Here is a 142,407-nt window from a genome sequence, read left to right as displayed (position 1 = left end):
GACTCACACGTTACAGGCAAATCAAATAAACAAATGAAAAATTAAAGCCATTGTTATCCAGCTCTGCCATCAGGGTGCTGTTGCAGTTTTCTGCATATTTATAACTCTTCTTCAGGCTGCGTGTCCAATTGGAACAGATGGTGGATAGGTTGCACTGCCTCACCTACTCCAGCAAACCGGGCAAGTGTCCATATCTTCAGCAAATGAAATAACAGCAGGTTTAGAAAGAGACATTGTAGTCATTGAAAGCTATTTTCAATTGCTCATCGTGTTTTTCTTGGTCTCTTTTCCAGCACTGTTCATTATTCCTTCTGGAATTTAGATGGCACATTTTCTGTATGAGAATTAACTTCATTTGCTGGATGGAATTGATGCATTCCCATCCCTTGTGTGCTCAAATATAGAGATGTAGACACAGATACGAATGCGAGTCGCTCCTGAAACCTTCTGAAGGCTGGCATATTTCTTCTCCCCCTTTATTTAATTTTGCTGTTTAGCGTGAAAAGACCACATTTAAATGTACCACAATGTGTTTTCTGCTCTATTCATGGAGTTTTCTAATTTCAGTTCTTTCTGCAGAAGTGCTATAAATACTTCTACGTGAGAGTGCTCGAGAAATAGGTCATAAAGAAACGGCTTCTGTGTCCATTTGGTGGATGTGCCTCCAAACTTTGGACCGTCAGGTTGCCTCCTAAAGCAAATCCTTGTGCAGCACAGCCTGGTATTGTGAGGATCCCAATTGGAGAGCTGAACCCAACAGCATCTCTGTTCTCTCACCCCAGCGGTGGTGTGATTGGTGTCCAGGTCTCTTAGGAGAGGGATAAAAGATGCTGAGGCTTCAGTGCTGAGGACAGGAATGTTGGTAAAGCGACTGTTTTCCTCAGGATGGTTTCTCTTTGGAATGCGATGCTTCTTCAGGTGCTGCTCTCCCAAGCAGAGCAGGGCGCTCAGCTCCTCCTGCAGCAGGCAGAGGCCAGCTGGAGGCTGCCGACAGCAGAGGCTCAGTCCTCTTCACCTGCACAGAATCCTCACGAATCTCTCCTTCATGATGCTTTGTGCTGGGCATAAATCTGCCTCACTGTTGGTGGAAGAAGCAGCGGGCAGGAAGGCTCAGCAGGACGTTCAGCTGGCAGCGGGGCTGCATGGATGGAAGGAGCCTGGGTTGGAAGGAGCCTTGCTGATAGCAGAGCTGGCAGTGGTGCTGTGCTGCACTGTTCCACTGCACTGCAAGTGCCCTGCCTGCTCTGTGGTTGTGCAGGGCTCACGTGTTGCCTCTCCCATAGGGCTGTGTCAGCTCCCTGGGCTGTCCTGCAGTCCTGCTGCTGAGGCATTCCAGCTCTGGAAGGAAGCACCTGAGTTCCCCCTATTAAACGTGGGGCAAAATAGAACTCTAAACCAGCATTTGCATCACTCAAGACAGATTTTTTTTTTGCACGGGCTTTGCGTGGAGATGTTGGATTGCTGTGAGCAGTTGTGCAGTGGGATCCACTAACACGGATGGGAGCTCAGCCCTCTCAGTGCCTGGGAGGCAATGTCTCAACAGACAGAGTGCAGCTGTTTAAACTGCTTAGAAAAGCTTCGGGGCGGGCTGTGGGATGGGCAGAGGAATAATCCCCAAAGAGAGAATGAAAATAAGCACTTTGGTTTTGTAAGCTCTTTGTGGAGTGCGTGGCCTTAAGTAGGAAACGTGGGCTGGAGAAACTGGCTGCATGTTGTCGGATGATGCGTTACACGAGGAATCAAACGAAGCTTTAGCCTCTCATTAAGGCACTCTGTGCATTTTGTTATTGATGCCAATAGAAACGAACCGCTTTGATCTGAGGTGGTTCACAAAAACATGCCTTGAAGTGTCCCGTAAGGATGGTGTGCCTGGTGTCTGTCAGGGCACTAAATCTGGAAGTGGGGGATAAAACGCATGCAGAAAATGGAAAATGATGCAAACTGAATGCACTGGAGATTTCTTGCAACAACTCTTTGGAATGTGACAGCCTGAAGTGGGAGAAACCAGTAGGAATGGAATGTGTGATGCTGTGTTGGGGTCTGATTTCATCGCTGACAGCAGCAAATAGTGGCTCTTCTCCCCATGGCTCCCAGCTCATCTGCTGTGCGTCCTCCCCAAGAGCCGTGCTCTGCTGTGCTGCTGTTTGCTCTCATGCTCCTCCTGTATGCATTTCTAGTTGTCTCAGCCATTTGTTCTGGGAAAGATGCTGTTCTCACTCACTGCTCTGCCCGCCGTTAATTCTTAATGTACCCATAACAATAAATGAGAGAGATTTCTGCCAGGCTTCAAACGTTCGCCATTAACAGAGGATGAACTGAGATACGGGCTTAAGTATCTTTTCCTTCCTGTAGCTGGAATTTTATTTCCTTAACTAATAGGTTCCTGTCACTTTAATTGGAATGAAGATTCTGGTCTGTAGTTAAAGGGGAGAAAAAATCACTTGCTCCATTCATTCCCAGCAAAAAAAAAAAAGAAAAGAAAAAAAAGAAAAAGGAAAAAAAAAAAAGCCTGTATGTAAGGCAGAGCAGAGTTTAGCATTCTAAAGACAGCTGTTTAAGTGCAATCAGTGTATTGCAGATGTTCAACAGATTTAGCAGAGGGAGCGTTACTCATCTGAAGGTGAAATTGGCTGCCTTGCTTTTGCTCTTGGAAGGCTGATTCAGTTACTGTCTGTTTGCTCATGTTTTACATTAAATAAGAGAGATGTGACCATCATGTTAATATTCGGGACAAGAACCCTTGGGTACTTGTGCTTACAGTACGTTATGCTAAGTGGAACTGGAGCAGTGTTGAATTCTCCTGATGGGATGGGAATGCAGGTGGTGAAGTTGTTGCTGCTCTCTCGGTGTCACAGGCTGAGATCCAGCACTGGGCAGAGCTCAGGACATGGGGATGGGTGAAGCATCATCGGTTTTCCTGTTTCATCCCTTTGGAGTAAGAGCTTGTTTCCTTTGTGCAGCATGACTGCAGTGGTGACCATAGCTGTGCTTCCAGGAGCTGCTTTAGCACCTGTATGAAGCTGATAAGAAACCAGAGTGCTCTGAGATGCAAATCTTGGACTCAGCTGGGCAAAGCCAGGGATTGCCATCATCCTCTGCTCAGCTTTCCAGGCCTGGATTCCCAAAGCCATGGGAGTCCCAGCTGCAGTCAGCACAACCACAGCGATGGGTGCAGGAATGTGCTGGAGCTGAGGTGGGTGAATAAGCAGCTTCGTAGTGATTTCTCATTATCTTTGTCAATTGAAGCTGTCACCTGAGTGTTTGTGGCCTTACTTTCAGGGGTGTTAAACTCCCTTTCCTCTGATGACGTGAACAGGGATGTTTTAAAGAAGATGAAAGCTAGAACTTTGCTTTAGGTTTTAAATACGGTTATCTATAGAACTGGGGGTCTGCTACAGAGCACAGTGCTGGGGGAATCTTTCCACACAGCTGGAGTAGAACCACGGGACATGAGGGGATGGCACAGCAGCGGAGAAGCCCAAATATCTGGGTTCACTATGGACCCTTCTGTGACCTGAAAGCTCTTAGCCAGTCAGCAAGGCTGGCGGTGGGAGCTGGGTGGTCACTGCAGAGAGAGGGGAGCAGACGTGCTGGAGTGTGAATGCTCCTTCCTAACCTCACAGCTCCACGGACCTGGGGAGCAATCTCACAGTAAAATATTCACAGACAGCTGCTCTGCTGCATTTATCCCAGTGTTATGTAAATCTTGAGCTAGTCTGTAATTAGAGCATTTACGTTTTTCGATGCTTAACAGGGTGTTTTAAATGTTTAGGCCTTGTAAATGGTGTTTATTTATGGTTCGCTAATTAAGCCAGCAGAGTTCAGTTTGCTCTCAAACCTCATCCAGAAGACGAGCTGCCATCCCTGCTACCTGCAGCTCCCTGCTGTGCAGCGTCTGCAACGGATGCAGGAAAAGCATCACTGACTGCTTGGCTGCTTGGGAGGAGGTGCATGGGTTCCCCTGGCTGCACCTGGGGCTTATTGGTATTGCTTGCAGTGGAAATTAAAGCCTGTCCTTGCTGCTGCTTCCCACTATTTTTCTTGCCTTTGACCTTTTATTGACAGTGTGAGAAGTGTTTAAACACACCTCAGCCCTGGGTTATCAAAACCCAGAGGAAGTCAACTGTTCGGAGGCCCCTAAGAGCTCATTAACTTGCACAGCACGTGCACAACTTCATCTGCTGCCATCCCCACCTTCCAGAGGGCTGCAAGCAGTGAGCCCATGGCTGAGGCTGCGGCAGCAGAGGGCACAGCCCTGCAGGAGGGATGCAGTGCTGGGGCTGCGCTGCGCTGCTCGGTTTGAGCTCAGTTTCAGTGTCTGAGCTCAAGAGTGCTCCTGTGGTACGAAGTTAATTATAATCTTTCTTCTTCCCGTCATTGTAAATGTGAACTCGGGGGCTTTCAGAGCCCGAATTATCTATTTCTGCTATTTGAGAAATGCTAAGCACACAGTGTGCTGACTTCTGCTGCAGCCTCTCGATGCTATTGTAATGCAAATACTAATAATACGAAGTGAGATCAAGGTAAAGAGCTCTTGGTGCCATCTAGCAAGCTTAGAGCTGCATTTTGTTTCCGCAGATAATCTTGCAAGGCTGTGATACACTCGGTATTTCTCAATTTCTTTTCATGTATTACTACAAGTATTTACATGAAGAGATGGGTTTTAGTATCCTTCAGTTTTTCTGTTCTTGCTTTTTAATGCTGGACTCCATAAGAATATTATTGTATTAATCCTTGTCCTTTCTCCCCGCTGCCATCTCCCTTCTGAAGAACTTTGCCTTAAAAGCAACGACTAAGTGAGGTGTGAAAGGTGCACATATGGGAAGAAAAAGGTACTGGGATGGCCAAGAGGCAAAGGATGGGGAGAAGGGATGGGATTGAGCCGAATTGATTGTTGTACCTTCAGCCTGGAGGGAGGCCGGGGATGTCTGACAGAGGCAAATATTTTCTGATTACTCTCGTTGTTGTCTGACTTTGCTCAATTTGCTTCTGATTGTAATCACAGCCAGAGATGATGAGAGGAGGATTTTTCTTGCTTGCAAATCTCGGACACGGGCTGTAGAGGTGTAGGATGTGTTTCTCTCCATGTGAGAGTGAGGGTTCTGGTTGTTGCTGGGGGGAGGAATTTGGTTGTCACTTTGAAAATCTCATGGCTGTCTGGTGCTGGTCTGGGAAGTATTTCCAGTGCCATATACAGGAGCTAAATGAGTTCAGCAGCAGAGGCTTTTCAGCCAATAATCTCCGATCACTTCTCCTCCTGCTTTATTATTCTTTTTGTTCTTTACTGTTTGCTCGGTGCAGATCGCAGCTCCTCAGGTCCTGCTGCAGTGCTGCTCATTCCCTCGTGTTGAGGGACCACAAAGGTGATGGAGCCTGGGTGTCATCACTGCTATTCTGGCTCTGCCCGTGGAGGCAGAAGGTTGAGAGCGTTGTGTGAGTGGATGTTCAGGTGCACCAGTGTCCCACGAACACCTCACCGTGTTCATAAGGATATTAAAGTAGCATTTGTACTCTCCCATTTCTTACCATCTGCTTTCCAGTGCAGAAGCTTGGCTTGATCAGGTTCTGTGGTGCCTGGCCCTATAAGTAATTTCTTGGTGGTTTTCAGTGCCCCTTTCCCCCACAAGGCCTTGAGACACCCAGTGCACGCTTACAGGGCAGCTGGTCCACATGCCTGCCATGTGGCACATCCCAATTCATGGCATCTCTGCTGCTGCCCGGTATGCTTTGGTCAACGTAAATCAAAACAGCCCCAAATCCAGTGATATTGGTGAGAAAAAAAACCAAACAAATAACAAAACACTTCCACATAACTGTTGTCAGTCCGGCTCAAGTAGAGTTTGCTTAATTTCCTTCCAGGAACCATCTGTGCTTTTAAATTATTGCTTCCAAGCAATACAAACAGCTCTGGAAAGCAGTCTGAGCAAACTGGGTTAAACTGGGTTGGATTTAAGGATGGCTTCACAACATGAGCTGCTCTCTCTTCAGTTCTGCCCTGACCTGCAACGTGCTGCCATGTGAGCAGTGCTGCGTCGCCATCCGAACCCACCGTCCTGCTGTGCAGAGAAGGTTGGGGTTTGGGCAGCAGGAGGGGCAGTGTGAGTTGGGCTGTGCCGAGCCACGGAGTGCATCCATCTCTGCAGCATCTGCTGTGGGGAACTGCACTTCTGTAGGGCACAGTGCTTCCTACACCAGCGCTCTGCTGGCTTCACAGGGAACTTAACGTGGAAGATAAAGGATGGTGGGTTCCGTGGTGAATTTCACTTAGAGGTGATTTCGGTGCCTGATTGCTTTCATCAGTTTCCTACCAGCAGTATTTAAAAGCTGTGCATCTCCATACGTTATTACCATGCACATCCCTTCAATAACAGATTGAGTTCTACAGGGCTATGCTGAAGCTGTTCCAATAGCCCGGCCCCTGGAAAAGGAACTGCTGCCAATGTTTAAACGGGGGCTGAGTTACAATCCCTTCCATTTATCCACGATTTCTGGGAGTGATACAATTCAGATCTGAGGTGCAATCTGCTCCTGAAATTCATTCAAACGGTCTGTTTAAATCTGAGCAGTTTTACCTGGCTATGTGCAAACTTATGGCATGGTGTGACACGGGGAGACGTATAAATGCCATCAGTTATTGTAAAGCAAAGGAGCACACAGATGGAATATTCTGTGAGATGTTTTACACAGAAACTTGGAGCTCCTGAAGAAGAGAACCACAGAAACATCAACGAACTGGAATGGAGCGTGGATGTTCCAAGCATTTTACATTGGGACGTTTTCCTTAAACTGCTTATTAATCTAACCTTGCCGTATGGATTTTCAAGAGCATACTTTCCTTCACTGTAACATTATATCTTTACAAATCAGGGAAATGTCAGCTCCTGATTTACTGACAAAGCCGACAACCGACATAATTTATTTCGCTCGAGATCAGTTCATCAAACTTAGGAACATCTCAGCTGCTGTAAAACCCAGGCATCTGATACCATCTCGCCTGCTTAACATGCAAAGGATAACCTACATTTTTAAAACGCTGTAAAAAGAACAAGAAGTGATGCCAGGATGAAAATTTATGAGGCACAGAGCCGGGATCTGAATTTAGCATTTGCTGCGTAGTGGAGTGTTGTTACTATCTTGTTTGCACAGTTGAAGTAGTGTTAATAGGAAGATCCAGCAGGAGGGCTGAGCTGTTAGCATGCGAGTCCAGAGCCGGCCCTGACCCTATGCAATATAGGAATTTTTAATGCTCATCCTTGACTTAATAGAATGTTGGCTGATACAGGCAGCTCCTTGTTAGTGAAGCTGATTAGAGGAGCACATGTTTGTACAGTTTAAACGTGAGTGCTTGTTGCATTCAGATGCAGAATTCGACCTGCGGAAGCGCGGTGGGAAGGGGAGTATGTAAGTGTTGTTTAATGCTGACTGTTCTGCAAATCAAATGGAGTGAGCTCTCCTGCTGCCCAATTCAAGGTGTTTCTGTGTTTAATGCGGCAGGCTGGAAGGTTTGGGGGATGAATGCCACCTGCTGTGTGTGTGCAGAGCCTGCAGTGACGCGCTGTGTCTCCTGCAGCTCTCACCTGCAGCCTGCCAGCAGTGCAGGCATGGAACCTCCAGCATTCCCTGCAGCCTCAGAAGGAGCCTCGTGCCATTAAACTGAGATGAGATGTCTGTAGTGATTTGTGAAGCACTGTGCAGGCAGGGAGAGCAGAGCTGCCCAGGAGGTGAGCTTTGCACCACAGCACACCTTCAGTGCTTGCTTTGCTCTCACGTCTTCATGGCAGAGCTGTCATAAGATGTGCTGGAACCATGCTGATACAAAACCTGAGCTAAGAATAAACCAAGCTTTGCTTGCAACTTGTAGCTCAGGATTTGGAACCCCAGATGGGATGGAGGCTGCAATCCCAGCTCTCTCCAATGCAGCAGTGACCAACAGCATTAAAAAAGGCTCTGCAGGTTAGGAGGAAAGGCATAACTTAGGTTAACGTTTATCTGGACTGTGATCGTTGTTTGTAACACTAAATCTTCCTCATAAATAAATGGAGAAATCTTTGCACCTGAGTGAAAAATTCACACTCCGTTTAAACCTCAATTCTATTTCCAAACAATATTTATCAGATTTCCTAATGTGTGCCTCGTGCAGTTCAATTTCCTGCTATCAGTCAGGGGCAGAGCTCAGTCTTTGGGTGCAGGCAGTGTGCAGAGCCATGCAGGGCTGCTCCTCCATCAGAGCACCGTGCAGCACAGGCTGGATTTTCCCCCATTGTAGAACAGGGGAAGAAGATGTGAGATCTTGCAAGCTGCATTCCTGCCCTGCAAAGTGATGCTGTCACAACTCTCTGGATTAATTTCACCCAATCTATCTTTCTACAGCTATTTACCACGTTAATTTAGTCAGCAACCTGACAACTGTGCGCATGTAGAATTTAAGCTGGGTCCTTAGGTGCGCATTAAGTATAGATTTAAGGTTTGAAATGTAAGACTAATTCATCTCCTGCTCACAGCTGCATTGCCAAATTGTTGATTATCTGGAAATTCATATTTCTTTCATACAGATTTGATTGTGTATAATAGTATCCCTGCGTAGTGCTAACACTCGTGGTTAGGAAAATCACTCTTGAGAGCTGAGTGGGAATGAAGTGCGTGCTCAAGGCTGCGGTGTTCTGCGTTGTTGAGCAGATTCTTTATAAAGTTTTCAGAGGAAACTTGTAGGCTGAAACCAGCTGTGACAGCCTGGCAAAGTGATGTGCTTGCTCTGCTTAATTCTCTTCCAGGTGGAGTCCCCACGAGTGCCTCCCTGAGCTGGGCAGCTGTTCCATTCAACCATATGGACCCGCTTGCTTCTTCTCTGAGCTAATGCTTTTCCCATTGATGCAATACAATGGCACTGTTACCTTTATGTTCTGCAATGCCAGCGGGCTCTTTGGTCCTTTCAGGAAGGAATTAGGTGTACGTTTCACACCTAGGCAAAAGGAACTTTGTTACAGCAGGGATTTGCTTGGGCCTGGGTAAATCTTATTGCCGTGGTCTCCATTTTCTTTATATTTGAGCACAAATTATAGCTCACTGAAAGGATAAATCATACGCTGCTTCTGAAAGGCTCTGAGCACACCGAGCACTATTGGTATTTATCTCAGATCCGTGCTTCAGAAAGGTGTGCTCTGTAGAAAAGGAGGGACTAAGACAAGCATTGGGAAAACGAATGGTACCCAGAGAGCAGATTCCAAGATTCCTATTTCAGATACATATAAAGAAGGAAGCTATTGCAGTATCATTCAAATGTGACATCAGTCACTCCAACCTTTGCTATTACGGCTCAAAATTGCATGTTCCTGCCAGAGAAATAGGAAGGGCTGATAAGGAAGACAGCTGGGATTTGCTTTCTTATCTATATTTTACACACACGCTCATTCATTTTCCTCCCACTCCTCTGTTTCAGGATCCAGGTTTGGCTTTCCAGCACGCCCCGTTGTTTTGCATACAGAGGGGCAGCTTTGTGCTGTGTGCTTGCTGAGCCCCACGGGAACAGGTTGGAAACCAAATTGGTTATTTATTTATTTAGCACCTGCCTACCTTAACCATGAAGTTCCTCCTGCTGGTGACTGGAAAAATGTTCCTGCGGGCTCGGAGGTGAGCTGCAGTGGAAGATGCAGCTCTCGGAAGGGGTCAGTGCAGTTGTTCTGACTTTGTGGCAGGGATTGCTCTGCTCTGTTGAAAGATCTTGCAGCTCTCCGTGCACACAGCTGTGCTCCCATTGCTGCAGAGCCTGCAGAGCAAGCTGCAGTGCGTGGTGCTGCTGCAGGACTTGGTGGTGCTTGGGGAAGGGGTGGCACGGAGGGGGAAACAAAGGTTTTTCTGACTAGGAGTAATTAAGTCCATATGAAAGGGCTTAACTGTATGCTTTGTGTTTAAAGCAGACTGAGCTCTGCCAAAGAGGTCCAAGCAAAGTGACAGGCTGGCAGTGCTGTCATAGAATCATAGAATGCACTGGGTTGGAAGGGACCTTTAAGATCATGTAGTTTCACCCCCTCCTGCTATAGGAAGAGATATCTGCCTCTAAATCAGGTTGCTCAAAGCCCCATCAAGCCTGGCCTGAGACCTTTCTAATGCTTTCTGGGCCTGATGAAGATATTACAAAATGGGCAAAGGTTTCTCTCCTGCCTCAATTCCCAATAAGCTGAGAAACGGGACACCCAGCAGCCTCATCCCAAAGCCTTAACATCAGGGAACTGGGATCTGGGGGCTTTTTTCCGTCTCTGTGCCACATCAGGATGCCCAGTGCACGCCGAGGTCGCTCTTCAGCCATGTATTGCAATTATATCAGCTTTCATGCAGCTTCGGGGTGAAATCAAAGGGTTTTGAGGATGGAGATAGGAAAGCATCAGGCAGCTGTGCAGCCCAAACAGCAGAAATTCTCCATCTACCCCACCCTGCAGGAGGACTTGTGCAGGTTATGCTTGCTCTCCAATGGCCAGTGAAAGGTTACTGAAATCACACGGTGTGCATTAAGTGTTGCAAACAAATAGGATTGCTGCCCATCACACCCTGCCCCAGTTCAGCTCCTTACAAGGTAAGAGGGGCTGGGCAGCAAGGGGGTGTGAATGGCAGAGACCCACTTGTCTCTGCTGGAGTGCAGGGCTGCAGGTAGTGCAGTGATGAGCTTTGGGTTGGGGTGCAGCCTCTGACTGCACACTGGGATGGAAATAGCGATAGGACAGATCCTTGGAGTTTGCATGACCTTGTAAATCTGTAGTTAATGGCAGCTATTATCTGCTATATGATAGTTAATCAGAAGCGCTTTTAATTATACACCCTTTGGGTGCACATTATGGATTGAAAGTTTCAAGGTTTTTCACTAAAGGCCCCGGAGACGTCAGGAAGGAGGACGGCTGAGGAATGGCTTTCTTGTCACATTAAAAAATATTGATATTCCTCATTTTTTTTCATGTTGCATTGGGTCAGAACTGAGCTCTGACAGCAGGATGGGGGGAAGGGGAACTCGGTGCTCAGGGGACCCTCTGATCCAGGCTTTGTGTGTGAGCTGGTGCATATTTTAAACTTCATCTTACAGCCTTCTGTACTTTAAGACTCCGAAACAATACAGTTTTAGTGAGTGCTGGATTGTGTCTGCAAAGGACCCAGAGCCAGGTGCCACACTTCTCAGGCTCTGCTGTATTTGTGAAAGCAGCACCACGGAGGTTTCAGGATGGCAAAAATACTTATCTAGGTAATTTTAATTTTACAGGCATGTATTATTTATCCAAACGTAGCAGATGAAGGAATTGCCATAGCCAGAAATGCCTTTGTGTGATCTGCCAGATAGGGATATTGCACTCCATGGAGTGGAGTGGAAAGACTTCGTGTTGTGTGTTGTAGCATGGGTATATTGCACAGGCCTGTAGGGTGCTCAGGGGCAAAGCAGGACTGTGCATTGAGCAAAGTGCTTGAAATTAAGTGTACGTGAGAAATGTGAGGCTTGAAGCTAATCAGCACCCTGGGAAGCAGCAGAGCGAGGTTCAGGATAACTCAGTAATTGCACACATCTCATGGAGAAGGCAGAGCACCTGGGTGACCTTGGTGGGCCATCTGCTCCTGTGTTTTGGGGAAGGTGCTTAATGTTTGGATAAGCTGCTGTAGCAATGGGTGGGGATGCTACCTGCTGTAATATCATTCAGACGTGGCGTTCAGCATGCTGAAATCCTTCTGTGAGTCATTGCAGGCCCCAATCTGTTGTGCCTTGATCCAAACCCCTGGAGATGCTCAGAGAGCAGAACCAGCTGACGGGTTTTCAGCCACAAGCCACGGTTTTCTGCTTCCTGAGGTGCTGGGAAGAAAAGAAGAAATAGTTCTTAGCATAGGAGTAAGTATTAACTGGATTAACACGAACTTACCTGATTAACTTTCTGTGCTTGTAAGGACAGGAGAACTGGGACCAAAGAAGGCTAAGTGATAAACGTGTCCAGCTTCCTCCTGACTGAGATGGGACTGTAATCACTGCAGGGCTAAGTCAGCTGGGAGCGGAGCAGGGCTAGCAGGGAGATGGAGCTGGGCTGGGAAGAAAGGAAGGAAGCTGCTCTGTTTGGGAGTGCAGGACTGAGCATCTCCCAGTCAGCCCCGAGTGTGGCTGCGTGTCACCAGAGAAGCGATTCTGAGCTGGATCTGATGGGACACTCAGCCAGGGTGTGGGACTGGTTGGCTGGATTCATAGAAAAGTTAATTGGTCTTCCCCAGAATGATTATCTATCATTAATGACATACAGCTGCTACCCTGGCAGAACCAATCTGCACTGGGTCCTTCTGCTCAGCCTCTTCTGTATTCTGCCCACGAGGACTTGGGAAGAAAAATCCTCTTCAATCTTATAGATCTCTTCTGCTTTAAACCCGCTGTGGACTTTCCTGCTGGTGGGCTCCTGTGCTGAGGATTGCTGTGCGAGTCGGGTCTGTGCCCATGGTTAAGGAAACCTGAAGTGACAGGCAATGTGGGCTGGCTGTGCAGATGACGGGGAGTTTTCTGTGCCAAGTCACTTCCATTAATCTTGGGGCTGTGACATGTCTGGGCTCATATTGATTTCCCAGCAGGCTATTCATCACCAGGCTCGTCACGTTACGAGCCAATATGGAGAAGGCGCAGGGGGGAAATGGGGCTGGGTTTTTATCTCTAGGGCACAGGATGCTTATAATCAATGCAACTTCGAAAAGGAGCCAGATGGGTTGAGATAATTGATGGAAAAGTGCCTCAAAGTGGGGGAGCTTCCCCACGTCCAGCAGGGCTGCATTGGAGAAGCACTGGTTGAGGTGGCAGATCCTCACATGGGCTCGCTGCTCTCCATGCCCAGCAGCTTGGCACGGTGGGCAGATGCCTCTTGCTGGGCTGAGATGCACAAACCCACCTCGCAGTCCACTGCTGTGGCTTTTCAGAGGAACAAAAGGCATTTTTCAGCGACTTAATTATTTCCTGTCTTCTCAATCAATAATGAGCCATCACAGAAAAGCACTACATATTAAGTTGTTTTCTTGTTGCTTTTCTTTTTTAAAGACAGCTGCTTGGAATTAAAATAGCTCTTAGGCAAAACGTATACAGAAACAATTAAAAGCCTGGTAGCTGGAGAGACTTGCAATTATGGCCAGATCATGTTTTGGTCCCATAAAGGCTCCTGCCTCTGGCATCAGGGGGCAGAGCAGCCTGTAGAGATAAGGGCAGCAATATTCCTTTGCTCGACTGTGGCCTGCATCCTAACTTTGGTTGCTGCTTTTTCTTTATTTGCCATCACTTAATTGATCTCGTTGTCTGCTTTGCACAGAGTGCTGTTGGCCGTGGAGATGAGGACAGCTGGCAGCTGTGTGCCGTGGGACAGAAGGAGCTGCTGCTTCCTCTTGGCTCCTCCTGGGCAGAGGAATTCCACCACAGCTATGAAAGCCCTTTCCCTCTGGAGCCTGGGCAGGAATAACAAGGAGCAGCCCTTATTGCTCTGAGCATGGCTGCTGTCTAAAGTTATCTGCAGTTTTCATGGCCTTCTATAGCACCGATTTTGCATGTTTGCATACAGGATGCATGCAGTTCAAAGTCCCAGGTGTGATTAGCAGTGGTGTGACCCCTGTTCCAGACCCACTGCTCCCAGTGTGTTTGTGAGCACATGTGCAGAGATGTCTGTGCAATTCGTTAGGAATTAAAGCCCGCTTTCTGCACGCTGTAAAAATAACACTGAAGTCTGTCATCCCCATCCAGTGTCACAGCTACAATAGCAGTGTAATTAATATATTTCCTTCCCAGAGGTGTTTTTCTTGTAAATAAGAATGTCATTCGTGAGGTGGACAAAGCAAATGTGGGCTTCCCAGCCTGTCATCGGGAGGCATTTGACCTTGTGTGTTACAGGGTATTATTACTGTGCCGTGCGATGGTTTTTAAGACTGAAAAAGCAAACCTGCATTAAATTGACAGCGCTTTTATTTTTCTTGTCAGTCACAGATAATTAGAATTGCCTTTTTATTCTTATTGAGCAGCGCGGTGATGGAGTTACCTGGTGGTTCTGTCACTGCTGGTGGTGGATTGGGCTGTGATGGCTGTGCAGGAGCTGAGCTGTGTCCCTCTGCTCGTGGTGGCACAGAGTCCTGCATGGATGGAGGAGTTTTGCAGTCGGTGACCTGGGCAGCAGCTTGTGAGCTCAGCTGTCCTGAAGCAGAACACGCTATCAGCACCTGCATGTTAGCACCTAGCAGTGATTCCCAACTTGTCCGTATCCAGACCATAATATTTTTGGACTCAGCGCGTGTGTATTAGGCTGGTTAGAGGAGCCATGAGCTTGTATGGGTTATTAACACAAAAGATGTTCTGCATAGTGAGATACGGCATTCTTCAGCTAAACGATCCTGATGGGCTTCAGAGAACACAGAGATTTTACTGTTTACTTTTTAGTGACTTGGAAAACAAGATACTGAAATGTTGCTCAAGCCTTGGTGCCTCCTGACCTGGTTTCTAACTGGGGAGCAGCGCTGATCCACGCAAAGGCTGTGGAGCTGGCACTGTGCAGCTGGGAAAGGCAGAATCATAGAATCATAGAATCATTGAATCACCAAGGTTGGAAAAGACCTAAAAGCTCATCCAGTCCAACCGTTCACCTATTCCCAACAGCTCCCACTAAACCAAGTCCCTCAACACAGCATCCAGCCTTTCCTTGAACACCCCCAGGCTCGGTGACTCCACCACCTCCCTGGGCATCCATTGCAGTGCCTGACCACCCTTTCCAAAAAGTAATATTTCCTCATGTCCAGCCTGAATCTCCCCTGCCGTAGCTTGAAGCCATTCCCTCTGCTCCTATCCCTGATGACACGAGAGCAGAGGCCGACCCCCAGCTCACTACAACCTCCCTTCAGGAAGTTATAGAGAGCAATGAGGTCTCCCCTGAGCCTCCTCTTCTCCAGGCTGAACATTCCCAGCTCCTTCAGCCTCTCCTCATATGGCCTGTGTTCCAGACCCCTCACCACCTTTGTTGCCCTCCTTTGAACACAGAGCAGAACCTTCTTCAGATGCGTAAAACATCACTGCTTCCCCCGGCCCAGCGCTCTGTGCCACACAAGAGGCTTTTCAGCAAGGTGCGTTTCCCCAAACGCAGCCACGTTTCCGAAACACAGCGGCTCCTGGTTTCAGCAGGGGGCAAACGGGCTCAGCGCTGTGATGCGCGGGGTTTCAAGCTGCTGCCTGTGGCCTTAAAGTCGATCTGCGAGCGATTCAATTTGCTGCTGATGGAATGAGATTGGGAAGGTGCTCATCCTCGGATGGTGCCTCGGCACTTCCAGCCCCTCGGTCTCTTTGCTGCTGCAATTTGTACTTGAAGAAAAGTGAAGTGCTTGCAGCACTTCCCCTAAAATGGTAATAACCCTCCTCAACAATGCAGAATACTTTCTTTTGATAAGATCATTTTAAAAGGTAACTGCTTATGATAATACAATTTATTCTTTATGGCTTAGGGGCAAGCTAAGATCTAAATGAAGCATGTCTTCCATTAGAACCCTACAGAAACAAACTAATAGGCTGCAAAGAGAACCATTTGTAATGTTACTATAATTCACATGATTCATTAAACAGAAATGGAAAATGATAGCATTTCCCCTTGAAAAAAAAAATCCTTATGGAATTACATGCTGAGATCACTTAGTTGAACTATTTTATTGACTAAGCATCTTGTTGTGCTGATGTGTAGATTATATAGGCCTGTAGCCATTTATTTTTCCGTCTGCTAAAATTAGAACTGCCTGTCATTAGGGAGAGCTGCCCCACACGTCCCCTCCAGCTGTTGGCATGGCCTGGGCTTCTCTGGGGTCTCCTCCACCAGCACATCACTGGAGTGCTTGGCCATGTGCTGCAGCTTTTGCTCTCCCAGGTCAGTGGTTGATGGGAGAAGAAGTAGAGAATAATTGAAGGGTTATGGGTCAGGAAGAGGTGCAAGCCATGGTTTTTAGCAGCTAAAAATAAATGCATGCTTTCTGGTTAAGGGGAAGAAGGAAAAGCAATCTTTGTACAGACCCTCAAGGGAGCAGAAGTGAAGAAATGCTGCAGGGTTGGAGGCTGGCTGAGGCAAGGTGCCTTCCAGCAGCACCAGGGTGAGAGGGGAGAATAGAAAGATGAGCGGGAGCGTGCGAGGAATTTGTTCTGCATTACAAGCTTGTAGGTTTGTGCTCTGCTTGGCCCCTGCAGTGCTGCTAATGAGTTCTGGGTCAAACGTGGGCCAAACTGAGGAGCAGCAGCGCACGGAGGTTGGCGGAGCTTCTCACAGCTGTCCTGCAGCATCTTCATCTGCACAGAGCTGAGCTCCTTTGGCACTCACAGCTTCCATCTATCGCTGCAGTGAGGTCCTGGGTGTGCACAGCCAGGCGTTGATCCGGGAAGGTGAGGTTTTGCATTCTGCTGCCTGCTGTCCAGTGTTGCTCCCAGGGGACTCCAGGTGAGGCTCATCCTGCCTCGGGGTGAGGGGTTGCAGTGAGTGATGGCTGTAGGGCTCTTTTGTGAGAGCTACAATTAAATTTGATGCAGAAATGATCACAAAGTTATCAGCTGAGTGCCCACCCGGTCCTGGGGCTGCTCAGTTTTCTCCCAGTCCCAGATCACACAGCAGCATGGCAAGGCACTGCTATCAGCTGGAAGCACCGTGCCTGTGCTGCTTCCCAGGTGATTCACATCTTTGGGATCTGAAGAAGTTCCTTTTGACACGCACACTCAGCCCTCCAAAGAATGTCACCCTTGATTAATGTCAGCAGGCAGAGCGTGCCATTTAAAGGGTTTCAGAGAAGCAGCACATGGAGCAAGTTTTAATGCTGATTTTTTGACAGCCCTCGTTTTTGTGGCCGTGACACGCTTCAGGATAGACTGTCTTCCAGTGGCCATTTATCAGATGTATCACAGGGGCAGAGAGAGACATTAAGCTGTTTTAAATGAGCCCAGGATGACCTCAGACTGGATTAATGTATTTGGGAGCGCTGACCAATCTGACAGTCTCACATCTATCAGTGTGAAATCAATCCGAAAGATACGATGGGTTGCATCTACTTTACTGCTGATGAAGGACTGTAAAATCATAACATCCCATTCTGTGCCAGAATCTACAGCATGCTGGCATTTGGTGTGGAAGTGGTCCTGTTTGTTTGTAGCTTGATGTATGCACAGATATTCCCCACTTCTGCAGGCTGAGCATCGAGAACAAACAATGCCAGGCTGTGATAATGGGCATTTCTGGTGGCCTGGTCTGCTAATTGCAGTGTGGTGCTAATTGCAATGTGGTTTCCATGCCATGCAGCAGGGGGAACCTAAAGCTGCAGTAACGGAATGCAACTCTTTCTCCGGTATCATTTACATTTTGCTTTATTAGACAAAAGTCAAGTAATTAATCAGTTGATTGCTTAATTCAGATTTCAGTCAATTGCGACTTAGGCTTCATCACTCTGCTTTCCACATGATGAAGTCTGTTTGATAAATCTGATCCTTGGCTGTGAATAAATAACACAAACTGGGGAGCAAGGGCAAGGCTGGGGCTCTGGATTTTCAAGGAACCTCCCAGCAAAGCTGGCCCCGCTCTGCAGCCGTCCCTCTGCACCTCGGAGCAGCTGTTCAGTGGGTTGAATTATGAGTACAGACATGGAATAACCAAATACACGGTGCTGGAGATGCCTGCTTCCCTTTGAAGGATACTCATTCACTGGTCTCTTTACCTGAAAAATAATGCATCTGCGCTCCATCCTGGGTTTTCCATTGTAAGCTATAAAAGAAGCTGTCACTTCCTATTGTCTAAACAATTTACAGCAGCTTTAAAGAGGGTGTCTCTCAGCAATCTTGACATCTTGAGTTGATCATAAATTCGCAGCTATTGTTGGAGGAAATGCTTTTTCCCTTTAGATAAGCACGCCAATGGAAAGCTGCTGCCATCAGGGCTGTGTGCCTGCATGGCACGGCTGTGCAGGGCTGGGGGATGCAGCCGTGTCACTGCGTGCTGCTGGGGAGAGGCAGCTGGAAGGAAAACGCTGCTCTTTCCTCTAATATTTTATTAGCAGTTTGTATTACTTAAACTCCCGGCAGTGGAATTGTAATCTGGTAAACCTGGAGCCCATGAAATGAGATTTTCAGTTCTGTGAGTTAGCAATAGGTATGATACATTAAAGCAGATTTATTCCCCACATAAGGGAGGTTTAGATGAGAAGTCTGATAAGTTAACCGCTAAGAGTTCTGGTGCAGAGCACAGCTTGCTGCCTGACCCCCTCTCCTCGGCTCTCTTTCACCTGCTTCTTGCATTCAAATGGCTGCCCCACAAATAAGATTGTGTGAGATGAGCTGCACTCCCCAGAGCAGAAAAGCTGGGGGATTTCTTCTTGCAGGTGAAGATGCAGGAGGTTATGGCAAGGTGAAACTGCAAGGACTCGTTCACAGCGTTCCTTCCAGGAATAGAAATCGAGGTCTGGAGCTTCTTGCTGTGACACCAGGAACATCTGCCAATGCTGGCTGCTTGGCACTGCTTGTGCATTTCGTTCTGGGTCCTTGGCACTGCTGCAAGCCTGCACCTGCCTGCCCAGACATCCAGCCTGTGTGAGGGAATGGAGAGATGCACCAGCGTGCCACAAATCTGCTCCAGTTCTGCAGCCACAAACTGTGTGTGTATGTGTGAGCACGCATCCTTTGGCGATGCAGAGGACATCAGTGAATTCCTGCTTGTCTTTCTATAAGAACAGGGTGATTTTTTTGGGTTCTGGCACTCCGTCTCTCCTCACTGTTACTGAAATCCCTGCTAGGCAGGGGTGGCACCGAGGCAGCAGGATGTGGGGAGTCCTGCAGGCACCTCTAAGTGTGGGGTGGGAGAGGAGCACAGTGTGGCTGCCTGGCCTGAGGCTTTGTGTTTGCATTCCTTGGACACAGCTGACTCAGTTGCATTTATTTACTTCAAAAATTTTTAATGGGATATAATTGGAAAGGACTTACACCAAATCTACATATTGATTTGACATTTAAGTATATGATTAAAAGCTGCTGAGGTCATCACTTGACTAAATTGGCTTAATGAATGTTGATTACACTGTACATGTTAATTTAATTTAGTGAGATCTCTATCTTCTGAATTGGTTATCACTTTCTGCCCAATCATTATTGATCAGGATGTGGGAAGATGCCCATACTAATCCTCTCCCTATAGGCCCAGTGCATCCAGCACAACCATTTTCTCTGTCCTCTGAGTCTTTTCTTCTTCACCCATGGCAAAACCCTTCCAGCACAAGGAAGGCCTGGTGCCATGTTCACATCCACAGGAACTGTCTGAGTGTGTTCTTGCATCAGCAAAGGTGCAGTGAGGTGGCACAGGTCAGCTCTCAGAAGCAGGAAGGCACCTTGCATGTATGGGCATTCATTTGGAGCAACTGATGTCTTGACTTGAAATGTTGTGTGTTGGTGGTGGCTGCCCATCCCATGTCTTGGACTGGCCTTGGGTTAGCAGGGGGAGAAATGAGCATTACTGAAGTGCAGTTGTGCTTTGTACAACAGTGAGTAAGTGGGAGATCCTTCTGTATTTTGGGTTTTTTGTTTGTTTGTTTGTTTTTGCATTGGAGTGTTTGAAATCTGCCTAGGAAAGCAAGTGAAGAATAAAGCCATCGCAACTGAAAGGCTGTGGGGAACGGAGCTCACAAACTCTTGGCCTTGGCACGTCCCCTGCTGCTCTGTTAAATGTTCTGGGATGAGGCTGGAGCTCTGCTGCTGCCATTGCCCCTGTAGTGCAAAGAGGAGATGCTCAGCCCCATCTGTCCCATTGCTGTGGGTCAGGGACCCCACCAGCCCCAGCTTCCAGCTGTCGTGCTGCAGGGCAGCCCATGCCCAACTCCTGCTTGCTGCTCGGTGCTACGCTGTCACCTCACTTGTCCTGAGGGAGCTGGCTGCCATATGGGACGTGTCATGATGGCATATGCCATCAATCCTGCCTGCTGAATTATTCAGCAGTTCAGAATAATGAATCACGGAACAAAGCCTGGCACGAGGCACATCTGCAGCCCGTGTGCAGCAATCCCTGCCAGTGCTCCTTGGAGGCCGTGCTGCTGCCCGCCGTCTGGCTGTGCCAAAGCCCAGTGCCAGAGCAGCTCTCAGTGCTGCACAGCAGCTTGGGGTGGCGTTGACCCCACCTTCACATCTCCACAAAGACAGAGCTGCTGCACTCCTGCAAAGCACGCGGGCAGCGCTGCTGAGCGGGAGGTGGGATGCAATTCTGGGTTTTTAAGCACGCGCTGCTCTCCGCTAGCAGCATCACAAGCTAATTACCACGTGAAAATTGCAGTAGCTGCTCCTGCTGAGCATCTGCAACCTGGAAGGCACGAGGAGGGGGGTGAGGAGCCCATGCTGACCCAGGCGGGTCGGGGCGCTGCACGTGGGGCTCTGCGTAGCAGCAGCGTGTGCATTAATACACAAATGGAGGGTTTCTGTGGCAGCCCACCGCCCAGCCTGTGCAGCTGGGTAATATGTGTAAAAGCTGTAATTTGGGTTACCTTGGAGGAAAATTACCATCCAGTTTGTCCTCAAATCACTGCCTCGGTTGGTGTGCTGACAACTGGTCCTCCTTAGCTGAGTTAAACACCGGCTGCCCCACGTTCAGCTGTTCCTCTTTCTTCCTCAGCTCTGCCCCCAGCACTTACAGAAAGCCAGTATTCCTATTAACTCAGCTCCTTGCTCTGCTCAGGGCTGACCAGTGGCTGTGGTGAACTGGCTTTGCTCACGGGAGAGCAGATGAAAACGAATCTCCTAAACCTGTCAGTTTAGAGCTAAGCAACGTCTTGTTTTTAGTGCGTATCCCTTTGAGGGGAGACACAAACAGGGCAGAGTTGGGTTTGGATAAAAGTAGACCTCGGGGTGTGGAATTTCTTAAAGGTCGAACAGCTTTTTGTTTGTAAAATGATCCTTTGATGCGTCACTTTTGCTTTGTTTCTTTATAACAAGTTCATAACAAGTTTTTCCCTTCCAGAAATCGATGTATTTTTCCTTATTTTTACTTCTAATTCCAGCGGCTTTTAAATTCACACTCAAGTTTCTGCTTAATGTCCATTCACTTGATTTCCCAGCCATGATTTATCTGACCCGTACGGATTTCTGAACATCCCGAATTTTGGAATAAGAGAAACATTGGAGCTGACTGCAGTGCGTGAACCTGAACGTGAGGAATGCCCAAATGTTGGGAGGGCAGCCCTGAGCTGCTGAGCTGTGAGCGTGTATAAAACAGGGAGGAAAAAACAGAGCATAGGGCTGCAATTCGTAACAAGTGACAAAATAAGTTTAAGTCCCAGTGCAACCTATTTGTTGAGCGAGCGAGCTAAAATACCTTGCAGCTGAATTGCTGAGTGTGTCTGCTGCTTTTCCCACAGAACTCGTTAAATCTTTTTATGTAACGTTGCTGCAGCCACGCTTCCCAAATGCTTTTCTTGTCGTGCATTTCCGTTGTTGTTTTGATGTGTTTTAATAATCCCTTTATCCTTTCAACTTGCAAAAGTCACGATTCGACAGCCCAAGTAGATGAAATAACTTGGGTAGGAGGCAAGCTCTGCTGGGTCGTGTTTTAGTGCAAACTCATGCTGGAAAGAAAAAAAAGCATCGTTTATTCCTGGCTTTGAGAACCTAAGTGATGAGAAACGCCTTCAAAACGAAAACATTCAAGCCCAAATTCCCCAGCAGTGAAAGCAGCCGCAGCACGGCTGACAGCAAATGGGTTTTGCTTTGGATTATTCCATGGGGAAAGTGAGGCTGTAGCTCTGGAAGCTGCAGCTGCAGAATGTGCTCATGTGGGTGAGGGGAGCAGAGGGGGCTGTGGGCTGTCCCAGCAGAGCTGCTGCTTTACTTGCAGCCTGGGGATCTGTTGGGATCGCTTCTGTGTCGGCGGACACTGAGGTTATACACAGTTCCTTGATCACTTCCTGGCCAATGCTGTTAAGGCTTATTAATGCAAATTAACAGCTGATCTATTTTTTCCAGAGACTGTTCCATCAGATGAAGTGCCATTATACACCAACTTTAAGGAAAATCAATGTCTTAGTCCTTGCTACAAATCGATTTATGGCTTTTCTGCTTGCAGCTGATTGGGCCCATCAGCCCTGAGCAACAGAGCAGCGCGCCCTGCAGCACTGCTGGGGGCCAAGGGTGGAACTCCATGCACTGTAATGTTTGCCTTGAAATAAATTCCATCCTGGGATTTCTTTATGGAAAAGTTATGTAAAGCCTTACGTGCAGGAAAAGAAGTGAAGCACTGTAGTTGCCGGGTCTGACTTTGTTGCATCCCCTCCTTTGTGCGCCGGTTGTTGGCTCCTGTTGAGAGCGACGCTGGCAGGATTGCAGCCGTCTGAAATGTGGCTTCCTTTGCTTCCTCTGGTTGTGCAGCAGCAGGACAGGAGCTGGTGTGGGAGCAGAGGGGACCCTGTGCATGGCAGCCCCAGGGCTGAGGGCCTCTCGTAGGTCCCACGTCCTGCATGGGGCCAGCTGTGCTGCGCCGTGTGGCTGCGTGGTCTCCTGGGCTCTGACCGAGTAATTAAGTTTCAAGCTTGAAATGAAATGTCTGTCTTGAAACGAGAGTTTAAATGAATTAGCTGCATCTATCAGCAGGCGCTGAAGGGGCCATTTTAATTTAAAAGGCAGGTATAATCCTGGCTTGGCACATACAGCTTAATTACAGTCAATTCTGACAATAAACAAAAACACGAGGGGAGAGCAGAGCCTGGCAGCTGTGGGATTTAAATTTTTACAAGTATTGAAATAGCTTTCTAATTAATTAACTCTGACCTAACGGCGTGCTGCTGGAACTCGGTTAGCCCCATCCCTCGGCTGAGTTCTGTCATTTAACAATTAAATCTGGGGCAGGTAATGGGAACCACCACGGAGGTGGGCTGTGCTTTGGAGCTGGGCAGGGAGAGCAGCACAGGGCTGAGAGCGTGGGTTGATGGAGCACAGATGTGCGTCTCAGCGCTGATTATGGGCTGTAGCTGGAGAAATGGAGTGATTTAATGAAGTTTTGATACAGCTCATCAGATACCGAAATGGGAAGATGCAATATTAATTTAGAAACGCATTATCATTTCAATTGTCGTCGTTCTGAGGAGCATTAATAACAGGGGAGCTCGTGGCAGTTGGGAAAGATGATGTATTATTCTAAAGGCAAAAATATTCTTCAGAATTATGTTTCATTTGACACCTAAACAGCCAGCATATTCCTATTATCACCATGTAATCAATTTCTTGCCATGTCTTCCATGCTTAGGAGACATAATCTCTTCATGCCCTTCATGTGCAGCTTGGAAGGGTGGGCAGGGCGAGCTTGAAACACCGCGCTGGCGACTTTTATCTTTTAATCCTAAATTCTTCTGTGGAATTAAATGACTTGGAGCTGTTTGACAGCAGGAACCTCCTTTTGCTGTCACAAACAAAAAGATGCAAATGTCATCTGCTGCTTGTTCCATCCATGTCCAATTGTGCCATCTGACACCGCCGTCACTCCAAAAGCTTTAATCCTTTTTTGCACTGAAGTTGGGGGCACCTCGGGGAAGGCACCCAGCTGACATCACAGCAGCATCTCTTCGTGATGACGGAGGATGCAAAAAGCACGCCGTGGTTTTTCTGCACTGTTTGTTGCACGGAGCAAACGTGCGTTGGTTATTTGGAGGCTGCGTGGAGCCGCAGTCCCTTCCCCAGGGGCTCACAGGCGTTGTGTGGCCGTGGCACGGAAGCAAGCGGTCAAATGGATCCCTGGCCTCGTGAGCAAAGCCCTTTAGCGGTGTGTTTGAGCATCCAGATGTGCTGCCCTGGTGCTGGGGGAGGCGCTGGGGCTGCATGCAGTGTGTGTTGGCACTGATAGTGCCCTGCTGGAGTGTGCGGGCTCCCTCTGTAACTCACGAGTACTTCATTAACGCGGTCTCCTGGCAGCGGTGCGCGAGCAAATTCCCTGTCTGAAAGCTGAATCAAAGCAATATTTTGTGTCTATTCTTAGTCACTTCCATTTAATCTGTAGATACTTAAAATCCTCCAATGGGCTGACTGCAGGGCAGCTCCTTCCTAATGCTTTAAAGTGAATTCCAGCCCTCCACGCTCCTGCGCTGAGCTGTGGGGCTGGGGCTGAGCTGGGCTGCTGCAGAAATGCTCCTGGGGGCCCAAGGGGTGAGCTTGTGTCAGCAGCCAGGATTTTACCATTTAAAACACACACAGAGAAGCAAAAAAAAAACAAAGCAAGGATGAGATAAAGCTGCTGCTTGGACTGAAAAAATCCAAACCAACAAATAAACAACAACAACAACAACAAAAAAAGAATTCCTCCTCCGAGGAAACATTTCTGTAAAGCAGATATTTAGAAAAAAATGATTTCCTTAGTAATTCTTTTGCTTGGCTGCAGATTGGGGTGGGAAAACGTGCTGATGCCTGAGCTTTCCCAGCAAGAGGTGGGCTGTGATTTCCCTATGCTGCCTGTGCAGAGCTGCACCTCCCCAATGGTCAGTGCCCAGCTCTGCCCTAATGGCCAATTACCAGTGCTGTGCCCTGGAGCTGCTGTCGGACACAGCAGCCTGAGGGACAGCTCTGTCTTTGCTTTTGGCATCTTCTGGTTGAATAAAAATCTACAAAAATAAATCCTCGTGTTCAACTCCTGCAGCGCCCAACTGAAGTCAGTGAGGGCCTTATTGCCTCTGCAGCACTCGGGGACGACAAACGAGGCGATATTTTACCCTTCAGGTTCTGCCACTGGCAAATGCTTCTCTGTGTGCTCCATGAATTTATGGTGCTGGTGGCAGGGCTCGGTGGCGCTCCTTGTTAAACAGAGTGATTTATTACAATGAGGAGCACTTCATTGGGCTGATTAGCACCAGGTGAAGTAATTAGCGCAATCAGGCGGGGCTGAGTTCAGGCTGAGAACCTTTTGTATGAAAACCAGCTGTTTGCAGCTCCCAAGCGCAGCAGCGCTGGTGCACCTGTTTGCAAACAGCAGTGGGGGAGCTCCAAAAAGTCCCCACATACCTGAAAGTGCTTTTCCCCATCCTGCTGCTTGTTCTGGCTTTCAGCAGCGCTCTATTTATATAATTATATAATACGTGATTATGTATTTATATAGGAAGGCTGTAATACTGCTAATGAGTGCTTCACGGGGACCCATCCCTGCAGGGGCTGTGAGCAGCCCCCTGTGCTCTTTGTGCTGTGCCTGGGGCTTTGCAGCCCCTTGGCTCCACGGCTCCATGGCTCCACTCCATTCTCCCCTTCAGAAGCCATCCCGTATCTCTGCCTTGCATGCATGGCTTTTAAATTGTGGCTTAAGGCTCATTTCTGTATCAGGGAGACATGCACTCCTGGTTAGGTTTTTAGCAGCTCTAGTTCATTGTATTGTAATTGGATAGCCCTGGGGAAATCGCTGTCACACTGATAGGCTCCTAGGGCTTTGTGTGTCTGTTGGTGGATTACACACACGTTGTTTCAGGTGCTCGTGTGCTCATACGTTCTCTTTGGAGCAATGAAACAGCATCACCAGCAGCGGGAGGGGACAGCTTCCCTTCCTGCAGGGATGTGCAGAGTGGAACTTGAGAGCCATGGGGGTACCTTGAGCTGTGGGGTGATACGCAGGGAAGACGTTTGTGCTTGCAAATTATCCCATCTGTTCCAAAGGGTGTCTGGCAAACGATTTGGTGACGCCACGTTTCCCTGTGTTTCAAAACAAACGTGGGTATTTCCACCCTTGGAAATCGCTCTCAGAAACAACACACCATCGAAACCCAGATAATGGATTTTACAGTCTGATCAACTCCCAGGTCTGTGCTCGGCTTTGCCAGAAGCAGAAACGTTTTGCATCTCTGCTTATGATGATCTCCCTGCAGAGAGGAGCTCTGACAAAGCCTTTCCTGCTGCCCCAGCAATGAGCACCACGTGTGGGTCCCTCCAGGGGTTTGTGGTAAATTCATCCTAATTTGTGGGCCCAGCAGATTTGGAGCTTTCAGAGCTTATCTCTCAAACAGCCACGGGTCTCCCTGTCCTCCAGGATGTGCCGCAAAGTGCTGGAAATGGTGCATAATGAGGGAGTGCCCTTTGGAAAGGTGAAGGTTGCTGCCAGCTCATCTCTGTGCTCCAGGCTGGATGGTGCATCCCACACTGTTCAAACCCCTCCTGCAGCGGAGTTGGATGTGGGACAGGCATCTCCTGCCCTCCTAAAGCAGAACGCATCTGTTTGGGTACTGAAGTTCTGGCCTGTTAGCAAACGATGGCCCAGCTGCTTTTTGTATTGCGCTCAGTCTCGTGTCTTCCTGTGCAGCGTGAGCAGTTCTGTAGTTGGTTTTTATGCTTAATTCGGTTATTGGGGAGAAAACCAGACACGGCCGTATTCTGCTCATCTGGAAGGAATGAGAACAGAACCTGACTTTTAACCATTAGTTTACACCACAGCCGTTTAAGCAGCCTCCTGCGTGTTGAGCCATGCTGGGAGATGCTCCTGAGCACTAATTGGGGTTTGTTAGCCCTTCTGTTTGCACAGTCTCATTCAAGTGGAGACCAGGAGGCGGCCCCGCGGGACTGCTCGGCTCTTTGACTCCATCTGCAAGTCAGCAAGATGTTGCAGGCAGCTCCACGCGTTTCCTGGCCCTTCATTCCTCCCAGCACAGTGAAGGTGGGTTCTAAAGCCAGCAGCGCAATGGGATCTGATGGACAACGGGAGTGCAGCTGTGCAGGAAGGGCAGTGCAGAGCCTGATCCCCGCGTGCTGAGGGCACAGCTCGCAGTTGGCTGCTTTGTGGTTAGAGGGAGGTTTGTTTCGCTGATTATTTTCGACACGTTCCACTTAAGATTTGCCAGAATTGTGAAACTCTTGTAAAACCCCTTTGTAAGTACTTTTGGATTACTCTTTGTTCCTGTTTCGGTGCAGTGAGATTGCACTTGTTTCTAGCCAGCAGTGAGATTTTCCCTCTTATCAGCTGACACGAGGAGATGGGGAAATGCGAGCAGGAAGCCCGAGAATTTGCAGCCTCCAACAGAAGAGCTCATTCTGTTGCTCATTCCCTGCCTCTGGGAGAGCTGCTTCTGCCAGAGCAAACCCTGCAGGTTCCGTCCCTACAGCTTGCATTGGACGGGAGCGTTCATGCAGCTTTTTCAGCTCCATTAAAAAGCACAGCTGCCCAAGCAGCTAAATGGATGAGGCTAATGAACATGTGCACGAGCTGGTGGTTCAGGATCTAAATTGCCTGGGAGCAAGCAAAACAGAATTAGGCGAGTAAAGAACCTGATTGTTTTTCAAGTGATAAAAGATTGGCATGAATTACAGGAGGCATTAGAAAATTTGGAAGATGTGTAGATTTAAATGGATGCATTTGTTTCAATTATGTAAGGAGGAGGGAACCAAACGCCTGTTCAGAAGTATCCCAGACTCAGGATTCCATGGGATTTACTTGGATTTCTGGCCTAAGAATCAATGCCTCTGCGTTTGTGTCTTAAGAACAGCTTGTTTTTGTTGTAGAGGAACCCATCTGCAGCAGAATAAGGGCAGAACAGCCAACAAGGAGCTCAGCAGCCAGACTGGGACGTTGTGGATCCAGCTGAAAGTTGGGAGGAGGAGGTCTTGTGAGGTGAATCCTTGTGTGATGGGGAAGGGTCCCATGGCTGCACGGTGCAGGTGTGCTGCTCCTCCTGCATCCTCAGCAGCGCCTGGAAGAGGAGGAGGAGGAGGAGGAGGAGGAGGAGGAGAAGGAGGAAGAGGAGGAGGAGGAGCAGGAGGAAGATGGCTGAGGCTGGCTGGTGAAGAGCCCTGCCCTGCAGTGTGGATGTGCTCCGGGAACCAAAGCCTCATTTCCTCTCCACGAAGCCTGGATTCCTCTTTATGAAGTCCTTGGGTTTTCAAGTGAAAGATTTTAATTGGAAGTTGTATCACGTTACTTTCCCAAGCCATTATTGCTTTTTTCAATTGCAAATATTCTTCCTATAGCCCCTGGAAAATACAATATTTCTGTGAACGTTTTGAAAAGCATCTCAAAGCAAATTTTGATTAAGGCTCTGAGGACCGAGACGTGAGGAGCGCGCTGCTACAGGCGGGCTCCCCAAAGTAATTTGTTCTGATGAAAAAGCATGAACGTAGTCATTTCCACCCCTTGCCCTCTGGGGCACAGACCCAGTGTCCTCGGGGAAGGGCACTTTCTGGTGCTGACAGACAGGTGGCAGATGTGAATCCCCTCCTCGTGGTGCCCCAACTTAAGGCTCCTGATGCTTCTGACAGCCCCAATCCCATGGCAGTCCCCTCCAGGATGGAAGCCCAGCATTTCTGGAGGCTTGGCTGGCCCGAATACACCGCCGTGTTCCTGCAGCTGCTGCTTGCCTAGCTCTCCTCCCCATTCAGTTCTCGAGGTTGCAGTGGCATTGATTGAATGGGAGATTCATGGTGGGAAATTAAGCCTCCAGAAGATACAATAATTTAAATAATTGGCATTTTTTTTGTGCGTGTGAGAACATGAGAAATACAGAGTGTTCATTCACCGTAAATTCCTCCAGGACCAGGATAGCAGAAGCAGATGAATTCTTATGAAACAAAGATTCTATTTTCATGCAAATATCTCTCAGTAATAAAATACCAAGGGAATAAAAATGACAGGAAAATGTATGATGTACAAGCAGAATTGTTTCCAAAGCAGTGTGTTTCCATGAAGCCTCAATAGGTTTTTATACAGTGGGCCATGTTAGCAACAAAGCACGAAGTGGGATCAGGCTGTGCGTGAGCAGTGGGTGCTGTGCTGAGGTGGGGAAGTCCCCTGAGGGAAGGGGAGTTGGATCTGCAGGGGAGAAGGCAGCTCAGGGAACAGTGGGAAGGAGCCCTGAAGCCCTTATGTGTGCTGAGCATTGCCCAAGCCCAAGCTTTGCTTTGCTTACCCCACTCCTTTTGGGCTGCAGTGTTGGCTGTGGGCTGTAGACTTCAGTTCAAGCAGCCATTATTTAGGGCCACCGAGAGGAACAGTTCCTGCACATGGCACGTATTTAGCACTGACTTGGACTATCCTTTGTCAGCACTAATTAATTAGCCAGAAAGACTTCAACTCCTGCTCCGCCATCACAGTGCCAGCATGATTTTAAGGCCAAGACATTACTCTCTCCTCTGTATTTCTTCTTAGCTTGCACGTGAATGAAGAAGCATGCCTATGGAGTTGCACAGCTGCAAAGCTGGGGATGCATGCATGCAATGCTGGGGATGCACAGTTGCAGTGCTGGGGATGCATGCATGCAATTCAAGGGATGCAGAGTTGCAATACTGGGGATGAATGCATGCCTGCAATGCTGGGGGTGCACAATTGCAATGCTGGGGGTGCACAGTTGCAATGCTGAGGATGCAGCCCCCATCCAGAAGTTGGCCTGGAGTTCCCTTTGGGGGCTGCAGGTGCCTTCAGTGTTTGGAGATGATCTCAAGCAGGAGGCTCACCTCTCCGTAGGCAGCTGATAAATGGTGGGATGGGAAGCATTCCCTGCTGCCTGAGCTAATGATTGCTTTCCGAATGGCATCTGTGTGTGTGGGGGGGGGGGGGGGGCAGCAGGAGACGGGGCTCTGCGGGAGAAGGGGAATAATCACAGCAAACTCCATCTCAGCAAGTGCTGCGGGTATGCATCATTTTTATTGCAGGGAAGATGAATGGATCCTGTGGTGGCTTTTGTTTTGTTTCAGCGGAGGGAAGTGTTTAAATCGCCGGTTGATTTCAAACCATTTGGGTAATTCAGGGGCTGCTGGGCTGTCTGAGCTGCTCAGTGCTTCTGAAGCTGCAGCACTTCTGCGTGGTTTTCCTTCTGCACCGAAACGCTTTGATTGCAATTCCTGTGGCACTTCTGTAGCAGACGTGCAATAATTGTGCTCAACCCCTCTGCCTTTTTGGTAGGGATGAGCCTGCCTCGAGCTGGGCCCGTTTGCAGCCATCTCCGATGGATGATTTCATGTTTCTGCTCCACCCCAAGCTCTCCAGTGGAAAGCTTTCAGATCCTGTTCCAACAGAAAGGCTGCCTGAATGGGCAAGTTTTTGCACACCTCAACAGACAGGTTTTTTGCACACATTTTTGGGAAGAGCAGTTTGTAGGTATTTGTCGGTGCAGATTTCCCTGGTTTGCCGTGTGCTTGAGCACAGATGCTCTTCGTGCGGGGTTTTACAGGCAAGTTTGTCTAACTTGTGCAAAGTGGGACATTTTAAAAATTAAATTCGATGCTTTTTCTACTGTTCAAAACCTTTAGTAGTTGTGAAAGCAAAAATGCTCTGCTCAGAACGGCTCTGTGTAAGGTCAGTGTGAGGAATTGGTGCATGGGGATGGGTTAGAAGACCCAGTCCAGGCCTTGGGCTGATGCAGAGCATTGCTGGTGCTGCTGGGTGTTGCTGCATGCTGCTGCAGCATCACTCGGGGTTCTCCCTGTTGTATCTCAGACCTTGCCAGCATGCATGGACATGGCCATGGAGCTAAATGAACAAATCAATGTATAAATGGCCAACAATCGTTTGGCCTCGGAGGCTGGAAGAGGCACATCTGACAAAGAAATCCAAATGCCAAAATTAAAATCTCAATTAAATATTGCAAATAACGGGTAATTACAGGGTGCTTTCTCTTTTTGTTTTATGCTCACACTAAGTTGTAAGGAATTATTAGATATTTAACTGACATTTATCCAGATAGCCCACAGCAAGTTAGGTAGCAGTTACATGCTGTTATAAATGTCACCAGTTAAAAATTAATTGCTATGCTATCTAACTTGCTGTGGGCTGTCTCCTTAAATATTAATGGTGTGTCTAAAAATACACTGAGTTGAAGGGATGATCTGGACGTGGGATGGAGGAGCTCTGAAGCCCTTGCTTGCAGAGGAGCGATGCTGGAGCAGCGCTGGGTTGCAGGCATTGCTCCCTGGAGCAAAGCAACACCGAGCTGAGCTTCTGTGTGCTTCAAAAGCAGTGCAAAGCGAAGGGATGCAAAGGGAAGGGGTATTTTTGTTGGAGATGTCTGCTGCTATGAATAGTGCATACTAATCTCCCACAAATGCGGGGCAATCAGAAGGAGCCCATTGCAGGAATAAGGACCGTTCCCATTGACTCCTGCTACTTAAAGGCAAGGGATTTGCGCTGTGCTTTCCCAGCCAGACACCACTTCAGCACTTTGCTGTTCCCTGCACGCTGATAAAGCACTGGAGGGGAGAGCTGGGTGCTTCCCTTCCACCCCTGCAATACCCAGATGGCACAGAACACCCCTGCAGACACACTGACACGTGGGGCTGAGCATAAAACCGCAGAGAATTGAATTTAAACTGCTTTGGAACAGGTTGCCCAAGGAGGCTGTGGATGCCCCATCCCTGCAGGCATTCAAGGCCAGGCTGGATGTGGCTCTGGGCAGCCTGGGCTGCTGGTTGGTGACCCTGCACACAGCAGGGGGTTTGGAATTGGATGAGCGTTGTGCTCCTTTGCAACCCAGGCCATTCTATGATTCTGTAATTCTACTCCCCATCCCTTCCCCTAAGCAGGACAAGAAATGCAATTTCATTCATCGTGTACTCAGTTCAAAGCGCCATTTACTGCCGAAGGATTGAACAAATATAATTTAAGGTTCCACTGTGCATGTGACAGATTTAATTAGTGTACATGGGAGCTCAAAGTTGTTCAGAAAGTATTTGTTTGCATAAAAATAGGCAATGTCTGCAATTTAAACTGGAATAAAGTACTGCAGTTATGAAGAATTTAATGAGTTGTTGTGTAATGTTCTGAACACCATCCAAGATGGGAAATTATATTAGGAAATAAAAACGAGGTTAGGAAATGCAATGCAATGCTTGCTTCCCTGCACCCCCCTGTTTGCAATGCTGTGTGGCTACAGAATGCTGCAGCTCTGGGCTGCTCAGCACCACTGCAAGCTACAGGGGAGATGTTCCTTGTTCTCATCCTGCAGAGCGGCGTTTATTCAGAGGGAGATGGCAGCTTTGGATGGTTTGCTTTTCATCTGCCCTCCAGCGCTCTCAGATCGTTCGGATCTGTGCTTCAGAGCCGCTCGGAGCAGCGGCAGGCACGGGTGGAAGCACCATTCAAACTACCAGCATCTCTGATTGCAATGCTGGGTTTGCTGGGCAGGCTGGGGGTGTGGTTTTATTCCAGGAATACTTTTTTTTTTTCCATTGTAATTCCATGTAATTTCCATCTCACGCTTCTCGCGTGCAGCCCAGAGGTGTGGGGGAGCTGCTTGGGAGCTTCAGTTGTTCCTCGTGCCTCTGGAGGTCACTGTAACAAAGACAAAAGTGCAGATCCTGCAGGTTGTTCCTGGGTTCTCGTTTGGCTGCTTGCACTCAAGGCATTTGCTGTGTTAAAGGCCCGTTCTGCACGTGTTTTAAAGACAGTGTTTGTAAGGTCATAATCCGAGGGGTCCTCGACCCTGCTCGCTGCACTTGTGGTCAATGCATGCATCTGCTGCACTGTCAGAGCAGGCAGTGCCTGCAAAGGGCACCAGGAGCCCGAGTGCTTCTGAAGCAATGCCTTTGCTGTCTGGCTATGTGGACGGTGTCTCTTCCTCCCTAGGTGCTGTTACCATTTAAGACAGAATAGCTGGGCTGTGATCTCTGGTCCTTTCTGTGAAGGTAAAGGGAGAAGCTCCCTTTTGGAATTGAAATGTGCCTGCCTCGGTCTGAGGATTTGTTTTTTTCTCTCTGGTCAATAATGGAGGCCCTGCCGTAGCACTTCGTGTCTTGCCTTTAATGGTGTAACGTGTGCTACTCCGTGTGAAACCCCCCAGAATCCTCCATCTTTTTCTGCAGAGTTCAGATGTGATGAAAGGTTTATATTCAGCTCACTGAGGCCAGAGAGCTGCAACAGTGGTTTCTTAAGAGACGTGGTTCCAAGTGGCAAAGACTGGAGGCAAGTGAAGGCAAAGCAGTGGCCAACTGCCTCTTAGGATCCTCTGTGCGCTGCTGAAGGGTCAACTGATCCTTCTCAATAAAGTGAAGAGGTGCTGACAAGCTGCAGTGTAATGTAACAGCTGCCAATTGCTTTTTGTAGTGCACAACAAAGCAGAAAGCTGCCCGACTGCCGTAGCATTTCATCTCTTTGGTGCTTCTGATGCTGCAGAATGCTCCAGGGGCTTGAAGCAGCACAGGAGGCAGCGGCACCCAGCGCCCATGGCACACATCAGCACTGCTCTTCCAAACAGACCCCCGTCTTCATTGCATGCACTTTGCTTTTGACATCTTTGTGTTCTGGGTTGAGGTATAACAGGAGAAAATCCTCATTCACAGGTGTGAGGAAAACACGTTCCACGTGCAGCTGAAGTAATGAGGTCTCTGTATTGATCCTGTTTGCCGAATCCAAACATCTTGTGTTTGGATTCTCTGCGGTCTAATTAGACGTGAGCTCTGATGTGCAGCCTTTCTTCTGCCCGGAGCATTCCAAACATCCCTCCTCGCTCCCCATCCCTCATACCTACAGGTTCTGCAGCAGGAGGTAAAGCTTGGAGCTCAGGCTGATGTCTTTGCATTCTTTCTCTTCTCCAGAGCTTGTTTAGGTGGCATTCTGATCTCTCTTCCAGGTGTGGCTGAAGCAAGCTGATGAATTGGGCAGTTCCTGAAGGAGAGGGGGGTGAAAAGATTCCCGTGCAGCATTGCTGGGTCTCATTTCCCTAGCAGAGCCAGCTGAAAGGCTTTACTTCAACCAGGAATAGGTCAGGAGGCTTAAGTGTGTCCCTGGGTACAGCGTGAGGAGTTTGCATCCCTCCCTGTACAACTTCCATTAATGCTTCTGCTTAATCTGTTCCTATCTGAAAGCAGCGTTGCTGGGCGTTCCCTGGCTGCCGCTCATTGCATTCCCAGCCCTCACCAGCAGAAGTGGATGCTCAGAGGACCTCATCACCATTCCACACCATTGGGTGTCTTTTAATCCCGTGTGTGTGATGGCAGCGCTGCTCGGGAGGGATTACTAAGATCTGTCATGCCAGTGATACGCAGCGTGACCTTCAGCTCTTATTGCCCAAATAAAGTTGGGCAGAACTTTCCGACGGATGGATGCAGGCTGCAGCACAGAGCAGGAGGATTGCTCGTGGCTGTTCATCACCTGAAAAGTGCAGTGTCTGTTCCCAGATATGTCAGGATATAGACACTGGTTTTTGTTTGATGGCTCGGCTTGACTTTTCAATGACTAAAATTTACATCATGGGTTTTCAATCATGTGCGTTCTCAGCCAAACTCCAGATGCCTTTGATCTGTGCCCATGGGTTAACTGCTCGGAGGAGTCTCCAGGTGTTGGTATTGTTAAACAGACAACATATTTTTCTTTTGATTAGACACCGGGGTTGGCACAACTGTCTGCTTTGCAGAATTATCTGAGCAGCTTTCTCGAGTGCTGGAAGTTTACCCTTGAATGTGACAAGTATAAAACATGTTTTCTGTGTCTGTGTATCTTTCAGTCAAGTGATTGATCTACTGCATTAGTGAGAGCTTCGGCTTTGTCACCCTGACGCTGTGCTGTGCTCTGCACGGGGAGGTGACCGATTACCAAGGGCACTCCTAGGATGGAGTAATCACCAATAGAAACCTTTGCATCATTTGCGAGCACATGAATTTGGTTTCTAAAATAATAAGCGCAAAATACCCGTAAGAGAAATTGCTTTCAAGGACAGCAGACGAGCTGCTCTCACAGTTTGCAACCCGAGTCACATCACTTAGCATCTTCTTGTCAATTTACATTAGCTTCTCAGAGGTGTTATCAGGCAGCAGGTTACAAACTTCTGCTAATGCTGCTTCAACAGATCTATAGGACACGCACCGCAAGCACACGAGGGATTGTGCTGCGAGCTGTGTTGAGTAATGATTCCTTACGTTATTTTTTAAGAATTGATACAGAAGTGATGAAGATGCATTGCAGAAGCTGGACGGAGTTCATTCAGTTTAGTCAAGGCTGTGGGAGTTCCTCTCCAGGGCAGGCAGGAGGCAAGGTGCTGCTGGGCACAGCACTGAGCCTTGCTGCCTCTATTCTTCCTCTCAGGGAAGCAACCTGCTGCTGGCTCCAGGCTCTGGTCAGTGATTCATCTGCTGAATGTGAAGGTTTCTATCAGTCCCAGGCACAGGGTAATGCTCCTTGGTGTGAGCACAGGGTGTGCAGTGGGTGTTGGGCTGGGGATGTGCTCGGTTGTTTTGCCTCATAGTCGTTGCAAGCCAAAAAAGGAGGCAAATCTCAGGAAGAGAGAAGCAATACTCTTAGCACCTGCAGAATGAGAAATGGTAAATAGCAATTATAGCCATAAAACGGATGGTTTCTACTCTGGCATTTGAAAATGATTTATTTGGAGCGAAAAGTCAGAGAAACAGAACTTCCCAGGAAGGAGCAGAAGCAGAATTTCACATCCAGGACTGCACTGCAGCCTCGCTGCGCTGTGCTGAGCTGTGCTCCCTCTGCTCCCACCCTGCCCTGTTGGTGCAGCACTGCGTCCCAATCCAGGCTGCAGAAATTGCTGTGTGCTTTGTGGCACTGCTGGCTCCGACTGCTGGAAACGCGGCCTGAATTGTCGAGTGCAGGGAGAAAAAGATGTCGTGGAAGATTGAATGGCAGCTGTCAACTGTGCACCTGAGCCCCATCTCTGCTTAATTTGTCTCAAGAGAGGAGAAATTCCTGGGTGACATTTAGCTGTGTCTCCAGAGGTGGGAGAGGTTGGGGATTTTGGAGACCGTTTCTGTGAAGTAGCACAGAATAAGTGTTCAGTGTTCTGTTCTCCCCAGAGACTCCGGGCATTTCGTTGAAATACCACGAAGAGAAAAGCAGAAGCACGTAAAAGGTCATTAGAAAAAAATTAAGAAAGTGGCATTTGGAGTCAGCTGAAGTGCTGGCTCTGTGCTAATTGCAGCTCCTAAAGATCACCAGCAGCGTTCTTAGGGATCATAGGGAGATGGGGCAGTTCTGCAGCAGCTTTACCAAGGGCAGTGCATAGAATCATAGAATGGCCTGGGTTGCAAAGGAGCACAGTGCTCATCCAAATCCAACCCCCTGCTGTGTGCAGGGTCACCAACAAGCAGCCCAGGCTGCCCAGAGCCACATCCAGCCTGAATGCCTGCAGGGATGGGGCATCCACAGCCTCCTTGGGCAACCTGTTCCAGTGCCTCACCACCCAATGGGTGAAAAACTTCCTCCTAATATCCAACCTAAACCTCCCTTGCCTTAGTTTAAGACCATTTCCCCTTGTCCTATCACTGTCCACCCCAGTGCATGGGGCAGAGCAGATCACAATGTGTCCCTCTGGCACCTGGAGATCTCTTTGCTCACTGAGTCCTACGAATCTGCAATAGGAACTGCAAACGCTGGGGGGGAATCTCTCCCAAGTTAATTGGAGAAGTTAAATGGATTTGGAGGTTTTCAGTAGCATTTCAGCTTTTAAAAAGCAACAGCAACAAAAACACAACACACAAAACAAAAAAACTCTGCAGGTTGGAGGCTGTGTGGAAGGGGGGCTGCTCCCATCGGGTCCTGGCAGCTGCAGAGGGCACTGCCCAGCTCCTCCTGCTCCACGGGCTGCAGCACAGCCACATGAAGACGAATTCTCCTTCATCACTGAGGAAGTGCTGGCATCCACGGAAAGAATGAATTAAAGTGCTGTCGTGAAGCACGTTCACCTCTTGGTGTGTGTGCTTAATTATTTGGTGGCTTTTGCTAGAAAGAAGGGCACTGAAGTGGCTGTGTATGCTCTGCGTGGGGTTCAGTGGAGTGATCTTTGTATTCTCGACTTACAAATGGCTTTGACTGCGCATCTAACGAGGGACCACATTAGGCATAATGGGAAAGGTATAGCAGAGAGGAGACCTTTCAATTGGCACCTAAAAGGCACCGGGTTCTGTATGGGATGACAGCGTGAAAGTGCCTCTTAGAATAACCCACGGAAAATGCAGGAGATGAGTGAAGTGTGAACCCAGGAGGAAGGTCTTGAAGATTGTGCTTGCAGCAAAAATCTGATCAATCAGGAACAGAAAGCGAAACAATGCGAAGCCTGGCAGCTAAAGTAGGTCAGCAGTTAACAAGGCAATGACTCACGCAGAGAGGGAGAATTTAATTTTTAAACACCGGGTCCTGAGTTTGCTTGAAATAAAAAGTATATATGCATTCAGCAGCCGGTTAAATGAGATTAAAAAAAAAAAAACGTGTTTTGTTTCGATTTCATTCTGCTGTTTGAAGTTTCTTATTGTATTTACTTAAACGATGCTTTAATAGCACAGCATCTAAGCCAGGGTGACGTCTGTGGGCTCGGCATTGGTGGAGCTCAGCACAGCCTTCTGTAGAAGCACAGTGTGTGGAACAAGTGATGTACTGCCAAAAAAGGGATTGCTGTATCAGTTCCATTCGTTCACCCTTTGCAGAGCCTGAAGGATGTAGAAAGCAGAGCTGAAGGGACATCTTAGAAAACGCTGACCTGGATGACGTGTTTGTGTGAGCAGTCGGTGCGGTGATGCATGGCTTCTGCTCTCAGAACTGTCCTGTGCTTGCCCAAAGCCTGGTGACATCCTCTCTGTGGTTATAATTAGTTTTTATCCTATTGATTAATGGAGGAAGGCACATCTTGAAATCATTTAGCAATGAAACAATGCTGTGGTAATACTTCTAAGAATGACGCAGAACTTGTTTTTCCTTCTTGGAGTCAATGCTAGGTTTGTTCTAATGAGGGAAACTCAGGCAGCCCCATCCGGCAGAGCAAACCCAGCTCAGCCCTGGCACTGCTTCATGAAGCCCTCATCAGTTTTTGGGAGCTGGAACTTTTTTTCACCAAGCCAACTTTTCTCCATGCTGGAGCATCCCACCACCTGAACATGGGCAGCAAATGGATGAGGAGCAGAGAGGGAACGATGCTCCCTGCTCCCAGATCGAGGTAGGCTTGCATCAACCCCTCTCAAACTGAACATACAGTGCCCACGTGGAGCTGTGCACTGGTATAACTGAACAGCTGCTCCACGCTGCTGAGCTCCAACAACTGAGGTTCAGCCAGCAGTAGGGAGGTTTATGCCTGGGAAATGTTTGTAGAGAGGAAGCTGGAGCTCCTGAGCTTTGCTGGAGGCTGGCGAAGGAATATTTGCAAATACTTGAGCGGGAAAGGAACGGAGCAGGAGAATATTTTAAACAAAAGCAGAGATTTTGTGAAATCCTTCAAACCATTTTGCACGCAGGCAGCTTCTCATTCGCACCTTTTCCAACGAAAGCCATCTGTTGTGTGTTAGCCAGATGCTCCCCTTCACTTCCCAGTGCACGGCAGTGCCAGACTGCCTCCCAGGGCCGGCTCCTCCATCACACCTGCACTCCCTGTGGGAGCCAACGCTGCCCTGTGGGCTGCAGCAGGGTGGGAGCAGGGCAGCACTCAGCAGGACCGCTGCCCACCTCTGCCTTCTGACCATTGCAGAGGGGATGATGGGCGATGGAGAGCGTTCCGTTCTAGCAGTTGTCCTGCAGGTGTGTGCTTCCCGGCCCGAAATTACGTGTATTTTTAGAGGTGAGGCGAGTTGTGGATTAATTAAGAACGTAGGTTTCAGGCTCCTTCAGATGTGAGCTCCTATTAATATTTATTAAAAACGATTATATATTAATACATTCATAATACGTAAGATATATGCGGCACCGTCGGTTTTAATAGATTTTTTTTAGAACATCATTATAAGTGGGGATTGTTCTCCTCCGTCCTTCTTCGAGTTTAAAGAGTAATCGTATGGATTTATTCCCCCAGTGTTTATACAAGGCTTTTTTGGAAAAGCCTCCTTTTTAATTACCTTGCCAGTCCATCAATAAGGGCTGTAGGCAGTGTAATTTCAGCTGCAAGTGGCTGTATAAACTGCAATCAGAACGCTCAGGAGCAGAATGGCTGTAGGTGTGGATGTGATTGAGTGCAATCTGCAGCCCTGTGCAGAGGAATGTGAATGAGCACAGGGCTGTGCCGAGCTCCCTGTGTTCTCCTGCTCCTCCAGGAATGGGCGCTTTGGAGAAATGCAGCATGGAGGAATGGAGGTCTTTGGTTTCCATTCATGCTGGTCTGTGGTTGACCTTCGCTGATCTTCCTCCTGGTTGGTGATGGGGACTCAACCTCTTCAGTTTCCAGTCTCATTTGCCTTCAGAGCATCCCAATTAGAGGTGAATCTATTTACAGATGTGCAATTCTGCGCTGATCGCTAAGCTCAACCATTTCATATTTACGAGGGAAATGCCTTCAAAAGGAGCTCTGCCACCTCCTGCATCCCGAGCTTCTCTCCTTGCAGCTGTAAGCAGTGAGGAGCAGCATCACGGAGGGGGTCCTGTCCCTCTGCAGGGCGGGGGGCTCAGCCGGTGCTCCTGGCTGAGAAAATGAACCGTGTGCATCAGAGAAAATGATGCATGTGCATCACTGCTGTCACAGCAACAGGGCCTCAGCAGCCCGGGGCAAAGCCTGCTTCTCTGTGTTTTGCTGTGTGAATTTAGGTTTAATTTTGAATCGGTCCGCGGTGATATTGAAATAAAAATAGTTCTAACATGTTTTGCTATTAGCATATGTTGGCAAGAATAACGCGCCGCCGGGCTTGGTTTTGTCAGCCTCGCAGTATGGGAGCTCCAGCTCTAAGTGTTCACAGCATGTTCCTTAGGCTGTGTTAATGTGCATCAATTCTCGCTTACAAATTAACACTGAGCGCTTGCAGGAGGAGCACAGACAGGCTGGGGCGGCGGCAGCGGCTCTCTGTGCCATGGCCAAACCCCAAAGAAAGGAAAGTTGGTTCTTTTTATTAAGGTCAGGTGGATAAGCCTTGTTGGTGCTTACATTGCTGACACGTGATGTCGAGCTCAGAGATTCTGAAGCCAAACTAACACTGTAGGGATTGCATTCTTCCCCGCAGCTCGGTCCATAGGCAGTGCTGTCCATCCAATGCCATCAGATGGGAGAGCAGAGCAGGAAGGGTTGGCACAGAGTCAGTCTGTTCCAGCTCGAAGTCAGATTGAGAAATACCATCACCTTAATTCATTATCATTTCACTGCGAGAATCGTAATCTTGTCATTACCTTAAAGATGGCATAAAGGATAATTCTGTTCCCAGGGGAGTGGGGAATGCTGGGCTGTGTCACACACCAGTGCACCGTCGCTGCTATAATTACGGGACACACGCAATCTTATTTAAAACCTGGGGAGCACCTGTATAGCCAGGAAAGGGGCTGTGCTCATTACGCTGCGTGGCAACTGCTGATGTTGTTATACAGGTGTGTGTTATTAAACAGTTTGCTCATTCCATTATGTATTTCCCTGGTAATTGTAACCCTGGGCGTGGAGAGCTCCTGGGTACCGGTGTGCCACTGAGAGATGCTTCTGTACCCCCAGCTGTGTTGGTAATAAGGAGCTCTTGTGAGTCATCTCCAAAACCACTGGACCAAACAGCTGAGCGGTGAGAGCCCCGTGCTGCAGAGCAGGGAAAGTTCGAGAAGTGCCTTTGGGGCTTCTGTTCTTTTCCTGTGGCCTGAAAGGGGCTGTGGAGCAGGGATGCAATGCAGAGCTGTCAGGCAGGGCCATGGGGCAGGGCTGTGGGGCAGGGCCATAGGGTTTGGCCACAGAGCAAACCGGAGTGCGGATGGCTGGCGACCACAGTGGGGATGTCCGCGTGAGCATCAATCTTTGTGAGTGAGGAGAGGACGGAGAGGGGCAGTCACAAGTGAGTTATCCTGTCACTGCTGACAAATGAAGATAAATTGCGTGCCACCGGCTGTTTATTTACATGCTGTGCTGGGGATGCATATGGGTATGAGCAGGAGAAGCAGCACAGTGTCACGTATGTGATCACTGCTGCAAAGGGTGGGGGTGAGAGGTGAGGGTGAGCGTTGGTGATGGCTGCGTGCGGCCACTGGTGCGTGCTGGGAGCACGGGGAGCAGAGGGAGAGGACTGGGGGAACTCCGTGTTTGTGCTGGAGCTGTGGCCCCATCAGAACTGAGCTGGTGATTCAACTGCTGTTGTTTCACACCTGAGCAAAGAAGCTCCTCTTCTGCAGGTCACTGTCCTGCCGTCTCAGTTGTGGGTGCAGCTGGCACTGGTGTGTCATCCTGCTGGCTGCTGTGTGAGCACACGTTGGCAGTGACCGTGGGGTGTCAGGACTTGGTGCATCACCCAGGGAGGGATTGCAGGAAGCTGCCTGATGCTTTCTGGATGAACGTCTTTGTTTTCCCAGGGCCCACAGCAGCGAGAAGGTTGAAGTCTGTAATTGCAAGATGTGTTATGTGGGAGCAGTGCCGATGCACTCCATAGCAGTGTCTGACTGCAGCAGCCATGCAGGCGCAGGGCGGTGTGCCTGGGAGCATCACACACTTGGAATTTGCATCTTCATCGATGCAGATTAGTTTCCAACTTCTCCCTCAGCTCGGTGCAGTCTCACTAATCCTTTTACAAAGGCATGAACTGCTAATCCTGGTCCTGCACCAGCCTTGCTGTTGTTTACGCAGCTACCTGGATTAGTTTTCATGTTTATAATGACAACTGTATTATTTGTATTATTTGCGAAGAGTGCACTTCAAAATATGGGTTGACTTTTTGCCACTTCCTGGCATGGAACCTCCATTCTATAGAGCTTCCTGAAATGGAAAGCCGTGGCAGCCAAGGGATCGTGTCCTTCAGGTCTCTGCATTGGGCTCACAGCTGCTGCTGTGCATGGAGAGCTGAAGGCGTTATGCTAATCCCGTGTCATGGCTTTTGCCTGCGGCACACGGTGCCAGTGGGGATTAATGTGAGGGAGAGAGCGGCGTGGTACGGACCTGGAATAGCTGACAGGCTGAGGAGTGTGGACAGGTCTGAAGGGAGCCCATTATCTTCCATCAATATGTTGATAAACTGTTATCACTAAATTTTCCTGAGCCTAACATAAGCTTTGCATCAGGCGGGTATGAAATCCATTACTGTCTGTCACACTGCTTGGCTGTTGGAAGGAAATGGGTTTCTCCATTAGGGTTTGGTTGGATTCCTTTATCTGCCCCCTGCTTTTCCTGTGACTCTCATAATGCAAAATGACAAAGAATCAAAAAAGACACCCAAACAGGGGAGCGGAACGAGCCGCATTGCCCTGCTTGGCCTCATTAAGGAGCCTGAGGTCCGAATTCACTTTGCAGATTGGCTTGCTTAGTGAGTGATCCCGTGAGCTCACTCTTTTTGCTTAAAAAAATAGGAGAGTAATTTTTGTTTTACAGTAAATTTGGCATACAAATGTCGTGGCATAGAGAAAACCGTTTATCGTCATTAGCGGAGCAGCTTCCCTGACCCTTTTGTCTTCACAAAAGCAGATGGCACGGCTGCCCTATCATTTGCTTTTGTTTTATTAATCTCACAGCTCCCCCAGCAATCATCCCTGTCAAACCGGGATGTGTGCGATCCAAAACTGCCCGCCAAAAACCAGCAGCCGTTTGCAAACAACCCAGCAAACACAAATAAGCAGAAGGATAATGCACGCAGGCGCACTGTGAGTGTTACACATTCCTCTCCAAGCCCTCGGCCGGGCTGCGAGCTGCTGTGGTGCCCTGCTGACCCTGTGGGGGAGGCCGTGCCGTGCCATGCTGTGCCATGCTGTGCCATGCCGTGCCATCTATGCCATGCAGTGCCATGCTGTGCCATCTATGCCATGCTGTGCCATGCTGTGCCATGCCGTGCCATCTATGCCATGCAGTGCCATGCTGTGCCATCTATGCCATGCTGTGCCATCTATGCCATGCTGTGCCATCTATGCTGTGCCATGCCATGCTGTGCCATGCTGTGCCATCTATGCCATGCTGTGCCATGCTGTGCCATCTATGCCGTGCCATGCCATGCTGTGCCATGCTGTGCCATCTATGCCGTGCCGTGCCATGCTGTACCATGCTGTGCCCCAGTTGCATCCGCAGTTTGCCACTGTTTCCTGCCCCGGTACTTGCAGACCAGGAGCTGCTTTCTGCCACCCATGAACGCAAGGCTCACAGCTCCGCTGGTGGAAGTGTTTGGATGCCAGCTGGCCGTGGAGAAGCGCTTTGTCTCATGTGTGTTGTCACTGTGCTGCAGCAGATCCCACTTTTCGCTCCCAGTTTGTTTGGTGTGTGCAGAAAGAGGGAGACCGAAGGACTTGGCCAAATCTGGCACCGAGCTGGGTGTGAGGAGTGCTTCCTTTCCAGCAGCAGCACCAAGCCGTGGGTTCTTGGGCTCCAACCAGTGCTTGGTTCTGATGCTGGGTTTGGTTTGTGTGCTGGCTCTGGGCTGGATCCTGGCACCCCGTGGGGCTCCTGCTGTGAGCACAGCCCCTTGCTATGCCTGGTGCCGGGTTGGGGTCTGCCAAGGACAGCTGGAATTTAATACAAATAAATAAAGGAAATGAAGAGTGTTTCCCAGGCAGCTGAGAGGTCAGCATGGAGCAGGCTGTGCCATTGCTGCTCTTCAGACATCCTTCCCTGCTTGTAGTTAATCCCAGGCAGACAGCCACAAGTGTGTTTGTTTCCCTCCTCTCCCCTTTGCCTTTCTGTCCTCCTGCAGTGCACACCAGGCCCTGGATTGTCACTGCTGTGACCGGCCCTGTGCTCTGCTGCTGCTGGTATTAATTTTTTGTTTATAGAAAAATCAATAGGCTTTGAGTTATCAAAAGATGTGTGCGCTGCCGGGAAAGACACAAAATCAATGCTGAAATATTGCCTTATTTAATGGCTGCTGTAAATAGCTCTGTTATGATTCTTTAGTAGCAGTAAATGATGAAAGCAGAGGAGGGGTCCGTGGGATGCACTGTGCTGGCCTGCCCACTGCCCAGAGCTGGCAAGTGCAGCTCTGAGGGGCTTGGAGCAGCACAGTGCTGGTGTTTAGTGAACATAGGGAACAATGACAACATGCTGTTCTTGGATGATGATAAATTGTCTGTGAGCTGCGTGCTCCAGTGGTACTGAGTGGGCCAGGAGTGAGGGTTTGGGCTCCAGATCTGAATATTTGCTGAGCTGTGTCCCTGCTGCTTGCTTGGCTGGGATATGGATCCATCCCTGTGCAACTTGTGGGGCTGGGAAGGAGGCAACGACCTAAACTGTGTTCAAATGATATCGTGGAGCTGGAATCTGCTCCCAGCAGACTCTCAAGGGAGTTTTAAACAGGAGCAGCATGTATTCCTGGAAGAGAACAAGGCACGGCATCCATTTGCATCTTCACAGTTATCCTCTAACCCTTGGTCCTCCTCACCAGCTGTCAGGAGAGCCGTTGTCCAGCACTCAAGTACGAAAGAAGAGAAACCCAACTTCTGTGCTCCGTGTCCTTGTCTGAATGCAATGGGACCAGTGAAAGCAAGGCTGATAGCAGGGGAGGAGCAGCAGGAAAGCAGAGTGCCTCAATGCCCAGTGAGCACGTTGAAGCTCAGGGCTCCATCAGCATCTGCAGGGGTGGCGCTGCTTTGGCTGCTCTCTGCTGAGGATTCCCTCGCCTGAGATGCACCGAAGCCCAGCACTGTTCCCTCCTCCCCACGCATTCCTCTGGGCAGCAGTCGGCCAGTCACAGCATTTTCTTTTTATTACGCGTTTAATATTCATGAGGCATGCAAATTAGCGGAAAGGTAATTGCCCCAATTAACACCAAATAGGTTTTTCTCGCACATCTGAAGCAATTTGATGCTTCTGCTTATCTCATAAAAAGTTTCCTGGTGGAACCGCCTCAGACGCGGTGTTCCTACAAGAGCCTGCTGAGCTGTTGTAATTAAGCTGTGATTAGCCAGCTATGAATACATGCTTTTGAATACGACATTTCGCTCTTAGGGCTCCTACAGATAACACAGCGAGCACCCAAGCTACGAGCTGGGATGGAGCTGCCTCACGATGGCACGCTGCTCGCCACGACCCCCTCGCCATGGCTGTGCTGCTGCCTCAGTGCCATCACACCATGCTCTGCCATGGCAGAGGGCTCCTGGCTGCGCCCCCCACCCCTCACTGTGTGCTCTGAGCACAGCAGCACGGCAGCATCCCTCCGAGCACAGCCCTCCTCCCAGGCTTGAGACCGAGGGCCGTGAGGTTGTGTTCACTCAGCCAGAAACATGATGTATCTTGTGGCCTCTGAGCCCAACCGCAGCTGTTTGTAATGTCAGGGTAGTGCTCCGAAATGAATTACAGCTGGTATTTCATCACACGCGTTATTCGGCTGAAGGATAAAGCAGAGGAAGCCGGGACAATTCAGCGAGGAGAGCGAGCTGACAGTTCGTGAATAAATGATGCATTATTCACTCCGCTCCTGTTGCTCTTTGCGCTCATCCCGATTCCTCCACTAAATCTGGTTCCTTTCAAACCCGGCTGCGTTTCCATCTCCCTGCCTGACCCGGAGTGACAGATGAAATGGTCAGGAAATATTCTTCGGAATTGCAAGTTCTGTCAAAGCTGATTCTGAGAACCGCTTGTGGAAAATTCCTATCAGCTGCTGATTTTCACCCCTTTGCACCTCGAATATGGTGTGTGAGCTTTCTAACTCGATGTTATTTCGGTTCTAAAAGCACTTCAGGAAAAACAGCGCGGGATTATTGTCAGAACAAGCACTTTCTTTTCAGCAGCCTCTCTCCTTCCTATTACAGCTCCTAGCAGGGCTGTTGCTGACTTGGCCTCTTTGTGCCAAGCATTGCACAAGCAGTGTGCACAAGACCTGATGTCTCCAAGCTGAGCAGAGCCTAGGTTTGGCTTTGAGGTTGGCTTTTCAAGTTGGCTTTGAGGTTGGCTTTGAGGTTGGTTTTGAGGTTGACTTTTGAAGTTGGCTTTGGGGTTGACTTTGGGGTTGGCTTTGGAGTTGGCTTTGGGGTTGACTTTGGGGTTGGCTTTGGGGTTGGCTTTGGGGTTGGCTTTGGAGTTGGCTTTGGGGTTGGCTTTGGGGTTGGCTTTCAGCTGCTGCAGTCAAACCAGTTGGGATCTGACACCTCTTCCATGTGTCTGGGGTGGAAATCCATGGATGGGGCAAGCACAAGCCCTGTGCCAACCCCAGAGTTAGGCTGAAAATGTGGTCCTTCATATGTGGTCCTTCTGTGGATCACATGTGGTCCACATGACATGCGTGGAACAAGGCAAGTCCCTGCTGTGCTGTGGATTGAGTTTGACCTACTGTTGAGGAAATCTAAAACTTCAGAAGGAAGAGTGTTTGCACAAATAGAGATGCAGCACCAGAGAGGAAATGGCAGAGTTCAGTGCTGAGATGGGGGGAGATGGAAGAGAAAGCAATATGAAGATCTGTGCAAGGTGAAAGCTGGGCAACGTACCCAAGCAAAGAAGGAGATCCCAAACAAAATTCAGAGAAGGGAAAAGAAGGATTTGGGGCAGGATCTGACATGTGATGTGCAGGCAAAGGTCAGCAGCCTTTGGCAGCGCCCCTGGGATGGAATGGAGCTGCTGGGGAGCAGCTCTGTGCAGCAGCTGTGAGTGCTGCGTTGCTGCACAGCGTTCCTTGCAGCTCCCCTCGGGCAGCGCAATCACAGAGCACTGCTGAGCTTTAACCTCACTTGGAGCTGCTTCACACAGAGCTGTGTCCACGTTGTGCTTATTGAGACTGGGAGGAAACGTGCAGAGCGGACAGAAAACTTCCTTTGCTAATTTCTCCATCTGTTTTGTGCCTTTGCTGTGTTTGCTGTGTGGGTGCTCGTTGGAAGATGGGCGTTTCGAAGCTGTTGTGCAGCTTTTCCCAGTAAATATGCTTTGACAGTCACTTCAAGTGGGGCTTTTGCTGCAATTCTCATGTTTCATTTCTTTATGTTCTGCCAATCCAGCTGAGTCCTGCTGCTCTTCTTTGTCCCTCTGCTATTCCAGTCCAACCCTGCCCCCTACATGAACACACGGAGAAGTATTTTGTCCAATTTAAAGCTAAGCAATTTTTATTTGTAGCTGTAAGTGGGTCCATTAGTGCTAGTCAGAGGAAAGCTGAAGAACATTTGGGAGATAATTGGGCCTGGGTCCATCAGAAGGTCTCAATGCAGAGCCTGCAGCACTCTGTGCTGGTAAAACATCTGTGTAAATAGCTCTGAAGCTGAGGTTTCATTAGAACTGCCCATCACGACAGTCCTCCTAGAGCTCTAAATACGCCAGGGACTCTTCTGCGTCTGCCCAAAATAGCAAGCTCTCCACTTAGCGGCCCTGCTCTAAAACTGGGGTCGTCTCATTTCAATGTTCCCGGCTGCAGGCGTGACCCAAGGTTCTTTGTTGTAATGTGCTGAGCTATCAAAGCCTCTCCTGATAGCGTCTCATTAGTCCTGGCAGAGGTGAGGCTGGGGTTGGCATCCAGCTGCGCTTCTGAGCGGAGTGTGTAATTTTCTCGCCACATCTGGGGAGGGGGAGACGTGTAATGGAATGCAAATAGCCCTCTGTCACAGCAAAGAATGTCATTTCCAGTAGGATTTTCTTTGGGAAAAAAAAAAAAAAGAATATACCTTTGGATGAGAGGAGATTATTCTGGTGTTTGTGGAGCTGAGCGACACAGAAAGTCAGCTGTAACCTCAGGCTCTTTTCCCAGCTCTGCTCCAGTCCTCCTTTCCAGCCCAGCATCCTCATGCAGGTCTCCTGTTGCCTGCCTGGCCCTGGCTTCCCACACAACCATTCTGCCCTATGTTTCTGCATCTCCCGTGTAAGGCAACCCCCATCACCCCTATGCAGCCATGCTGTGGAGCTGCTGGGTCCCTCCTTGCTGAGCTGCCGTGTTCGGCCGTGCACATTTGTTTAGCAGATCATCATCTGTTCCTTCTGTGCGCCACTTAAACTGCCTGTTGTTATGCAAATCCGGTAATGCATTTATGAGTGCTCTCCAGAGATTGCGAATGGCAGCTAATCTGGTTAGTGGATCGTTCTGCCCTGACCTGTGTCAAATTCAGCACTGATGCTTCCTGCGTTCCTCCAGAGATGGAAGCTGTTCTGCCACCGTCACCGAGCGCTACAGCAGCTCTACTGACCCGAGCCTGGGGAACTGCTGGGAGGAAGGATAAACACACACATGTGGAGAAGCATTTGTGGTGTATTCACAGCTGCTGGAGGTGTCTGCAGCATCTCTGCAAACGGAGCTCAGCTGGTCTGGAGTGAAGCAAAGCTGGGCTGAGCTGTGCCCAAGTGAGGAAAATGCTGGTGCTGCTGTTTGGGGCTGAACAGCACAGTCCTGAACCTGAACCTAACCTAACACTAACCCTGACATTAAGCCTAATCCTAATCCTAATCCCAATCTGACCCTAACAATAAACATGACCCTGAATTTAACTCTAACCCTAACCCGTACCCTAACCCTAACCCTAACCCCAACCCTAACCCTAAACAAAAACCAAACCTAACCCCAACCCTAAACCTAACCCTAACCCTAACCCAAACCCTAGCCATAACCCTAAACCTAACCCTAACCCATACCCTAACCCTAACCCTAAACCTTACCCTAACCCTAACCTAACCCTAACCCAAATCCTAACCCTAACCCCGACCCTCCCAGGCACAGATCTCTACTCCTCACTCGGTGCCCTGCTCACTTCTTCCCCACGCACTGAGCACAGCCAGGATGATGAAATCCCCACACGTTTCTTGCTCAAATGGTGCTTTGATTGTCTGCGAGCTGAATGAAACAGTTCTGATTTTTTAAATACTGACTTGAAGCTAGATTGAGGGAAATGAGCTCTCTTATTGAACGAGAAAAGGTTCATTAAAAAGTCACTTTGTTTTGACTCTACATTTCAAAGGCAAATACCTTCAACAAGCCCAAGTCTTTGGATAATTCTGATGTACACAGAGCCCTTTCTCACTCATAGTTCAGTGGAAGGCTGCGTCACGCAGCTCACAGTGGTGCTTCCATCATCCCATCCCTGCCATGCACACAGTGTGGTCGGGTCCTGAGCCCCTTCTGCCCAGCTTGGCACACGTGCTGCCCTGCTGCTCCCTGCCAGATGACAGGTTTCAGGAGAGCGTTAGTGATGAGGAGCTCCACTTTCATCAAGGAAAATAATTAGTGGGAATGCATGCAGTTTACAAAAGTGGTTCAATTAAAGAGAATAACAAGCCTTTTACGGCAACAAAGGAAGGGCTAAGTAGACCTCAGTGACTAAATAAAGCTGCAATCAGTGCGATTAATTTGAAATCTCAGGAAGGCCTGAACTCGATTGGTATTCCAGCAGCCTAATGTCTCTCGTGGGACCACAGAAGAAATCATTCCATGTTTTAGGGAGAATGTGAGGCCCTCACTACTTGCAAACAGCAAGAAAAAAGGAAAATAGTGACAAGCATTATTTTTGCTCTAAATTTCTTGTCCTTGGCAGCACAGGTTTCGGTTGGTGTTCCTTTTGTGAGGCTACAGGGCAGCAGAAGATTCCCATCTTTGATTCCTCCGTCCCACCCCATTGCTGGGGCTCTGGTGGCAGCTCTCTGCTCAGCTCATCAGTGCTGGCACTGCTGCCTGCATCTGTCCTCCAGCCCAGCACAGCCATCCCCTCCCATGCGATGTCCTCTCTGAGTTAATCCAGTGTTATTCAGGGGAAAAGGAAAAAATAATTTCTGTCTGAAAATCGATGACATAGGTGGCAATTATCACCGTGTTTCCGATTGTGGGATCTCCCTCTGTAGAGGCTGTGAGCAGTAGGTGCACACACAGCAGCCCCCCGTTCCCCCCTGACCCCACAGCAGCAGAGGGGTGAATCCTCATCCTGCAGAGCAGTTGGATTCCTCTAATTCAATTACTCTTCCCAAGGCCTCCTCTTGCGAAGCTGTGTCTCAGCAGAACAAAACAAACACTCAGCCTGGATTCCATGGATCAGCCTTTTGCGGCACCCCAGGGAGGTGCGTGATGTTGGAAGCAGACGGCAGACAGGTAGAAGCAAAACAGCCCATGCGTGGGCCTTCAGCTGGGTAAACAGCTCTGCTGTGCTCCTCTGGGTGCAGCTGGTTAGGGTTAGGATTAGGGTTAGGGTCCTCCTATCAGCCTGGTAGCGAGGGCAGCACGAGAGCAATCGATTTGTACCTGCTCAGGGTTTGGATTGATCTCCCCCGACCCCTGTAGTGCAATTCATGCCTTTTCTCATTTAAGCATGCTGCTTCTGTGAACCCAGTCTGCAGCAGCTTTGCATTGCAGCAGGAAAGGTGCCCTGAGAGTGAACTTTCCCCGAGCAAGTGCTGAGTGCTGGGCAGTGCCTGCTTCAGGAATGGCAGCTCGGAGATGATGGGGTCAGGCTCTGCAGTGCGGTGCCAACCTCCCCATAGCGGCCGTTTGCGCAGCAGAAGGAGCAGCGTTTGCATTAAGTCCTCCAAAGTTTTGATAACCTCGTTTCCCTCAGGGGAGGCTTTAGGCAGGATAATGTATAGCCCACTGTTGTATGTTCCGAATTCCATTTGCTGGAGATCAGTATTTTATTGCTAGAGCAGTGCTTAAAAATTGTTCTCTATTTTCTCAGCGTTGTGGGAATTTCTGGCACCCGGAGAGGGAAGAAAAGGATTTTTTGATAAGACGCAGCCTCAGTCTTTATTTATTGGTTCTGATGGGAATCTTTACCCCCACAAATTAAACCTCTCAGTTCCCTGCAGAGGGGCTGTCATGGAGTGTGGCCTGGCCCCCCAGCACAGGCTCTGAGCACGCACTTTGGTTACACCTGGTGGCTGTCGGCGCCCGGCCACCAGCAGCGCGGAGCTCCAGCAGCTCTACCTAAAAATAGGACTCTTTGAGTCTCTTCTTTTGTTCCTCTTTTTATCCCATCCTTCAGCAGCCGCCGGGGCCAGCCGTGTGCTGTACTTTAATGCCTCCCCAGTGGCTGTCCTTTGATTTGCTGTGCAGTGCCTTCAGCTCCAGCACCGCTCTGCCAGTTCTGCAGTCAGCCCGTCCCCAGCTGGCGCTGCTGCCTCCATCCCGTGCCCATCACCTTCACGCTGCCCACATCCCTCCCTCCACATGTCCGTGTCCCTCAGCGTGCCCTTGCTGCTGAGCTGCCCATTGCTTTCAGCAGCACAGCTTCCAAAGGCCGTGGGCTGGGAATGTGCATCTGCACCGTGGAGAGGTTGGGGAGCCCGGAGTTGTGAGCAGGACGTGCTTCCCCTCATCCCTACTGCAGAACGTTTCAGCTCCTTGTGTTTCTGATTTTATTGCTGTGTTTTCAAAGTGTTACCACAATACTTAATTGCCACAGTTACTGAAATACTTGGATAATTACCTTCTATTCCAGTTCTCATACCGTAGCTGTGTGAGCTCAGCACTGGCTCTGCAGTTATCATCAGACAATGCTTCTGGACAGCAGTACCAGACAAATGGGTCTGCTTCTCCCTTCGGGGCAATGACAGTTTAAAAATGCCCCGTCCTGCCCGTACTTCCTCCATTTGGCAGCTTTTTGGTAGTTTATATAATTTGGCTGTGATCCCCTGTCTAAACCATGTCCAACATTTCATGCAATAAACTTAATGGACTTTTCCATCTTTGAACAGCTGAATTCTTTCTGAGCAGCTGCTCTGGGTTATTGATGGCCTAATTAGAGCTCTGCCTTAGGCCTGCCACCAGACTCTGGGAGACTTTTACATATTCCAGGATGTAACGGAGCAAAGTGTCTCCAAATGATCTCAGAGCACAGCTTGGATCTGGGGAGCTCAAGGTGGGTGAGGAGGACTGAAGGATGCTGATGGGCACCATCGTGGGGCTGCAGAGGCCCCAGCACAGCGCTGCTCCCAGCGCTGGTGGACCGACGTGCCCCGGGTGTGCTCTGTAAATCCAGTTAGGAATAAATCAAAGCAGCAGCAAGCCATCGAGCCACCCGAATCTCAGACAGCTTTGTTTGTGTCATTTTCATTTGACTGCTTAATCGAATTGGTTGCAATTAGAGGGTTTGTCTGGATAATAACATTTTCTAACCCTCTGGAACACGAGAGGGTTCGGCTGCGGCGAATGCTGATGTAAAGAGAGCGATGCTGATTGCAATAACCTGGCCCTAGATAGCATCAATTACCCACTTGTGGGGGATGTCTGTGTGCTGGCTGCCAGCCCTGCGCCATTCCTGCCTGCAGGGATTCCAGTGCACCCAGCAGCCCTTGGTCTGCATTGGTGCTTGTGCTGGGGGCGGGCGCAGTGGCATTCCCACTGCAGAATACAACTGCTTTGGCAGCCTTGTCAGATTGCATATTGATTACAGCCTGGCTGTCTCCTTTACTAATTTCCTCTTCTCTTGTGCCCCTCGGTGGCTGCTGAAGCTGGAGGCTGCTGGGTGACCGAGACAGGGGCACATGGTGATGGCTGGTGGGGTGCCTGGGGACAGCTCTGCACCGCTCTGCAGGGCTGGGGGCAATGCTGGGGGGTGGAATTGCTGGGATTCAGGGGCTGCAACTGAGCTGTGCGACTTCTGAGCCACCCTGCTATGACTCCAATGACTGATGTGGCACATGTTGGTAGTGCAGGCACCTTGGTGTTCTTGTAGACTTCTCCATGGAGGAGAAAAGGCAGCAGCCACATTCAACTTCTCCAGGGTTCTTGAACCCAAAGCCATTTGATCCGGATTCACACCAGTGGCCCTACTCACAGTAGTGCCATATTTCCAGCTGGGAGCTTCAGGGCCAGCAGTGAGACAGGTGTGGATCTTATGCCATGGACAGCAGGGCAGGGGTCCATAGGGGTGAGCAGGAGATCTGTGCGTGGAGGAGCCACAGAGCCAGAGCTAAGGGCAGGGCTTTCTGTTCTGAGCACTGCAGTACCAGAATTCATCCTGAAGGCCATACAGATGGTATCACCTGGTGTCGTTACGTGGTCACCCACAGGCTGGGCTGGGCTCAGTGCTGCTGGCACAGCACACTGCTGAGGATTGGGTTCCACCAGCCTGAACGCTGCTGCCAACCAAAGGAGTCCCCCCGTGCTCTGCTCCTGTTTGAGCAGATGAGAGCTGCAAAGCCATTAGCTGCGAGCGTGTTCCTTAATGTGGCATAAGCAGCTAAAGAAGATGTATTTATGCTCCTTCATTTGCAATTGATAATCTCAAGAGTGAGAGGCTGGTAATAAATAGTCTCGCTGGGGCTCCCGTCCCGCTGCAGCCCACACTACAGAAGGGAATAGATGGCTCATTTGCATAAGATAATGAAACTGCAGCGAAATAGTAAAATTGCAAAGCAACTTTGTTTTAATAATGACAGATGCTTCTTAAACACTTTAATGATGTCTCTCCGAGCAGTTTTCAGCCACAAGCAGAATGAGCGAGATTCTTGCAGTGAAACCCGGAGCCTTCCTGCGAGATCCACCTCTTCTCTTCCCCGTGTTGCAGTGATGCCCTCACCCCGTGCTCTGCCCCGTGCCCTTCCTTCATGTAACAACACCCCCCCAGTGCTGGTACCCACAGAAGGAACCCACTCACTTTGGCCATGGCAGAGCACCGTGGGGCTGCGTGTGTTGCCTGCGCACCATCACTTCCCTGCCCTACGAACCCCTTTGAAAGCACGTTAGCTGGAGCCCATATGTTGCATCAGTGCTGCCAGAAGATCTCTTGTTTACTGAGATCACACTTTCACTCTGTGTTTGGAGCCTGCAGCACAGAACCATTGATACAGGGCTCCGAGTGAGAGGTGTCAGCACCCTGTCTGCCTGCAGTTTGCTCCGTGCTCCCGGCTCCAGCAGTGCTGCATCCCTGTGCAGCTGCACTGCTCTGCAGTGTTTGGAAGCCCATCTCCACGGATCCTGGGAGATGCTCCCAGGCATGACAGCACCAGGGAGCATTTGAGCCTTTTGGTTTGTTTTCAGAGTTGGGAAGTGCAGAGGAAACCCCACGTCCTCTTCTTCAAGAAGGCATCCTCCTGTTCTCTGTTCCATCTCCAAGTCTTTGAGGAAGTGAGGAGCGTTCAGCTCATGGGAACGTTCAGTCCAGACCTGGGGATGGGTTTAATTGGTTGTAGGGCTGCTGTTGGTGTCCGCTGCCCTCGTGCCACGGGATTACAGGATCACAGAATCACAGAACTGTAGGGGTTGGAAGGGACCTCTAGAGATCATCGAGTCCAACCCCTCAATCACAGATTGGAGCTCTGTGCTTTGGGATCAGAGGATGCTGCTGCAGACAGAGCAGTTCTGCTGTGATTTGGGCTCTGCAGGTTAGGAATCCACAACGCAGACAGCAGGCACCGTTCCCTGATGTTTGCCCTGTTTGCCCCGATGGGAAGGACTGATGCTCAGAGGGAGCGCGGCGCCTTTTTACCAGTGAAAATCCGTTGTCTGATTAAATATTCATGGCACATGATTGGCAGCACCGTGCGGGCTGAGTGGCAGGGTTAATTACTGCCTGGTGACACGGCGCAGTGCAGCATGGCGCGGTGCAATGTGCTGGGAGGCTCCCAGGAGCAGCCCCACGTGCTGAAGGAGCCTCGCGAAGGCATCGCCTGCTTTTACCTTTTTTTCCCCTTCTTCTTTTTGCCGTGTCCTCTGCATATTGATCAGGGCTCAGAACAAAAAGAGGAGCTCTGCAGGGCCCTCCTTGATGGGGACGTCGGTGCTGCGGCTTTCCAGGGCTGGAGTGAATAACAGAGATGAGAACAATTTATGAGGTGACCCTTAGGAATAATTAGAGTGGGGAGAGATTCTTTTGACCGATGCTCAGGGAATGGCAGCTTTGGGGGATTATTCAGAGCCCAGAAGGGCTGAGGTTCACCCATGGCTGTGGCATCCCTGCAGTGAGCACAGCCATGCAGTGCTGTCCCTCTCTATGGACCACAGCTGGGCTGTGATGCTGGGCTGCATTTAGGAGCTGCATTCCAACTAAGGGAGATGGAGACATCAGGCACAGACCGAGGCAGATTTCGTTGTTTTCTAGAAATCATTTTTTATTTAAAATTTAAAACCATATTACTTCATACAGCAAACTGTGCACTTTGATATATCACAGTGTCTTAAAAAGGAAAATAATTGGAATTTTTTCTTTTTTCTTTTTCTTCTTTTTTTTTTTTTTCTTTTTTTTTTTTTTTTTGGAAATTTTATTTACATCAGCCTAGAATGATCAGCAAGTAACACAGTTACTATGAAACCAAAATTGTTACAAAATGTTTACAAAAAACTATATTCATAGAAATTCTGCATGTCCACAAAGGAAATTCCCCTGAATGTCAAGGAGAGCAGTTTTTATTTTTTTCTATTTTTCCTTTTTTTTTTTCCCCGCACTCTTTTCCATTGTTGTTGTCCGTTGGTTATTTTGTTTTTTGTTGTCGTTTTCCCTTTTTATTTCTTTTCGTCCACTCTTTTGTTTGACAGAGGTGTGGGCAGTGCAGTGCATCCCACACCGCAGCGCTGTGGGGCTGAGCGGCGTCCCTCCGTGTGCTGACTCCGTGGGTTTGCAGCGTTGGTGTCTTGACCCAAATCTCAGCAGATCAGCCTAAATGGAAGAGCAGCCCCAGAGGGAGCTGCCCTTGTGTCCCTGCTCTGTCTCACAGGAGACCTGGAAGAAGAAAGCAGGTGAGGAAGGGACAGTGAAGGGGAATGGGGACGCTGCGGGTACAGTTCCGTAGCCCTAATGGGTTTTCTTCATTTTCTCCTCACTTCTTCAGTCCCTCTGCCCACCAAGCAAGGAATGAACCCGCTTGAGGGTTGGAAGTCACATTCCTAAGACATGAGTCGCTGGTAGCCACGAGCAGGTCACAGGGCAGCTTGCAAAAGGCTTTGATGCTTTGTCATCATAGCTGCGCCTTATGGGGTCTCCCCTCTGCCATCTGCCAGGTTCCTCACTGCTGCCTGCACAGCATTGCACAGCCCAGCCCTGGCTGCATCCCAGCTGCGTTCCCTCTGCATCCCATCTGCATCCCAGCTGCATCCCAACCTGCTCCAGCAGTCAGCAGCGATGCTGAGATCAGGGCTGCCCAGCGCAGTGAGCAGGGCTGGGGGGGCCGATGCTGTCTGTGCTGTGTGTGCTGTGAGCTCCCTGCCCGGCAGCACAGTGCTGTCAGCAGAGCTGGTGCTTCCTGGGAGTGAGCAGGATTGTGATGGTTGAACCACACAGACACGTGGAGAGCTGCTGTGTGGCTGGAGAGAGAAGGGAGAAAGCAGAGCCGCAGCGGTTTGTCTTGCTGGCCCACAGCACGAGCAGCGCTGGTGCTCACCTGTCACTCTGGGGCATTTGTGAGTAAAAGGAAATTGAACTGGTGTCAAAGATGAATAACTGGTGCTCACGGCAGAAGCGATATTTAGCTCAGTAACAAAAGAGGTCTGCGGAGAAGCAAAGTGAATGCTGGTTTGGGGGTGGTTTGCTCTCAGGAAATGTAAAGCAGGTTTCAGGCTTTTTTATCTTTGTCGTGGTTGTAAAAATCTCTGTCTGATGGCTTATAAATCTGCAAGGGGAGCATCAGCTCTGCTGCCCTGCTCAGCCCCAGGGTGGTGAGCAGCACTGGTGCATCGGCTCAGGGAGCAGAGCTGTGCTCACGGTGCATCCTCAGCCAGTGGGTGCACAATCAGCAAACTGCAACCGTGATGATGTGCACTGAGGTGGCAGCTTTCAGCTCTGACTTTTCACGATTTCTATGAAAAGGTGGAAATAAATGTAAATTCTTTGCATACCTCTACTTGAGTCACACTATCCGTTCTTAGTTTCGGGTCTCTACGTTACTTCTTTACATCAGGGGAGAACAAAATAAAGACAAATTCTGTTTTGGGAGGGGGGGGGAAGAGTTGTCTCCCCTTGATCTAGGTTGCTAGTTGGGATCAGCTCCAAGGAAACCTTCCTGATGGAGGGTGGGAAGAAGCCCCCCGTGCTGTGGGACGCCGGGCAGGGGCTGGGGGCTGCGCTTTTCTTCAACACCAGCATCTGCACCAGAGCTTTGAATCACTTTCTGCAGTGCTCGGGTGCTCGTGGTGCTCGGGGTGACAGTGGGTCTGCTTGCTTCTTTTTGCAGTGGTTGGGAAGAGATGGGTTGTGTTCCCATGGAGGGACGGAGCGGAGCGGAGCTGCTCAGCGTTCCTTTCGGTTAGCAGAGGGGTCTTTGGTAATTCTGACTCGATTGGTGCTCAGGACCAGCCTTCTGGGTTAGCGACCTGAAAAGAAGAACACAGTGCATGGAAGATTCCTTAAGAACACATGAGTGCGTTTGCATGGAGCTGTGGGTGGGTGAGAGGCACTGGGCTGAGCTGCACCGTGTGCTGGGACCCCACCGGGATGCTCAGGTGTGAACACAGAGCTGCGGCCAGCTTCATGGCACCCGTCCTGTCCTCCTCTGGGATACAGCTCTCCTCCCATCTCTGCTGCAGCCCATGAGCTCTGCTGCCTGGCAGCAGGGGGAGGAACCAGGCTGTGTGGTGTGGGGCGTTGGGGCAGCCCCAGGTTGGCAGCAGTTCTTTGCAGTCCCCACACACACCATGTCAGCCCCTTCCCGCCTGGCTGCAGTTCCATTCCAGCTTGCTGGGCTGCCTCTGCTCCACCAATGGCTGCTGGGGTGCCTCCTCCATGCCAGCAGCTGCAGTGCGTCGGGAGGCTTCTCCTGTCCCTTTCTCCCAGGTGTGCCATGCACACCCGATGGACAACATGTCCCTTTATTGCCATGCTGGAGGAGCTGTGCTCGGGGGCTCCTCGCTGCCCGCTGGGGCTCAGTTTGGCTCAATTCAGTTGTGCCTCCGCGTGTTCTCGGTGTGTAAACATCAGACTCTGGTGGGGCGTTGGGCTGCACGAGGCCAGGGAGCAAAGCTGTAAAAAAAATGAGGAATGAAAAACAAGAAAAAACAAAACAGAAAAGCCCCGAGACCCACAGTGCAGTCTGTGCTTTGACGTTGCTGCTTCTGCGCCGGTGATGGATGCAGCGGTGTTGAAAGGCCTTGTTCTCGAAATGAACCAAACCAAGCTTTTTTTTTTTTTTTTTTTCTTTTTTTTTTTTTCCTCCTGCGTTTTTTTCTGTCTTTCTTTCTTTTTTCCCTCTTGTTTTTTTTTTTTCTTCTTTTTTTTTTCCAAATCCTTTCTTCCCCCACTTCGGAGCACATCCTCTGCACATCCTTCCCTCCCGCCCCCAGTTTCTGCTGCCTATGGGAACACGGGCGTCAGGCCGGTGTTGCAGCTCATGCTGTCCTTCCCTGGCAGCCGGCGGTCGTTGAAGGTGTGCATGTTGATCACAGCATCTGCCTTCACCATGACGGGTGGGGGTGGTTTGTGCTTGACCCGGCGCTGGCAGGTGAGTGACAGCCGGATCTCATCGGCCACCGCGCTGCAGAAGGAGCGCTGCGGAGAGGAGGCACAGAACGCATCGTTACCACCCCGTGCCTGCAGTTTTGGAGCTCATCTCTGCAGCAGCAGAGGTTTGGGCCGTGCTGAAGGCATCAGGTTGGATATTAGGTGAGATTTCTTTTCCAAAGAGCAGTGATGCACTGGCACAGACTGCACAGGGAGTGCTGGCGTCACCATCCATGGAGGTGTTCAGAGCTGTGGGGATGTGGCACTGAGGGACATTGTGGGCATGGGGGGCGCGGGCTGGGGTTGCTTGGGGGCTGAGAGGGCTTTTCTGACCTCAGTGACTTTGTGATTCTATGATCAGCTGTGCTCAGTGGGACTTGAGCTGTGTGCAAGCTTTGGGGTTGACTCTCTGCTTTGGTAAGGTTATACCTTGTGTATGCTAACTCCTGCAGGAAGACAGAGCTCTGGAGGGTTTGTGTGATGCTGGTGGGGGCTGGTAGGGTTATGAATCAGAGAGGCAGAGTCCTGCTGCACTTGCCAGCGAGCAGTGTCTGCACCTGTCTGCCCTGACACACAGCCTGAGTGTTTTGCTGTGGTTTTGCTGTGGATGTGCTTCCCGTTACAGCACCGCAGCACGCAGGAAGGACATTCCTACAGGCTGCCTTTCAATGCCATGGGCTCTCATTGTGCACAGGATGGGACGGGCAGGGAGCACAGGGAGGGCACCCAGGGGTGCTGTGGCTCTGCCCTATGCAGGGGGCTCGGGAAAGGGAAATCCTCAGCCCAAAGCTAGCAGGGAAGTGTGGGATTGGTACCTGCTCACGTTCCGCCGTCTTCCGCAGCTTGTAGATGAACTCCACCATGGCCACAAAGACTGACAGCACCAAGCCTGCTGCCAGCACGATGAAAATGCCACCAATGTTCTGGATGCCCAGGGCACTGGCCTCCTTGTTCTCATCCTCAGGGCAGCCGTTCCCCCGCCACCACTTCTCCTTCATGACATGCAGCTTGTCCTCCTCCTGCAGCTGCAGGATGGCGATGGTGATCTTGTCCCGGTACGGTGAGCCTGGGGGCAAACAGCACAAAGTGGGGATGCCCTCCCAGTGACCAGGACCTCCAGATCTCTCTTTTGGAAGGTGGTCCGTATGAGCTTTGGTGTTTGGAAATCGGCTGTTGGGAGAGGATTGTGTCCCTACAGCCACTTACCCATGGGGGTCCCAATCCCGTAGCCTTTGGAGTCGATGAGCCCCCCGACCTGGGTGAGGTTGCAGTTCCTCTGGGTGATGTACTCGATGGTGGTGGACTCCATCAGCAGGGCGTAATCAGCCGTCAGGGTCCGCTGGATTCCTTCCTCGTTGTTCTTAACGAGAGCTGTGGGTTTGCTGCTCATGAAAGCCCACATTTTTTCGAAGGTAGAAATTTTGGATTTCTGGGGAAATGATACCAAAATAAGAATTAATGTTCTATTTGCTGGGGAAAAGAAAAAAAAATTGCATCTTTACAGTTAAAAAAAAAAATGACAGTGAGAGAAGACAGAGAATGTTTGGAGGATCTGTTTTTCTCTCTCACACGCTCTGTTGTATTTCTGTCTTTCCCCAAGCACCACAAGGAAACGTCTCCTCTGAGGTATGTGCAACTGCCAAACAAATTTAACGTACCCACGTAAACAGAGGCTTGGAAATATTCGAGAAGATTGTCTTATGGTTAAAAATAGGCTCTGGTATTCTTCCACGAGCAGCAGGCGTTCTGTTGGAAAGGAGGAGCATGCTGTCTAGCTTGCTCTTTGTACAGACACGTTTTTCTTCTAGGAAATGTGTTGGTGAGAAGAAGCGTGGCTCTTTTTGGTCTTTCCGTAACATCTTAAATACAGGCTTTGTCTGTGACCACGCTCTTGGTCGGCTGCTGTGCTGGGGACAGGCACAAGGCTCATCCTGCACACGGTTCTGGCTGCTGCTATCCATGTATTTATATAGGGGAAAATGAGCTAAGCCAGGCAGTCCCTCTTTATGATTGATTTCGGATGCTTTGCCTGTCTGCCTCCTTTATTCAGCACGTGGGTTTGTGGCTGTGCTCACCCATCCAGCACCCCAGCAGTGCCACATGGTGACAGAGGCCATTCCTCTGCTGCTGACCCATGGGCTCATCCCTGCTGGAACAGCCACGGACTCGCTGATGTCAATTAGAATTCACACTCGTTATAATCCGCTGATGAACCTGCGGTGCAGGAGCGAGCTGCATTCAGGAGGCAGGATAATCTCCCTCGCCTGAAAATCCGGTCCAGTGCCCGTGAGCTAGATTTGTGGCATCTATCAAGCCTCAAAGAGCAGCAAGAAATGTCGCCTCCAAAAGGATTATTAAATATCTGTGCATTACGATGGGTAATTGAAATGAACAGCGCACTCGAGTTGCCGATAACGACTTGTTTAACATTTATATAGTTCAGATCAGAGGCCTCTGGGTTCACTGGCTCTCCCTTTTGCTCTTTCTCTTCCTGCATTTAATGCTCCTTGGGTGTTGACACAGGGCTCTTAAACAACATCAGTGTTCTCCCAGTTTAAAGCGCAGAGCAAAATAAACTGGCAAAAAATCAATAGGCTGCATTTAGTGAAGCTAATAGGACTTGCATGAGGCATTGTAGCTCTTCAGGCAGCTTAAATTACATGAGACAGGACTGCTTGGAACAGAAAAAAAACCCCACTTTTCTCTTCTCTGCTCTTCTTAAATCCCTTCTTTTGACCTGCTCAGGGACTTCATTGTGTGGAAATAGCAGGATGGATGCTGCATGTCTCCAGCACGGAGTCCTGGGCTGCAGACCTTCCTGTTTGCTGCAGCCCCAGCCTTGTGTCTGCCCAACAAGCTGCTGTGGCCTCGTCCTCCCCAAACAGAGCCCTGGGGTGAGCTGTGGTTGCAAAGGCAGCTCGGCACAGCTCAGCACAACTCAGCATAGCTTGGTGCAGCTCGGCACAGCTCTGCTTTGGCTGAGCTCTGCAGTCTGCAGCCCTCCACCTCCCTACGGGGAATTTATTTCCAGTTAGTTTCTTTAACTCGGCTAACAGGAGATAAGAGCAGTCCCTTTCCAAGCGAAAATTCGCCAGCTGTAATTCTCAGTGCAGCACCAGCGGTTTGATAGAGCTGGCTATTTGTTAGAAGTCCAATTTAGAAGTGATTGTCAGTCATGGTGAGAGCAGCCATCAATCAGGCGTTGCAGGAGGAATGGGGAGCTGCAGCTCACACCTCACAGCGCTGCAGCTGCACTTCAGGGGGCCTCATTCATCTATGGGATGTGGGTGATGTCCCCTGGGAGCACACCGTTGCCATAAGCAAACCCGTCCTCGTTATGCACAGTAATTCGTTAGCAGTAAATGGATACTCGGTGAGTACATACATCGTGTACACGTTGTGGGATGTGAATACAGCACCTGGAGGTGTTCAAGACCAGGTTGGATGGAACTTGCTGACCCTTGGGGTCCTTTCCAGCCCAAGGCATGCTATGGTGGCAAGCAGCCCCTGCCCTGGAGCTGAGTGAGGGGCATGCAGAAGTGGGCAGCAGCCCCACTGTGTGCAGGGAGTGCAGGAACTCAATGCCTCTGAGCTCATTCTTTAGAGTCACAGCTCAGGAGCTGCCTTTAATAACCAATGCTTCAAGAGCAGTCACCCAAATAAATTAATGGAATAGTTTAGAGGAGGCAATATGAGGCATCTTGCCAAGACATATATGCTTTTTTATCAGTGAAATTGGCAAGAAAGTAACTTTCAGGCTGACGATTTTCAATTCCAGCCTGTATGAAAAAATAAATTGATTTTCCCCAACTGAAGATACTTACTCTGGAGGATTTAACATTTCTGTACAAGTGAATGTATGTGTACACACATCCACACACCCTCACATTAAGCCCCACGTTTGTTCAGAGCGAGACAGCATCTCCTGCACGATATGAAGGATTCCTGGCATGATCCGCAATGAAAGCGAGATGCTGCTCCCAAATTAATTGATCTGTTTACTCCTGTAACTCAATCTGCATCGCCAGGAAATAAATAGCTGCTCCAAGGTTCTTCTCATGAAGTCGCAGTCTGTTGATGCAGTCGGGAAGCTCTCAGTGCTGCGGTCTATGGGGGGCTGTGGGGGTCTCAGGGTGGGCAGCAAACAGCTCTGCCAGCTGCCCATGCATGAGGGCTGAGTGGGTGCAGCATCCCCTGTGCTGTGCCCGTGTGTCAGAGGGCAGTGCTGGCATTCATCTCCAAACAGCAACGGCACAACGCAGAGAAAGGGAAATGTGCTGCAGCACTGAGCTGTGCCAAGTGCCCATTAGAAGCCCGGAGAACGATTCTGATGCATAATGATAGGAAGCTATAAAAGTGCTGTGTCCTTGGTTTAAAAAAAAGATAGTTTCCTTTTATTTCCATATAAAACTCTTATTGGAAGGAGTAGTTAAAACGCCCCAGTAAAAGGCTGCGTCTCCCAATGGCTGCTCCTTCAGGAGGCAGCACTGTGCTGCTCCAGGTTCAGCCAGCAGCCATGGTGAGGAATCCTACTGCTGACCATCAGAGACCCTGAAAGACCCCCACCACACACAGACTGAGCATTTGCAAGGAGACAGAACCCTGCTTCCATGATTTCGGGGGAGTATTGAATGCATACTGCCCAGGAAAACCTTTGCATATGCAACACAAGCACTGCATGTAAGCTGAATATCAGTTGTGCAAGGCACACGTGGTGGTGTGCAAGGATCCTCTCGTGCACTTGGCACTGAGAATAAAGCATGCCTCTGTGTTCTGCCGTGGCCTTTTCTTGCAAGACAGCTTTTTAAGGTCACCATTAAATTTAAATTCCTCTCCAAGCTGGGATGCTCATTGCTTAGGTTAATCACCCCTCATTTCGATTCCTTTATTCTCTTGCTCTTTTCTGAAAGTGTGTTTTTAAAGGCCAGCTGCGGTTCCAAAGGTCTTTTTAAGTCCCTGGGTTTCTTTCCATTTTTGAGGCAGCAGTGAGATATGAATGCTCTTGGCACCCTCCCCGCAGTGTTGGCTAACTTCTGAAATCATGTTTTAAGCAGCAGAAATAAATGTGACTTGATTCTGAAGCCTTGGTGGCATTGCCATGCATGGGGCTTCAGGAGGTAACGTGAGCAGGGGCACCATGGGGCAGGAGGGGCATTTTGGCTGCACACAGAGCAGTGTGACCCAGGATGGAGGAATAACAGTGGGAGAAGTGTGGAAATGGGGATTCTTAGGGAATGAAGGAGTTTTCTGTAGGCTTTAGTGTAAGGAGCATCCATCCTCTTTGCTGTAGGTTGGAGCATCTAAGCCTGTGCTGGGTACAGCCCCCATTTGCTGTAATTTTATAATTACAACTTCAATTAGCAACTGGGAGAGAAGGATTTAGCCATGATGTGAATCTAGGTAAGCTAAAGCGACAGGGTTAATGTCTTAATGAAGATGGCAGGCAGGAACAACCTGCTGGAGAGGGGGGCAGCATCCCGAGCCGGGTCTCACCTTGAAGAAGGTCATGGTTGCGCCGTCCTTCACGGCCCCATACTCGATTTTGGTTTGCTTTGCCAGGTCGTCTGCTGAGTCAATGGGGGATTCCATCCTCTCCACCGTCAGGAAGGCGGCGAGGTTGGCCGTGTAGGACGAGATGATGATGAGGGTGAAGAACCACCAGATGCCACCGATGATCCGCGTGGAGAGAGCCTTGGGCATCAGCTCAGAGCCTGGGGGAGGGGGCAGGGAGGGATGGGACCAGAGAAGGGACCTGTTTTATATCCATCATCCACGTGTATACGTACATACACAACGAGGATTGGGTTTCACTGTCAAACTGTAACAGCTACGCAATTAAAGCCAGCTGCTTCTGAGGCATGTCATCCAGATGCATGCGAGGAGATCAGTGGGTCCCTCTGTCCCTTTCTTGCTGACCTTGGGTACAGTGCACAATTTACAGGAAACATTCAAACCGAAGTAATTAACGAGGCAGCTTTTATGAGATTTGAATAGCAAGGCTCTGATGAACTTTGATGAGTGTTTTGTTCTGCCATTTAAAGAGTGCTTTGCTTTTATACGGATCACTTTTCAAAGCGCTCACTCCAGGGAGTGTGTTCAAATACACAAGGTTTAAAAAGAGAAATCAAACACTGAGAGGAAGGAACTATCAGGGTCCGGTGCTTTGAATGGTGGTTAGAAGTAGGGGAGCTGGAGATGCTGCTGCATGAAAGGCGTAACAGGACTGGAATGACTTTTACTGAGCAAACATGAAGGACTAAATGGGCTGTGCTATTTTTGTAATCACCCAAGACACCTTTTAGAGCCAGGAAAGAGCTCTGGGTTTGAAACAGCTGCATTTGGAGGATACAACCAACCTGGAATTTGCAACAAAGAGCAATTTTGGCTTTGCAGAGCAATTTTGTGCAGCGGCATCAAAGCCTGGTGTGGAGTGCAGCTTTTCTCCTGCCTGAGCGCAGCAAAGAGGCGCCGGGAAGCAAAGCATTGGGTTTCCAGTTTGCTTCAGTTCTTCTCAAGACGCCTCTCCTCCCCATCCCATCCCTCGCCCTTTGATGCACAGGGAAGTGTGACATCAGTCTACCTCTGAAACGTTTTTCTTCTTAGATGTGGGATTGAGCTGAAAAGAATGCAGCTCTTTTCATGTATCCGCTGCTGCTGCCCATTGGGGGCAGGTGTGGGCAGGAGCCCCACTGCTGTGGGGCAGTGCTATGGGTCTGCCACTCGCTGGCTGCCACCACCACTGTGGGATAAATAAAATGGGAAGGGTGTTTGATGTTTTCCACTGATTCCTATTCCTGGATTTTCTGCAATTAGACCACAGCTGTATTTTGCTCCTCATTCAGCACTGCTCACAAGCTCGCTCCGTGCTGTCTTCCTAATGGATTTACTCTATTCATTCCATCTCTATACATTCTTTTTGCTCTGTTGCATCCATAGATACAGCTGTAATCCTATCTGTGCCCGTTTCTAAGCTCCCTGCCACGCTGGTAACCCACACCAGCAGCTCTGGGAGTGCTCCAAAGGGCTCTCAGCCATTTCCCAGTGCACAGAATGACCACACAGGGATGGAAACAGGGACAGATCAGAGTGCACAAAGCTCTGTCTTCTGCAATAGATCTGAGATCACATATTTAAACGCATGGCTGAACTAACAGAGCTGGAGGGCTGCTGCTATGTGTGGCACTGCCCCTGCACAACCCGCACTGCGATTCCCAATAGCTGCTCTGGAGCTGCTCCTTCCAACACCTGCACGTGTCATTAAGAGTAATTACTGTTAGCAGGGCACATGTGAGCTGGCTGTGCCCTGCAGGGTGAGCTCATGGGATGGGCTTTGAGCCAGCGCCCAAAAAAAAAGGGGGAAAAAAAAGGCTGAGATGCTCAGTGCTGCTCTCACCCAGAAGAAATCTGGGGGCTCTGTGTGCACACGGATGTAGGAACCCCACTGTGGGCTATGCCTGATCAGAGCAGCCCCACTCCCCATCCCCTGACAGCTGTGCCCCGGGGCTGGCAGTGTCCCTTTGTGGTGTCTGCTTGGATCTGACAGACACAGCGATGCTATCTTGTTCCTGTCACACAGAAATGAAGCCGTACGTCTGAAAAGCCGCGGTGTGGGAGAAGCAGCAGGGAGCTCTGTACCTTGCTGCATCAGCGCGCCCATCCCGAACCAGAAGCTGTTGAACAGGGTGAAGTTGTTCTCCACGATGTCCGAGCCTGGGTTGCAGGGATGTGCGTCGTACCACTCGTATGGGCTGAACCTGTGGGGACGCAGAGCAGGAGCTCATGAGCTGGGATGTGGCACAGAATACAGGCCATGCACACCCGGCTGCTGCTCCATTTGCCCGTGCAGCTCCTTAAAAGAAAAAGGCAAATTCAGTGCCAGGTTTTGGGCAGTAACCAGCGTGGCTGTGAGGCTCTCTGTCCCACACTGATGCAGAGATGGGACGTGACAGATGTGGGAGCAGCTGGGATCCTGCGCCTCCGAGCAGAGGTGCAGAGCTGATCCTGCAGGTGGCTCTGGTGCAGGGGACTCTGCTCGTGCCTGTGGGATTGCACCCAGTGGAGCTCCTCACAACCCCACAAGCAGCAATTCTGTGTGTCAGTGCTCACTGTGGGCACACAGGAGAGCACTCCTCCTCCAGGGGGAATCTCCATGGGCAGCCCTCTATTCATGGGCAAAACAGAAGGAATTCAGTCATCTCTGCACGCATCCTGCCCAGGAGCAGTCCATAGGATCTGCCTCTGTTAGCCAGGAGCTGGGGTGGATGCCCCATAGGAGGGATGCTGAAGTTTACAGAGCATTACATTTTTTACATTTTACAAATATTTACATTATTTTAGAGTCCCAGATGTTGCAGAGATTAAATTAAAACCATAATTGACATAATTGTTCTTGAACCAGGCATTAATTCTCATCTCCTTCTGAAATCCCTACAGCTTTGCAGCAACCCCATGGCGGAGCCCAGCCTGCAGCTCACGCTGGGCAGTGTTCCCCCATAACCCATGTTGGATGTGCTGGAGGTTTGGTGCTTTGCTTCTCGTGTCCACAGGCATGGAGGGGGATGTGCTCAGAGCACAGAACAGCTCTGTCCCAACACAAAGAGCTCGCGATTCAAGGAGCTGCCCCAACCTCTGCTTGCTGCAAGCACCTCTCACAGAACCCAAACTCTATAGTGCAGGATGGAGCTGTGCAGGGGATCCTTGGAGCCGCCCCCACCACCCCCCTCCCTCTGAGTGGTGAAATGTGAGAAAATCAGAGAGGGAAAGCAAACATTGGGCTGAGCTGCGCTCTGCCTCATCTGTTCAACCTGCTGTCAGTGTGTGCTGTGTGAGCGATGCTGCCTGAGCCCCAGCTGTGGGGTAGAGGTGGAGTTTGGGGCTGGATGGAAAATGTCTCGGGCTGCCCGTGGTGGGCAGTTAGACAGAAAGGAATTGCTGAGATCAAATGAGCCTGGCAGGATGGCACGCTGCAGAACTTCAAGGTCTCCGAGTGAGAACCTACCGATGCTGTTCAGATTACAGGGAAATATTCAGAAAATTGCAAAGCAGCGACTGCCTTTGGTGCTTGAAAAGCAGCAGGACCGTTAAAAGAAGGGGTGGGTAAGGAAGGAAGCAGTGAGCACTGCTTGGTGACCCCATGCGGATGCAATCTGGGCTGCTTGGGATGTGCCATGGGCCGGCATCCCTCTTCCTCAGGTGCAGAACAGGGGCTGAGAAATATTTCATCAAAACCTCTGATTACTTTCTTGTCTCTTTTTGGCAGGGGAGCATTTCAAAGAAGGCTTAGTTAAAGGTGAGGTCTAACATGAAATGCTTCTGAGTCTAAATTGCATCTCCAGAGAAATCTCCCATGAATCACCCGGTCTTGATTGCAATTAAGATGAGTGTTGATCCCCACCCTGCTGCGCTAGAAGTGATGGGTGGTGGCTGTGACCCCACACTGTGTCCCCTCACAGGAGATGCCACGGAGCTGTTGGCATTGTGGTTCTCCAGGACTGGGAGCAGAAAGGTTGATTAAAGCGGGAGAGGATCACGTCCATCGTTCCCTGCCTCTGAGCAGCCCCTGGGTTGGCTGCGAGCAGCACTGACCTATGGCTGTAACAGCAGCACATGACCCTGGTGCCTGGTTTGGAGCTCACAGCTCTGAGTTCAGGCTTTGTGATGCTGAGTGTTTTTTTCTCCGGAGGATGGAATCTGAAAGGCCTGGCCAGGGTCAAAAGCAGATATTGGCTGTGTTGCTTCTGAGTGTGATAAATACATCCCATATTTCCCCCATGAAAGCTCTTAACTCTCTGTCGTTCCTGCAGAACCTTAGTTACGTGGAATGCTTGATGTTCTTAAGAGAGTCTGAAGGCAGAAGGAGCATCAGGAACAGAACACTGTTTGTAGGGCTGTGTTTCAGCCCCTGTGTAGCCCACACAGTGCTGTGCAGTGGGGCTGAGTAGTGTTGGGTCTCAACACAGTGGGGGCTGTGGGGGTCAGGGGCTGCCAGCACTGTCCTGTACTGCAGTGCCTTGTGTGGCTGCAGAATGCACAACAGACACGCTTTGGAAGAAGAATCTGAGTCCTCTGAGCTGGGTTTGGTACTCAGATGAGTAGGGAGAAATAAACTCATAACAGTTAAAACTGTATTTGAATTCTAATTCCAAGCTGTGCGAGCATCCCTATAATTGATGGCGTTCGAGCCAAAGACGTTACAGCAGCAGAGTCCATCTAGCTGTGCTCTGCATGGCTGACAGAGACATAAAGTGAAGAAATTCCATTAATCATCGCAGTATTTCTCCTTCCTGTAATTACCAGGGTTCTCTGTACCCGGGTGAGCACCTGCCTGCTGAGAGCACCAGCACTGGCGGCTCAGTGCCTTCTGCCCTGGCCCAGGGCTCTGCCACATGGCAGAGGTGCATTGCAAGGACAGGGAGGGAGAATGCTTCCCTTACAGCCTGCAGCCCTTGGGGATCTTTAGTGCCATCAGGGGACGTGAGGCCCCTGCATGGGGGGTCAGGGGTGGAGAAGCTTTGCCCCCCAAGGTGGGCTGGGGAGCGCTGGTGCTGTCTGCCAGGCAGGGATTCCTCTGACAACTGCTGTGATGTGTAATTAGGATATTACACAGTAAACTTAGGAAATCATCTCTAAAAGCCTCCAAGGAGCTGAGGGAGGTTGAAAATTGCAGATTTGTTGGAACACGAGGGTTAATCGGTTCTAGTTACTGCAGTTTCATGTTTAATCTCTGCTCTGACTGCCTGATGGATGGCAGGGGCTGAGGCAGGGGCTGCCTCCTACATTGTGCTGTGGGGAGGCACAGCCCTGGGGGGCAGCAGGGGCTCCTGAAGCACTGCTGCATGGCTAGAGGTGTGCAGCAGGCTTCTCTGGGCCTCACCCCACATATCTAAGCACCTAAGGAGTGTACAGGGCCAGGGATATGGCCAACAGCAAGCAAAGGCTTTGTTCTGCTTTGAGGAGGTGGCATCACGTACTCAGAGGAGCCCTGGACTGTGAATCTCATCAAAGACGCTGTGAAATTAATAACACATGCAAATGTATGCAAATTCTGCTGCTTTTAAATATAGAGGTTTTAAACATGTTAATTGGATGCATATTAATTTCTGTAAACAGACACATTGTCGGGTCCTTAGCAATGCGCTCTCCGTTCTTTTGCCATTGGGAAGGCTGTGGGGCTGGCTGTGCCCTTGCTGGAAGTGGGCTGTGCAGGAGGGGAGGCACTGATTGGAATGCACAGAGTAGGGTCACTACAGGGAAGATAAAAGTTGGGCCTGTTTTGGTTTAACACAGAGCAGTGCCACAGCTGAGCACAAAGCCATCTGCACTCTGCAGAGCCACGGATGCCCTAAGACCTTGTGCTGCAGCTGATGCTGGGATCTCCCTCTGTGGGAAGGGCAGGAGTGGAGTGGAGCAACGGGTCATGGGCCAGGGGTAATTTCATTAATGAAACAGGATTAACATCGTGGCTCCTGTGGTGCAGTCGGATCCCTGCAGAACTCTGCGGGGTGTGGGGAGCAGCGGGGCCCTGTGGGCATCCCCTTACCTGGCTATGACAAAGAGCACGCAGCTGACCCCCAGGTAGGCGAGGAGAATGTACATCCAAATATCAGGAGACAAAGGGTTGAGGAAGGAAAACACACTGGGGTTGGTCCCGTTGGGCTTCCGGTACAGAATGCTGACCCCCAGGGTCATAAAGGGCTTGGAGAAGTCTATCGCTTTTTCCCGTACGTGGGTGATGGTGAGAGGAGCAACAGCCAGGTCAGCTTTCTGTGCACGGCACGGGGAAAGACACAAAGGGAGAGAGAGAGAAAGAAGCCATTAGACAGTGAGCATCCTCATCCCTCCAGCCCTGCTCCCCAGCACATGGAGCCGTGTTTGCTGCCTGCTCTGCTCCTGGGATGCAGGGCAGCGGGGCCCCAGGCACAGAGCCTGGATTTCAGCTGTGCTGGGCTGTGGGGAGTCTGGGTTCAGCTTGTTCTGGTCTGCTGAATGGCAGCATCATAACCCGACCCCAAAGGTTCAGCCTGCACTGCTGGAGTGGCTTGGGAGCCACAGCAGAGCCCGTGCTGCAATGGTGCAGAGGTTCTGTCATTGCTGCCTTCACCAGAGCGCTCCAAACCCAGCACTGTGTGTGTCCCAATGTGAGCAGGGGAAGCTGGTGGAGATAGTGAAGGATTTCACTCCTGAGAGAGGGAGGAAATGAGCAGTGCTGTGGCCAGGGCCAGCAGCCACCTGTGTGAGATCCTGCAAGCCAGAACTGTCAGAATGATGGAGCAAGCAGAATGCTGGCCAGGAGCTTGTGCTTTGCCACAGAAAACGAAAGGAGAAAAATCTGCATGGATGCCCGAGGATCAAAACGCTTTTAGCACAGTAATAAAATTTTACTGTGTCATTTCAGCAGCTCCCATGATCTGATGGCAGCCCCACATCCTCAGCAGCACGTGTCGCATACAGACAGAAGGAAGCAGCAGCCCGGGCTGTGCTGTGCCCACAGCTTTCAGGGCAGGACGGGGTGCTTTGATGCCCTTTTTCTCAATGCAGATTTTTCTGGAGGTGGCTCTGATTCAGGCTTTGCTGATGGAGAGGCTGTGGATCAGCTGGATCAGCCCTCCAAGGGTGCAGCTGCCATTGGTGCCACCGTGCCACCATGATCTGGGTGTCACATACTGGGCCCTGAATGCTTCTTTCTCCCATCCCCAGCTTTGTGCTCTGCACGGTTAGATGGCTTTTATTAGAAATGAGGAATTATGGTGAGTGCCAACAGCTTAAAGGCCCTTATCCAGCAAAGCCACTTAAGCACACGCTTCTGCCTTCTCGGAGCCTGCACACCCCTCCAAGTGCTACGGATCTCCTCAAGTGCTGCTCTGAACCGAGGCCAAGGAGCCAACATTCTCAACACAGAACAGGGCAGCCCTGGTGCTGTGCCACTGTGTGCTCCGTGCAGGGGAACTGAGCTCACTGCAGATCTCTGCACTGCTCCCATGGACCGTGCAGTCCCATCTGCAGCTCTGCTCCGTGGGGCCGTGTTGGGCCACAGCTCTGCAGCCCCTGGAGCAGAGCACCAGGACATATATTTATTCAAGAAAGTAAGCTGCCTCGGTGCTTATTTTGCCAATCTGAGCTCAGTGTTTACATAAACTAATTAGGTGTGCGTTGCCTGAGAGACAGGTAAATAGTGCATGCGTTGCTGGGTTATTATCCAGGCTCTTTCTGGCAGCACCCAGACGTTCATCCCCTATCGGGGCATCCCCAGGTGCAGCTGCCCTGCTGGGCACAGCTCTGCCCACCGCTGTGCTGGGAATGCTGGCAGGGAACCCTAGCAGGGAGCTGGGCTGAAGTGAGGAGGGTTGAGGCTCTTCCAATCTTTTCTTTAGGGAAGATCCTCGGAGAGGGAACAGGAACACCTCAGGGTGTCACAGGGATCACAGTGACAGCAACCGAGTTCTTAGGGATGCACCAGGGAGGGAAGAGCGGGGAGCCAGCACAGAGCTGGGGCTGCTCCCCACACCACAGAGAGCTTCAATCAGCCGCTCCATCGGTCTGATCAGTCTGAATGCTCCCAATTAGCAGTGCTGGGCACAGAGGAGGGGTGCAACCCGCTGCTGGGGCTCACTGCCATCTTCTGACACTGAAGTTCCTCCAGGGCATAAATAAGAAGTGAAACAAGAGGAACCTCATCCGCCAGCAATTGGTTTTCCTGTTGCTGGCCCCGTGGCTCCCAGATGAATCCCCTCTCTGCAGCACTTGAGATAAACACCCACCAGTGCACAGCGCTAATGGGAACGTGGCAATGTGGTGCAATATGTATTTCTGCCAGAATGTACTGTCAATAAATGCCCATTTATTGTGAAAGTGTTAAATCAGCTGTCATAAATCGTCCCTAAGGATAGACATTACATCTTCTCTATAGTTACCATTGGCAGGGATTTCCATTAGAAACCCTATTATTTTTCACGCCTTTTTTATTCCCACAAGAAGTTTTCAGATTGAATGGAAATTTGATCTGTACTGTCTCAGCAGAAGACAAGTTTTATTTGTGAACGAGTTTGTGCAAAATGTCCAGAACAATTCACGCTGTGGTTTTATGTGGCTCTGCCCACAAACAACACGGAAGATTTGCAGCCGTTCTGTTGGCAGACAGCTACGATTTAGAACCGGGATGGATGGGCCACGGCGCGCAGCGCAGCTCTGCTTGTATCAATAATAATTCCTATGAATAAGCAGCAGTAATAGCTCAGTGCTGATGCAGGACAGAGATGTGCCATTGCCAGCTTGCTGCTCACTGCCTACGGATGCAGGGCAGGGTGGGTGATGCTGCGCAGGGTGAGCAGCAGGCGGGCGCAGGGCAGAGAGTTGCTTGCTTGGGGCTTATCTGCTCCTGGGGGCACAAATGGGGTCGGGCTGTGAGCGACTCTGACTGCTGTTGCTCTTCCTGTTTATGCTTAAGGCCAGAGTGAAACAAAGCAATTGCACAAAGGCGGATTGCCCAAGGCATCGCTGCCTATGGGCAGGCATGTCTGGATCAGAAGGGACAGCAGAAGGATGCGTGACTCCAAAGGCAGCAGTGCAGCAAGCTGTGCAAACAGCCCATCCTCACCGCGTGCTGCGGTGTGCACTGCTGTGAGCTGAGCACCACCACACCCCAAAACTCATTCGTCACACCTCCTAAGCAGCCCCACTGCCTGGGCATCTCACAGCACCAGCAGAAGGGCCCGTGGGGTGGGAGCTACCCCTGCCTATGTGCTGAGACTTCCCAAAGACTCCCCTGCTTTGCGCAGGTGAGATGGAGATGGCAGAGGACGGTCAGCCCTGATGTCAGTCTTGCAGTGCGGGCAGCGCTGTTCCCATCACTGTGTCTGAATGCCATCTCCAGCACTTTTCATAAGAGTTATGACACAGGTTCAAACCCTCCTGAGCACAGATCAGGTGTTGTTCCTCTCCCTGCATGGTAGGAAGGAGCTCTGCTGCTAAGGAAGGGCCGCATCTGGTTGCAGTTTCATTTTTTAATGCTTTACATAAACACTGCTGTAAAAAGCAATGACGTGTAGATAAGGAACGGAATGGCTTCAGACAGGGTCTGGGCAGTGGTTGTAAATCACTGCCCGGTGTGCACTCAGCCATACCTGTCAGAGTGCAAGCCTGATGCTTGCTTGCAAGGAAACCTGCAAGAAGAGAGGTTTGGCCCTTTGCTGTTGCTGAATGTTAATGTACTGTTTTATTAAGAGGCCAAGAAATGCTTCGGTGCAGACTGACCGTGAATTCAGGGCATGACTTAATGAGGTTGTTCCCCGTATCTTCTCAGCTTGTCGCTTTCAGTCTTGGGAAGATCAGAAAAGCCCCTGAGAGCCCTGCAGTGTCTTGCAGGACATTGGAAGTGACATGGGTCAGACTAAGTGACAGCGCGGCTGTTGTTCCCCATATCTCATCTCCTGTTCAGAGCTTTTCCCCAGCAGCCTGCAGCAGGGATGCTGTGCTGGGAGCGGGGACCTGCTCGGCACTGTGGGATGCTGTGATCTGGCACGCTACCAGGGGACACAGCCTGTGTCACACATCCATGTCACACACATTGCTCAGGGCACACAATAGCCAGGGCTGTTGTGTAAGAGACCCTTCAATCTAAAGTCTGCACGAACCTGTCTGGAAGCAGAAATACAGAGGCAGATTTGCACAGCCTGTGGCACATTCCCCTGTGAGGCAACGTGTCCTGGTCCCCAGGGCTGTCCTCGTGCGCCCTTGCCATCCTCCTGCCTCTCCAGGATGAGCCACCTAAGGACTGCCGTGTGCTTCTCAAACTGACGGAGCATCACCGTGTCCCTCTAAGGGACATAATCATTATCATCTGCATTTTACAGATGGAGCAAGTACTGCACAGAAGCAACTTGTCCAATGTCATTTAAGGCAGACAAGACAAATCTGGAAACACAACCTAGATCTCTAAGCCCCAGCTCTGCCGTCTCACCGCGAGACAATGCTCTGTTATCTGCTCACAGCAAAGCTCATTTACCGAAGTGACTCACCCAGCAAATGCATCCTTCTCACACGGCCTGGAAGAGCATCACGGCTGCTACGTACAAGAGATTATTTTTGTCTCTTTTCTGCAAGTGCAGCCAATGAATCTGGGAGGTGTCAGTGAGGCTGGGAGGGGGTCCAAGTGCTGCACCACTGGGACAGGGCTGAAGGAGGGAGAGATGTGCTCTATAGCACCTGGGAAATGGAGATCAGAGTGAATTCTGTCCTATCTCCCAGAGACCTTCTCCAGGAAGGAGAACTTTGTACAAACACCACAGCCCTGAGTGGCCCTGAGGGGGGCATGGGGTGTGCTGGAGGCAGAACCCAACTGGGAGCTCAGCATCTGCTGGCTGTGTGTCCTGGCTTCAGGCTAGGTGACCTTTTGGCAGCTGCAAGAGCAGGGTTGCCCCTGGAGTTGCGTTGGCGTCAGTGGGCTTTTGTAAACTGCCTTATTAAAAACGCAGATATGGGGAGAGAGAGCTGTGCCCCATACGTTGCTTATGCCCTCCGGCCGTGCCACCCAGGTTTGGCCACGCTGTGCCCCAGCCCCACCGCAGCCCCGTGCCCCACTCACGTGGTCGATGAGCTCCTTGATCATCCCGTTCCACTGACCCTTGTCGTCCTGTGCTCCGTACTTGCCGTCCTCCACCAGGCGGATCTCGTAGGTGAAGCCCAGGATGACAGCCAGCTCCTTCAGCAGGTCGATGCAGTACCCCTCGAAGCGGTCGTTCCCAAACAGGGCCGTGTCAGATTTGCGGAACATGACGAAGGGTTCCTCCTGGGCACGGACAGCACAGACCCCATTATGGCTCAGCCTGGCTCCAGGGTCAGCTCGCCAGGCTGTGCTGGCAAGGGGACACGCTGGGAGTAAATTAACTTTGCACAGCGCAGCAGCTAATTAGCAACCTTGTTTACCCCACAAAATTTAATTTTGTCTCTTCTGAGCGGCCAACTGTTTTCCATTTGGTGGGATTTCAGGGACAAAAATATCCATTTCATGCTCTGAAATGAAGTGCTGAGGGGCAGTGCAAGGTCAGGGGGATGAATAGGAGCGCCAGTCCTGCACGGCCGGGTGCCCACCATGCTGTGGGTCTGGGGCTGAGCCCAGCAGGCTCTGTGCATGGCTGCTGCAGCCCAATGATCCCCCAGTTTGGTTCTGTTCCATTTTGAAGCGCTCCCTATGGGATGCAGGGCTCTGCTCTGGGGAGTGGGGAGATTGGGGCAGCAGCTCCAAGTGGAGAAGTGCTCCATGCCCATGGGGCAACAGGTAGCAGGTGTGGGTGCAGCGAGCGACACGGCCTGGGATGGCATCAGGCATGGGCAGCCACCAAGGGCAGGGAACGGGGGGCACAAGGGCAGCCCGAGGGGGGAAACACGGAGGGGACGACAGATGGGAATGGCAAAGGCTGAGAAGCAGCGGGCAGGAGCTGGGAGGCAGGCAGAGGTAGCAGCAGCTGATAGATGGCCACAGTGAGGACTGCACACAAGGCTGGTGTCCTTGCCGACGGGGCTGGGCTCCGGCACCGTGCTGGGGAGCAAGGCTGGGGCTGGTGTCTGCCTGCAGCACAGAGCAGCGTTTGCAGAAGCACAGAGCGATGCAGGAGCACCGCTGTGACGGGGCTGAGTTTGGCACGCAGCTCTGTTACGCCTTGCCCCCCCCACACCTCCTCCCCGGCTTTCTCTTTTATCTCTAGAATTAGTGCTTTGTTTGTGGATCGGCCCAATCGATGGGTCTGGATATAAATACGGCAGCTCCAGAGCAGCTGTAAAGCACTATTAATTTTGGGAAACGCTGTAGGGATTACATACATATTTAACAGCCGAAGCGCCGAACATTAGCACGGCGCCCGCTTCAGTAATGCATCTGCAGGTCTCAAACATTTCCTAGGGGGTAATTCTGAACTCTGTGAACCACTTATTCACGGACTATTTCACAATTTATTACTGAAAATGGCCAGACATCCAATTCACAAGCTCTCTCGGTTTGCTAATCGATTTCTCAGTGAAGGTGCCCTCAATTTCATAACTTCACAGTTCCCATATTGCTTGGGGAGAGCGGTGCTGGCTGCTGGGGTAATATTTCTCTTCCAACAAGTTGCTGCGATATGAACAAAAAGGGGAAAAAATAACCTTTTGTGCTTCCCCTTCTGAGGCTCCTCCTCTGGCTTTCCGGCACAGCAGGACAAAGGCAGAGTGCAAATGCACAAACAGTTTAAGGATGTGGGTTTTTAGAGCCCGGTCTGTGAGGGTGCAGTGGCTGCAGACTGGGGCTGAGTGCATTCCCTGTGGGCTGCAGGGTCCCCCAACCCCGTGCGCAGCCCCTGGTGCAGTGCAGTTCATAGGAACTGGTGCTGTCTGCATGTTTTGCAGTCTGTACATCCTTGCAGAGCATGGGATGAAAGCACTGCCCGAGAGAAGGATATCAGAGGCAGATGGCTCACAGGTCCCCATCGTTTTGCATTGCACCCTGGTCTTGGAGGGTCACCCCAAGTGGACGTTTCCAGGCCCTGCAGTGCATCCTGAGCCCAGCAGATGCCTTCCCCAGCTTCAGCCCAGCTTCAGCCCAGCTCTCAGCTCTATCTCCCCCTGCCCTTCCTGCAGTCCCATGGCCTCACCTCATCTTTGCGGGCTCCTGCACCTCCCAGTGCCCCCCACACATCCTCCTTCCCCTCTCTTCCCCCTCCCTTTTGCTTTGTCACTTCACTTGCACTTGTGCCATAGCTCCTGATCTGGCTGTTGTTTACCTGTATCTGCTGGGGAGCTGTGGCTGCACCCACTGCCACTGCTCCACACACAGCCCTCAGTCTCACGGATTGCACAGCCTAAAGCTTTCAGCCTCAGAGATCCCCCCAGTAGCAGATCTCCACCCTCCCTCCCCCAAAATACAGGAGAATCATGTGGCTGTGAGCCGGCTGTCTGGGGTTGGTGCTCCTTGTTCCTTCGTGGTGGTAACTCCATGAACCTGCACTGTGTGATACAGCCGTATCCAAACCAAAGCCACTCGTCATAACTCATTAGATAGAAAATAAAAATTCATTCTGATCTGATGCCTGCCATCAAATCCAATAGCCAACGTGCGGACAAAATGCAGCGTGACAGCTGGCAGCAGAGGGGCCCGCTAAGCAGCCGTGCTTTGCTGGGTAATGGCATTACTCAGAGCTGGCTTATCAAAGATGTGCTTAGGAGAGGGAAAGAAACGCGATTGTCACAGCTCAGCCTGGGTCTGGGGCTGTTCCTGGCATCACTGTGCAGAACACAGCATCCCTGATGGGGGCACTTGGCAGCCATGGGGGTCCCCATGGGGTGTCCTGACTCCACAAGGGCGCACGTGGGGGGCAGAGGTGTGCTGAGCTCGGGGCAGAGAGGGGAAAGAGTTGCAGCTTCTTACCAGCACAGTGGTGACAATCAGAGATCTGTTGCTCAGTGAGTCCGTGACGTTGGGCCCTCGTCCCTTGGAGATCTCGGTGATGTTCAGACCATTGGAGGGGTTCCATGTACCCACCTGAAAGGAAGCGAGCAGACAGGAGGTGAGCTGCTGGAACACCAGCGTTGTTCCCTGGAAATGGAAATTGCTTTCTTTTGGAAGCAAAGCTGACATCAGCTTGTTTCACCCAACCGAAATCTGCGATCGTCATTCAGCATGGGTCACTGCTGTGCTGTGCAATGGGTTGTGTGCTGCGTGGGGCAAAGCTGGGGGAAGGCAGCAGGGTTTGGAGCTGAGTGCACCATTTGCAGCTGCACTGTGTGGGGTGGGTGGTCAGAGCACACTGGCTGTCAGCTTTGGGCCAAAGCAGAGCAGAATCAAAGGGAGCAAAAATATACCCAAATTTGGTTTTAATTCCCTGAGCGGAGCCCTCCCAGGAAGGTGCCAGGAGCTGCAGGGAGCACATCTCCTCCACCCCCCTGGCTCTTCCAGGTGCTCTGCTTTTCTCCAGCTGTCAATTTCAATAAGTCGTTAGGCTTTGAAGGTGTCTATTGACCCAGAAATAGCAAAACATGTCTCTATTTAGAGAAGCTGGCTGGGCAGCTCTAAGCCTGTTAACCCAGACCGTGCAGCACCGGAGGCTGGAGGAGCGTGACGGCGCGGTGTGGGGTCAGCAGGCTTTGTAATGGGTGATGCTGCCTGGCAAAGAAACCTCATAAACTCCAGAAGACTTTCCATGAGCGCTGTGAAAGGCTCTGTGTGTTTCAGGTGAAACTCTGCTCTCCGTCTCCCTTCTGTCCCAGCAGCCGCAATGCAAAGGTCTGCATTGCTAATGATGCTAATAGGGGGTCTGAATGAGTCTCCTCTACTCAAAGCTCTGTGGGATGAGGCTTCTTCAGGAAAAGGAAATCCACGGAACTTAAGGCTGAAGTAATGAATTTAACAAAATGACAGAAAGAAAAGGAAAAAGAAAACAAGTGCCTTAAGAGAGCTGTGCGGCTCAGATAGTCAAAGCACTTGTAATTAGGTTTAGTTAATGCTCTGGTAATCCCTGGAACATCCAGGAGGTATCGGGATCAGGAGTGCAATCCTAAAGCTCAACAGACATAAGCTGCTCTACATAATGCAGAACCCGAGCAGGATTTGTTTGCTGTTCAGCATTCTGTTATTTCAGATTAACCATTGACAGCAGCGCGGCGTCGGCGGAGATTTGACATCGATACTCGAGAGCCCCTCCTGAGCCCACAGGAAGCTTTCAGACAATGAGGTGGTGAGCTGTGAGATGTCAGGATTGCTGCAGACAAAAGTTGCACGCAATATGCATGGAGCTGCGGGCGGCGTGAGGCACACAGCACTGATAACAACGCGGTCCTATGGAGCGCATGGCAGACAGATGTGCAACGTGGAGATGCGCTGTGCAGTGCCTTGCACATCTCTCTGCTACTCCAGCACTCCAGAAAGCTGCTTTTTTGGGTGGTGCTGCTTCTTTTTTCGTTCAGACTCTAGGGGGGAAAAAGAAGCAGTCGGGGTACAAAGGTCAGCGTGTGCTCAGTTTGTGTGAGATGGGCTCTGAGCAAATGGGGCTGGGGGTCACAGGGTTTGTCTGAAATAATGTTTTCTTTATTCTGTGCTTGGCACCAACAAATGCATTGCTAGGGGAGGGCTCTGCTGACCTGGAGATTTGTTGCTGCAAGCACAGAGCTACTATGGTGTTGTGAAAGTGTGACGACAGTTTCTGCTGGAGAGAAGGGAGCTGGGAGCTGGGATGGGATGGGATAGGAGCTGGGAGCTGGGATGGAAACACTGTGTGAGCACTGCAATTGATCCCCACCCCCAACCTGAGGAGGCATCTGCTCCCCTCGGCGGATTGCAGGCTGCTCCTGACTGCTCCCAGCTGGTGTCCCTGTGGGATCCATCCCCTGTCCATGCCCATGGGCACAGGGCTCAGTGCCTTGTCACTGCTGCCAGCCCATCACCTTGTGTGTGTCTGAAAGCAGACGGCTCCAGAGAGGGGATGAATGGCTGCCCTGGAGCTTGCAAACCTGCAGCACAGCCCTTAGTAGGGCCAGCACTCAGCATCACTCTGCAAAGGGCTCTGGGAGCCCTCGGTGTCTTTGTGTGTGGGTTTGGAGTCTGGTGAGGGTCATTGGTGGCCATGAGGCAGCCTCAGGCTTCTCTGTTTTACCTTAAACAAACAGACCTCACCTTGAGACTGCTGTGTTAGAGGCTTTGGTGCTTTTCTTTTGAAAAGCAACTGGAGAAAAGGGAATGAAATCCCAGTGACCACTCAATGACCAGCATGGTGTCTGTGCCCCTGAGACCTGCGGCAATACAAGAGGCTGAGGCTGCTGGGACAGCCAGAAAACACGCTTTGCTTTTTCTTTATCATCCCTTAAATAACACAGAGGCAAATTAAACTACGCAGCGCATCCTCCAGAACCCAGCCTGTAATAAGTCAGTGCCATTTCCAAGCAATTTTCCTTGTGGAAATCACACCAAGATGATGCTTTCAAGAAGCTGTTTGCTGTTCTGTGAGCAAACCAAGCAAGGAGCTGGGTGGGATGGGTTTTATCCCCCCCTTAGGCTGGGCGAGCAGAGGTTAATGGCTGATCTGAGCATTCCTTCTGCTCCATGCTCTGCCGTGTCCCCAAGAAGTGCCACAAGCACTCCTGCAGCTGGGATCTGTAATCCTCCATGCGCTGCTCCGGGGCCGTGAGTCACAGCAAAGGCGTGGAGAGGAATCAGAGAAATCTTGCAGAATAAATATCCTTCTTATATAAAACCCAGAAAACAGGGAAGCAACGCAACCACCAGCCGTCTCCTCCGCGTCAGAGCTGTGCTGGGGCAGGACAGACACTGCCTACCTTTTCAAGGCCGTCTTCTTTCAGGCTGATGATGTCCAAGTCAAAATCTGTGCGCAGACCGCTGCTCTTGTTAAAGACGATGCGTCCGGTGAGTCCTTCCCACTGGGCCTGGAGGGGAGAGGAAAAACACAGGGCTGTCAGTTGGCATCGTAAATAAGCTTCTTGCCCTCCGCTCTACTATCTTTTAATTAGTCCCACTCCTGGTTCTTTCTCCCCAAAGAACATGATTAATTAATGACCACCTCCATCGCCGTGTTCTGCAGATGGAGACGTTCAGAGAGCTCTGCAGTCCCCGTGCTGGTTTTGTTTGCACCTTTCGTGTCCGACAGCTGTTGGGGCTGTGATGACTCAGTAAAAAACTCCTGCATTCATCATAGCATCCTTGCGGGCTGCATTTATCCTTGCGGTGCTGATAAATGCTGGGCTGCGGGGAGCCCAGCTCTGGGACAGCTCTGGTTGAGCTCATAAATTAAGAGCTGCTTTTGGCAGGATGCTGATGCTCCCGAGGGGAATGGGAGCCTGAATGTCCCGAGCAGTGGGCAGCTGTGGGAGTGCTGGCACTCCTGCAGTGTGACCTCAGCAGGTGGCACTGTGGCCATCGCTGCAGCCGTGCTCACAGTGTGTGGCAGTGCTGCTCGGGGTGCAATAGGGGCACGCTTATCTCTGCACTGTGCTGTGTTGGTGCCAGAATGGGAAACGACAGGAGGGCACTGGCGTGTGAGCTCAGGATAATTTGCAAAAGGAACCAACCAAACAAATTATTTACACTGTCTTTTGGCAGCCAGCTGGAGCAGCTTTCCACAGAAGGGAAGAAAACATGAAATAGGGGAGAGAGAGAGAGAGGCAGAGATAGAAGAGATACAATCTTCAGAGCCGATTAAGCGGAGGTTCATTCTCTGCCTGTGATGGGAGCAATTCCTCTCACTGCTCCCACAGCTGCATGGTTGTGCTGCCCAGGCTGGGTGCAGGGCTGTCCGCAGGGCAAGCTGCAGCACCCTGACACCAGCAGTGTCCTTCTGTCTTCGTGTTTAAGGACCTTATGGGACTCTGTGCCCAACCTTTTAGGTGCAACCCTGGGCATGTGTCCTTTGCTGCAGCTGCTTCCCTGACTTCCTACGCAAAAAGTCACTGCTCCAGAAGTTCCCAAAGGCCAGGGGGTAAAAAGGTGACTTTCCTACAGAGCCACACAGGCAGGTTTGCACCATCTCCCTGCCTTCATTTGTTCTTACACAGGACTCTTTGCAGCCAGAGCAACACGTGGGGTCCCGGGGAGAGTTTTCATAGCCCTGGAAGCACGAAACCCTCTGTTACGTGTGCAGGTATGCCTCACTGCTCCTGCTGCAGAATCTTTGCCGTCATTTTGAGCAATTAGAGCTGCAAATCGGGCTCTCACCTCCTTGATGAAGTTCATGAATCGTCCGCCGAAGCGCCAGGCCTTGTGCCGGTGACACTGCAGGGAATTCACCGTCATCTGCGGGGCGCGCTGATAGCACACGGACACCACGTGCACAGCATCATACAGCAGGGCCGCGTCTGTCTAAAGGGAAGGGAACAGCATTTGTGGCTCTGCAGAGTGCTGGTGACACCCGTGCATCCAGGGCAGAGATGCAGCAGAGCGGGTTTCTGTTCTTCAGGCTGAAAGAGCACAGCTCTGTCCTGAAATCAGAGCTTGGCACAATGTCATCTGTCTGCGTGCGTCTGTCTGGGCTGTTCCTGATGCTCTAGCTGCTGTGTTGTCAAATGGAGAAGCTAATTCTAAATGTAGGAGATAGAAACAGAGCTTCCTTATTTCATCTGCTTAGTCTAAGGAGGGTAAAGCAGCGTTACATGAGAGCATCTTAGCCATGCACACATGAACAAAGGGAAAGAAGAACCAGAAAAGCAAAGTGCCTTGTCCCTGTGCATGGAGAGCTTTCCGAAATGACCCAGCCAGCACATCACAGCTACATAACATCTGCCTACATTTCAGTTTTTGAACCAGGGAGAACTTTCTGTTTCTGTGAGGTGATGGCTTTGGGTACCGTAAGGTGCCCCATCTCTCCTCCAAAGTGCTCAAGGGCATCAGGTTAATTTTACACCCTGCTGTGATGAATCCTGCTGGGGAAAATACATTGTTTGCTAGCTTCCCAAAGCTGCAGAACGGTGTACAGCACAATGAAACAAGTAGCACAGCAAACAAAGGGGAACATCCATCAGGACGTGGCCATGGAGAAAATCCTCCAGCATGGCACTGTCCCCATGGCTGCAGCACCCAAGTGTGGTGAGTGGGCAGTGTGTGTCCTGCAGGCTCCTGGCACAGCAGTGGGGACAGACTTTGTGTGTTTGGGGCTGGGAGAGGAGCACGAGGACGTGGCCAGGCAGTTTCATGGGGAATTAGTGTAGTGCTGAGACCCTCCTGCACCCCTGCATGCAGTGTAAAAGGAGAAGAGTGATGAGACTGTCTTCCAAAGGAAAATAAAGCAGAATAGAGGGATATGAGGAGTCTTCTCAAGGTGAAAGTCTGGGAGCTGTGCTACCTGTGGGAAGGATCGGGAGGCAGCCAGTCAACAGTTACGGGGCCAGAGACAGATTTGCAGGGAAGACAGATGGGTGAGCAGGTGCTGCACCTTCCGAGCCGTAACTCGGTGGAGCAGAGCTGCCATCAGGCTCTAAAAGGAGTCATCAAAGCTGTGGCAGAAGCTGTCTCTGGGCATAGCTGTGGCTCTTCTTTCCTGCATCAATCTCAGCAAACTGCCTGACCCAGTCCAGTCATGTGCTCTGCTCCTTCTGGAGGCTTCTTGGGATGACAAACCCCATTGTGCTCTGTCTTTGGCAGTAGTGAAAGCTTTGGATTTGAATGCCTTGTGCTGTCGTCATGCTCTGTACCATCATCACACCTTGTACCATCATCATACCTTGTACCATCACCATGCCTCGTGCCATCACCATGCTTTGTACCATCACACCCTGCACCACCACACCCCATACCACCACACACCACACCATCACACCCCACATCTCCATTCCCCAGCCCATGACACCATGTCCTATCACACCCTGTACCCTCAGCACACCCCACACACCCCATACCATCATCACGCCGTCGAGCAGCCCCAGCTCTGCTTTGGGTGCAGACTGCAGCCTCTCCATCGCCCACTTCTCGATGATGGAGGACACGTGGGGGTTCTCCACATTGAGGATCCTGAAACCAGTCAGGTTCACTCCAGAGTAGCGGTATGGTTCTAGATCTAGTGCATAAAGATCCTAAAAAGAGAGAAACCGGGTTAAACATTGGATTTAGCTGTGGGGTGTTGATCTCTTTTACACTGGGTTGTGTGTGTGCCATGGCAGAGCACGTGGGCAGGAGGCAGTGATGCTGCAGGGCTGCTTGTTGCAACCCATGCTGCTGTGTGCTGGTGGGGCTGGGAGGTGATGGGAGAGAATTTGCTGTGAGCACCAGAGCCCTCCGGGTGCTGGGGATGGTGGAGTGACTCTGAATCCAGAGTGCCAGTTTGCAGACAGCTATCAAAGAGGAACGGAGATGCATCTCTTGACGTTCCAACCAGCCTACACAGTCTGCAAATGAATGAGAGGGCCCTTTATGCAATTGAAAAAAAACTCTCCCAGCCAGGCAGCCCTGAGCTGCTGGCAGCCGGCCCGCGGACATGGCTTGGCACACAGCAGGGACGGGCACTCCTTAATGCATCTCCTGGCTCCGGTGCTCAGCTCGAGATGGACTCCAGCTCAGGGATCATCCTCAGTGCCCCATCACTGCTGTGGGGTTGAGTGATGAGCCCAGGGCACAGCCCAGAGCCTGCACAGCTCGGATGGGATGGAGAGCTGCATGGGTGTAGTTGGGGCATGGGATGCATGGCAGCCAGAGGTTTTGGAGCTGCTTTGTATGTTGTGGCTGTACCAGCAGGATGTAGCTGGTCTGTGTGCTCACCAGACACAAGCTCTGTTCTGCCCATAGGCAGCTGCAGAAACACTGGCCCTGAAATGCAGCGCCCTGAGCAAAGCAGAACACGATCAGCACTCACCAGCAGCCAGCACTTCATGCTCAGTGGGAGATCTGAGTTCCTACAGCTGTTTTGCTTTCGTAAGATTTAGGAGTTTGATCTCTCCTTGTGCTTCCCCATGACCTTGCGCCCTGGGCTGGCTGCTGATGGATGCTGGGCTGTAACCTGCTGGAGCAGCCTGCAGAGCTGTTCATCACAGGCAGCACAGCACAGCGCAGGGCCTGGGCTGGGTGGGCATTTGTTGTTTTTTTTTGTTTTCTTGCTGAAAAATGGCAAGTGCAAACCTCACGTCTCATTAAAAGGCAATGCTCAGGCCTGGTTGTATGCTGACTTTCAGATGGGTTACAGCGACCGCTAGCACACGGAGCTGATAAGCTCAGACATGCAGATGTCTGCTGTGGGGTCCTCTGCTCTGTGCAGCACTGGGCTGTGCTCCCACCAGTGCAGCTGGGCAATGCACAGCCCCACAGAACATCAGAGCAGCTCAGGGGGGGAATTGCCCTATCAGTTTTGCCCACATTTTCCGCTCCTGTACAGCCACAAATTGGAACATCTGGTTCTATTTTCCACCTCATCAGCATTCTTTTTCGCCACTTTTTTTTTTTACTGCAGATTTATTCTCCCCTCCGTCCCGCTGCCTTCAGGACAGTTCTGCTCCCGGGGCTCTGGGGGATCCTCCCCAGGTGATGCCATTCCCCACGGGAGCTGCAGTGGGCAGTCACACCACAAATGCACGGCATCCTCATGTCCACACTCCCCAGCCTGAGCTCGGGGGCTGTGGTTTCCCTCTGCACAAAGCATGGGAGGATCCTTGCTTCCTCTGGGGCACTGGGAAGCTTCCATGTTTGCAAAGAGCTGCTTTCCAAAGCTGCTGGGAAATCCCTGGAAGCGTTGGGCTCAGAGGACCATCCGTGCTCGGGACATTGTGGGATAGCAGAGCTGCACAGAGAGCTGTGCTCCTATAGGGCAGGCTGGACTGGGGCTGCTGCTGCAGGAGCACTGAGCAGAGCCGTGCTGCTGAGCACACTGCAGCAGCATTTCGTGCCAAGTGTTGATGCACTGCACTCGGTATTGACTGGGGACCTTTTAGAAACATTCAGTATAACATAATAGACTAATTCATTAGCACCCCATGGGTCTAGTACTGTAGACGCCGAAGCACATGCGTTGCAAGCTAGGAAAACATTGCCTTAAGGAATGACAGATTAAAATATCTTTCCCATGATATAACTGTTATTTCAGGAAAGTGGCATTAATTGTGATTGCTTATCTATTAATTTATTATAATTCTTCTTTTCCCGCCTCCAGGCTGTACCTACACATGAAATGTACTCTAGGCTCAGCTGGGGCTGATTAATAGGAGGTTATCTGGGAAATGCTTAAAGCTGCCTGGAATAGATAATAGTAGCAGGGGTAATTAAAATGTCTTTTGCATTTGAAAAATAAATTTTGCAGTTTTTAAGGGTTAGTTTTGTCTGCCGCTTTCCTAAAGGCAGAGAGATAAATTGGATTTTCAGAATCACGCAACACTCAACAGTAGAGTAGACAATAGCATCCCGAGCGGGAACAAAAGCAGCAAGCTGGAAAGCCCAGACCAGAATGGCTCCTGGTGTTGGGAAGAAGTGGCCCATGGATAATGAGAGCAGAGCTCATCTCGTGCACAGGCCTTTCTGCAGAGCACACAGGATGGAGCTGTAATGGTGGTGGAGCTGCTGATGGTTCTGCTGGGTTGTTCAGCCCAGATCTGCCCACAGCCCTCCCTGCCATCCCACCCCTCACCCTGCAGCTCCCCACGGGGGGACAGTTGGGGTTACAGAGCAGATACGTTACCAGAGTGGTGAAGATGAAGTGGTAGTACTCCGTCATCATTCCCATTGCCATGGCCTTGGGGAGAGGAGGGAAAGGCAGTTAGTGGGGGAAAGGAGGGAGTAAAACTCTTCTCCAAGGAGCAGTGATGCAGTGGCACAGACTGCACAGAGAGTGATGGGTCGCCGTCCCTGCAGGCGTTCAGAACTGTGGGGATGTGGCACTTGGGGACATGGTCAGTGGGCATGGTAGGGTTGGGTTGAGCTTGGATCTTGGGGATCATGGGGGGCTTCTCCAAACACAGTGATTCTGTGATTCTCTGATTCCATAATCAGGAGACAGTCGTGGCTCTCCCTGTGGTGCTGACTGTGAGCGTGCTTTCTGCAGAAAAACACATGCAGGAGCACTTTAAAATCTCCACTGATGGGAAAGCAACTTCACGTCCCCCAGGAGATGTTTACTTCCCTTGTTTTCTGCTGAAATTACTAGGGCAGAATTTCGCTCCGAGGAAGGAAGTGACAGTTTGGAAAGAAGCAGGATGTCAAAAACCACGGGTAAAGGAAAGGATGGAGATCACAAGCCTTGAAGTTGTACCTCTGGGGTGCATCTTCACCCCGAGATTCTTGGGAATCTCTTTCGAGAGCCTTGTACCTGTGGGGCTCTCAGAGCTGCACACCTGGGTGCAGAAATAGATGTCTTTGAGGCCATGTGAAAGCAGAGGAGTAAATGGAGGGTTCAAGTGCAGGAGGTGGTGGTGGATGGCAGCTCTGTCCTGCTGCAGGCAGCCAGCCCTGCTCCTGCAGCACGAGCACAGCTGATGTCTGGGTTGGAGGGGAAATAAATCCGTGGTGAACCGGGGGTGGGAGCTGCAGGTGAGCCCCAGGATGGGATGGGAGCTCCATCAAAGTGAAGGCAGCACATCTATATACTGTGGAGAGCTGCAGCTGTTTGGAGACAGCTGCCAAGGGGAGCAGAGGGGCTGAGAAGCAAGAGAACAGGCATACAGCATTACGAAGTGACCAGAAATGGGCATAGCTGGAGAACACAGATAACGCCCATGAGCAGGCAGAGCTCTCCCACAAAGTCCTGCAGTGATTTGTTTGTCCAGGAAGGAAAGGAACGGAGTGGCCACTGCTGCTGACAAAAGAGCAAACCCTGCTGACACACAGAAGGGCTCTGGAGAAGTTCCTTCCCTGCAGCCCCCCCTCCTCCATCTTCCTCACTCTGCACTCGCAGCGACAAGCGGAGCAGATGGCACAATAAACTATAATAAACCACATGATAAGTGAACAGCACTGAGCACAGCCAGCATGCTAAAATAATAGGCAGGAGACAATGAGTCCCTTCTATTGCTTTCTTTAATAATCCCTCCTAGGCTTTCTGATTTCTCTTCATTTTGCATCAAGCAGGTTGCAGGAGAAGTCTCTTTCTCTGCTTGCTTTCCCAGCCCTTCAGGGCATCTATTTAATCTGTATGGCAGCGTCTTGCTGGGCTGATCTGAGCAGCGCTCTTCCTGAAATGTTTCCCTCTGTCTGATGCTGACCCTGCCACGTAATGGCACTTGGGTGAGAGGAGCTGGGCCAGCAACTGTGACAGAGGCAGGAGACGGGGAAGGAGGGGGGAGCCTGGTGACAGCAGATCATTGATATCTGGTTAGAGTGCAAGAACTGCACACAGAGCCTGCGAGGACACGGCTGCCGCCCTGCTGCAAGGAGTGGGGCTGAGACCTCAGCGGTGCCACTGTGGCATTTGTGCAGGATGGCCCAAAGGCTGCCTTAGGAGAGCTAGCATGGAATGTACGCGTTGTACCTTCTGCTGTAGGCAGGACTGAGCCCAGGTCCACACCCCTCGTGTCCCCATGTCCCCCCGTGTCCCCAAAGTCCCCCCGCTCACCTGCCTGAGGATCTGGGCTGCCATCAGGTGGCTGCAGTCGAAGATGATGCGGAACTCCCTGCCCCGCTTCATCTCCTTCAGCAGAGGCCGTGCATCGTCCGTGTCCAGCGGCAGCTGGCGGATCTTCAGGCGGATGTTGTACCGTGATGGGGCCATGATGAGCTCCTGCAGCCGGATGAGGCCTTCAGGCATTGCACAAAGACAAACCCAGAGCGTTACGGGATGGGCTGCCCTGCCCTGCAGGCGGGCATCAGAGTACGCTGTTTCCTTTTGGTAATAATAGGGATGCAGACAAGCTGTTCCTCCCTGCCCTGGATGCTAAAGGTCTATCAGAGTAAAGGGCAGAGCTGGGTCCTGGCGCTGGATGGGTAGAGGGGAATAGGGCTGCTCCCAACCTCGGTCATCTCTGTTGTCAAACTGCTTTTTCTTAAGCAAATATGCCCTTGAGAAAGGACAGGCTGTGATAATTATCTACATGACAAATTAAAATCCGCAGTATTTATCATGTGCAACAGCAAAAGAAAAAAATGAAAACGCACTTAGATTTATGAATAGCGTGGTTCATAGCGGGCACTTAATCACAACTTGTAACCGTCTCGCTGTCCTTAGAATTCGTTCCTGTTTTATGTGGAATGTACAAAGCTGTGCTGAATGCAGCTGAGCTGGAGCTATTGGTATCTCATGCTGCAAGAAGGAGTTCAGCAGATGCCTATCGCAGGCAGGAAAAGCAAAGCGAGTCCCCGTGCATAGTAGAAGTGCATTAGAATATGCCACGAAGGGAACATACTGTGACCCACATTTGCAAAACAGGAATGTCAAACTGTGTTCTCATCAGCCCTCCCCTAAAGAAACCATTTGGTTTAGTGGAATGAGGTTGGACAGGCTCTCCAGTGTGTCTTTTGTTTCTGCTCTTTTTTAATCTATAGCGCTGTGCAGCTCTTTGCTTTGTTTAACCATCAACAGCATTCTTTAAGTGAAAAACTTTGTCAGCTATTTTTTTACAGAATTAGCCAAAAAAACAAAAAAAACTTTGCAGAACTGCCTTTGCTTTCAGCTGGGAAAGTGCATTTCCAATGGCAGCCGTGGAGCTGGGCCAGGCACTGCCCCGCAGCTCTGATCCCCCTCATCCCTCTGTCCCAGCCCTGGCTTCTACGTGCCCAAGGATGGAAAAGCTCTGGGATGGGACCCCGGGGTGTTCTGCACACTGTGAGATTTGGCTTCCAGAAGGGTTCCTGGGAGCACCTCCTAAATGGGACCCACAATAAGAAACCTCCCAGATTCCTCCTTTCAAAGCACCTCCTTCACCTACCTGTGCTGTCATCGTAAACCACAGTGGCTGACCTCCATTTCAAGTACTGCACCAGGTCCAGAATGGCATGGCTAAGGGAAGCATAGTCAGGATAAAGGTTGACGTAGAAAGTGTCCTTGTTATCCAACGGGTGGTGCTTCCACCGGAGCTGGATGTGTGGCACCTCCAGGGCATTGCAGATGGACTGCACGGCGTTGGTGCAGGAGCCTTGGGATGGTCCAAATATTGCTACGACGCCGAGAGCCAGCTGGTCACAGGCTGCAAGGGGTGAGAGGCCATCAGCAGAGCAAGGCAGCAGCGTGGGGTGGGGGCAGTGGGAGAAAGGAAAGACTGAGCTATGGAGATGCCAAAGACATCACCCACCTGCAGCCAGGCCACCCAGCCACTGGGTGCCTCTTTGGCATCCTTTGTGCTGAGCCCCCCAAGCTCATCCCATGGGGTGTGCCTGGGGCTGACATCCCCTTGGACCAGCTCATTTCCATTGATCTGAGCTGAATATGCTTCAGAGGGTAATTACCTCTTAATGGGAGTGTGGCTGGGGGCTGCCCGGTTAGCTCGCCATTAGGGCTGTGTTGGGTATGAGCACAGAAATGATCAAAATTGCCCTGACAAATGCGTTTTCCCATCAATTTTAATAGAGTTTCTTTTCTGCCAAATAATGCTTCCCCGAGCTCCGCTGAAGCTTTCACTGAGAAATTAAAGCAGAACAACTGCATTTAGGGCTGGAGGCATTTTGGGGGGAAAAAAACACTGAAGTTTTTCACAGGAACAGATTATTTCTCTGTCGCCTCTGCTGCCTCCCTCCAAATCAAAGGGCAGCGTGGGGTTTTTTGACAGCTCTGCTTCATTGCAAGGCATTAGGAAAGCTGCCCTGAAAGAAAGGAAGCCGACGTTCTGCACCGGGGAGGTTTGAATTGCTGGGGATACAATGAAATAAACACAGCGTGGCCTACAGACCTGAGTGCAGGATGAGGAGCAAGCACTGAAAGCAGCTTTGTGGGGACAAAAGGAGCAGCTGCTGCCCTGTGTCAGTGCCTTGGAGGGTCGGCCCCGTGCAGCTGTGCACTGAGCCCACGGCTGAGGGGAATGCATTGCCTGCTCACCTTTCTTGGTGGCTTCAAAGCTGTCGTGGAAGTGTATCCTCTGGATGTCGTAGGTCAGCGTGGTGTTGGGCAGCAGCGTTCTGTTCCTGTTGATGATGTTGGCAGAAAATCGGAAGGCTTGCTCCTCTGCGCTCATCACCTGCGTGTTGGGGCCATCGGTGTACTCAAAGATCCCTCCTGGAACACAAAAGGAGCAGGATGGAGCCGTGGATGCTGTGGTTATGGTGGCACACAGCAAGGGCGAGAAGGCTCGGATGGAGCTGTGCCATCAGCGAGCTGACCAACAGCTCGTCCCAGGCTGCTGTGGAATCATAAAGTGGTTCTGCTCATTGGCAGGTGCTGCAGGGAAGCTTTTGGTGTCGGCTTTTCAGGGACAAATCTGATGCCTTGGAGTATGTGTATGAGGCAGGTGCGTGGCATGCTGTGGGAGCAGGGCCAGCCCTGGGGAGGAGCACACTGCTGGGCTGGGCTGCTGCTTCTCATGGCCTTTCAGTGCCCTTCCCGTCTTCCATCGTTCCTCGTGTTTGCTCATCCAAGTCCTTAATTCACACCAGCAGAGATCTGCCTATCCCACAGCACATCAGCTCAGTAATGCACATCTCGGATGCTGCTGCCTCGTGCTCAGGAGCTGTTTGTGCCATTACACCTCCCCATGGGCAGCGAGCTCATGTCGTGGCATTGCCTGGCTCCCCAGCTCCGGATTGCTACGTCTTGTCCTCAATTCCCTGCTGACAGCCAACCTAATGGAAGCAACTCGGGGTGGCTGTAAATTATGCACTTGTACATCATTGTAGGTACAGCCCTGCGCCCTTCGCAGAGCTGCGGAAAGGCTCACAAACCCTGCTCCATCTTGTTAAAAAGTAAACCAAAATAATTAATGGATGAGCGAGATAAGCAAGTGCAACTGGTAACAGATGGGCTCTGGGTTTGTTAGTGGGAAGAAAATCTTCCTTTCCAATTTAAGGTGGACCTAAAGTATTTCATTACAGACATTGGAGTTGTTCACTGAATGCTTCCACTGGGAAAAAATATTTTAGGTCTCAGTAGTAACATGGGCAATGGGGGGAAGAGTAAAGAAAAGATTCTGGAGACCCATTTCAATCCTATGGGATCTCCAAGCAGTCACTGTAGAACGCCCAGCAGTGTGGGCAGGAGCCCAGGATGGCTGTCCCAGAGCCCCATGCTCACTGGATCCTGCTGTAACCTCTGGCTATTGAGGGATGGATTCACCCCTATTAGCTGTACACACCGGTAGCTCATCCAAGTTTCACAGGGTAGGAAAGATTCTTGCTCAATATTGCACCAGAAACAATAAACAGGAATGAAGTGAGCATGAGGTTCATCCTCTCTGTTCAAAGATTTACTGCCCAGAACATTGTAGCAGAAGATTTTTTTTGTTTTCCAGCATCATCCCGGAATGATAACTGGTTTCGTGTGACATCGATCACAGAGCAGCTGACACGAGCTTTCAGAGTTCCTTTGCAGCACGTCTTATTAGGGCACAATACAGAAGGTCTGCCTGTGTGGATTACTGCTGCTTGAGCCCAAATAAATTCCCATTCCAGACATCCAATTGGATATAATAGGTTTTTTGACAGAAACAAATTTTCCGTGCAACCACCCAATAGCTTGAATTTAGTACCAGGCAGTGGAAGAGGGCAGGAAGGAGCCATCTATCTCTGACTGCACTGCCGGGTGCTGCAGACACCAGGACAACGTGAAATCCATGTTTGCAGAGGTGCCAGCAGCAGGCATCACTGAGTGCTCAGCACCGAGGGATGCTGTGTGCTGCCTCTCTCCTGGCTCTGGGTCTCTCCTTCAGATATATTCATTGCAGTCATTATTTAAAGAGCCTAATAACCGGCTTGGAGCAGCTGATTAATGCATAATCTTCATCATGATTACATAGCATAACTGGCATTAATTTGAAAAGGCAGCTAATTATGAAAATAATTGTTGCAGCTTTTCCATTTGAATGAAGTGGGGATGATTTGTGGGATGGCATCAGCTTGCAGATCGTGGGGAGACTTGGGACCCCCTGTACCCCTCGGTGCAACGTGCTGCAGGGCTCCAGCAAGCAGCCTTCCACTGAGCAGCACGGGGAAGTCAGCACAAGGTCTGAAAACTGAGCATTTACCCTCAGAATGAACATGAAGCAGCCATTCCATGGGCACACCAGAATTCCCAGTGGTGCTGAGAGCAGAGGGAGCTCAGAGGGGCTGTCAGCTCCGCAGGGTGCAATGGCTGCAGGGGGATAGGAGCTGTGCTGTGCCCCTCTTGGGTGGAACACGGAGAGCCAACAGGCTGTCAAAAGCCAACAGCAGAGCAGCTTCCACTTTTATATACTTGTAAAGCAGTTTTATCAGAGATAGTAAAACTAAAAGCTCTCTGGTGTGGCCGCTTCTCATTCAACCACTTCTGTCTCTGTCTGGGTGTTGCTGAAGTTATTTCCAGCACTGGGGAGATCAGTGGCTGCTGCTCCCTGATGTGGGGCTGCCAGCTTTTTCTCAGAGCTGCTCTTTGTCTCTGCAGACCACAGCTTCTCCTCCAGCTCACCCATGGTGCTGTGCTGAGTTCAGGGATGCTGGCAGCACCCAGAGCTGCTGTGCAGTGTCCTGCAGATGTTCAGAGGGCATTTGCTGCACAGTACACCAGGAAGGGACCTTGCCCAGGCAATGACACACAGGTCCACCTTGCAATGCTATGAGCTGCTCAGCTCACACTGAGGTTCAGACTGTGTTTGTTTGCGTATATATCTATTTTTTTTTCCCCCAAAAACCTTGTTTTTGTCCCACGTTTGGTATGATGGGAACTAGATCTGGGAACCAGCCCATGGGAGATGCCTCAGTGCAGGGTGCAGAGTGCTGCTGGATGCTCTCCATCATCAGCACTGACTGTAAGCAGAGTGCTGGATGGGATGATCAGGGTGGGGGTGGGTTGCAGTGGTGGGTTGTTGGGTGAGCTCCATGCACTGCAACTCTGTGCTTTTCTGCAGTATGTGAGGAAGGCATAGGGAGAAACTCTGAGTCATCAGATCCCAGCAGTGGCTGGGATTCTGACTTCTTGGAGTTCAGGTATCAATCACCAGGCAGGTTAAGTAAATGTTTGTCTTTTCCCTTTAGAGTAGGCTAATTGCTCTCCAGAGAATGTCAATCAGCAAATGAGAAAGCACACTAATTAGGATCTGCTTCGTGTCTTATCATTTTGTGTTACTCGATCTGACTGGATGGCCACTGACACTGCTGCTGAGGTGGGAATTGAGCAGCAATTCATAACGAGAACCCAAAGCAAAAGGCTGAACCTGTGCCTGGGATGTGGAGCTCTGGGAAGGGCTGTGCACAGCTGAGCCCAAACCTGTGCACTGCTGCCCCATCCCAACTAGGGATGGTGGGAATCCAGAGCTGTGCCAGGAGAGCAGAGCTGTGTCCAGGCTCCATCCTCTGCTTCGCCCTTTGGTTGCAATCAGAGCTGCTTCCAGCTTTGCAGAAAGCCGGGTCAGGAAAGTCAGAGTGGTTCAGGTTATCACTTTCTCCTCCCTCCCCCTTTTTAACAAAACAAACAGCTCCATCCTCAGCAAGAACTTCCTTCAGCGCTCGGTGCGTGGTGCGATCTCGTCTTCTACTCCGCACAAAATCACGGAGATATTTAGCTCTGAAGAACAACCATTCCGATAGCACTTCTCTCTCCCCCGCTGACAGTGTTGTTAACACATTTAGACAGCTTTCTGACAGCCTTTCCGTGTGACATCCTGGCAGAAGTGCTCGGTTTGAAATCGCTCTCGCTGGGTGCAGCACGAGAGCTGCTGCCTCCCCTCACCCTGCGCCTTGGTTCGGCACTTTATCCTCTTCTGCTGAACCCCGTTTGGGGGATGGTGTGAGCACAGGGCTGAGCTTTGCACGTCTCCTGCCTGTGCATCCACCAGGGGAGGTTTGGCACTTTGCTTCCACTGCTGGGAGTGGTGCAGTCAGGGGACGGCACTGCTTTGCTTTGTGTGTTCCCAAGGCTGTGTTTGAACCCTCAGGGAGAAGTGGGAAAACACCAGTGGGAAGTAAAGGGAGTTCCCTGAGTTGTGCACTGAGTATGGAGTGAACACTGCCCAGTCATAGAATCACAGAATCATTCAGGCTGGAGAAGCCCTCTCAGACCCCCAAGTCCAACACCCTGCTCCCCCCCCAACCCCATGCCCATACGTTCCTCATTGCCACATCTTTCCAGTTCTGAACACCTCCAGGGATGGTGATCCCAGCACTCCCAGCACAGCCTGTGCCAATGCATCACCACTTGGAGAAGGAACTTCTCCTACTATCCAACCTGACTCTCCCCTAGTGCAGCTGGAGGCCACAACCAGGATTGCCCACTCAGCACATGGCTGCTGCAATAGTACCAAATGTGATGGAGGCAACAGAATGCAAAGGCAATATCACTGCAGAGAAAAAAAAGAGCAACGACTACTTATTCCCCCCCCCAAATTTTTCTATGTTTCCTAAGGAGTTGCTACCACAGAACACTCCAACCCTGGACACAGCTTCCCTTGGTCAGGGCACTCTGTGCCCCCCTGGTGAGGGACCTGGGGGTGACGTCAGCATCAGAGCAACCCCCAGTGTGCAGCACGGGGATAGAGAAGTATTTGCTGAGTAATGCCAAGGAGATGAATTCGAGCAGAAAATGAAATCTGTCCTGTAAGGAGGGATTTCCTCCTGCCAGGGCAGCACGCCCAGCTCGGCGCCGAGCCGCACAGTGCAGCTCCCAGGAGACGGCATCTCCTTCTTTCTTCATTTTGATATTAAATATGCAAAATCTTATTTCATTTGCACTGTATTAGGTACTCCATGTCACGAGGGGTGACATCCTTCTCCTATGGATAAGCCGTTTAACGGATGAGCAGTCAAGTGGCAAAGAAATACATTATTAACGTTTCTGGTTAAATTAACTGATTAAGAGCACTGTAGCTAAAATGTATGTATCAGCACTTTAGCCTCACTAAATGAGAAATTAATGGAATTTGGCGGCTCGTTCTGTAACGAGGAGTAGATCGGGGCGGGCTGAGGGGCTGTGCCCAACGGGACGCCCGCAGGGAGCTGCAGGGATGTGTCTGGCTCTGTGCTCCCACTGCTGGGTTGCGATAGGGGGATAGAAGGGGTGGGGGGCTGCTGGTGCAGCGGGGCAACGTGGGGACACTGAGGGTCGGGGTGGGGGCTGCTGCAGCTCCTGGCGCTGCTCCTCGTTTGCACAGGGTGAGCTGTGTGCCCTCGCAGCAGCCGCGGCCAAGAGCGGATCAAAGCGCCGAGAGGAGATCAAAGGCCTTCTGCAGTGCTACAGCAGAAAGGAATTAAGTGAGCAACAGATTTCCTAATGATATTTACATTTCTCATTTGCATAGGACGTGATCAACATGAAACGGGCTTTTTCGTTTCGTTTTGTTTTCTTTTTTTAAGCAGGCTCAATTAATTAATTTTTAAAAGTGTCATCATGGTCTCCCAGGAGTAGATTCCATCAAGGTAAGGGCAATGGAAATGCCAGGAAGAGTCAGGTTTACCCAGTGCACAGTGTGGCACAGCAGTGCTGGGTGCAGGAGGGAGCAACTCTGGGTGCAGGGGACAGCACAGCTGGGTGCATGGGATAGCAGAGCTGAATGCATGGGGCAACAGAGCTGAATGCATGGGATAGCAGTGCTGAATGCATGGGGTAACAGAGCTGAATGCATGGGATAGCAGTGCTGAATGCATGAGATAGCAGTGCTGAATGCATGGGATAACAGAACTGAATGCATGGGATAGCAGAGCTGGGTGCAGGTGGGAGCAGAGCTGGGTGTAAGGGACAGAAGCGTGTGGATCTGGATCTGTTTTTGCTGAGGTTGCCACCAATACAGAACTCAGCTGCAGTGTTTCCGTGCGTCGTGCCCTGCCACACTGTCACTGCTCTGCTCCCCAAACCTTTCTGGGGCTGTGTATGCTCAGCAGCTGTCCTGGCAGCACTGCCTGGAAGTGGGAGTGGGACATAGAGGTGTCCCACATTGGAATGAAGTCTGAAATGAAACCTCAAACCCAATTAAAATCAGAGTTCCCGCATGTTAATTAAATTCCTCTTCAATATGCATTGCGAGGCCCCAGCTAATAAGTGTTAAAATCCACCTGGCGTGCAGCATTGCAATATTAGGCTTAAGGAATCGAAATTAAATCCTACACTTCATTCACAATGTAACCAAATAGTGGCAGTCAATTGTTTCCCATTCTCCTGTGGATGCGTCCAAAAACGGCAAGATGAGGAGCGGAATAGCAAACGCGGTTCTGCAAATATTATGACATATTGTTTGTCATCTGCCCTAAATATTTAACAGTTCGGTTTTGCAAGATTGTTGTGCCACCTGCTGAGAATTTGCTCCTGATAGATACGGAGTTTGATTGGCAAACAGAGTTCCGTTTCGGAGCTGAAAATCCCAAACCCATAGTGGGGTCCTCCTGTCCATTCCTCCCCACTCTTTGTAATAGAAAGCATTGAGAGAGGGAAAAAAAAGCACAGAATTCTCTGGAAAGATGGTTTCTGCTGCATCCCTCTGCCCTCTGCCCAAACTCCTTTGCAGGGAAAGAGATGAAAGCTCTGTAATAGATTTCATTTCCCCATCACTCACTCTTTGCTCACAAACCACACATGGAGCAGAGGGATGCGCCTGGAGCTGCAGGAGAACTTGAGTGTCCCATAAGCATTCAGAATGGGCCAAAAAAAGCCCCTTCCCTCTGATAGAGGAGAACAAAGCACGTGACAGAGCCCAGGAGCTGTCTGTGCCCCCTGCAATGGGGGGGACTGCAGGGATCTGACTGCCACAGGGGCAGAGCTGAGCGCAGCCTGAGCTGTGTGCTAATGGAGCTGCGTGTTCATTAATATCACTGAGCCAACCGAGCAGATCGCAAATTGAAGCAGGTAAATTATGAGCTTGATAGCTTGGAAAAGGGGAAACTTCAAGAATGCTTCATTTATAAAGAGGGTGGAAGAGGAAAACTTTATTAAAGGATTCCTAGGCAGTGCAAAAGGAGCGTTGTTGTTGAGGGCTCCCAGCTTTACCATGAGCAGCAGTGGGTGAGCTGCTCTGAGCTGACCCCAAAGCCTGGGGGCTGTGTGGGCACTCGGTGGTGTGTTGCTGCACAGTGTTTTCCCAGGGATGGCATTGATCCACACAGAACTAATTAATGAGATGCAATGCGCTCATTGTAATGAGCGTGGTGAGGAGCGCGCTGCTGCAGGGGGCTGGGGTTACTGGGGTGGAGGGCCATGCACTGAGTTACAGGTGCTGTGGTGGGCAGGGGTCTGCAGTGCCCACCTGGAGCCTGCACTGCTGTGTGGCTGCAGCTCCGTGGGGAACACACAGGGTCAGATATTGCAGGTGTGGCAGTGAGAGGAGAGCTGCCTTGGCATGGGAAATGATGGGAAATGACCACCTGCTGCTTTTCCCAAAGTGGCTTTTTTCAGCAATTCCTTTCCTTTTAGGAGAATCGGTAATTTCCTGTGTGCTATTTGTTGGGCACGAGGGGTAAGCAGGGAGTGACGAGCTGAGAATGGCGTGAGTTCAATGGAAAAGAGGATTGCTGGGAGTTGGGTGAACTCGGGAGGAAGGGCTGCATGTGGGTGGGAGGTGCAGAGGGAGCGTGGGGTGCAGCAAGCTGAATCTGGCTTCAATTAAACAGCATTCAAAGGAGAGAAGCAGGAAAGCTGGGAGTGAAGGCTGCCTGCTGCCCACCCCATCCATGTGCAGTGCCCAAGAGCCTTCTCCTCCCCCCATGGTATCTGCAGTGAGTGGTGGGCTGCGTGGGAAGCTCACAAGGTTGGGCAAAACACTCCTCCTCCTGCACGTGGAACTGAGCCCAGAGACCTGAACCCTTCTTATCCCTTCACTGCAAAACCCAAACGGTGCCTTCAGTCCCACAGTGCAGAGCAAGAGAGAGATGAATCAGAGCGGTCCACGTGAAAGCAAATTTGGAGAGAGACGGTTCTGTTGTCACACAGAGCGTCTTCATTCTTGACGCGTGCAATATATTTAAAGGCTGTTTGGAAAAGGTGCTTCTGGCACCTCCCAGCCCAGCACTACGTGGGAAAGCACAGCAGACAGAAGGCTCCTCCTGCGGGTGCCCCCTCAGCCCCCGCTTCCCATGCAGGGAGGGGTGGGCAGGGATGCGGTTCCCTCTCAGGCAGCAGCTCACAGGAAGCACAATGTGAATTATTTTGCTTCTTAAATGCTGTTTGTGGAAATACTTCAAGGCCTGACCTCAATCTCATCTCACCAGACAATGAGTCGGAATAACCCCACCGCTCAGCGTTTCGCTGGGCTTTGTTCTATAAAGAGAATGCTGTGGCTTTATAGTTTAAAGAGACAAAATGACAGCAGCTATCGACGGCAAGGAGGGGAAGGAGTGGGTTTGAAATCTGTTTGCAGGTGGTAGAATCGTGACTCAGAAGGATGGGTCTTTGCTCAGGATCACAGAACTGAGCCCGGCTCAGCGCGGTCCTTATGAGCTCTGCTGCTGTCCCCATGGCAGCACCGGGGCAGTGCAGTTGCTTGGGGCCATCCCCCCCCATCTGTCCTTTCAAAAGAAAGGAAACTGCTGTTATGTGCTGTCCTGGTGGGCTGCAGAGCGAATGGAGCAAGCAGCACAAAGCTGCACGGTGCGGCCTGGCAATGCTGGGCCACCAGGAAAGCACTCGGAAATTCGCAGGGAGGAAAAGGTCTCAGGTTCACTCTGCAGGAACCCTGGGTTTGTGCTGCCTTTGAGCTCCCGTGAGCTGTTTTAGACACCGAAAACTCTCAGCTGATGAAAGATATTCCCAGGGTGGAAATCTGTGCCAGTTGTCAGCCAGCATCTCACTCCTTTCCGTGCATTAACTGCCAGCAGCAACTAAAAATCCAACTGGCATCCATGCGCCCACCAGCCCTGTGTGCTGTGGGACTGCTCCACCTGGGTTCCATCCAGAGCATCATCACCTGCAGCACAGCAGAGCACAGCTGGGGCTGAGCACTGTGCTGGCTCCCCGGGGCCACAGCACCAGGTAGAGCATGACAGGCTCTCAGCTGTAATTGCTTTTCTCAGGTGGAATAGTAATGGGAGCGGGGAATCAAACCGTTGCTGTGTTAGCACTTCAGCAGTTAGGGGATCACTTATTGCTCCTAAAATGCAGCTGGGGAGGGGGCGAAGGGCTGAGCTGGGGGTGCTCGGCTGCTGCTCACAACCACTTTTACTTTTATATAACAGCTTCTGCTGGTTTGTTGCCCCTGAGCAGCATGGAGGTGAGCAAGGAAGGAGAAGCGGTGCTTGATATTGAGCTCCCGGTTTCAGGCAGGCACTGAAAGCATTAAGCAAAGGGTAAGAAGGGGAATTATTGGCCTGACTGGCAAAGCAGAGCCCTGTGGTACTGAGATTTTTGCAGCTTTTCTCTCCAATGATGTTTTCAAATGCTTGCGTGTCCTTCCAGGTGTGTGAGCTCAGACAGCAGCTGCTTTGCGAGCACGACCAGGGAGCTGGAAGGCAGCAGGGCAGCCGGGGAAGTGGCTGTGCTTGTAGCTGAGAGCTATAGCAAATGCATCAGAACTTCTGGAGCTTAGTCCCAGGCAAAGAGCCAAACTCTCAGATGGTACAGAAGAGCACAGGGCAGCAGAGATCAGAATTCCATGTGCCTTCCTGCTCTGCAGGAACAGCCTGTCTTTTGGGGACACACATAGAATCAATGAGGAAGAAAAGCCCTCTCAGCCCCCCCCCCCAGCTCCAATCCCAGCTCACCCCTTCTATGCCCACTGACCATTGCCACATCCCTGTGGTTCTGAGCACCTCTGGGGATGGTGAGCCACCACTCCCTGGGCAGCGTGTGCCAATTCATCACCACTCTGAGAAGGAATTTCTCCTACTAGCCAACCTGATATTGATATTATCTAGAAGCATGAGCTGAAGCCCTGGTAAAGCATTACTAATAAAGGTGGTAGGAGAAGCCATGTATACTTTCTTAGTCAAAACTTGCCCTTTCCACTGGATGCAATGTTTCAATGCTACTGTTGGCTTTTTACACCAGTGCTGCTGCTGGCTTCAGGCTGTGTGCATCCATCTGCCCCATCCATGTCCCCTTCACTGCCATCTCCCAGCTCACCCTTCCATGCTCACCTCACACACTTCTGATAGCCGTAATCCTCCTCTATATTGTAGTAATTAAGTGTGTGCTTCCCCAAAAACGTGAGTCAATTTGGGTGCACTCAAGCTTGTGAGCTCAGCATTTTGAATCTGGGAGGCTCTTCCTAAAGCGTTCACACTGAGCTAACACGTTTTTGTTAATGCTTTCAAACGGAGATGAAAATAATGCATTATTTCGGAGACAGAAGGCTTCACGAAACCCCAAATCCTGCTGGTTCAGCCCCTGCTCCTGCTTTGTGTAACTGAGCCTTAATGCAGTAATGACACTGCAATACACTCCGGGAGGAGTGTGGAAGCCCTGATGGGATTAACACGCCTTGCTCTTCATTCTAGCTGAGCTCTCTGAGCCCATGGGATCCTGTCTGAGCTGCATGCCGTGCAGCTGAAACAAATGTCCGGGTCTGAGGCATTTGGGCTCCCTGTTTTGTCTCACTTAAGCAAGTTCATTTCTTCCTGCATTTCTTTTTCTAATGCAAACTCTCAGAGCAGGCAGGGTCTGCAGTCCAAAGCCCTGGAAGGAGGTTGTTGTGAGGCGGGGGTCAGCCTCTGCTCCTGCGTCGCAGCAATAGGATGAAAGGAGATGACCTTAAGTCATGCCAGGAGTGGGTCAGGTTGGGTATTAGGAAACGTTGCTTTTCAGAAGAGCAATGATGCAGTGGCACAGCTGCCCAGGGACTGGTGGAGGTGTTCAGGGCTGTGGGGATGTTCAGGGCTGTGGCACTTGGGAACTTGGTCAGTGGGTAGGGGGGGGTGGGCTGTGGTTGTGCTGGGGATCTTGGTGGGCTTTTCCAGCCTCAGTGATTCTGTGGTCCTCTCAGTGCTCACTCAGCACCAGTGGAAACATCACAGCCTTTTCCACGAGGAGGGAAGAAAGCCCATTTTTCTCAGCTGTGCTGAATTATTCTGTGAGCTCTCATTCTTCTGAGCGGTGTCACACACCAGTAGCTGATGCTGCTCCTGCTCTGGTTACAGAGCTGTGCCAGAAGCAGTGCTGGAAACAACGAGGCCAATTAGCTCCTGGGGCTCCCCTGCCACCTTTGAAGGTGAGATATTTTGTGTAAGCAGGCTGATATAACAGCAGAGAATGAGGCTTCTTCAGTGTGTGGCAGCAAGGTGTTTCCTTAAACAAACACCACCAGGGTGTGCAGAGGGGTCTGCGGGCAGCTCAGCTCCCAGGAGGGACCACACCAACCGTGAGGGCATCTGGGGAACTGGCTTCACCACTGGGCTGCATGATGTTGGTACCCAGATCAGCTGTGGCTCTGATTGCTCCTCATTGGTTCAAACATTGCTGAGTGGCGCAGGCTTCTGGCTGTTCCTGTAGGGCGCTGCGGTGGCTGTAACCATTGATTAATGACCACCAGCTGGCTTGAAGGTCACCCTTATGTTCTCCTTGAGGGTATGAAAATAAACCCTCAGATGTCCTTTCCACGAGGTGCTGTGCAGAGCGCCCAGGGCCAGGGCTGTAAAAGCACTGCAATATCGCAGAGCAGTGCCTGGTTGTGGGCATCTCAAAGAGAGGAAGTGGGAATGGGGCACAGGAGGGCCAGGTTGCGTCCTGGGGAGGTGCTGAGAGCACCGTGCTGTGAGGAGGAGCTGGATGAAATTCAGCTGTAAAATAATGGGGAAAAAGGGCTGTCTGTGTAACCAGGGAGCTGCTAAAGCAACACACCGAAAGGGAAATATAAAGCTCGGAAATTGGGTAATAAATCTCTGCCCTCATCAGAGAAGAGACAGTTCTATTGGGAAATAACCTTCTAAAACACAACAAAGTGGGATTTACGGTCCAATTAAAAATGCGCAAATAGGAGAAAGACAACGCTGGATCCTTTTCTTTCTTCACTTTAGGAAGAATGCTGGAGGATCTGCTGCCACAGCCCAAACGTGGCTGAAAAACCGAATGCAAGAGCCTACGGCTCAGTGACAACAGATTGCCATCATAAAGCAGGGCTGAGAACGGGGCTGATTCCCAAAGAACACAGCATGGGAGGCTGTGAGCTGAGCGTGGCACTGTGGGGCTGTGCAGGAGGGATCCCACGGCAGTGTTGAGAGGCCCTGAAGTGCTTCGGTGGGGAAAGAGGGGAAACATGTGGCTGTGGGGCTTTGCACGGAGCTGCTGTCAGGAATGCTCTTGAAAACTCAGCGCAGCTTCTGCATGAGCAACAAGCGCGGCTTTGGCCACACAGACCATCTGGAGCTCCCTGCGGGGATTCAATAAACTCCTTCAAATTGCTTCAGACGTTTCCCACTCTCTCCACTCATTTTATGTGCAGAGTTCAGCAAGGCACCGTTTCCTGCTCGAGCACCACTTGTCGCTTACATTCGGGTCGTTTTGCTTCTCCCTGCCAACGCTGACTGCAGCGGATCTCAGCACCCTGCCCTGGTCACACTGTGCTGCAGGCACCCTGCGTGCCACAAGGCTGTCCCAGCACTGCTGGGAGCACTGAGGTTATGCAGCAGGGAAGCAGCTCAGCTGCCTTTCCCACAAGACTGCATTTTGCTGCGTGCTCCTCGTGCTGCCCGCAGCCATCGCCGCCTTCCCCCCATCGGCTGCTCGTCGGGAGGCAGGGCACGGCGACCGCAGTGAATGATGATACAAAAATAAGCATCAGGCTGATTATTGGCTTTGTCTGCGTTTTGCAACCAGATGCTCCATTGTCTGTTGAGCCTGTTCTCCAAATCCGCAGACATGTACGTGGTATTTCAGATCCGCAGACGCTCTCTTGTATCTTAATTTTTCAAGTGTACCCTTGAAGCTGCCCTAACAGATGCACCCCGCGCGCTGCCTGCTGGTTCTTCTCCTGCAGCACCGTGCAGTCAGCAGCAACCTGAGCCTGCAGGAGCTTTGTTTTCCACCCCTGCCAGAAAAGAACATCCACCCTACCTCCATGCAAAGCAAACAGGAACGTGTCTCACAGCCCACCCTGCTGGTTCTCAGGGATTCATCTCAAGGAGGGAGAAACTTCACCGTGCTGTGGCTGGCCCTGGTTCAGCTGTATGGGGCTCTGAGCCCCTGATGGAGCTGTGGGTGTCCCCGTCCACTGCAGGGCACTTGGATCAGATGGTTTTTAAAGATACATTTTGCGTGTGTCAGGCTAACTAGGAAGGGAATGGAAAGTGGTAGAGGAATAGCACGTGCCTGAGCTGGGGGCAGCATGATGGTGCCAAATTCGTTCTGCTCCCGTAATAATAACACAGCAAAGTTTCCAAGTGCTGCAGTGATAGACATCTCTTCCCTGAGCTCTTCAAAGGAGAAAGCTCCTTTGGTCATCCCTCGCTGAGGTCACAGCACAACAACGCACCTCGGCTTTCAACAGCGTTTGCAATTAACACCAACATCTAATGAGAATAGCATCACGGCTATTCTGCTGCCGGCGGACTTAGAGGATGCAAACATCACATGCAGCATCTTCAGAAAGTCAGCAGGAAGGGCCTCTCGTGTCTTTTGCTTTTCCCAGGAACGTGGAGACGTGGCACAGGGGTACATGCTTGGTGGGTTTTGCTTGGGTAGATTGGGGTTGGACTTGCGCCTGCTGCTCCTTTTTTATCCACATTTTTGCATTCTGATGTTGGCATTTATTATTAATTATTTGAAACCGTGCTGTAGACATTCAGTTGGGCACACTGTCAGACAAGGTCACACCCTGCAGAGCTTTGGATCTATTATGGGAGCACCAAGCAGCAAGCGAGGCTGCAGGGCAGGGCAGGGCAGGTGGGCTCTGCAGGAACACAGGGTTGCACTGACTGCGTTCTGAGGGGGCCTTGGGAGCCTGGCTGATGTGTCACCTTGTGCCAGGCATTGCCATGCCCATGGGAGCAGCCCTCCCAGTGCTGCTGCACTGATGGTGGCAACGTCCAGTGCTCTGCAGACACAGTTTTGCACGGCCCCTTCCAGCTGGCACTCCTCCATTCTGACAAAGCAAGCAGATAAAAGGAAGAAGAAAGATTTTTCATACAAAGCAGGTTCTGGGTGCTCCCCAGGTCCGTTGCTGGTTGTCTGCAGTTGCAGCGTGCAGAAGTGCTCAGGGCAGGTCCCAGACCCCCCTGTACCTCCCTGCCCCACACCTGGGGAGCAGCTGAAGGTGGCAATGTGCTCACCCAGCACAGCTCAGTAAATGCAGCTGTCTGCAAAGCGACGGGGCGTGAAATCTGTTCTTACAGGTGTGCCATAAAAAGGGACAGAGCACACGAGTACGGGTCAGGGGGCAGCAGAAGGGCTCTTTGCACATCTTTCTTAATGGAATGCTTTGTGGGGAGAGGGCTCTTTTCAATTAATCTGTATTGATGGACAGCAGTGCCTGCGTGCACTTTCTGCTTTCATTTGGGGAAGATGCTGGCTGTGGGTGCCAGGTACCAGCGGATCATTGCATGGTGCTGAGCAGGAGAGCAGCACTGAGTGCTGCATGGCCAACACTGAGCGTCTGCACTGGAAAAAACTCAGTGTCAGTGCAACAGGGGCTGGAGCTGGAAAGCAGTGTATTATATTTGTGCCCTAGGAGAGCAAGCAGAGAAGAGGAACTGTTGTTATTAAGTGTCCCTATAGAATGGACTGCCTGAGAGTGAATGCACGCGGGTGATTCAATTGGAAGTAATGCTTTCAAAGCCAGGATGCATCTGTTCCCATTGACCTTAATGAAATTATTTAGCACCCCACTATTATGCTGCTTCAAGAAATAAGATTCGCTGCCTGATAAATATGAGGGAAGAAATTGATCCAGGCAGAGGAAATATGGATGGAGCAGCAATAGGAAGCAGAGCTGCTGTGCCACACCAGCCCATTGCATCCAAACGCCTTTTTACAGCAGCAGCATGGAGTGCTTTAAAACATGCTGAGCTGTGTTTTATCCCCAGTTAGCAGGGATGGCACATTGTTTTTCATGTGAAGAAAATATGTTCTATTCTGCATATTGCTTCTGCAGTTAGCAGCTGCCCCGCGTTCATCTCATGCTGTCCCACTGATGGATTGGCTCGTGCTGGGATGTCACCTATTCCCACCTGCCTTGCTGACCATGAGCATTTTACCAAGATCTATTCAGCATTTCACGCACATTTTCTACTTTGCCAAACTTCTGATTTATCTTTATTGTTACCGATTCCATTTTTTTCCCCCCCATTTCTTTATGCTTTTGGTGCTGAATTTTTTTTTTCTCTGTTTCTTTAATTTTATTACTGGCTTCGGTTCAGCAATAAAGTGGGATGGGCTGCGGGCCAAAGCTGTCTTCCTTCTCTGATTTGCCAAAGAAAATGCATTTCCATAGCCGAGTAAATTCTCAGAACCCCCACATTTCTTGCACCGTTCGCCTTCTACATCTTCCCAAAGATTTTGGGCAAAAGGCATCTTGCTTTTGGAGCTCCAGGCTCTGCCACCTGCTGCTGTGCTCCTACCCCAGCACTTCTGGGCAGCTTGACTCTTACCCAGACAAGAACGGAGCCCGGGCAGCCCACAAACCCCATGCACAGCTCCTCATGCAGCTCTCCCTGCTGTCTGTGTGCTGCAGGAAGCTCAGCAGCAGCCACGGCGCAGGGATTTAAGAGGAGCGGTCACGGGGTCCCAGCACACCTGGCTCCATTTTCCTGCTCTCTCTGTTCTGAGCAGCGCAGCAGTTCCTGGAATCTCAGGCACAGGCTGAGATTGCGGTGTTTTTAAGCCATAATGAAAAAGGTAATTTTCCCAGGCTCCCTGCAATCTCCGTCATTGGGAAGGCATTTTGTGCAATTTTCGGTACTGGCTGTAATCTTCTACCCAGAGATGATAGCATGCTGCTGGGGGCCTTTGAACCCCATAGAGCTTTGGGCTCCAGAGTAGGGGAAGAACTAAGTGTGGTTGTGGTAATGCCAGCCCTGCTCTGTGCACGCTGCGCCGAGCAGACATGAGAAGGGTGGGTGTGCATGAGATGGGAAGCACAAAGAATGAACCCTCCGAATGTCTTTGAGATCTTTGGTCAGGATTTGGGAACACTTTCTTCTCCAAAAGTGCTGTGATGCACGAGCTGCCCCAGGAGTGATGGGTCACCGTCCCTGCAGACGTTCAGAACTACAGGGATGTGGCACTTGGGGACATGGTCAGTGGGTATGGGGAGGCTGGCTGGGGTTGGGCTCATCTGCAGCCATCCATGGAAGCAGGATGCCTCGGTGCTCACTGATGCCTTAGGGCTGGGGATGTGTACGTGCAGGCAGTAGGATGCAAACAGGCTGTAGTGCTCAGTCGGGTGATGTTATGGATTTGAAGGAAAACAGAAAGGAAAATGTCAAAGCTGTTAAGCTTTGGAGAGCTCTCAGCAGTGTGTGGGCAGTGGGGACGCCGGGAGGTTGGTTAAAAATAGGAGCCAGAGGGAAGTGGCTCTCACAACGGTGACGTCGGTGCTGGTGCCCTGCTGGAGCACTTTCACTGCTTTTTATTAATCACAAAAGAAGGAAAAAAAAAGCCACCAGAAAGAAGCATGGGCCACTCGAGGAGCAGGGCTTGAAACTCAGCTCCGTCACCTGGTGTGGGCCTGGATTGCATCTGGGTCAGTGCTCAGAGCCAGAGCAAAGCATTGGGGGGGTCTGCAGGGGCACAGGGCAGTGCTGCAAGGCTGGGGCTCTTCCCAAAGCCATTCCTCACGTGAGGGCACTGCAGATACCTCTGCCAAGTGGCACTTTACACCTCTTTTGCATCTCTGGAGTGCAGATCCCCACTTCAGCACAAAGCAGAACTGCAAAGAGCAGGAGGAACGATGGATGCTGGGAGGGCTGTGAGGAGCTCTGAGTGCTGAAGTGTTGTGGCTGTTTGTGCTGCGAGGGCACTGTGCTCTTAAGGAATGAGGAGAGGAGGTGCTGCGCTGGGATTTAGCATGCTGTTCCAGATCAGGTCGTTCCTTGCTGCGTGTAAACTGTGCTCAACAATGAGGTGTGCATGTGATTGTGCCATTTCTGGTATCTGTTCACACGTAGTCCTTTGTGTTGAACTACACTGAGTGGAGGACAGCACCGTGAGGCAGCACTGTGGCCGTGGTTAAAAGGCAGCACACAGTGCAGGTTGGTGCCTGCAGCCTCCTGGGGAGGGATGGGGCTGGGAGCAGTGGGTGCAGGATCCTGCCCTTGCTTCTTCCCCACCCTGACCAGCAATCCACAGGTACCAGCAATCCCTGTACCTCCTGTTCTATAGAATCACAGAATACCAGGCTGGAAGCAGACCCACAGGGACTGTCAGCTCTGTGCTGCCATCACTGTGTGGTGCCATCAAAGTGGAGAACCACTGGGAAGGCTGAGAGCACATCAAGTGGCACACAGGGCAGGGCAGGAATGAAGGAGCTGGGTCCAGGCATTCAGGCATGAGATGACAACACACAAACAGAATGCGGGCACCTGCAAATGCACTGCAAGCAGAGCAGGGTGAGCAGGGCTGGCAGCAACATCTCCTCTTATCTCCTTTTCAATTACTGCTGCAAAGTGGACTGCACAGAGACAGCAGAAAAGTCACAGACCCTGCAGAAGCAGCAGGAATGGAAGCAGGAATGGGAAAAGGAATGGGAAAAGGAATGAGAGCAGGGCTGGGAGCAGGAATGGGAGCAGGGTTCTGGGGTGAAAAAAGCCAGGAGGAAACAAGCACCATGGCCACAGAACAGTCGTAATGCTCACCTTATAAAAGCCACAAACCCCGTGATTTAGAGGGAGGAAAACTACTATTTGTTTCCAAATTTACAGGCAATAATCCTTGATTTAGATCCCTGTCTGCCTCCTGTATAGACTGCAGTATAATTTAGAGGACAATAAAGTCTGGGACCATAATACCATCCCTGCCATAAATCAGGTGGTACCGCCACTCAGTGCAGGAATTATTAATCTCTGTTCCAAACGATATGCTGGCACACTGCTTGGTGTAGCTGCTTATGCAGCAAGCTGAGATAGCACTGCCCCCCATTAGTGTTTTTCACTTTTGCAATGAAATACTCTCTCCTCGTACCCAAGGGGCATTTATTGCCCTGTTTAGATGGGCAGCGTTGCGCACGTGGAACACCTAATGCTGGGGCACTGCTTTATGGCAGCACTGCACTGCTGCAGGGCATCCCCAGGGCAATACTATGAAGGCTCTGGAGGTGCTGTGAGGATGGTGCTCAGCACAGGCTCGAGGTGATGCTGTAATTGTGGGCTTTTCCCCACAAGAGGTGGCTGCAGCCCCTGCTTTGGGTTGGCACAGGGCTGCTGCAGGGCTCCAAAGCCACCGGTGCTCCTATGGAGACCATCAGGAAAGGCACCACCATCTGGCTTCATGCATTCAAGCCAATCTCCACGTAGTCCTTGGGACTACTTAACGACTGATGTTTTTAATAAAGCACACTTTATTTGTTAGGCAAATAGCAATTTTTTTTTGCTTTTAATTTGCAGCTTCGCCGATTGTCTGCAAAACCGTGCTCAATGTAAAGCAAAAGGCTGAAAGTTACATTTGTACTTTATGAAATATTCAGCAGTGAGATTTTCCCCAGGAATGTCCCCATCTGCTGCTCGATTTCTCTTTCGTGCTAATTATCAAATATATCTGAGCAGAAATAAATAATAGATATCTTTTAAAGCAGCAGAAGTAAAAATTAATGAATGTTTGGTGCTTTGTGGTGCTGTTCCCTTTCAAGTTGCAGGAGCCCGGGCTGCAGGAGGGCAGCAGAGCTGCATTAGCAGAGCTGCTCTGCACAGGTCCTTCTGCTGTTCCTTTGGCTTTGGTGGCTGCTCGCTGTGGGGTTGCTCAGGGTGGATTTGGGGCTTCTCCTGGTGCCTCAGCCCTCTGGGTACCGCAGTCCTTGTGCTGAGCTGATTTCATGCCCTTGCAAAGAGCTGTTTTTAGGAGTACTGATGATGTTGGGTTCACAGAGCATCTCACCACGGGATGCCCCTCCTTGGTGCTCTTAACATACAGGCTGTAGGATGAAGTAGACTTAGGTGTATTGCAGAACCACGGTGTTTTTTAGGTTGGAAAAGACCCTTAGGATCATCAGGTGCAATTCTCAGCCTAACACGGTGAGCCCACCACTAAAGAATGTCCTGAGGTACCATAGATGTGGTGCTAGGGAGGTGTACCGAGCTCTGTATGGGGCTGTTCCAGCTCAGGAGGGATCTACCTCTGAGCAGAGGAGCAGGTCTATGTGCTGTGCTGACAAAGCCCTCCTTTTGAAGATAACCTTTTAGGAATCAGTGCATCTTGGTTGGTGGATCTACAGTCGGTCCCCTGCCTAAAACCAGCCAGTTTTATCACTATCACTCTTTAAAACAGAGTAAGGAGTTTGTGTGATTCTTCTGGTGAAGATAAACACATCTGTATGACCAAAACCTTCCTGAAAACAGCAGGGCTGTGAAGGTGGTCCTGCTGAGCCCTGGGCTCACTCTGCTCCTCAGCTCCTGGCGAGCACAGGGACACTGCAAGGAAGCAGCAATGCAATTCCTGCAGCAATTCCTGCAGCTTTCCATGCAGCTTTCCCTGCCAGGAGCCCTCAGCACGGCAGCAGGACCCACACGTGTCACACTGACCCCATAATTAAGCTCCGTATTGTTCAATTTTCTCTCTTCTCATGGGAAGCAAATGTCTCCCTAGTAGTGCAAATTGCTGTGGAAGCGTTAATGAAACACGTTGCAACTGTAAAGCAGGAAGAAATCTGTTACCATAAATTGCATTTCAATTTCCTTGTTACCAATTAGATGAGGAGAGCCAGGCGGGTCACATTTGTGTACAGCCAGCAGCAGCAAGTGTGAGGTTATCCCCAAAGGACTGAAAAGAGCTGAAATCACAGGAGCTGGAGCTGTGTTGACTCATCTTCTGGTGAGGATGCAACAGGAAGAGCTCTGTCTGTCTGTGGGGACCCCCATCAGTGGATTTCTTTACCCACAGTCCTCAGGAGATCCGTTCTTAACTGAAGCATCCCTTCTGGCAGTGAAATGCTTTTACTTTTGGGAAGCTTTTCTTAATCTGTCCACCCTGCATACATCATGTTACTCTGGTTGAAAAAGCCATAGGAAGATGTGTTACCAGATGTAAAGGGAGGCACAAAGCTGGTTGGACCTCTCCTCTCTGTGCACAGGAACCTTCTGAAAAGCAAAAGCACAGATACCATCGAAGATTAAAGAGCTCCACAAATGAGATTTGATTCATCCTTCCATCACTCCTAGAAGAGATGCACTGGACCCCAGAGTTTGCTGTTCAGATGAAAGCTTGGAAAGTGTAAAATGTGCACATTTATGGTTGAAACCACGGGTCACATAATTGCACTGAAAGGAAGTATTTTTGGTTTGCCGCTCGGGCAAAAAGCTCCTTTGATTTATTTTTAAAACACATTCCTGATGTGGAGATGAATGTCAGCCATGTGCTACAGCGACTGGGGATCCCTCCACCAGCAAAGCCTCCACGTCCCTCTGATCTTCTCCATTTGGTCACAGTGGAGATGAAAGCTTTGTCTCCTCATCTGCAGGAACATCGCATTCCTCCTCACATCTGTTTTCCCCAATTTATTCCAAACGACAATGGAATTAACATACATAATGGCAAGCAAGAATCTGGCTCGAAATGCTTTCATAAAAAGCTTTCTGCCCAAAAGATTCAGCTCTGTCCCTTTCAATCCACTTCTCTGCTTCCTTTGAGATAATGGCTAAGTTGGTGTTCTGCTTCAGACCAAGAAGGATGGGGGCTCAGTGACATCAGGGACACAGTGAGGGCTGTTGGTGCTCAGCAATGCAGAAGATCCAGAGTGTCATTGGGAGCAAATGCAAAGCAGCAAGCCAAACCTTGCCAGGTGGAGGTGACTTTGTGTGATGAGCTGTGATGAAAGTCTGGTAAAATGTAAACATGCTTGATGTAGACTGGATATAGACTGGAGATTTGGACTGGATGTGAGGGAGAAGCTGTTTATGATGAGGGCAGTGAGGCACAGGTGGCACTGAGAAGGGTTGGTGCCCCCCAGCTCAGGGGATGGGGCTCTGAGCACTGCTGGAGCTGTGGGTGTCTTTGCATTGCAGGATATGGGTCCTCAAGCAGCCTCTGAGGATCCCTTCCGACACAAATCTCTGATTCTATGTTAAATACAGAAAACGTATGGAAAAGCTTCATCTGCATTACTTCTGGTCCACCAAATCCCACACGCTCACTGTGAGCTTCCCACCCTCCCAGTGAGCACACACGGGGAGCAGCCATCCCTGCACCGGTACGAGCAGCTCCAACCCCTTCCTTCATGGGTCACCCAGCAAAGGGACTGCAGGGCAGCGTTCCCCATTACAGCACAGCCTCATGCATTATGTCTTTGTTATGCTAATGCTCCAGCGCTGCACAATTTAAATAGCACTTCCAGAAAAATTAAGTATGTTCATTGACACAGTGAAATGTTTTCACCCTCCATGTAACCTTCACAGTTTCTGTACAAAATCTATCAGTCAGTAAACTATTCATCTGCGAATGCTTACCAATTATTATGCTAATGTATTACAATACATTACAGTGAATTCTTTTTAAATGCCAGGAAATGCAGCTGTCTGGCAACCTAGCTCGCCTGTATTATGGAGCTATCAATAAACAGCACAGCATTTGCAACTGGATTTTGACTGCTTTGTTGGAATGACGCAGAATTTTTCTTATCGCTGCTTATTGTGAAGGAATTCAGGACCCAAAGTGCTGCGATGTGTTCTCTGTGCAGGGGATGGAGTGCAGAGCTGGGGGCTGCATGGGAACAGCTCAGTGCGTGTGGCACAGAGCTCTGCGTGCCCATTGCCAGCACTTCACACTTCTTGAGGTGATGAAAATGCTCATTCTGTGCTGTAAACTGTTGCATTTTAAGGCCCAGCGCATACTGGGAGCTCTGCATCCCCGTGTCTGAGATGCTGACAGCTGCAGCAGCAACTGCAGAGCTGCATGCGCTGCTGTGTGGGCTCACAGAATGCACAATTTTCCATATTTGCAATTGCTTAATACTTCTGTGCATTCATTTCTTCCTTGGCAGACACAGAACGTAGGCAGGAGCCCACATGCATTGGTGCTACAAAGCATTGCTGCTCCATCAGTGCTTCTTGCAGCCCCCCCAGCCCCACGGTGAAATTCGTGCAGCAGTGGCCAACGTTTGGGAGTGCTGGGATTGAAAACGCAAAGAGAAATAAGTTCAGCTGGAGGCATCCATCAGAACTTATGCAGTATTTGCCTTCTCTCAGGAGCTGATATCCATGAATTTGGTTATTAGAGTCATAACGTTCTAATTATTTCATTTAATACTCTAATTATCCCTTGTGATTAATCCTGACCATAACAGAAATGTCTGTGAGTCTGGGAGGCACGTCCCCATAGATCTGGCAGTACGAACGTTAATTTGAGTTAACGAGGATGGTGGCTTGGGGAAAAGAAGCCAAAGAGTGCAAGGACTGCTGGCACTGAGTGCGTGCAGCCCCTGGGCCCATCTCCCATTGCCATCCACTGCGTTTGGACGGATGTTGTGCATGGCCCCATGGCATTTCAGTGCCTATCTCAGAGCTGCCTTGATCCCAATGGCTTGCTCCATTTCCTCTTGTTTTCAGCTACAGGGTTGCATTCAGAGAATGTGGAAGTATTTCAGATCAGCGTGTCTGTTGGCAGACCCAAAAGCAGAGCCAGTGATGGGAATGGGAGAGCGTGGAGTTGCTCTTACTGTCTGGTCTTCGGACCCAAGGGAGACCAACATCACCAAGGCCTTGGTGGGTGAGCTTTACAGTGTCGGATGTTTTCGGGTTGCCCTGTGCACAGATACCTCTGTACACACCTTCATGCTGTAGTTGTACCAAGAAAAGTCAGTGCTTGTGTCAATGGCAAAGCCTGGAATTGTGTCACTTCCTCCTTCAGACGTACCAACATCACAGAGCTGTGCGTGCCCCCACTCCCTCAGACAAGTGTGCATTCACATGCACACACACACGTGTCCTCCCAGCTGCATGCCCGCCTGCAGGGCTCGGCCATCTGTGCTTTTATGTGCACAGCAAGGGAACGTATGGACAAAAGGAGCACACGCTGCTGGCACAGGCTTCTATGGTCTTCAGAGGAGGGCTTTCCCCATACGACACATCTTCAAGCAGCATTGTGTTACCAACAGCTGATGGTATCTTTGCTCTACGAGATGGGAACTGATGTCAGTGTGGAGCTGGGGATTTTTCCACCCCATTGGCACCACCCGGCCCCACTCACCCCACTCCTGCACTGCCCACCTCCATCCAATGCAGAGCAAGTGCTCCATGGCTTTCTTCCATATATACAGAAGGTGGGAGGGTGTAGAGAAGAGCCCTTTGAGCTGAGGAACAACTGCTGGCTCCTGGCTTCCTCGTGTGTCCACCAAAGAACTGCTGTCTGCAGCATAGACGCACCCAGGGAGGCTCCCACCTGGCAAAGGGCAATGTCCTGCATGCACGGGGGGGTGCCAAGCAAGGGAAATACTGTGAGTACCCAGCAGTGCCAAATTTGCAGGGCTGTGCCATTGCCACTCTCCACACATTGCTTCTCGTGCCCTCAGACTGCCTGCTGGCTGTGGCGATGCACTGCAGCTCATGGGCACAGCCAGATGTTGAGCAGCTGAAGCGGGCACAGCTATGGGCAGCGGCCAGGAAGGGGCTGTCAGAGCAAGGAGGACGTCCTCCTCCTCCCTTCCCTTTGATATCGCGCCTATTCCAAAGGGGGACGGATGCAATTTCAGCTGTCAGAACCACGGTCTGAGTTCTGCTGTGATGTTCACCCAACAGGAGCTGCGGCCCTGGGGAAGCCAAGAGCTCTGGGGGAAGCCGAGTTCCCCTCTTCTTTCTGGCGTTCAGTTATTCACTGCTCTTAATTTGACAGTTAGGGAGCTGGTGAAGGACATAATGCAGCAATATCCTCATAGTGTGAGCCTTAAAAACAAAATGCTAAGAGATGGAGAAAATGGATGTGAAATCACGGTGTTCACAAAGCCTCCGGCGCTGCCCATGCTTGAAGGGCTGCCTATTAACACCTGTGGTCAATAACAACATTCCTCTCCAAAGATTCTTTCAAAAGCATCAAGGATGGTGGTGGAGAGCATGAAAATAATCTGATTAGTGCCACATCCCCTTCTGCAAGGTGCAAAGTGTTACTTCTGCAGCAGTTTACTTTTCCATCGCAAAGTGAAAATCAAAGAGCAGAACCACACAGAGAGGCAGAGATCCAACCTACGAGGAACAATGAGGCCATAAAACCAAACTGTAAAGTTAAATAATTTACCATAAATATCGAAAGCTCCCAAATTATTCTCTACATTAACTGCCTATGTTTAAAATGATCTTTGCATTCACCATGTCACAGATGGCAACATCAGACAAGAGAGTCCTTGACAAAACTCGCTGTAATTATTCTTTCCACAGCTGCAGTTATTTTAATGCCTTTTCAGTTAAGCTGAAAGAGACGCACACATTTTATAAATAAGGGCTTTTAAGCAGTTTGACAATGAAGCATTTGAAACGTACCGTGCAAAAAAAAAAAAATAAAAAAAAAAAGAGGACACCCAAAAACTTTCAGTGGTGAAACCTGGGAGAGCCGTGGGGGCACAGGGAAGGAAGGCACTGCTCCTCCTAAACAGCATTGAGCAGCCAGAGCTGAAATGATGCTGGTACAATGGCACGAGGTCACGGCCACCCACAGCCTGTGCCAGAGCATCACTGCTCTCCTGAGAAGAAATTGCTCCTGAAATACCCAACCTGGCCCTCACCTGGAGCAAGCTGAGGCCGTCGCCTCTCATCCTATAGCTGCTACCTATAAGCAGTTAAACCCCCCCCCCCTAGCCACAGCCTCTATCTCTCCTAGGGAGATGGGCTAGCCCTATTTCCACCTGCTTAGAGCAGCTGTGGGTTTGAGCCGTATCAAAGTGCAGCAACGGATCCTCGAGCTGAAGCAGCAGAAGTTACATTCCTGCAGGAATCCATCCTCAGTGCAGCACAGCTCAGTGCGACCTTCACCTACACCTCTCCATCTCCTCAGTGCCTTCAGAACACCTCTCCCCCAAATCCATCTCAGGATCTGGACAAGGGGCTGCACTGATTCAAGCTTTGGGCACGCAGCAGCACTTGTGCAAACCAAAGAAGCCAAACCCTCTCTTAGTGAAGTTCTCCCAGCGAGTTGCAGCTGTCCCCACCCCTTCAAGCTGCTCATTTAAAAGCAGTGGAAACGCTGACAAATTGGAGCCACGACTGAAATGATGAGAGCAGCACCGGGAGGGTGCTTTCCCATTTAAAGCAAATAAAGCAAAATAAAAGCAGGGAAAAACGGTGGGAGGTTTTTGCGGAACGAGATCCCGGCCGGCTTAGACATGCAAAGAAGACGTCGTGGTCCTCAGTGCTGCAGCCCAGGGAGGCTCTGATTAATGGGGGTTTTTGTCAGGGAGGCCTGGCTGTATGCTCAGTGCTGAAAGGCACCAACCCGCAAAGTATTCAGCGTTATACAATAACAGATTGTGTGCAGTTACCCTTAGAAAACAAATGTGCTCTCTCTTATATAAGATTATAGACCATCCATCACTGGCTGGCATTAAGTAGCACAGAACAGCAGTGTATGTAATTAGCAATACATGAAGTCCAAACATTATTTTAGAGGGGTTGGAACAGCAAAGGAGTGGATGTTGCAGTTCCCCTTTCAATTTGGAACTTCTCCTCTCCCCGTACCCAGAGCACTGATCTCCACCTCCAGGTGAGACGGACACAATTTGGGAACCTGCAGAGTCATCAGCCCCACAATTAGGAGCTGTATGTAAGCACTGGAACAGACAAACACACCCCATCCTTGAAGCAGTCCCCAGATTTCATAGAATCATGGAATGTCTTGGGATGAGACCCCAAGGATCACCAAGCTCCAACCCCCTGCCACAGGCAGGACCACCAACCTGCAGGCTGCCCAGGTCCCCATCCGACCTGGTCTTGAACACCACCAGACAGCTTAATGCTGAGTCTCCGGAGGATAATTAAAAACAAGCACAAAAAGTCACTTATAGGAATTAATTAACGTCACATTGTGACACACAAAGCTGTGTGCAAAGCACACTTCCTCTTTCAGACATTACAGGGCTCGGGATTTTCCTATTTCTGAGAGGCAGAGCAGTCCTTCGATGGGAGCAGCCATCCCCAGGGCTCTCCCTGTGCCCATGACCAGGGCTGAGCACTGCATGGACCCAAGCAGGAGCTGGGCACCAGAGCCTTCTCCTTGCTAATTACACGTCTCAAGCAGGCTGTAATATTGGGCTGTATCATTGGGACGTAATAGCTCAGACTATTGTACGTCAGTTAAATACCAAAGGATTATTAAGAGTATGTTTTCAGGCTTTCCAGTCCCATGTTGAGTAAACAGTTGTTACATTTCAATAAACGACTTTAAAAATAAATGAGCAGTTGAGCGTGTTTAGGATACGTGCTTTTTTTCCCCCAAAACAAATCAAATGAGAGAGTCCCAGGCTGCAGCCTGTGCTGTTCAGTAGGGCTGTGCCTGCTCTGCCTCTTTGCTCTGCCTCAGACCACCATCAGTGTCTCTCCCAGCTCTTTCCATTCCCATGCCCACGCTTTAAAGCCCTCCCCATTACTGCAGCCCAGAGCAGCATGGGGTGGGCTTAGCCCTGTTTGGCAAGTACAGAATTGAAGCACGGAAGAGCAAAGTCATTTGTTCAAAGCCAGGTGGGGAGTCTGATACGGGGCAGAACGGGAGCCAGTGAAAGATCAAAAAATACTTCTCTAAAAATAAGGCTCTGAAGGTCTGTAAAGGAAACGCAGCTCTAACAAATTGCGTTACAATCCCAAATGCAGTTAGTCGTGTGGCTGACACTGTAATGTCTGATGAACATTCTGGTGGCTGTTGCTCATATCCGGGGCACTGCAGAAGGGAAGGACGTGCAACGGGGCTGCTTGGCCTCCCTGCCTCCACCAGAAAGGTTTGGAGCAGCACACCAGATCCAGCAGGTGCAGCCAGCCCAGTAACCACAGCGATGGGTAATTCAGGACTGGCTTCACCTTCCTGTTAAGACGGATCTTGAGCCTCATACAGCTTTCTGCACTGTGGTGCTGCTATGAGGAGTTCTCCTGCGAAGCAGTGGATGGGTGCTGCCCTGCTGGATGCATGCATGGTGCTGGGAGCACACTTCAGAGACAGGATTGGCCCCAGAGCTGCCACCACCCATCCTCCTGCCCTTCTCCTTGGAGTCAGTGACCCCTAAGGGTCCAACACAGGGGAGGGAATCCTCATGGCTTTGTATTCCCCAATGGATGGACGCCCATCTGTGCCAGGAGGGTCAGTCTGGGAGGTGCCACCATGCATGTTGCTGATCCTGCATCCATCCCTGCTCTTGGGGTTGTTGCTCTGAGCAGATGAGGTGCTCAGAGCATAAGGAGTCTTTGCAGCACCTTACTTCTGAGCGGGACTCGGAATGCATTGTACTTCCAGAATTCGTTTCCACTGCTCTGCACTGTCGAACCTGAAGAGCTAATTAAGAAACCAAGAAATTGGGAATCTCCAACCAAGTACACTGTGAAATTAATGAGGACCTACTGAAGAACATAAATAATCCGTGCTCCCCATTAGAGGCCGTTAGCACCATTAAAGCAATCCAGAGGAAAAACGGCAGCGCACCGCCAGCCAATCCCCTTTGAAATCCATCACTGTCAGAGCCTCCATTCTGCCGACTGAAATCAGTGGTTAACCCCAGAACATCCTGACTATTTAGAAATAATTACTGTTGCTATAAATCAAAAGCGATGGCTAAACTGGTCACAGAAATGTACATACAAAAATCAGACTGAAGTATCACGCTCACACAGGAAAAATCCTTCGTTCCCTGCTGCGTTTACAAGTAATTTTCTAGCAGTAAAATGCAAAAACTTTGCAGTGATCATAAATAAACCTGGGATAAGAATTCTTTGCAGGACTCCCAGGTCCGCTCTCTCAATGGCGAGGTTTATTGCTCCAGTTTCTCTGTGCTTTCTCTCAAACTGCAGCTGTCAGAACGATTTACGAATTATGGTCCTGTTGGCATAAACTTCCATATTTCATAGCAAAATAGGTTTTCCCACGAACCCACAAGGCACAAATTGATATGTGAGCACACTGAGTGACCTCAGGGATGCAGCCTAGACCCACTGCTGGGCGATGTGGTTGTGTGCACTGGGGAATCATCCCCCCAAAACTCAGAGCTGGGCTGTGCTGTGTCACCCATAGGGGCTGGATCTGTGGGAAATAAAGGCACAGACTGAGCACTTTGTTTCTCACTGTTGGCATAAGCAGAAATTCCAACAGCAGGGCTAAAGGCATGCAGCAGTGTGGGGTTCCAACCAGTGGTGGGAGCTTTGCATGAATGGGAGTTGGGGGTGGGCAGGGGGTTTTGGATCCAGGCAGGAACAGGGAGAGAAGAAAAGGGAGTGGAAGTGAATCAGGTCAGAATCGTCTCCAAAAAGTGCGAAAATTAAATGCAGGTTCGTAATGTAACGATAATGGCATATAAATCAGGTTGGGTTGCAGATTTTAGCATGCCACTGCTCTCCTCCTAATTGGAAGAGATGGATCCAACAACTCAAATGGCCACACTTGAGATATAAAGTCGTGCTGCAGAAGGGGAAATATTTCCTGATTTTCCTCAAATCACTGCTGCTGTGTAAATGTATGAAGAAATGAAGCCAGTGGAAGATGGTTGTTGTTACTGATGAGTTTACAGCAGATGGGTGTATGTGCAGAACTACTTCTGTCTGTTAACAGGAGGGCTACAGGTAGAAGAGCAGAGGATTGTTTCTATCTGATATTTTTACTTATAACTTCTGCCCTAATTGAAGGTGATGCTGTTGCAAAGGTGGGCTCTGTGTGAGTCTGAAATGATGGCAGCTCCATCCAAGATGATGCAGCACGCTTTGTGGGCAGCGCTCTCCCTGCGAAGCAGGTGAATAGGAAAAGAAATGTAAAAGCCCATTTCCATTCAAACACCATGAGCCAAACCCCGGAGCTGAGTGCCCAAGGACTCACTTAGAATTTCTTCAAAGTAAAGGCGACAAAAACTGATCTTGCAGAAATAAAAATTCCTAAGGAGGAAAGTGCGTAAAGTGGGGAAGAAAATGGTTTTCTTTCCCCATAAATGAAGAGCAAGTCTTAAAGAATTTATAGACCAGAAATTTAAATGAAGAAGTTCCTTTTTATGGGTCCCTGTTCCAGCTCAGAGCTGTAGCAGCGCTGCGCATGGAGGTGGATCAGACCCAGAGGGGTCACAGCACTTCTGTCCTCCGGAGCTCACAAAGCAAATGAGCTTCTGATGGCATTTTGTCTTCAGCTCTGCTTGCAGTTATGAATGCTGCATTCTGAGCACTCAAATCTGAGCAAGTTTCACTATTCACTGTTTAAAAATCCTAACAGCGGTGCCGTGCCGTGGGGTTTGTCCCAGCACAGATCACTGCTTGAATGCCTGGAGCTGCTCCTGTGTGCAGCTCTGCACCCAGCTCAGCTCATAGCAGGCTCCCAGCATCCAGCACCCAGCTCACCCCTCATATCTGTGAGCAGCATTCTGGCTAATTGGGATTCCTTCTGCTTCTTCCCACGGTTCATTCTCTGGATGAACCCTTTCTGATTCACAGAGGGCAACAAAGAGGTCCTTGTAAGCAAGTCCTTGAGCTGGGCAAACCCGACGTGCCCCGTCAGCACTGGGAGCTGCAGCATCCTTCAGGGTGAGGCAGCACAGGCACAGCACAGCTGGGATGTGTGCCAGGGCAGGAAAACACCATTAGGAACAATTGAGCTGCCCGTAATGCAAAGCAGAGCCAGAGAACGGGGCAGGAATGACCCGGAGCATGATTTGCAGCGAATGTCTTTTTATCTCATAAATAGGAGAGACACTTTGGGATGATTATCCACCCAGATTTATCTCTGCAGCTCCTTGTGTATCCTTCTGCGCTTAAAAATGTCTCACTGCCCTTTGCATTATTGCATTGCCCTTTACATTCGTACTGCATAAACCTCTCAAGCACCGTAAAACTTACAAGGTGTAATATAATGCTGTGATTTTCTTTTACACACCATAAACAAAAGTCACTGGGAAAGGAAGATGGCAAGGCAGGCTTTATTTGGTCTGACAACGGTGCGATTCGGGGTGAAAATATGTACACAAGTCCACATCATACACTCTTGCACACTTAAAATCATGAGCTGGATTGATTATCCGCCACTGATGGATCGCTTCAATGTATTAAATGGATTATTCCATAAATCACCAGCTGTGCTAGGAATGAAGCATTAGGAAAGAAAGAGAAAACATTATAGATCTGTCTCGTGCAGGTGAATGGAAAGCTGAGCGGAGAGCTGGGGGGGATCCTGGGGTGATGGGGTATCACCAGGAGGACCACAGGGTCACAGGGTTGAAGAACCCTGAGCTGGGAGGGACTGCAGGGAGCTTGGAACCCACAGCAAGGAGCAGAGCACCCGTAAGGCTGTCGCGGGGTTGAAATGAGATGATCTCCAAGGTCCCTTCCAACTCAAGCCATTCTATGATGGAATGGACTGCCAAGGGAGGTGGTGGAGTCACCGAGCCCGGGGGTGTTCAAGGAAAGGCTGGATGTTGTGCTGAGGGACATGGTTTAGTGGGAGCTATTGGGAATAGGTGAACGGTTGGACTGGATGATCTCTTAGGTCTTTTCCAACCTTGGTGATTCTATGATTCTATGATTCTATGATATGATGTAAGAATGCAATCCAGGCACTGGGTGCAGCTCGCAGTGCTGCATCTCTGCCCACCCCATCTCTGGATCCTCTGCTCAGCGGCCACTTCCTTTCTGCTTCATCCATAGCAAACCTGTGCTGTGCCGGTGTTGCCTGAGCTGTGTTCACCCACCTGCAGGGATGGGATTCGGGATGGCTGCTGTTAGAATCACTGACATCTGAGTGCTTTGCATTCACTGCAAAACCAACCACCCAGTCTAACACTTCAGTGCCAATAGACAGTCATAACTCAGCTAAATTTGTGGGTTATACCAGATTTTATTTACTGTTTCATCCTGGGAGATAAGGAGGAGATGACAGCCATCTATTCATTAAAGTGAAGCCGCCCACAGCTCTCGCTGGTTTCTCACCATGCGTGGCCATCTTTAATGAAATTTGGGTTTTGCAGTACTGGTGCTGTTGGTTTAGGAATGCAGATGTCCCCACACACCTGGGGGGCTCAGCGCCCTGCCCTGCTCACCTCGATTCCTTCACAATCAGCTGTCATTACCAGCTAACGAGCATCCAGTGGCCCCTGTGAGGCAGCCAGCAGCCTTTTCCCGTTTCCTATTGGACATCCGAAGCACTGTGATGGTCTGAACTGCTGCAGTGGCACCAGCAAATGCTCCCAAAGCTGCTGTTTGCAGATGTGAAGAATAGAAGGCTCATTTCAATCCATCAGCCTCACACTCCTTTGTAATGCTCTCCACACCGGCGTTGCGCGCCCCGTACTGGGCTCCCTGGTGCCCACTTCCCAGCAATGAGCAAAGTGCAAATTCAAGAATTCATCTGCACACTTCTGGAATTTTAAGGCTTTGTTTTGTTCCCTCGGTGCTGGCTGGTCTATGTGTATGCTTAAAGACTTCCTAAACGGGGATGCTTTTCTGGCTCCGGAGTTGTTTGGTGCGTGTATGGTGAAATTCAGAGCAGTGCTGTGGATTGCGTCTTGCACGGCTCTGGGAAGCGATGTCTGCATCAGAGCAGGGTGCTGCTGGTTATCTCCTCTCCCAGCCATAGCAGAATGGTCTCATCCGTGGCTGTGTGGTGCTCAGTGCTCCCTGCAGATGCAGCGTGTGAGGGGAAGCCCCTTCCTGTATGGGGCTGCTCCTTGGGAGCAGAGCCCTGTGCTGCGAGCTGTTGCTTCTTGGTAACGACCTGAGCCTATTTGGGGCTTTATTATGAGTGCTAAAAGCAAGCACGTTGTCTGTTTTTATTGGTAGTGAACATGAGTAGTGCTGCGCAGCCCCATCACGCTACATCCATCTGAAATGAGGCAGTCCTGCCTCACCAACCCCTTTCTAAGGACATGGAAGCTGCAGTATTCAGTGACACGTTGTCCCACTGCCAACAGCAGCACCTGCACAGCCCTCACTGCAGCCCCTGCCTTCGCCCACCCTTTGCAGCCTTCACCTCTGTGCAGCTCAGGTGCTCTCTGTGTGCTCTGCCTTCCTCAGAACCTTCAGAACATGCGAAGGGAGAGGAAAGCAGTCTAGACAGCATCGCATTAATCCTCTAGCCAAAAAAGAGGGAATCAAGATTGCGCAGCAAAACCGGCGCAGAAATGCTTTACGTTGGATCAGGAGGCTTTAGGAGGCGTGCTGCAGACAGATGCGCAGCGCCGGGTTTGGTTGGAGCTTTGTCCCCACAAAGCACTCCGGTGGCAGCTCCTCGGGCAGCGCTGTCCCATGCAGGGCTGCAACAGCACTGGGGGGGAGGAGGTGGCTGGAGCTGCTGCTTCACCCCCAGCAGTGGGAGATGGCGAGGAACCAGTGCCCTCTGCTGCTGCGGGGCCGGGCAGGAGAACTGCTGCATCCCAGCAGCACCGCAGGGCGTGCAGTTTTTTGCTTTTGCTATCGTTCTGTGCATCTGGAAAACTCTAGGAAAATCTTTTCCTAGCATCAGCCTCCATTTGCTCTCGCCAAGAAGAGCATCCAGAAGGTAGTAGAGGCAGATTTGCACCCGCTGGTGGTGGAGCAGAATTCTGGCTGCAACGCGCGGCGAGCGTGCAGCTCTATGGCACAGCCACGGCGCAGAGCTGGGGGTGGGAGCTGCAATGATGCAGGGAAACCTTTCTGTGCATACAGACCACTCCGTGCACACAGACCCCTCCATGCACACAGACCCCTCCGTGCACACAGACCTGTGCATTGCCCCACTGAGGTCCCACTCACAGCTGTGACTTTGGGCACTGCGCAGCTCCGCTCATCCCAGGACCACTTTTTCCCCACGATGGAGTGGGGTCGATTACTTTTTCTGCCTTTCCTTTTATTTATTTCTTTTCGTGTGGTTTGATCTTAATTTCCCGCACCGTGCTCCCATGAGGATGCTGAGATCAAACAATTAGGCTATTCCGCCATAAAGAGGTAACATTGTTATTCAAATGTATTCAGAATTAATTTACCACCAAACAGTTTTACAGCACCGGGATGAGCTGCCTGATGCACAGAGCATCTCCTGACCCACAACACCTCCCCGTGCCACTCAGTGCTCAAGCAGTGGCTGCACAGCCATGCAAATGCAGGTGGGGTTGCAGGAGAAACCTCCACGAAGGTGATCACAAAGCCTTTTAGTGGCAGCAGGGAGCATGCAGCAGCGGAGCCCCAAAGGAACACAGCTTAGGGGGGTCCTTGTGCAGCGTTGAACCTGGGAGCTGTGTGCCCCCCAGGTCCCAGTTCCCCCCAATGCTGCTGCCTTATTTCTGATGGCAATTTCGCCTGCAGTGTGTGGGAAGGTGATTGCAGAATGAAATTCCAGGCGGGCGTAATGAGCCTCCAAAAAGCCAATCACACAGTGGAGGGTAATTATCCATGGAATTTGTTTTCTGTGTATTTATATAAAATAATCAATGCTTTTTTTCTTTCTTCTTTTTTTTTTTTTTCCTGCACCGATTCCGATCCCGTTGGGTTGTCTGCTCTGCACAGCATGCAGTCGGTGTGCAGCCCTTCCCTGGGTGCACACAGCTCTGAGGAACGGAGCCCACGTTCTCAAAGCATCACCATCCCCACCCATCCCTTGGGCACTGCTGCTGCTGCACCACAGGGGTCTCATCCCAAGGAAAAAATATATATATATAAGAAAACACAAAAGCAGGAAAAGAGCCAAGAGCCAACGGTGCAGGTGGTTGCTTCTAAAACCAGAGAGAAAAATGGAATGTATCCACATAGAGGAGGGCAGGGAGTGGGGCGGGGGTGGCTCTGCCATTGCAGGGCTGCAGCTGCTGCCATCCCCATGCAGGGCTGTGCTGCAGCCCCGCAGCCCCGCAGCGCTGGGTGCAGATGGGAGCAGCCACCAGCAACGCCAGCAGCAGGGCCGTGCCGAGCGCTCCTGCGCTGCAGCTTGCACCATCTCCTATTAATCTCAGCCACTACGTCTTGCTAACGGATCATCCTTTGGCACAGCCATCCCAAGTGGATCCTAACAATGCTTCAGGGATGGGCTCTGTTTCCCCACGCCAGCACCAGCCCAGCCCTGCCACCTCCAATGGAAGCATTGCACTCCCAGCTTCAGCCATCCATCCCTGAGCTGGGATGGCCCAGTGCCACAGCAGCACCCCGTGCACACGGCTGGGCTGTTTTCTGATGCGGCGTTTTCAAATATTTATCATTGCATAATAATTAAACAGCTGCTGGGGGGAAAGCTTCAGATCCCAACTCCTACCTCTGAACAACAAAACCCGGCGGTAGGCTTTCTTTGTGCGTGTGTTTGCGTAGATTATGGTTAGATGTGTGGATTAAATATTTATATTTCACACGTGAGAGAAGGAGCGCTTTTAGCTCTTCCTTTCCTTTCCTGGATGTCTCCTCGAAAAGAACCAAAGCCCCGCTGTATTTATTTTAATTGTCAGCTTCATGGGAAAACAGGGGAGCTTTGGAAAGTTACCTGTTTTCTCCGCTTTAATTTTCGGCTTTAAAACAATACTTATGTAAGCGTTCTCCAGTTCTTGGCATCGCCTAATAATTAAAATAATTACTGGAAAGCCAGAGCAGCTTTGCACGAATGAATGCAGGGGGGGAGAAGCCGCAGTTTCCCAGTGAAAGAGGCCGGAATTATTCCAGTTCTAGCTGAGAGCACAGGTAAATGCAGACCTTCCTGCAGCCCCATTACAGCTCCTTTCTGACCCTTTTGTTCCTGCTTTAGCGGTGGAGGGAGGGCTGAGCGAGGGGCTGAGCTGCTGGTTGTGGCTGGCAGTGGGGCTGCATGGGGCTATATGGGGCTGTGTGGGGCTATATGGGGCTGCATGGCACTGCATGGTGCTCTATGGGTCTGTATGGAGCTGCACAGAACCCTGCATGGCGCTGCTCCTGGGGCAGCCTTGGTGCTGGCATTGCTCTGCTCCGTGCCTGTGGTGAGGAGGAGCAGAGCCACAGCCCAACCACAGCATTTTGGAAAGGGCTGGCACAGTTTCCCTGCTGGAATCTCCCGGATCCCTTTGTACGATTGCTTTGAGCCCTGCCTAGAAAATCTGACAGAGCTGAGCACTGCCCCAGGGATGCTCCTGGCTCCAAACACCGCCGTGAGCAGCACTGATGCTCTCAGGGCATCTCCCATCCACCTTTCCCATCACAACTCGGGGTGCTGCAGCACACACAGGGCACATCTGCGTGGCTCACAGCAGCACAGGTGAGCAGTGTGTGCCCTGCAGGACTCAAGCTGCAGTCCGTGCCAGGGCCATGCACTCACGCAGCCCTTCTGGAGATGGCAATATTTCAGAACGCGGCCGCCCTTCAGGACTGGTATTTTTCTCTTTCTGGCTTTCCCATGGTTGCTGTGCATTCACATCAGCATAAACAAGTCTTTTTTTTTTTTTTTTTTTTTTTTTTTTTTTTTACACTAAAAAACATCCACAAATCTATTTGGTTTTCACTGTTTTCTCCAGCTTGGACTCTGGTCCCCATGCAGGCAGTAACCCTGTCCTGACTGCTGTTATGGGCACACAGCAAATCCCTGTGGATGTGAACTGATGGCGAAGTGCATGGGATGTAGCAGGGAATCAGAGACTTTCTTTACACGACACGTTTCTGCATCTAGTTTAATTAGAGAAAGAAAGATCATAGCCTCTTTCCCAAGCTGTTATCTGTGCAATTACTTTATGTAACATCATTAAAAATTAATTTTCCCCAGAACCTCAGCTATTTAATGAATACCACCCGGCCCCCCGCAGCGCCGTAGCACCTTGCAGGCTGCGGGCTCAGCACGGCTTCCAGCACTGCCTGCCCTACGCAGCCCCACAGCAACACCCCGTGCCCGAGGGCTGCTCCTGGCCGGGGTTAAAGCTCCTCCGAACAACGCTCCTCCTGCAGCAGGCTCGCATCTCTGCTCACAGCCACACAGCACCCGCCTTGCACCGGCACAACGTCCCCCTCTCTGGGGCACAGCATCCCCTTCTCCGGGGTTCAGCGTCCCCTTCTCCAATGCACAAAATCCTCTTATTCGGGACACAGAATCCCCTTTTTCTTGGTGCACATCATCATCCCACTCTTGAAGCACAGCATCCTCCTTTCCGGGGCACATCATTCCCCCCTTCAGGAGCACAACATCCCCTTCTCCAGAAGCGAAGCCTTCCCTCTTTCTGGGGCACGGCATCCCCTTCTTTGGGGTACAGCATCCCCCCCTTTGAAAGCACAGCATCCCTTTATCCCGCGGGCACGGCACCCCGCTTTCCAAAGCAAAGCATCCCCCTCTCCGGAGCGCAGCATCCCTTCTCGCACCGGGCACCGCGACGCTCCTCGTACCGTTCTCAGCATCCCCCTTCCGATCCGGCACCGTCTCCATCTCCCCCTTACACGGCACAGCCCCGCACCGCCCCGTGTCCCCGCTCCGGGCTCCCTCCCGGCACCGTGCAGGGACGCGCCGGTTCCAGCCCCGCTCCCCGCATCCCATCCCCGGGCGGGGCAGCGCACCGCACCCCCCTCGCACCGTACTTCGCTTACCTATCCGGATGACATGAGGCATCCCATGCGAGCAGTGTCCCCAGAAGCCTCCGAGCAGGAGAGCCGCGCAGTATTCCCAGAGCACGCCGCGGAACGCCGGCCACGGCTGGGTCATCGTCGGGCAGGGCGCGGGGCCGCGGCCCTACGGCCCCAGGGGCAGCGGGGCGGGGGGCTGCGGCCCGGGGCTCAGCCGGAGCGGCCGCCCATGGCACATCGTAGTGAGCGCGTCGTGCCGAGCCGAGCCGCGCCGAGCCGTGCCCAACCGAGCCTCGCCGAGCCGTGCGGGTCCAAAGCGAGCCGTGCCGTGTCGAGCCGTGCCGAGCCGGGCGGCACCTGCGGAGTCGGGCTGTCGGTGCGCCCGCAGGAGCGGCTCTGTCCCCTCCTACCACTGATGCGCGCGGCTCTCACAAAGCCCCGGAGTGGAGCGTGCACACACGCACACTCACACACACGCACCCGCGCTCACACCCGCACCGACACGCTCACCCCGGGGGGTTGCGGGAACGGCCCGCCCCGACGGCTGCTCCGCGTCCCGACCCACAGCGTCCCGCTGTCCCCAGTGTCCCCGCCGTGTCCCCGCCGTGTCCCCGCCGTGTTCCCTCTATGTCCCCGCTGTCCCCGTGTCGCGGGGATGCTGGCGCCCTTTGTCCCCGGAGCGGTTCCCAGGTGTCTCCGATGCTCGTAGAGGTGCCCACTGTCCCCTGTGTTCCCAGAGCTCCTGGGAATCTCGCTCTCCCTATGCCTTCAAAGGCCCCTCTGTGCTAGGGATGATGGTGTTCCCTCTATTCCCAGAGCTCCTGAGGGTGCCACTGTCCCTGGAGGCCCGCACTGTCCCCTGTGTCCCCCAGAGCTCTCAGAAATCCCCCCATCCCCTCTGTCTCCCGAGATTCCCACTGTCCCTTACGTCCCCGGATGTCCCCACTGTCCCCTGTGTCCCCAGCAGCCCCACGGGGCGCGGGGCAGCGCACAGCAGCACGGTTGGGTGTGGGCTCGGGCTGAGGATGGGTTTCATTTCGGTGCCACCACCGAGCCCCGCGATGGGGGAGTGGAACGACTGCGGTGACAGAGACGGAGAGCCGGGGGAGGAGGAAGCGTTGCCAACCGGCGGGGCTCGGAGAGGGCGAATTTATTTTTTCTCATTTAAATAATTCGATCTATTCCATCATTTCCAATCGTTCCCATTTGCGAGCTGTCTGCTAACTACATCGCCTGGAACGTCTCGAGAGCAAATCTTTAATATTCTTGCAAACATACTATTAGTCCGTCTCTGTTCATCCTTTTAATTCTGCCCGTCTCTCCGCTCGGCGTTGGAAGAGAAAGCCGACCTCGCTCTGCCTGCAGCTCAACCCAGTGCCGCAGCTCCGCCCGGACGCCGTGAACCCCGGGGGGGCGGAGGGGGAGGTGTGCAAATATGCATCACTCTGAAAGTCGGAGCACAGCTCCTTGGGGTCCTGGGTTACTGAAGGCTGCGCAGCGAGGCGGTTCCCCTGCGGGGCACCCGGTGCTGTGGGGCCGATCCCGTGCCATAGGGAGAGGCGGTCGTTGTGGAGCTTTGGAAAAAGCTCTGGGGAGGGAGCTGAGTGCCCGCAGGGAGGAGAGCAGCCTCGGTCTGAGGGTGTTTCTATCTCTCAGGGCACCAAAAGGAATGGGATTCAATACGAGTGCACGCGAGGGATTTTCTTCACTCGGTGCTTAAACAAGGGACAGCTGTTGCTGTGGGCTTCGTGTGAAATCAAATGTCACAGTCTGGTGAATCTGTGCACCTGGAGTTAGAAAAATGCTTTTGGGAGGAAGACTACAGAGAGAGCTGTTCTTTGCTCTTCTGAGTGCAACACTTAGAGAAGAGTTTGGTTTTCAGTTAACTCAGGACAAGAAGTTGTGATTCTGCAAACTGTTGGAACCAGGCAGTTGCCGGGGTGATGTTTGCTGTTAGATGATGAGAGGCTCCAGCTTCTGCTTTGCTCTCTGCTCCCCACTGCTGTAACAGCACGGTGGGGTTTCAGAGGGGTGAGCTCAGGTGCAGATCTGCTGTCCTGGGCTCTGCGTGCCCCTCTGTGCAGCCCTGAGGATACCAGCACTATTTGGATGCTCCTGGTTGGGGGTGAGGGTGCTCAGCTCTGTTGGATTTCTCCTCCCTCAGTGTTGCTCGTGGCGTTTGGAGCCGTGCATATCACACATGGAGGTTACTCATCTACACTTTACATTCCTCATATGCCTGAAATCTTGCTTCACTCGCCCACAAATAGAGCTGCAGGCTTACGGTTGTTCCAAAGAGGGTGGATTTAGTGCAAGGCTTCTCCGTGTTGGGTATGAAACTGTTTGCCAAAATGGGGGGAAAAAAAATATGGCAACAATTTCATTGATATCCGAGGAAAATACTGCTTGACAAAGGACTCCTTCACTCAGATCCTTGCTTCAGAAGAGGCGCAGACCTCAGAGAGAGAGAAATACTTCAGTAGCCGCCACACATTTCCGTGCCAACGAACAAAAAGAGGTTCTTCTCATTGCTAACGCCGTCTGAACCGCTCGATGCGACCCACGTGCGTTATGTTTGCATGCGTGCGCCTAACAGCCGCGATCACCGCGAGTGATGCTGCCCAGCTCTCCCGTTACGGAGCTCCTTGGGTCCTCCGTACATCGCGATGCTGCGGAGCGCATTCCTGGGCCGTGAGTGCCCTCTGCTGAACGCACCCCGGCTCCGGGAGCTGCGGGCTGAGCGCTGCGGGGGCTGCCGCCCACTCCAGGACCGCACCGATCTCCTCGTCCTCCCTGTGTGCTGTGATGGAGAAGCGCTGGGTGGGCGCTGGGTAGGGATGGAGGTTTCCCACTTGGCAGATTTCTCCCAGGCTCTTCTCTCTGCTCATTGGAGGCACTGCACAGCACAGCACTGCGGGAGGGGAGCGAGCGCTGGAGCTGGGGGGAAAAATGCACTTTTTGGTACAATCTTGGTTGCAGAATAGTGCTTCTAGAAAGGTCGCAGCTCCACAAGGTGTGTGTTTGTGTTGGAGGACGCTGCTGTGATGGCTGGTTTGAAACACGCCTGGTTCTGCTGCGTGTGTTGTTGTAGAAGGCAGGTGTGCACCAGAGCAGGAGCTGGGGGGCAATGCTGGGGCCACATGGATTGAAGGCTCCATCCCTGTGGGGCTGAAGGTGGCTGTCAGTGGGCATGGAGGGGACGGGGGGTGGTTGGGCTTGGGGATCTCAGAGGTCTCTCTGACCTCAGTGATTCTGTGATGGACGCTTAGAATAACAGGGGGGCAGAGAGGAAGCCTTGTTTCCAAGGTGCATCTCCTGAGGATGCCCTGTGGCTCCGAAGCAGCAGGGGCAGCCAGGAGCTGCTCCATCAGGTGCTGCTTTTCCTGGGCTGCACGATGGTGTGGCTGAGGCTGGGTGGGAATGCAGGGCTGTGCCAGGAGCTCCGTGTGTGTTTCATCCTCTTTCTGCAGAGGTAGGAAATCAACCTTTCCCCCCCCCCCATCTTTAGGATTGGTGGGAGAAGCCATTTGCAACTGATGGGTGTAAATTATGCCTGCTTAGTCAGACAAGAAAATTAGAGGCTGCAGAATTAGACTCTGCTTGCAATTATCTTTCCATGGAACCAGTTTACAAAAAAAAAAAAACCCATCGGCACACTCCTGGCTTTCTGATAAATCCCCCAGCAGCGTTCTTTTCTGTCTGTCAGCCCCCAAATGGGCCTGGGCAGTTACCCCCCATGTGTCCAATTGCCCACGTCGAGGGTTGGGATGAGTCACAGAAAGCTTCCTCTCACCCTGCATGCAAAAGGCGAGGAAAGAAGGGCTGTTCCAAACACGGCTCAGCGCCTGGGCACAGGGTTGGCTGTGGCACTTCCCAGCTTAGCAAGCAATGAGTTACATCCCATTTTCACAGAATCATAGAATGGCCTGGGTTGAAAAGGATCACAACAATCGTCTCGCTTCAACCCTCTGCTATGTGCAGGGTCGCCAACCAGCAGACCAGGCTGTCCACAACCACATCCTGACTGGCTTTGAATGCCTCCAGGGCTGGGACATCCACAGCCTCCTTGGGCAACCCAAGGTTTATCCCATTAGAAGGGAATGGTGCAGCGGTCACAAGTTGGGAATGCAATGTAGGAAGCTGCCTGCATCTATGTGATGATCTATGTGACCCTGTTTGCTTCGTTAAGTCATAGCAGAGTCTCATTAAGACCTTTAGGATCATTAAGTCCAACCTGACCCCAGCCCCTTGCTTGCCCTTCTCAGCTGCCCCATCCCTTCTATTGCTGGCTGTGTTTGAGGCAGGGGGTGCAGAGCTGTGCTGCACTGTGTCTGCTGTGCACCGGTTCCCCTTCATGGTGGGAGCACAATTTGCATTGTGGAAACCTGACTGGAAAACAGCGAGCCTCTCTTTAGAGCAAATTTTCATGATTTTCTATGGGGAGCTTTTGTTGTTTTTTGTTTTTTTTCCAAGCATAAGGAAAAAATAGAACAGCGTCCAGTAAACATCAGATATTTAAAGCAGAATGTCATATATAAAGAAGTACTTTGTGTTGGCTTTTTTTCAAGTGTAAAAGAAGACAGTGCATAAATCTGCATAACTGTGGTTTTGTGTTATAAGCATTCGCTGGGGGGAGGGGGAACAGCGTGTGGCCAAAATCAGGTTCTGCACCATTTTTGAGGGTTAAAATCCACTTTTCTCGTCCCAGAGGCACACGGGGTGCTGCCATTCCTGGCTCAACCCCTTCCCATGGTGTGGGGTGGCTGCTGCCTGCACTGAGCCCTGGCTCTTAAGAATTAAGGCCGAAATCACATGGGATTGAGTGGCTTTTAACAAATTATGCCTGAAATTGCATGAAATCCATTGGTTAGTGTTTGTCTGCATAATGTGTTGAGGAGCATCAGGGATGTCAGGTGCTTTTGTGCTCTGCTAGGAAGGGGATGTGCATCCTTCCCGGAATGCAGTCCCAATTTCTGTGCAGCACTGTCACGTTTGGGCAGGGCAGGGTTTGTCTGAGGGTGGTGGGAATGCAAGGGGATGGGGCTGAGCAATGGGCACTGCAATGGGGGCATCCCCAGGCAGGGGGCAGGGAGAGGTGCACTGAGGGGGGGGGGGGGTATGGATTTGGGGTCTTTGGAGCTCTGTGTGCCCGTGGCCTCTCGTTATAAAGTGAGCAGTGATGACAGCAGTGCTGTGCCACAGTCACAGCCTGGTGCTGCAGCAGTCTGAGTGCTGCTGGAAGAGCTCACTGCCATGTGTGAGGGATCAGGGCAATGGGTATGTAATTCGCTGTTGTAATTTTAGTTTCTCGACTTGGGGAGAGGGTTTCTTTGGCATGGGCCATCTCTTGGTGCTGGGTTTCAAAGCGAGGATGAAGGGACACCCCTCTGAGCAAAACCGTGGTGTGTGGCACCAGCTGTGCTCTGCAGCTGTGGTGGGACAAGGGAGCAAACAGCCCCACGTCAGCAGCTGAAATGCTGCTGGGTCTCAGAAGCAGCAAATGCAATCTGTCCCTTTTGTATTTGCAGCAAAGGATCCTACAGGAACCTTGCAGCAAAACGCCTTGACGCCGTGCTCAAGCAATGTGAACAGCGTCGTGTCTCTGGGGATCATTAATTCATGCAAAGAGGCGACTGCCAAAAGGGGAAACACAGTTCCTTCTCAAGCTTGAAAGCCCTGGGAAGGTGAAATGCTTGGGTGAGCCTGTCAGTGTTCTCCTGCAGGTAGGAAAGGAGAGCTGAGATCCTGGACATAAAGCTCTGCACCCCCTCAAAGCATTGTGAATAGAACAAACACTGTTCTTATTAATAATGAATTAATGTACTGTTGTGATGAGTAACTCAGAATAAGGCACTGCCATCTGCTCTTAGAGGTAATTCGGAAGAGGTTTTTGGAATGGTGCTGATCTAGAAAAAAAGCCAAAACTTGTCTCATTGTTTGCTGCTATTACTTGTTAGTTGAAGGCAACTAACGAGTCGCCAGAGCCTTTGGGGAAAGTCCCACAGAGAGAGGAGCTGCTGCTGGGGTGTGCAGCCTGCAGTGTGTGGTTCTGTGTGCCCTGTACAGAGGCTGGGGATACTGCAGGATGGCTCCACAGCTCAGGCCAGGGCTTAATCCACTATCCCTTAATATCAGTTTACAGCTAACAGAAAACCTGTTGTCGTTTGTTTCTACTGGAGGATTGCAATCCCTCCTTGAGGCACACGATGACAGCAGGAACACCTTTGCTTTTCAGGAGGAGAAGGCTTTGACCTTGGCTTGTGCTCATTTGCAGCTGGGAGATGCTGCAGAGAACAGCCTGGAGCCACAGCCATCCCCAGGCAAGGAGCTGCTTTTGTTGGGCTCCTCACAAACACACAGCAGAAGTGGGTTCTGAGGTCACTGCATCTCTGGGATTTCTGCTGGTGCTCTGCGTGGCTCTGCACGATGCTGCTGGGAAGGTGGATGTGACAGAACCAGGTGCTGCTCCCACTGGGTCGGTCCTGCAGCTCATTTCAGTGGTTGCCTGCAGCTCTTACTGGACGTGCACTTCTCACAAGAGAGGCTCCGGGGTGGGGAAGTTGTGGGGATTAATTTCTAGCTGAAGGAGCAAACAGCTGTAGGTGAAGTCAAGGGTGATCAGCCTCAGACAGACAGCCGTGTCCCAGGAGATGCCTGGGGTGCCTCTCGCTGCAAATTGCTTTGGATGTGTGAATACAGACCTCTTATAGACTCCAGCACTGCACCGTACTGCTCGTGTCCTCATGCTGCCATCGTGTCCTCAATCATCAGGAGCTGTTGAAGGTCGTGGGAAGAGCACGAAGCAATCCAGAGGTAAACCCAGGTAGTTTGCCTCGAGGAACCCCCACTTTGCACCCAGTTTGTGGGATATCCCTTCTGTTGGGTCCGTGCTGCTGCCCCAGGAGCATCCCAAGCAGAGTGCAGGCACACATGGGTTATTTCTGCAGCATGCTCTGAGCTTGCTTTCAGACAAACGGTGCAGCGTGAGTGCCCGCTGGCAGGCAGCGTGCTCAGCCCCCTATTAAAAACAGCAGAACAAGTTTAATCTCTGGATGGCAGGGACGTTTGCATTGTCAGCAGTGTTTGATCCAAGTTTTAAGGGCAAAATTGAAATCGTTCTTCAGCCGGCTCTGCACATTGATCTCCAACACAAGAGCCCTTGTAAATAACCTCCTGAGAGCGTGTCACCCTCTTTCTCCTCCAAACCACCGCGCTCCAAGAGAAGGGCGATCCCAAGGGTGCAGCAGCAGCCAAAAGGAGAACAAGTGAAAATGGCTTCGGGGTTTTTTTTTTGCTCTCCTTCCTCCTCCTGCAGCCCACATCACATGCTCCAGATCACAAACCATCACTGAGGAGGAACGCTGAGGCTCTCAGCTTTGCTGTGTTTGATAGCACAGACCAGTGGTGCAGTCCCCACCACTCCAGGCCAACACAACCTGTTTTCCCAACCCTTCTCTTGGCTCTGTACCCTGGATGGGCTGTTGGCTGGTGCTGGCATGGGGATGGGTTCAGTCTCACCTCTCCTTGCTGCTGATCAGTGCTGAGTTTTCCATTTGTCAGCAAACTGATCGTCTCCGGCACGGCCTTCGGGGGAGAATGAATGGCTCTGCTCTCAGGATCAATAGGACATTTTCAGGAGTATCTTCCACCGAAGGGGATAGTGCCCAGTGTTAGATGTGCTCCAAGCACAAGGGTTCCCTGGCTTTGTTGATTATTTATCATCAGCGAAGTGACAAAATTAAGAAGTGATTTTTTTCCTCACCTAAATGAGACAAAACAATCACTTAAACCTCTTGTAGAATGGCTATGCCTGCAATTTGGAGATGAAAGTAAAGCTTTGGGACATTTGGAGCAGCACGGGGTGCATGCTGGCTGCAGTGTGCCCACAGCTCCCATCCCATCCCTGCAAGCACTGCTGGACCCATCCTCCCACCTCCCCACCAGAGGCTGAGTGCTTTGCATTGCATCTTCAAAGGCCTTTAAGTATTGCTTGATTCCAGTAAGCTGATTCATTAGCTTTGAGATAAGAGCGTGCTTAAATGATTTGCAGAATCGTACCAACCCAACGTGGTTTCCAAATGAGATGTAGTCCCATTTCTTCCCTGTTTTTTTGAGATTTATGAGATATTTAGCAGGTTTGAAGGAGCACTGTGGCAGTTCCTGCGTCCCACCGGGTGAACCCATCCCACAGCTCTGCGCTGATGTTGCAGGTGTGCTTCTGTTCCAGTGCAATTCTCTCGTAAGAGTAAGAAATAGAAATAATATCATGGAATCATCGTATCATAGAATGGCCTGGGTTGCACAGGAGCACAGTGCTCATCCAGTTCCAACCCCCTGCTGTGTGCAGGGTCACCAACCAGCAGCCCAGGCTGCCCAGAGCCACATCCAGCCTGGCCTTGAATGCCTGCAGGGATGGGGCATCCACAGCCTCCTTGGGCAACCTGTGCCAGTGCCTCACCACCCTCTGTATGATAAACTTCTTCCTAATATCCAACCTAAACCTCCCTTCTCTCAGTTTAAAGCCATTCCCCCTTGAAATATATGTATTTCCAGGCTTCTAGGTCATGCTCTCCTCTCTCTTGCCCTCCTCATCCTCCTGACCATGAGCAGGAGGGGATGGTTCACACTGAGGACGGCGTTGTTGGGGCATCATCACATTCCAGCCATTCTCTTGACACGGGAGAAGCAGAGAAGCCCTTGAGTGTGGCTGGAGGAGGCATGAGGCTGCATGGGGCCGATCCCAGCTCCCTGCCAGCTCCACTGCACACTACTCAGCAGCAAAAGGCAAGCAGGAGATGAATGAGAAGGATTCGCGACTTGGAAAGAAGATGAAATCATCTTTAATGAAGCACTTCAAAAATAGCTTTGTCACTTTTACCCGCCAAGGAGGTTATTGTGATGAAATGGCATTATCATCTCGTGCTGGTTTTTAAAACCAAGCTGCACCTCCTGGGGGGGAATGCAGCTCTCAAAAGATCTTCGTTTTATCAAGGAGAAGAAGAAGGAAAAAAAAGCAGCACGGGGAGATGTGTGTGCTCAGTCAATGGGTCTCATAACTCATGGATAGAGGAGTTTGGAACCAGCATCAAGCTGAAGGCATTAATAGCCTCTGCTTTCAAGTCAATGGGATTGATCAGCAAATTCGGTTCATTTCTGAGTGATTATTGTAGAAAAGTGGAAAGCAAACCAATATTTAAAGATGTCCCCGCAAGCAATAATACATGATTGCAGGCTTTGGCAAGCTGGGCAGCAGCAAAAGGGCTGAATGACATAACAGATCATTCATAATTGTCAACCAAATTGCATGGCTGGTATCGAGCTTAAAAAGCAAAAACACAAGAAGCATTTCTTATTGATTTCTGTTTCGTTGGAAACAATATGAGGCTGCCTTAAAGAGCGGGGAGCGGGCTGCAATTGATTCTCTTTTCCTTTTGAGTTAATTCCAGTAGAATTGGAGATTTGATTTGAATTCTGGTTTTATGAATGCGTTTTTCTTTCCCCTACACTCCTGTTATTACAGAGGAGGCGGGAGAGCATAAACATGGGAAAGTTTATGACAACAGGCACAAACTCCCTCAGAACAGGATGCTCCCCATCTTCTCTGGAGTGTGACTCCTAAGTGTACAGGTGCAGAGCTCGATAGGAATGGCAGAGGTTGGGTACCACTCGGGTGGGTCTCCCCAACCCCACTCATTTCTGCTCCCCTCACTCTTTGGCCCTGCTCCGTGCTTCTTGGTGTGAGCAGAGCCTGGGGACAGAACTCCATGCTCATCTCTCACCCCATTCCCGTGCTCAGTAATCACATCTCCTCCTTCCCAGCTTTCTGATGCCTTTCCCATGCCATCTCCTAACCTGCCCCATTCGCTCCCTGCCCCTCCATCACGCAGCCCCTCGGCCATGAAGGTGATGTGCCCGTTCTCCCACCCCCAAAGCTGTAAGACCTGCTATTATTTAAGGTCCTCCTTACACGGGAAGGAGATGTAATCACCCTTCACGGGTGAGATATTCCGTGGGGATTTGTTTCACATTACTCGACATTAAAGCGGCTCACTTTATATTTTAGTGCTTCACTTAAAAGCAGGGCAGTGCTCACGGAGTGCTGTGATCCCTTCCCTCTGTCTGGAGGTGTTCCTTTGGGGAAGTGAAGCCTGCAGCAGTTCTGCAGCCTGAAGTTAACCCATCGCTGGTGCAGTCTGTGTGTGGGACGGGTGGTTGGAGCAGGGCTGGGGGTCTGCACGCATTGGGAGCTCTGCATGGTGGTGCTGCTTTATGCTGTGTTAGCAGAGCTGCAGCATAACTGCAGGATCACCCTGCAAATATTTCTTGGCCCAAAGCTGGATAGGTCTGCATACATCACGGGGTTGAGTAGTTCAGGTAAACAGGTGAGCTCCTGCCCAAACAACCCCCGGTGCTCCACAGCCAACCCCAGCCATTCCTGCATGGGTACCCGTGGGTACACTCTTGCATGTTTTGCCCTTGGGCTGTGCTACACTGCTGTATTTCACAAGAAGCTTTTGCTGAAATGTTCTCCTTTCAGCACCATAACTTTAACACGTGCATTTTATAGGGAGCTCTTCTGTGTGTCAATAAAAGACAGCGCTGGTGTCACACGAGGCTGTGAGACACAGTGACAGCAGCTGCCATGGGCTGCACGGAGCAGAACCTTGCTCTTCAGCCCTGTTGCTCTTCAATGGGAAGATGCTGACATGTTAAGAAGAAAAACATGTTTTTTCCCATTGCCTATGCCATGCTGGGCTGCAGGAAAGACACGTGGTACAGCCTGGGTGCATGCTGGGGTGCAGCCACGGCACAGCAGTGCTTGGTGCACGTGCACATCTGCGTGCACTGCTGCTCTGCAGCCGTTGCTGAGGTGGAGCTGGAGATGGGCACAAAGCATGAGCACAGAAATCTATTAGCATAAATTACTGATGGAGTCACCCAAAAAACTGTGTTCCAACCCCACGCTTAAAAACAGTAACAGCACTTCAAAGGGGCAGCAGGCCTGATCTGTTCTCAAGATAATGTGGATAACTTCAAGCACCAACCCGTCTTGCTTGCGCTCCTTCTCTTGGTGTTCTGCATAATCTGCTGTGTCCAGCTAAGATTAGATAAAAGCAGAAGCAGTTTGTTTTTCACTTTCCAGCATTAACCATTTGCTTCTCCTTCCCCAGAGGTGAGGGCTCAGAGCTCAGTGCTCCCATGGCTTTGGGCTTCACCCAGATTTGGTCTGGGATGTGGTGCGGTGTGACGGTTCACCTGCTCATCTGTTTGCTCTTTCTCCCTCTTTTTAGAGGATCTTTTTGGGATTTTGAGGATCCTTTTAGATCCAAGCTCAAACCCTTGCATACAACAGCTGCTCTCAGCCAAGGTCTGAGCATCCCCACCACTCACCACATGCAGTGCCAGGCGTTGCTGCGCGGGGAGGCTCGATGCTGTGCACCAAACAAAGCCTCTGCACCACTGCTGCGCTATCGACAGCTCTGCTGCTGCTCCGTGGCTGTGCTTCGTTTGTGGAAAGTGCTGTAATTATCCCCTGGTAGTCATTCTGGGGAACGGCATACAACTCCTGAAAAGAAATCCAAATGGGTTCACCTGATTGCAAAGAAAACGCTTTAAATATCGAACCGTTTTTCTAAAGGTCTGAGTTCTCTGTTTGCTTCAGCACTTAGCAGCCATTTTGTTCCGCCTCCAACAATGGCTGTTTTACGCCCAGATCCCTTTTTTTTTTTTTGCTGTTTTGCCCTTCTCCTTCCAATGAAACCCTTAAAGCTGTCTCTTCCCTCGCTACCCATGCAGACTTCCCCACTCAACTGTCAGGCTGTTCAAGCCAACTGCACGCTTGATCTGGTTCTTTGGATGAGCTTTATGTGTTCAGCAGCTGAACGAACCAGTCCCCTGTTTATTTACAGGATTTACATCAAAATAAAGTTTCTGGAAAGAAAAGGCAGCTTAGAGTGCAAAGTCACTGGAGAAGTAATTCTTATGCTTTTCACCAATAACAATATTGAAGGAGCCAAAGCCAGGCTGGCTTGGCAATGCAGAGGTGCAGTAGGAATGTGATACTCTCCATTATCCAGGATTATTGATGCACTGGGCTCACAGCATGCTGGCAACGGGAAGGCAAAGCCGTGCACTGCTCCCCAGCTCCCACAGCTCTGTGGCCCATGGGTCCCCATGTGGTCCCATGACTGGGAGCATGGAACCCTCCTGCTCCACTCCCTGCCTTCCTCACTGCCCGCCTGCTCGGTACTCATTGAGAAAAAGCAATTTAGGAGCTGACAAAAACTGAAGCAAACTGCTACAGTTAATGAATAGCCCACCACCTCATGCGGTTGGTTCCAATGGAAGGCTCCAGCATCGTCACTAATTGGGAAGTCAGGCCAGATCTCATCCAACAGAATGTGCTCGCGTTGATGATCAGTGATCTCCGTACTCGGGGGCAGTCTTTTATTTCATTTGCAGTAGTTTGTTTTGATGGATGAATTAAGTATTCTTGAAGTATCAAAACAATCTTTGTAGCCGTGTAACAGGAGCGGGAGGGACGTCATTAAAAATGAACCCAGCTCGATCTGGATGCTTGGCAAAACAACTTCAAACGTACCCCGGTTATTTTGGGGGAGAGGAGCTGTGTTCTCCCAAGATGAAAGAATCCAACTGAGAATATTTTAAAGGAAGGGTTGGTGGCAGGAGCAGGAAGGCTACCTGGGGATCCTCCTGAAAACAAACAGATGAAAATCCATCTGCAGGTGTTATAGAGCTGCGTAGAGCTGCTGGGTGCAGCCCCTAAGCTCGCCCAGCCCTGAGCCTGCTTTGAGAAAGGAAAGCAGTGAGCAGTGATATTTAATGCAGGGCTCTCCCAGTGCAGAGCTGGAACGCATTGACCTCTTGCAGAGGCATCGTTGGGCGGCTGCTGTGGCACAAAGGGAGATGGCTGTGCATGGAGCTCTGCTGCAGAGCTGGGATGCAGGGGTGGCACACAGCAGTGCTGGGGCTCTGGTCTAGCTCTGTGTTTGTTCTGTCCTTAAGTAAAGTTGCACAAATTATGCTAATTATTAGATAAGGGATTCCAGTTGGGAGCGCTGCATCACACCCAGATGGGATCCACACTGCATCATCCAAACCCAGGCTCCTGGTCTGGAGGTTGGTGACACTGCACATAGCAGGGGGGGTTGAAACTAAATGATCATTATAGCCCTTTTCAACCCAGGCCATTCTATGATCCTATGATTCTTAGGGCTTGAAAGTGCAACAGCCTCACACCATTGCAGCTCAGCCCCATCAGCTGTACAGACAGCCCCTAATGCCACGGTCAGGGCAGCAGAGCAGGCTGGAATGGGGGTTTGTAGCTGAACGCTGCCCACACTTAGGATGATTTGAAGTCCTGTGGGTCTGAATAAAGCAGTGCAGAATGTTTGCTTCCCACCTGTTTGTTTTTTTTTCTTGCCACTGATAATCCATTTGCATCACTGCTGCACACTGGTGCAGATTTCCCAGAAAGTTGCTGTGCAGTGAATGTGCCAGCTGCACAATTTGTGCGTATCTTTAAGCAAAAAAAAAAAGGAAGAAGAAAAGATGATATTTTCCTCTTTGCAGGCAGTTTTTAAGAAGCAGAGAGCGAAGAGCCATAAAATCTCCCTTTACAGAGGTAGCAGGCAGCAGCAGAGTGCGCTAAAGTGAGCGAGGAAAACCCAAGGTGACATTTAATTTTAGCAATAATAAGCTATGGCAAAACTCCTCTTATTAAAGACCTGAGGCAAAAGCGTTCAGCTGGAGGAGGATGGAGCAGAGACACCATGGGCAGATGTGGGCTGAGATGCATCAAACACAACTCGGAGCCCAGCGTTAATTTTAGGGAGGGAGAATGTAAGCATTGGGTTCCTTCTGCTCGCTGTCCGTTCTGCGTTGGGTAGAGGGGAGGGGAGACCTGCTGGGAAATGGCATCAGGGGAAAGGGCTTGGGAAGTGTCCAGTGTATGGGGATGTGCTGCTGTGACCCGCATGGTAAGCGTGGGATGTGGAGGGAGGTGAGGGCATTGCCTTGGGATGCACCCAGTCATGGCAGCTCTCTCCATAGTGAGCTCTGTCCTAACAGAGACCAACCAGCTGGATGTGTGTTGGGATGTGCTGTGCTCAGCTCCCAGCTGCTGTGCAGTGTCACCTGGAGGGGGATGCAGCATGGTGACCCACCAAGGGTGCACACCTTGTCCAGCAAAGTGCCCGGCCAGGCTTCTGTGGAAGGGCTGAAAACAGCACGGAAGGCAGCAATAGGAAGCAGGCTGACCAGCGACTTGTTAATTCAATGCTGCCTGAAGAGCCAGACCTCTGTGCCTGCATGCATGCGGGTATAAATAGATGCTCAGAGCCACAGCAATGAGCGGGTTGTGCGACGGCCCTCAGAGCTCACAGCAGCCAAAAATACCCTCAGAACAGCGGGCAGCCGGAGTGACGTTTGCAGAATGCTGCTAATGGCACAAACCCACAGCGGGTGAGTCAGCGTTGGGCCGCTCTGCCTGCTGCTCCTGGTGGCCCTGGGTTGTATGGGGTGGGAGAAATGCAGGGCCGTGCCCCAGCCCATGGCTTAGCCCTGGGGTTGGCTTTATTTTCCTCTTCCATTTTGCAGAATGACAGGAGAAGCGATCGCGCTCACCTTGGCAAGAAAGCAGATCCTCCTATTGTTGGGGATAATAAGGAACAATAATTCTTGAAGAGATAGCAAGAGGCAGAGCTCCTGTGAAACGCTCCTGTTCTGTGTATAAACCTATCTCTATTTTTCAATCCTAAATGGGCCGTGCATTGAAAGCCCGGTGTTTGAGCTGTCTCCATTCACTGTGAAAGCTGCAAAGAAATAGAAACCATCCGGAATTGCTCAGCCCCTGGAGAGAGGCAGTGCTTTCCCTGTGGATGTCTCATTGCAGTGCTGTGATGATTCTATGGCTTTGTGATGGGGTGAAGGATGTTGAGGCTGATCGCTGGCCCCGTGTATTTGTCTGGGCTGTGGCACATGGAGCATCACAACAAGGTGTTTGGTGCACACCTGGTGAGCTGCTGGGGTGAAGCATGGGGTGGTCTGGGGATGCCATGCAGGGAAAGGCTCTCTCATTTTGGAAGTATAGGGGGCTGAAGGGATTGGCTGCATTCCCAAACATTGGGTTCTCAGCTGCCCCAAAGACCCCAGAGCAGCAGTGTCTGAGAGCTGTGCTCATACTGCTGCCTTTCTGATTGTCTGACGTGCTCTGAGCTAAGGGCTGGAAATCAA

General features: G+C 50.8%; 1 protein-coding gene across 1 annotated transcript; it reads right to left on the bottom strand.

The window, feature by feature from the left end:
* Positions 1 to 57,854: 57,854 nt before the first annotated feature.
* GRIK3 (glutamate ionotropic receptor kainate type subunit 3) lies at positions 57,855 to 127,291 on the bottom strand (the record flags this gene model as incomplete). Its single annotated transcript, XM_079546037.1, has 16 exons — positions 57,855 to 58,049; positions 58,817 to 59,067; positions 59,208 to 59,430; positions 63,495 to 63,712; positions 65,637 to 65,755; positions 69,541 to 69,764; positions 74,581 to 74,784; positions 77,395 to 77,508; positions 80,295 to 80,402; positions 81,688 to 81,831; positions 83,364 to 83,537; positions 86,123 to 86,176; positions 87,992 to 88,173; positions 89,301 to 89,558; positions 90,404 to 90,580; positions 127,177 to 127,291. 16 exons carry the CDS (start codon positions 127,289 to 127,291, stop codon positions 57,855 to 57,857), a joined length of 2,760 nt encoding a protein of 919 aa, XP_079402163.1.
* Between the last annotated feature and the right edge of the window lie 15,116 nt (positions 127,292 to 142,407).

This window comes from Tetrao urogallus (genome assembly GCF_951394365.1).
Source record: "Tetrao urogallus genome assembly, chromosome: 23".
In the NCBI taxonomy this organism is placed as follows: Eukaryota; Metazoa; Chordata; class Aves; order Galliformes; family Phasianidae; genus Tetrao; species Tetrao urogallus.
This window is presented reverse-complemented; position numbering and strand designations above follow the sequence as displayed.